Raw genomic sequence first — 144,179 nt, forward strand, 5'->3', positions numbered from 1 at the left:
CCATCCCTGGAGTCAGGAGGACCTGAGTTCAAATACAGCCTCAGACCAAACACTTGATAGTAGCTGTATGACCCTGGGCAAGTCACTTAACCCCAATTGCCTAAAAAAATAAAATAAAACAAAATGTTTTAAAATAATAAGTTCTCAATAGTCTGACATGATGGAGAGTCCAAGATAATATGGGCATTAATGAGCCAATGATGGCAAAGGGGAAGCAGAAATGGTCAAAAGGGAGATGACTAGGAAAATGACTACTTAATTATGATAAAATTGACCAAAAAGTAATAACAATAATAATAGTTGACTTTACATAGCACTTTGAGAGTTGCAAGATACTTTATATCCATTGTCTTATTTTATCTGCATGATATCTGTGTGAGGTAGGTATCAAAAGTAATATCCCTGTTTTATTGTTGAGATAGAGCAAGGTTGTGACTTGCCCACATTCATACAGCAAGTAAGAGCGGCAAGTATGTGTCTATTTATAATTTTCTAAGGCAGCAAAGTAATTTTTGCTATATTCCAGGCTGAGATTGTATGCCTTTGTACAAAAACCACCTGAATTTTTTCAGTTCTCTACCCTCTCTAGTGAGTAAAGAGAAGTATGTCATCTGGAGATCAAACAAAATGATAAAAAAAAAAAGTGGAGGATAATGCTGCACAAGGAAACATTAAGTAACTAGAAATGCTTAGCACAGAGAAGAGATTTAAAGGGAATATGAATCTGAAAGTGTGTCTTAGGGAAGACAGATTAGATAGATGTCTTACTTGTCCCCAGAGGGTGTTTCTAAGAGTGGTGGGTGGAAATTGCAGAGATAGAGTCTGTCTTTATATAGGGGAAAACAACCTACACGCTGTGCCAAAATGAAAAAGATGAGGTGGAGCCAAGATGGCAAAGGCAAGGACTCTCCTGAATTCTTCCACAAACCCCTCCAAATACCTTTTAAAAAATTACTCTAAACAAATTTTAGAGCAGTAGAACCCACAAAAAGACAGAGTGGAACAATTTTCCAGTCTAAGACAACCTGGAAGTTTGATAAGAAAGGTCTGTTGCACCAGAGTGAGAGAAGAGTACAGTCTAGCACAGGCCATGCCAGTACTGATCAGGCCCCAGCAAACCCAGAGCAGGCCTTGGGATGACTAAATCAGTAGCAGCAGTGGTAGTTTCCAGACCTCTCAGCCCACAGATCCAAAGACAACTTAAAAAGTCAGCGGAAAAGGTCTGTCACACCAGGGTAAAAGTGGAGCACAGACTTCTGCAGGCCATGCTAGCACAGACATGCCCCAGAAAACCAGAACAAGACTTAGGAGTGACTGAATCAGCAGCAACTGCTTCTGGAGCTCTCAGTCCACTTATGGTAAGGGGAGACCAAACAACTGGTCAGAAGGAGATTACAGGAGTCTCTTTGTAGCCCTGAGGCAGGACTCTGTTGCTTTGCCCATAGTCAGATCTGGGTTGCAATCCTGGATGGCAGTCCCAGGTGAGGAGGCGCACTAGCACACAAGAGCTTGTGGCCACAGTGAAGCAGCAACCCTCATCACAGTTCCAGGATAGAAAAGAGTGCCTGTGGTTACTCATAGACCAGAGCACAAGCCACGAGAGTGGTAAATACCTCTCCTTAGATCATAACACCTTGAAAGAACTGAAAACGTACAGAAGCATCTCTGAATATAGAGGCAGAAAACCACTGAACCTTGGCATACTGCTCCCTCCACCCTAGAAGCAGAGTCCTAGTTTAACAGAAAGTTAAAAGTCAAGTAATAGGCTGGGAATACGGGCAAACAACAGAAAAAAATCTGATCACAGAAAGTTACTACAGTGATAAGGAAGATCATAACACACACTCAGAAGAAGATAACAAAGTCAAAGCTCCTACATCCAAAGCCTCCAAGAAAAATAGGAATTTGTCGCAGGCCGTGGAAGATCTCAAAAAGGATTTCAAAAATCAAGACAATTGTAGGAAAAATTGGGGAAGAGAAATGAGAGTAATGCAAAAAAAAAAACCATGAAAAATGAATCAACAGCTTGGTAAAGGAGACACATAAAAGACAATACTGAAAAAAATAACACCTTAAAAATAGAATAGATCAAGGGGGCGGAGCCAAGATGGCAGAGTGAAAGCAGTGACTTGCTTGAGCTCTCCCCCAAACCCCTCCAAATACTCATTAAAAATGGCTCTAAACAAATTCTGAAGCAGCAGAACCCACAAAAAGACAGAGTGAAACAAATTTCCAGCCCAAGACAACCTGGATGATTGATCAAAAAGGTGTATCACGCCAGGTTAGAAGCGCAGCACAGCGTGGGCGCGCAGGCCACAGCAAACCTGGAGCAGGCCTCAGAGGACTGAATCACAGGCAGCTGTGGAGGTTTCCAGACTCCTCAATCCACCAATGCCAAAGACAACTTAGAAGGTCAGTGGGAAAAGTCTGTTTCTGTCAGGGGTCGGAGAGGAAGGCGGGGTCTCAGCTCCATTCCCCAAGAATGTGGCCCTGGGAGGGGGCAGCTGCTTCCCGAGCTTCCAGCCCATAGACTGAGGGGGAATCCAGTGGCTGATCAGAGATGGATTGCAGGGATCTCTTTGCCAGTGCTGAGACAGGAATCTCTTGGTTTGCCTGCGTTTGGATCTGGGTCACAGCTCTGGGCAGCAGTGCTGGGGTGAGGAGGAGCGCTGGCATGGTGGAGCTTGGAGTGGCTGTGGAGAGGAACCCTTTCCTCACAGTTACAGGACAGAAAGGAATACTTGTGGTCACAGGCCAGGAAAGGAGTAAACACCTAGCCCCTTATCATACCACCTTGGAAGAACTGAAAATTTACAGGTCCCTACAAATATCTCTGAAAACAGCTACACAAAACCCTGAAGCTTGCGACAGTACACTCTCCAGATTGCAAGCAGACTCTTATCTTAACAAAGAGTTTAAAACTCAATTAATTGGCTGGGATCGTGAGCAAGCAGCGCAAAAAAAGTCAGACTATATTATCTTACTTTGGTGAAAAGAAGATCAAAATATACAACCAGAAGAAGACAACAAAGTCAAAGCTCCTACATCCAAAGCCTCCAAGAAAAATATGAATCAGTCCCAGGCCTTGGAAGAGCTCAAAAGGGATTTTGAGAAGCAAGTAAGGGAAGTAGAGGAAAAACTGGGAAGAGAAATAGAGTGATGCAAGAAAATCATGAAAAACAAGTCAACAGCTTGCTAAAGGAGACCCAAAAAAATACTGAAGAAAATAACACCTTAAAAAATAGCCTAACCCAAATGGCAAAAGAGGTCCAAAAAGCCAATGAGGAGAAAAATGCCCTAAAAAGAAAAATTGGCCAAATGGAAAAGGAAGTCCAAAAGATTACTGAAGAAAATACTTCCTTAAAAATTAGAACAGAGCAATTGGAAGATAGTGACTTTATGAGAAATCAAACACAGTAGAAACAAATCCAAAAGAATGAAAAATTAGAAACAATGTGAAATATCTCATTGGAAAAACAACTGACCTGGAAAATAGATCCAGGAGAGAGAATTTAAAAATTATTGGACTATCTGAAAGCCATGATCAAAAAAAGAGCCTAGACATCATCTTTCAAGAAATTATCAAGGAAAACTGCCCTGATATAGTAGAACCAGAGGGCAAAATAGAAATTGAAAGAATCCACAGATCTCCTCCTGAAAGAGATCCCCAAAGGAAAACTCCTAGGAATATAATAGCCAAATTCCAGAGTTCCCAGGTCAAGGAGAAAATATTACAAGCTGCCAGAAGGAAACAATTCAAGTACTGTGGAAACACAATCAGGATAACACAAGATTTAGCAGCTTCTACATTAAAGGACCACAGGGCATGGAATATAATATTCCAGAGGGCAAAGGAGATAGGATTACAACCAAGAATCACCTACCCAGCAAAACTGAGTATAATCCTTCAGGGGAAAAAATGGTCATTCAGTGAAATAGAGGACTTTCAAGCATTCCTGATGAAAAGACCAGAGCTAAACAGAAAATTTGACTTTCAAATACAGGACTCCAGTGGAACATGAAGAGGTAAACAGGAAAGAGAAATCATAAGAGACTTATTAAGATTGAACTGTTTACATTCCTGCATGGAAAGATGATATTTGTAACTCATGAGAACTTTGTCAGTATTAGGGTAGTTGGAGGAAAAAAATTGTATGTATGTATATATAGATAGATAGAGGGCACAGGGTGAGTTGAAGATTAAGGGGTCATATCTGGAGAATAAAATTAAGGGATGAGAGAGGATGATACTTGGAGAAGAAGAAAGGGAGAGGTAGAATGGGGTAAATTATCTCACAAAAAAAAAAAACCAGAAAAGTCTCTCACAGTGGAGGGGAAATAGGGGAAGGTGAGAGGGAATGAGTGAATCTTATTCTCATAGGATTTGGCTTAAGGAGAGAACAACATACACATTCAATTGGGTATGGAAATCTGTCTTACCCTACAGGAAAATAGGGGGAGAAGGGGACAAGAGAGCAGGGGGAAGATAGAGAGGACAGCAGAATGGGAAAGAGGGTAATCAGAAGCAAATACTTCTGAGGAGGGACAGGGTCAAAAGAAAGAATAGAATAAATGGGAGGGCAGGATAGGATTAAGGGAAATAGAGTTAGTTTTTCACAACATGTCTACTAAGGAAGTGTTTTGCATAACTGCACATGTACAACCTATATTGAGTCGCTTGCCTTTTCAATGAGGGTGGGTGGGGAGGGAGGAAGGGAGAAGATTTGAAACCTAGAGTTTTTAAAACATGTTTAAAAAAATGTTTTCACATGCTACTGGGAAATGGGAAATATAGGAAATGGGGTACAGAAGTCTGTCCTGCCCTACAGGAAAATAGAGGCAGAGGGGGATAAGAGAAGGGAGGGGGGAGAGATAGAAGAGAAGGCAGACCAGGGGAAGGGGTATTCAGAATGCATGCCATCTTGGGGTGGGGGGAGGGGTGAGAAATTTGGAACTCAAAAACTTGTGGAAGTGAATATTGAAAACTAAAAATAAATAAATTTATATTTAAAAAAATTTTAAAAATTAAAAAATTAAAATAAAAAATAATAGATCAAATGGTGAAAGAAGTCCAAAAAGCCAATGAAGAGAAGAATACCTTAAGAAGAAGAATTCGTAAAATTTGAAAGGAGATTCAAAAGCTCACTGAAGAAAATACTTCCCTAAAAATTAGAAGGGAGCAAGTGGAAGCTAAGGACTTTATAAGAAATAAAGAAATAATAAAACAAAACCCAAAGAATGAAAAAATAGAAGAGAATGTGAAATATCTCATTGGAAAAACAGCTGACCTGGAAAATAGATCCAGTAGAAAGAATTTTTAATTGTTGGACTACCTGAAAGCCATGATCAAAAAAAGAGCCTAGACATCATCTTTCAAGAAATTATCAAGGAAAACTGCCCTGATATTCTAGAACCAGGGGGAAGAATAGAAATTAAAAGAATCCACCTTTCACTTCCTGAAGGAGATACCAAAATGAAAACTTCTAGGAATATTATAACCAAATTCCAGAGTTCCCAGGTCAAGGAGAAAATATTGCAAGCAGCCAGAAAGAAACAATTTAATTATCATAGAGCCACAGTCAAGATGACATGAGATTCAGCAACTTCTACATTAAAGGGTCAGAAGGCTTGGAATATGATATTATGGAGGGGAAAGGAGCTAGGCTTACAACCAAGAACCACCTACCCAGCAAAATTGAACATAATCCTTCAGAGGGAAAAAAAAAATCAGTGAAATAGAAGACTTTCATGTATCCTTGATAAAAAGATCAGAGCTTTCAAAGAGAAGCATAAAAAGGTAAACAAGAAAAGGAAACCATAAGGAACTTACTATTTACATTCCTACATAGGAAGATGATATTTGTAACTCATAAGAACTTTCTCATTATTAGAGCAGATAGAAGGAATACATAAAAATAGAGAGCACTGGTGTGAGTTAAATATGAAGGGATGATATATTTAAAAAAATTAAATTAAGGGATGAGAGAGGAATGTAGTGGGAGAAAGGGAAAAGGAGGGGTAGAATGGGGTAAATTGTCTCCCATAAAAGAGACAAGAAAAAGCTTTTATAGGGGAGGGAAAAAGTGGGGAGGTGAGGGGAAGTGAGTGAACCTTACAGTCATCAGAATTGGTTTAAATAAGGAATAATATACACATTCAACTGAGTATAGAAATCTGTCTTACCCTACAGGAAAGAAGGGAGGCAAGGGGATAAGAGAAGGGAGAGGGATAGAATTGAGAGCAGATTGGGTGAGGGGATAGTTAGAAGCAGGAGGAACAGGGTGAAAGGAGAGAAAGAATAGTTTAAATGGGGGAGGGTGGGAAAGGGATGGAGGAAAATACCATTAGCAATAGTAACTATGAAAAATTTTGAAGCAAATTTCTCTGATAAAAGCCTCATTTCTCAAAAATATGGAGAACTGAGTCAAATTTATAAAAAGAAGAGTCGGGCAGCTAGGTGGCTCAGTGAATAGAGCACTGGCCCTGGATTCAGGTGGACCTGAGTTCAAATCTTACTAGCTGTGTGACCCAGGGCAAGTCACTTAACCCTAACCAAAAACAAAAACAAAACAAAACAAAAAAACAAATAAGAAGAAGAGTCATTTCCCAGCTGATAAATGATCAAAAGATACGAACAGTTTTCAGATGAAGTAATTAAAGCTATCTACAGCCATATGAAAAATGCTTTAACTCACTATTGGTTGGAGAAATGCAAATTAAAACAATTCTGAGGTACTATCTCAAACCTATTAGACTGACTAATAGGACAAAAAAGGAAAATGATAAATGTTGGAGGAGATGTGGAGAAAATGTACATTATTGGTGGAGTTGTGAACAGATTCAACCATTCTGTAGAACAATTTGGAACTATACCCAAAGGACTCTAAAACCATGCATACCCTTTGACCTAGTACTACTAGGTCTGTATCCCTAAAGAGACTTAAAAAAAAAAAAGGAAAAGGACCTATATGTGCAAAAATATTTATAACAGCTCTTTTCTAGAGGCAAAGAATGTAAAATTGAGGATATGCCTATCAATTGGAGAATGCCTGAACAAGTTGTGGTATATGATTGTGATGGAATAATATTGTGCAATGGGAAATGATGAGTGAGATGTTCTCAGAAAAGCCAAGAGAGATTTGCATGAGCTGATGCCTAGTTAAACTATGTACAAAGTAACAGCAATATTGTAAGATGATCAGCTGTGAATGACTCAGCTATTCTCAGCAATACAATGATCCAATACAACTCTGAAGGGCTTGTGATGAAAAATGCTGTTCATCCCCAGAGAAAGAACTGATGTTGTCTGAATACAAATTAAAGCATCCTTTTTTTTTTTGGCTTTATTTTTCTGGAGGGTTTTATTTATCTATGTTTTCTTTCACAACATGACTATTGTGGAAAAAAATAAATAAAATTATTTTTGGAAAAGTTAAAAAACACACAGTTAAAGAGACTAATTTGGGAGGTCATCCAGAATTGAAAGTATATCCATATATAGATAGGGGCTCTATGCTAGAGACATCACATGAAGAAAAAAAAATTATCTTGTATAGAAAGTCTCGCTTTACGTATAGCAGCTAAATACAAATATATTTATAACTACAAACAACGTACCTATACATCCAATGACTGGGAAACAGCTGACTTAAGTATGGTAGATTAATGCAATGGAATATTTTAGCACCTTACAAATATAAATATCAAAGCAAGGAAACATGGAAAATATTTAGGGAGTTATACAAAGCAAAATCAACAGAATCCAAACAGATATTTATTGATTACAACTATATAATGGAAACAAAGCAGCATCAAAGTTTGAAAAGAGTACCTAGTACTCAGGCAGACTTGAAAGAGGACACAGAGCAAACTTTTTTGTTTGTTTCTTTGATTTTATCTTGTTAAAATGAAAAGGCATTTATTAAGTGCCTACTATGTGACAAGCATTAGGGATGCAAGTAGCAGCTGAGTAACACAGTGGATAGAGTAACTTAATGTCAGGTAGTTGTTATTCACTCATTTAACTTATGTCTGACTCTTTATGACCCCATTTGGGATTTTCTTGCCAGAGATACTGGAATGGCTTGCCATTTCCTTCTCCAGCTCATTTTACAGATGAAGAAACTGAGGCAAACAAGGTTAAGTGACTTGCCCAGGGTCACCTAACTAGTAAATGTCTAATGCTGCATTTGAACTCAGGTCTTCCCATACTGCAAGCCTAGCACTCTATCCACTGAATGTGTCTTTGGGAAAGTCATTTAACATCTCCCACTCTCAGTTCCTAAATTTGTAAAATGTAGAAAATAATAGTGCCTACCACACAGGGTTATTGTGAGGATTAAATGAGACAATATTTTTAAAGCACTTTACAAATTTAAAACACTTTATAAATGGTAGCTATTACTATTGTAATACTTGAAAACAGAAAAAAAGAATGTGTTACAAATTTGGAGAGGAGGTAGAAGTATTCTAGAGTGAGAATAAAAGTTTAAAATAAAGGCTAGAAGGCAGAACTAAGTCAATGAGGTCTGTGAGAGTTGTCACATATAAATATATTATCAAGAAAAACTATGGAGGAATCTTATTCTTAGAAAATATTTAAGAATAGGAGAAACAATAAACTTCTAGGATTTTTTTTTTAGGCAGTTGAGGTTAAATGACTTGCCCAGGGTCACACAGCTAGTAAGTGTCAAGTATTTCATCTGAGGCCAAATTTGAACTCCTGACTTCAGGGCGCTATCTACTGTGCCATCTAGCTGCCCCTAGGAATTCTTTATATATAATTCTGACCAAGTTCACAGGGAATGATCTCTTTGGATTCTTTTCAGTCCTATGATTCTATAAAAACAATTCATTCAATTTTCATGAAGTAAACAAATCAACATTCTCAGCAACTAAGTGGTAGGCTTTCAAATATCAGCCGAATTCTATAATACTGCACAGGTTCAACAGGTTTCAAAACTGGCTTAACAACTACTCATTTTAGCACAGACAAGGTGAACAAGTTTGTCTTGTTTAATTTAATGGGACTTTCCTTTGTCAGTGGAAACATATTTCACATGTGATAAAGTAATCAGATTTTGGTAAAAGGGAAATTATTCTAATTTAAACAGATTTTCTGAGAGCATAGAATTTTATCCCATAGGGAACAGAATCTGAAAGATAGAAAGTACCTTGAAAGGATACCTCCTTTTGGGGATTGGGGTGAAGGAAGACTAGCTGGATTCATAGGTGAATTCCGTCAAATATTTAAAGAACAATTAATCTTAATATCACCTAAATTCTTTGCAAAAAAAATTAGGAAAAGAAATGATCAATTCTAGAATTTTATTCTTCCTGCAATGATAGATTTTGGGCAGAAAACCTTTTTTCCAGGCATGAAGACAAAAGTCAAGGATTCACTCATTCCAATTGGCCCATATGACTGTAATCTTTAATTGCTTGAGCCCTACAGTGCCCATACATCTCATTCATAAGGGCTAATCCTTCACTGAAGGTTGTTAATTATGTTCTCAAAATATCATTGTTGTTGTTGTTGTGATATGAGGATGCTTTTTCCTGATAATTTCTTGAAATATGATGTCCAGGCTTTTTTTTTTATCATAGTTTTCAGGTAGTCCAATAATTATTAAATTATCTGTCCTTGATCTATTTTCCAGGTCAGTTTTTTTTCCAGTGAGCTATTTTACATTTTCTTCTACTTTTCTCTTTCTCTCTCTATCTTTTTTTTACTTTGTTTGATTGTTTGTTGATGTCTCATGGAGTCATTAGCTTTCACTTGCCCAATTCTAATTTTTAAGAAATCAATTTTCTGGGCTCTGAAGTTAGGAGGACCTGAGTTCAAATCCGACCTCAGACCAAACACTTGACACTTACTAGCTGTGTGACCCTGAGTAAATCACTTAAACCCAATTGCCTAAAAAAAAAAAAATCAATTTTCTACAGTAAGGTTTTATACCTCTGTTTTCATTTTGGCCAATTCTGCTTTTTGAGAAATTATTTATTCAGCATTTTTTGTGCTGTTTTTTTAACCAAACTATTAGTTATCTTTTCATAATTGTATTCCTTTGCTCTTATTTCTTTACCTAATTTTTCCTCTACCACTCTTATTTGATTTTGAAAATAATTTTTTAGCTCTTCCAAAAGTTTTGTTGGGCTGCTGTCCAATTCACTTTTTTTTTCTTTGAGGCTTTGCTTTTAGTTGTTTTGACTTCATTGTTTTCTTCTCAGTTTGTGTCTTGATCTTCCATGTTACCATAGTAGCTTTTTAAGGTCAGGTTCTTCATTTATTGTTTGCTCACTTTTCCACCCTAATTCTTGATTTTGAACTTTATGTTAATGGTGGGCTCTGTTCCCATCACGGTGAGTTGGGGAGGAGTGCAGTTTCAAGCTTTAGGCTTTTTTGTGCTGTTGTTTTCACAGCTAGTTCTGGGGAGTTAGAACTTTTTGGTGCCTCCAAGGTGGTGTCACCTGGGAGAAGGGTAGTCATTGCTTTCCCAGCCTGCATTCTGATCCTTACCCAGGAAGGATCCTTGATCTCTTAGGATTACATTCAGTAAGGTTCCTCAGGGTCCTTACTCCCTCTTGACTGAAAGCACTCCTCTCCACCTTTGAACTGAGACCCAGAAGTGGGTATAGGAAATACAGGTGACAAACAGCATCTGGTTGTGCATTCACTGCTAGCACCAGGGTCTTCTATAATGTTTCTGACCAGTTGCCAGTTGCCAGGTACCCTTACCATCTCTGGCTTGAGAGTTCCCAAAGGTGCTGTTATACCTGGTTCCACCAGTGGTGTTTCATTGCAGTGGGCTTCAAGTGAGCATCCACCCTCATGTAATAGATGTATATTTTTGACCTCCTGATAATACTCGGGCAAGAAGAATCTCCCATACTAACCAGTGGTCAGCTCTGCTACTCCAGAATTAAATTTGAGGCATTAGTTTAAAGTTGTTTGATTGGGAATATTGAGAGAGCTAAGTGCTTTTTTCTATTCTGTCATCTTGATTTTGCCCCTGGTAACCTAACCCTGACCCTAACTCTAACCCTAACCCTAACCCTAACTCTAACTCCAACTTTAACCCTAACTCTAACTCTAACCCTAACCCTAACTCTAACCCTAACCCTTACGGTAACCCCTTGTCTTTTAATTCTTTTTTTTTTCTTTTCTTTTGAGGCAGTCAAGGTTAAGCGACTGGCCCAGAATCACATAGCTAGTGTCTGAGGCCAGATTTGAATTCAGGTATCCCTAACTCCACTGGGCCATCTAGTTGCTCCATTGTCCCTTAATTCTTAAAGAGTCTATTGCACATAACTGTTTCTTTCCATTAGATTACATGCCCCATGCGTGTAGGATTGTTGGCACTTTGATGTTTGTATTCTTTGCACCCACCACAGTGCCTAGCATATAATAAATAGCCCTTTAATTAAGGTTTGCTGATTTTCTTAATGACAGAGAATTAACATTATGATGTTCTGTGCTATGCTAGAATACAGTGACAAATGACCCTGAATTGCTGTGCTTAGATTCTTTTATCTTGTTTTATTGCTTTTCAGTCTCTCTGTTGTCTAGATGCCAGCTCTCTTTTTTTCACAGCTGTCAATAGGCCTGCTTAAAATAGTCCCTTTTCTTTCTGTTTCCCCTTTGCTACTTCTCATCTTTTTCAGGCTTCGAATACAAGTGACCAAAGTTTTGGGGTTTGGGGGTTTTGGTTTTGGGGTTTTTTTTTAATAACTGCTGGTCATAGTAACTAGGCTACATGAGACATTTTACAGTAGAAAAGGTATTTTATTTGGAGCCAAATCTCTGGGGTCAAAACCCAAATCTTGAAGTTGCTAGCTGGGTGAACTAGAATAAGACCATCTAAGCTTCAATTTCCTCATCTTTAAAATGGGGAAACTTTGAAGTCTTAGAGGAAACTAGCTGGCCTGTAAAGAGCCTTCTGGTCAGGCTTTTTGTTTTGCTCGGTTAGTGAGCGAATCTGAGTTCATGGGATTATAGATCTATAACTAGAAGGAACTTTAAAGCTTATCTAGTCCAACCCATTTTACAGATGAGAAAACTGAGGCCCTGAGTCAATCAATAAACACTTAACTACCTATTATATGCCAGGCACTGCTCCCCAGGAGTTCACAGTCTAAAGAGGGATTTAACAATGCTGTACAAACAAGCTACCTGCAGGATAAATACGAAATAATAAACAGAGGGAAGACACTAGAATTAAGAGGGATCAGAATGGACTTCCTACAGAAGGTGGGATTTTAACTGGGATATGAAGGAAGCCAGAGAAGCCAGGAGGTAGAGATGAGAAGGAAAAGTCTTCCAGGCTTGAGAGACAGCCAGTGAAAACTCCCAGAGTCAGGAGCTGGAGTGTTACTATGTGACCCTGGCAAGTGACTTAACCTCCATCTGCCTCAGTTTCCTCATCTGTAAAATAGAGATCATAATTGCACCTATCTCCCAGGGTAAATGAGGGTCAAATGAGATGAAAATTGTTAAGCGTTTAAGTGTAAACACATACTTACACATAGTAAGGCTGTATGAATGTTAGGGGTCTTTTTTTTGGAGGGAGGGTGTTTAAGAAACAGCAAAGGAGGCTAGTGGGGTCAGGGTGGGAATGCAGTGTGTAAGATGTAAGAGGACTGAAAAGGTAAGAACAGACCAGGTTATGAAGGGCTTTCTTTGACTGCCAAAGAATTTTATATTTGATCCTGAAGATGATCCTGCATCCTAGAGCCCTTGGATTTTATTGAGTAGGGGAGGGACACAGTAAGATCTCCTTAGAAAGATCACTTTGACAACTGAGTGGAGGATGGATTGGAGAGAGGAGAGACTTGTGGCAGGCAGACCAACCAGGCTGTTGCAATAGTTCTGGCACAAGGTAATGAGGGACTGCACCAGGGAGGTTTCACTGTCAGAGGAGAGGAGGGGATGCACAGAAGAGGTGTTATAGAAGACAAATCAACAAGCTTCATTCGTCCATAGTCACACAGGGAATAAGTGGTTGAGCCAAGATTCAAAGCTCCATACTTCGTCTCCAAATCCAGCCCTCTTTCCAAGGGACCAGTCCTAGACTAGTGGGATGTCACTGTATTAAAATTCACATCTTGGGGAAGCTAGGTGGCGCAGTGGATAGAGCACCGGCCCTGAATTCAGAAGGACCTGAGTTCAAATTCGGCCTCAGACACATAACACTTACTAGCTGTGTGACCCTGGGCAAGTCACTTAACCCCATTGCCTAGCCAAAAAAACAAAACAAAACAACAACAAAAAAAATTCACATCTTGACTTTATTTCATAGCAAAGACACAAAGAGGCTAGAAATGTTCCCCTTCTCCCCTCAAAAAAAAAAGAACAACCCACAGTTGTACAGCAAATAGAGCAACCTAACTTAAAAAGTCAATGTATTCATAGCCCATTGATTTGCACACATATCTTCTGACTTCCGTTTTTATCATTTGTGTGGGGTCTTCTTAGTCTGGCTAAACTTTTCATAGTTCTATTTTATAGTTCATTCCTGGGAGTGGGAACTTAAGGTAGAGAGATGGGGGAGGAAAGAAACAGATTTTTAGACAACAGGGACCATCAGATTTCTTAATAAAGCTGCAAGTTTTAGGATAATTTTATTGGAAAACAAACACATTGGATTGGAACCAATCAAAAAATTTACCGCAAATCATGAACTTGATGTTTATACATAAAAATATTTAGCATCTGTTGAAGTTACACAAACAAGTGGACAAACATACTTATATCTTGAAACATATAAACAACATTGTTTATCAAAAAGGAATGTCTGACACTGAAAAAAATATTGTGCAATGCTTTTTTCTGTAGAATGAGAGGACACATATTGTCCTAAAGCAATTCTGACATCTTTCAAGGATGTTACCTTGCTACACATGTGGAAGAACTTTTTATACTAAAGTTGTCAGCATCATAACTAAAAGTACAATAAAAAAAAACTTATTAATTTGAAATGGAATGGAGAGGACAATGTAGTCTTCTGAGGTAACCAGACAGGGGGGAAGTTAATGTGCTTATTAAAAAACAATAAGGCAGAGGGTGCTCCCCCAGAATGAAAAATTAAATTTTTTTCCTCCCTGAGAAGCCAATATAATTAAACTTTCCTATGTTATGCTCTTCTCCACTTGCACTTCTCAGTTCTTAGAAATCTTAGTGTTCATTCTTCCCCAATTATTTCTTCCCCTTCCCTTTCTTTCACAAACTATCCCATTATTTCTAAGTTACAACCAGAATGTTTTAGAATTAACTTTCCTTGTACTCCCAAGAGTCCTCCCAACCTACTTAGCAGAACATTATAAATAAAACTTATTAGAAGGCATTTAAAAGGAACAGTTTTGCTCTTTCTTTTTTATATGTGGTGCTATTAACAAGTACTGTACCTCAAGACTGACTGACTGAGGTTATCAGAGACTCCCCTCTAAAATCTCTATGTATATAAATGTATAAGAAGAAATATAGTTTTCTTTAAGGTACATTTGTATTTTTATTTCTTTTGAGGCCTGCCTCTAAAAAACTATTTTGTGCTCCAGTGAAATCTTGACCCAGATGTAAAAGACAAGTCTCTTTCTTTTTTTTTTTTAGGTTACTATCCCTAGAGAAACCTAAAGTCAAATACCATTTTAAAAGATTTGCAATCCCAGAGAATTGTTTTAACCACTAATGTAATTAAAAGCATCAGTATAAAATTCTCACTGATTCTTTAGAAACTGACAGCTAGCAGGAAATGTGATGGATACAGCGAGTGCAAAGTGGATGCAAAGATATCTCTGAAATTGTTCCTCGGTGAAATGCCATTTGTTCAAGGTTAAAAAAACAAAACAAAACAAACCCCAATTTTGGGAGGAGATTTCTAGCTGCATTGCCCTCTGAAGCAAAGCTAGGTATCAAGTCTGCCAGCCATCTTTTCTGAACAGTTACTAATTTTAAAATCTATCCTCAATTACTGCATATCCCCTTTCTGAGTCTTATCTTTCATATGCTGATGTGTTTCATAGTGCTGGCTTTAAAGGAAGGATGTAGGGATTTTCTACCCTTTCCCCCTCTCCCTCCCTTTGTTGTTCCTTCACTCCATTGTGCCCCTCATCCATCCTTGACCTAAAGTCCTTCACTGTTAATGATTTGATCATCTTTAATACTGAAACAAAACTCCAAGTGACCACACAGTGGCAAGTGATGACCACACACACACACACACACACACACACACACACACACACACACTGCTCTCATGACTGGAAAAGCCACCATAACAATCTACCCAACCTGGAAATTCTTTAAGGCAAACAGACAGCTTCTACGTAAGGAGACCTGTGCAATCTTTCAGAGAGTTTCCCTGAGTGCTCAAAGTGCCATGTGCTATTTCTTCTTAGAGTTCAGCACAGAATCTAGAACCGAGGGTTCTCTTGTGAAAGAAGACTGTTGCCGCTGTGCTGGCATGTGGTACCTGATGCACCTCCAAAACTTTGTCTTTGCAGATGGGACTTCTTCCATGAAATCTCCTTTCCACTGGATGACACCATGCTTCTGTTTGAGGTATTTAATAGATTCTGGCATATTCCCATAGTTCTTAATTTTTTCTAGTTCAATCAGGATGATTTTAATTCCATCCTGGACAAGAGCATTATACATAGCTATTTGCTGTTCCGACGTGTTTCCCAGCCAATTGTAACTTGAATGCTCTCCAGTTAAGACAATAATTAGTCTTCTGCTTTTCCTAATGTTCTCATTGATAACCATGATAGCATCTGAAAAATACAAAGTATGATATGGTATACAAAGCTTCAAGTCATCATCTTTCTTTTCCTGCTTACAGTCTCTCTCCTTTGCAATCCACTGCTCTTTGTAATCTGACCTGCCATTCTCCTAATCAAAAATCTTTAGTGCCTAAAAGACAACTAATCAATCAATAAACATTTATTAATTGCCTATTATGACATGCATATTCAGCATACTAAATTTTGGGGATACAAAAAGAGACAAAACACAGTCCCTGTCCTCAAGGAACTTACAATCTAATGAGACACCCAACTGCTTAGAGGACAAAATGCAAACTCAAAGCCCCTCCATTATCTGTCCCCACAGAATGCAAGTTCCTTGAGAACAAAGACTCTTTCATTTCTGTCTTTGTATATTTGTATACCTAGTGCCTAACAGAGTGACTGGTACATAGTCACTTTAAAACTGTTTGTTGACTGACTGATTGATCTGGCTCCATCCTACCTTTCCTATCTTATTGAACGTTACTTCTCCTTACAATCTCAGTCAAAATGGACTATTAGATAGATATTTTTTCACCTTATGCAGCCATATTCTGACTTTGCATAGTCATATCATTCACCCACGCCTAGAATATACTGCCTTATCTCTCACTTGTAAAAATCCTTCTCATCTGGCAAGGCTTCCCCCCCCACCCCATCCTCCCAACCTAAAGCAATAACCTCTCCTTCCTCAAAGCACCATGTCTGGATATCCTAAAAAATCAGAGTAGAAAGAATCTCTCTGTGAGATCATCTTGTCCAACCCTTACTGACAAGAGACCATCTAGTCTTTGTTTGAAGGCATCTGGTGAGAGGGAATCTTATACCCTCTAAGGCAGACCATTCCACTTTTGGATAGCTTCAATTATTGGTTTGTTTTTTCACTTTTTTCCTTCCAGCCTAAATCTGCCTCTCTTTAATGTCCACTCATTGCTTCTAATCCTTCCCTCCAAGGCCAAACAGAATAATTCTAATTTCTTTTTGTATCTCCAGCGTAGTGCCTAGCACACAGAGGGCACTTAAAATGCTTTTTAAATTTAGCTGAATGGCATCCCTCTGACTTTAAGCTGACAAATCTAATATCCTTTTTTCAGTCTTCACAGATTTTGACAGTCGACCGCCAACTTCTCTTGGATACTCTTCTTTAGATTTTCAGGTCACATCTCTCTCCTAATTCTCTTCCTACCTGCATGACTGGTCCTTTTTAATTTCCTTTGCTATTGTTGTGCAGTCATTTTCAGTCATGTTTGGCTCTTTATGACCCCATTTGGGGGGTTTTTGGCAAAGATACTGGAGTGGTTTGCCATTTCCTTCTCCAGCTCACTTTGCAGATGAGGAAACTGGGGTAAACAGGGTTAAGTGACTTGCCCAGGGTCACACAGCTAGTAAATGTTTGAGGCTAGATTTGAACTCAGGAAGACGAGTCTTCCTGACTCTAGGCCCAGCACTCCACCTACTGCACCACCAACTAATTCTGAAACCGGGTCATGCCAACTAAGTGAGTGTTTCCTAAGATTCTGACTTTACCCTTTCAGCTTCTCCCTGCATATTATCTCCACTGGTTATTTCATCAGCTCCCATGGGTTCCATCATCTTTTCTATGGAGATGATTCCCAAATCTCCTGAGTGGCGGTCTCACGTTTCTAACTTTGTCTTGGACATATAAAACTTGATTTCCTGTAGACATGCCAAACACCACATGTCCCAACCAGGATTCATTATCTTTTGTCCCAAACCCTCATGTTTCCTCACTTCCCTGTTACTACTGAGATAAGCATTCTCATCTCAGTCACTCAGGCTCACAATCTCAGTGTCATCCTTTACTCCTCTCTCACACTCACTCCACTAATCTCACCTGTTGCCAAGTATTTTCATTCTTTCCTTTATAACATTTCTCACCTCCTCCCCTTCTCTCCACTCACATGGCCACCACCCTAATGAAAGTTCTCATCATCTCCTGCCTGGATGATTATTGCTATAACCTTCTGGTTAGTCTCTCTCCCTTAACCTTCTACCTATTCCAATCCATTCTCTACCCTCTATATATTTTATAATCCAGCAACAACTGCCTTTCTGCTGATGCAATGCATAGATTTGGAGTCAGGAAGGCTTGAGGTCAAATCCTCTCTCAGACATTTACAAGCTCTGTGACTCTTGGCAAGTCACTTAACCTCTCTAATCCTCAATTTTCTCATCTGTAAAATAGAGATAATATTAGCATCTACCTGATAAGATGTTATAAGGATCAAATGAGATCACATATGGAAAGTATTTTGCAAATCTTAAAGCACCATATGAATTCTAGCTAGCTAGGTAGTGGTATGGTGATAGCAGTAGTAATAGTAGCAATGATAGTGGTAGTGGTAGTGGTGGTGGCAGCAGCTAGGTGGCACAGTGGATAGAGTGCTGAACCTTGAGCAAGGGTAGGGAAAGGCTGCACTTGAGGACCCAGAGGGCCACAGGTGGCCTTGAGGCTGCAGGTTCCCCACCCCTGGCCTAGAGTAAGGAAGACTCCACTTTGGGAGTTCAAATCTGGCCTCAAAATCTTACTAGCTATGTGACCTGGGGCAAGTCAGTTTCCCCATCTGTAAAATGATTTGGAAAAGAAAATGGCAAACCACTCCAGTATCTTTGCCAAGAAAATCCCAAATGGGATCACAAAGAGTCATACACAACTGAAAAATTACTCAACAAGAAGAAGAAGGGGTAGGAGAATGAGGAGGAGGAGGAGTAGATCTATGACTCTATGAAATATAAATTGTTACATAAGTCATTAGAAAGTTCTTCTTTCCCTCATTTTAAACATACCTTCTCCAACAAGATCATCCCTTCCATAGATGAACAGATTATATCCACACTGATTTTCCAAGACTTCAGGCAAGATTTTAAACACAAAGATGTCTGAGATGTAGCTGGACCCTTCTTCAAAATATTTTGGATATAATATGTATGCATCATAGACTTTTCCATCCAAAGCTAAAGGATGAAATATAATGTATTTAGCATTCAAAAAGTTGGCCTTGACAAAGGAGAGATCACAAACTTCTATTTCCAAATTAGTATTGGTAGTTTTTTGAAACCATAATGTAAATAAAATAATAGCCACCACAAAAGGTCTCTTTAATTATTCAAATGTCATTAAGTTTTCTTAATGACAATTTGGTGGCTCAGTTGTAATAGTTGAAACGGTAGTCCTTTATCTTCTTAGCATGGAAATGTACTTTGGAAATATAGATAGTATCCCAATTTCTTTAGAAATAGTCAAGCCACCAAATTGGAGGCATAGTTTTCCCACAGTGGCCAAATTGATATGAGGGGAGTATTTTAATTGATGTGATTATTTTTGTACCACTGCATTTAACATGATGCATGTAGATATTATGGCCATCCTAGCCAAAATTACTGATTCAGAGTTTAAAAAAGAAGTAAATAAGATAGCTCAGAAGATTTTCCAAAGTGTTCTGTCATCATGGAGAACACTCAGAATACATAAATTATAATATATTATTTTTATTTTTAAAATTCATTTTTTTAATAATAAAATGTCAATGGCAGAAAATATGTGTGCATCAACCCTCTTCTACTTCAGGTATAAACATTGTGATGCAATTAACCCGAGATCTAAAATAAATTCAATTTTGTGACCCCTTGGCGGTTTCTATAACACATACAAGCTTGTGACTTCCCCCTCATTCCCTCTCCCAAATGTCTCACCCATAAATTCTACCTTCCTCTCCTTTAAGTAGACTAGTGAGTGATTAGAGGTTTTTCCCCCCAGTGATGCTTAACAAATCTAATTCATCTGGGGTGCCCCAAAATCTGTTAATTTCTTCCTCAGGAAGGCACAGAGATCATGAGGGACTATTTAAAATAACCACACTCCTACCCCAACAAAGCAGGTTTAAGATGGAGAAAACTTCAATTACTGGGCTAAAATGGTTTTTAGCAGTATGATTTATTCTGATATGATGATTCTATGCACAAAATGACATCATTACATAGCTTCAAAGTAATATAACTTAATCCTTATTAAGATATTCTTATCTGTAAGTCACATGAACGTGGACCACAACTGACTTTACCAATTGAAAAAAAAAAAAACCAGCAGCAACAACAAAAACCTGACAGTCACCTCCCTGTCCAATTTACTAATATTCAAAAAATAATATTGAACAGGGAAAAAATATAATTTACCTTTTTTCAGGAAATATGGATGGCAAGAATCCCTATACAAAAGCACAATTTCAACCTTGAAAATTTTGTAGAGAAACATGGAGAACGTAACTACTAAGGCCAAAGAGATGAATCCTCCAATCAGGTACATTCTGGAATCTGAGACTACCTCAGAAAAGGAAGGAAATGCAAATATTAAACCTGAAGTAATCAAACCTTAAACATAGAATCATCAACAACATCTGAATGAAGCAGAGTCTTCAGGTTTAATTTCTCTAGTTCCTTACAATGTCAAATCTCTTGTTTCCATTATGCAATAATTACCAATGCTTCTATCTGTAATTCTCCACTAAAGATCACCTGTTAATTCATGGAAAGATTTTGCTCTGCATCAGTGAATGGAGTTTGCATGCCAAAGAAATCACAGATTTTAAAGTATTGAACTAAAACATAAATCCATCTTGCTAGTAACAGAAAATCTTCATGAATTATTGTGTCCAAAAAAACCCCAAAAACCAAACCTCATGTTGTAGTCAACCTTCTGTATACACTTGGCAAGCCTGGTGCTCAAATTCAGGGTCCATGCTTAAAGACTTTGCATCAGGATGATACTTTCCAAAGTTTGTACTCTGATGACATAGCCTTTGAGGACCCAGGATCACTTTCAGGACATGATAAAAAGGCTTTTTATATAAAAATATGTTATATAGCCATTATAAAAATATAGCCATTATACTAAAACTTTAGTTTGGAGGGAGAAAACTTGTCAGTTGAAACATAGCTTAATTCAGGTACCAGTTTTGCCAGCTGTAATTAATGCCAATTAATAACAACACTGCTTATCCCAGTACTCAAATATGGTCTTTTACATATTCTATTAACTCAATCACTCCTCTTTCACCTAGGAAGAAGGGTAGGTGTAGAGATATGGAGAAGTTGTACACAGTCTAGCATTCTGAAGGCATAAAAGCCTTCTTTCTCTTCATATTTTCCTGGTACGTGTTCTAAAAACATTTTTGGGGGGTCCTACTCAGTTTCTATCACTACTACACCTAATCTCCCAAAAAGATGAATGAAACATTCATTTTGATGAGATCAGTTGGAGTCCAACTTCAGAAACACAAATCCTTCACTAAAATCACAAACAAACCAACATCATTATAGGTACATTTAGCAGATCAGACAAAAGCTCTCTTTTTGAGTTATTTCAGAGTCCCAGACAATCTGTCACTGAGATGTATAAACTTCATTATTCTCCTTTTTAAGTGGAGAGCTTAGCACAATACAGTATAACTGTAGTTTCAATAAACAACGAATTGCTTACCTGGTGGTCTCAAGGCAATATATGTTGTAGCTATACCAGCTTCATTGGTAACCCAGCATAAAAATGGGTACAAATAATGCCTACTTTCCACTTTTAAAATGACAAGCCTAGAAACCCTTGTGACAATGTTCATATCATTTAAATTCGGAACTCTATTCAGGAAAGAGAGAAAAAATAAGGCTAGTTAAAAAACCTCAACACAAGTAATCTCAATTTATTTGGTTTCTCTTTTTTCACTAAGTTGCTGCATAGGTAGTGACAAAGTTTTCATGCTGTTATTTACATTGTGAGGTTGAGATTTCTCATCCCTAGTTCTGTTTGAGCAGAAGCTTGATAACTATTTTTCAGAGGTATGAAAAAGGGATTTCTGTACGGGGCAGGAGGATGAGACTAAGTAACTTCTAAGTTATTTAGAACTTTAAAATATTCAATTTTGGGACCTCTTAGCAGAGTTTTTGTAACAGGTACAAGATTGTGACTTCCCACTCACTCCCTCTCTCAAATGTCTCACCAATAAATTCTACCTTCCTCTCCTTTCCAATTTTAAAATATTATGACAAATGCCTTAAATGCAAGAAAGTCTGTCTGGGTCATACGAAACTATACTGCATGTTTCATGACATCCTAAGACAAAGAAGCTTCTAAGAGGATGATGAGTGATGCTGATAAGTCCTGGATGATGAGACCATCGAGAAGGAATTAGTGATAGAAGGAAATATAGAAGGCTAGTAGAGATATATTAGAAAAGAGAGAGTATAAGGAAGCTGAGGAAGCTATAGAAAAAAAAGCGTTGTGGTTAGGAAAAATTAGGAATGCCATAAAAGGTTTGAAAGCTAGGGAGCAGATGAGGAACAGGGATCAAGGAGGAGATGACATGAAAGTTTCTCTTTAATGTCTGCTTGGGTGGGATGCCAAGAAAAAGAAAAGATGAATTCAAAGGGATTTCTATAAGAAACAGACTCTGAAGAAGCTGGTAAGTTCAGATAGCTGTAGACAGAGTGGAGTTTAGTAGGCTACGAATAGATGAGGCCCCCAAACTCCTTTTGCTTTCTCGGTGATGAAGGAATGAAACTGAATAATCCTAACTTGAAGGAGAGGAAAAAAGCCCAAAGAAAAGAACAAGAGAGTTTAAATTGGAGATGAACTATTAAAGTCTAATTTATGGTGCCAAGATAAAAGTGAATATATCAAGTTTGCAATTAAGATTTTCCATGCACATATGCAGTGAGGCACTTGGATCTCCACACAATATGGTAAGCAGCATTTATACAGAAAAAAATGTGTGGGCACTAAAGAGAACTCAGTCCAACAGAGATAAGCAGGGACACAGGAATAGCTGTGGATCTAAGGGCCCAATTTTTCAAAAGTAACAATAATAGCTCTCAAGTATTGATTACTTTACAATTTAGGTGGAATTTTACCTACATCAACCCTATGTAACCCTATGTAAGATATGTGTCATTATTGCTGTTCAATTGTATCTAATTCTTCATGATCCCCTTTGAGATTTTCATGGTAAAGAAGACAGAGTGGTTTGTCATTTTTCTTCTCCAGCTCATTTCAGAGATGAGCAAAGTGAGGCAAACAGGGTTAAGTGACTAGCAAGTCACCATCACACAGCTAGTAAGTGTCTGAGGTCAGATTTGACCTCAGGAAGATGTCTTCCTGACTATCCACTGTGCTATCTAGTTGCCCAGCTCCAGCATGAGCCTGTATAAAGGTCTCTACATTTTAACTACAATGGAACTTGAATACCATCAAGGCTCCCCATATTCCTGGCTTTGGAGCTTCAGAATACCCTAAATTCTGATGAGGATGATCTTACCTGGTGAGTCCACTCTCTACCAAGGCCAATATTTAGTCTTAGGAATTCCATTCTCCACCAAGAAGTAGGGGTAAATTAAAAGGGAGTATAATATAGCAGAAAGAGTACTCAAGTTGGAATAAGGAGATGGGAGCTCTACCACCCAACTTTATGACTTTGGCTAAGTAGCTTCATTTCTCAGTTCTCAGTTTGTTTGTTTTTCCATAAAATGAGAAGATTGGACTAGATGACTAATAAAATCTTTTTTTTTAAATTTTAGTGCTCTATAATTTAAGATGCTAAAAAATAAGGAATTTTGACCATTTCTTAGCCTGGTGAAAATTATATTGATGGTTTAACAAACAGCAACAGAATTTACATAAAATTTCTCTTCCTCTATATTTGCATAATGATGAAGCACTTACGAAAGTTCAGACCATGTAATATTAGGTTCTTTGTGAGCAAATGATCCATTCCAAGTCCAATATTGAAGGTCATTCTTTTGAGCTGTGAAGTTGCAGTCCAAAAGCAACTGGGATCCTGTAAAAACAACATTCAAAAACTCTGTGATGCTGCTCCTCAAATGTTCTCTAATACATTGATGTGAGAGAAAAATGCATACACTTTATGAATGAGAGTTTTTAGCTCATTACAAAGGACAGGAAACCAAATGGTGGTAATACTCACCAAGTTCCACTTCCATTGTCCTGTTTTCTGGAGTCAGAATCACTGGCATTTTCTTCTTTTCTCTCCCTAATAAAATAAAATAAAATAAAGAATATTTTTCACAGTAATTTCAAGGCTCCAAATTACAGTAAGAGGAGTTTCAAAGGATTACCTACCTCACAAAACTGGCTAGATGACACCTGGCCAAAAGGCAATGTAAGGTAGTTGACGTGGGTTTAGGTGTAGACATGGAGGAGATAGCGAATCTGCCTGTACATGCCTAGACCAAGATTGCACAGAAACCCCTGTGCTATTACTCAGCCAAAGCCATTGGTATTCTTAGGGCTTGGCCTTCCTTATGCTACTGAATTCATGGACAAGATAACAAGATAAGCATAGTTAATGTGTCAGGTAATGACAGACTAAGACCTTGTGTTTCAAGACCTCTAGCTCTGCAGTTTCTCTTAAGGCAGTTATAAGTGCATGCAAAGACAAGGGTAAGGACAGAGAGGGAAAGAATAAAGGATTTCTTTGGATGGAGGAGATGAGAATAAAGGCTTATTAGGGGAAAGTAGGGGCTAGAGCCCCCTGGAAGGCTGTAACTTGAATCCCAAGCTGGGGAGGGGAGTGACATAAACCAACTGGAAACTGGGAAGATGGTATGTCCATATCTGGCATAAGAAATAGAGATGGCAAAATGCTTCAAAGTAGCCACTTTCTTCAAAATCTGGCCTTGCCTAGAATGCCATTTGTGGTTCTGGTTATTATACTATCCTAAGGCAGATAAAATTGAGGTTGAAGAGGATCAGAGAAGGGCAAATAAAATTACCAAGGTAATTGAGGGGTGACTAAATAAAGACAAGTGAAAATAATTAAGAATTCTCAACATAGTAAGGGGAAGACAAAGGGGGGAGATAGCAAATTTTATAAAATCTTGAAAAGCTTGGTTAGGGTAACAATTCTACCCAAATCCACAGCCATTCATTGGTATTCTTTTTGTATCCATTGTTCTCCCACATGACAAAATAGAACCACTGGATACTCAACCTGTTATCTTACGGTTGACAGTTCTCTCAGTATAAGACCTTGTCTAAGACTTTTGGAAAGTCTATAAGTCCTTGCTGCTAGAATGACATCTACATGGAAAGACTTGGTCTAAGACATGAGATTAGGCTTGATTTCCCTTGAACCTCAGGCAGCAGGAGCTGCTGTGCTCTGGGGTACATTGTCCCCTTCAAGAACACCCAGACACCAAGGAAACTCTCTTCCCTTGGAACATGGTTAATTTTATTCCACATGCTGCGAAGGTGGCAATGGACCTTTAAGTGCTAAGCATTAGACAATGAAAAATAAAGGAAGAAGAATGACAGGCTGTGTAACTATGGAAGACCATGTCACCCTCCTTAAATATATTTAATATCATCTGGACTATGGGACAGCAAAACTAGTTTAGCTCTAAGATTCTTTGACACTTACCTATAATGCGTAGATGTATTGACCGAGTAATGTTATAATGCTTCCCCATATAACCATAGGATATAAGGCAAGTATAGTGCCCCTCATCTTCTTTCTGTATATTACGCAGGTAGAGATTAGCTTTTAGTCCATTAAATTTTGTATTGTTAAGGAGAGGTTTACAATCCTAGATACAGAAAATAAGTCCATTTACATATTGAGAAAAATAAGACTGGATATACATACACACATATGTACACATACATATATATATATATATATATATATATATATATTATATATATATATCTCCATACCACAGGAGTAACTTTAATCCCTGATTTCCCTCTCCTCCTCCCCCATATTGTCACCTTCTAGTATTTACTGACTTTCCAAGAAATTAGATTTGCATACCCTTGAAACTTATAGGTAGAATGGGAAAGAATTTCTTCCCAATTTTATTTATTTAATTCCTAACCAGCTTAGAGATTACAATTTAATAGCTTCTTTCTTAAAGCTACTTCCTTCCTTTGTTGTTTTACTCAAGCTGTATTTCTTATCTTCTAGAAGACGATTCTAATCTTAACTTCTAATAACCATGTCAGTAGCTCTCAAAGGAACTCAACTTGTATCTAGGCTTTCGTTGCAACCCCGTCTGTGCTGTCAAACTAAATGTGGAGAGAAGCAAGTAAATTCAAGGACACCACTTCATGCAAAGGAAACAGTATACAATACAGCAAATACTCCCCTCATATCAATTTATAATCTTTTCCCCCATAATTTTTCCTTCTCTCAATTAAAAAAAAAAACAGATGCAAAAATAAAAAAACAAACAAACCCCAAACTATGGGCTCAATGAGCAAAAGTTAAAATACATTTGTAGAATACCCAAATTGTGTTTATGAAGTTTTATGCCTCCATTTAATTTGAGCTTTTATAGAGACTTCTTCAGAACTGTCATCACACAGCATAATAATATGATAAATATCTTGCAAAGTTGCCACTTTGTCTATTTTCAATGAATCAGTTTTCTTTCACCAAATTGTTCTACTCATTTCTGGGGGTGAAGATGGGGGGGGAGAGGAGGTAACAATACTACTTTAAGAAAGAATTTACCTTATACCACTGAACTTTAGGTAGATTATTATTTTTATCTTCAAAAATATTCAAATGGGGACACACAATAAAGCCACCAGGTCCTGAAAGCAATTTTTGTTCATATTCAGATAGCACATCATAACACCTTCCAGGATGTTTCTTCAAGATTTCTATCTTGATTTTCTGTTTGTGGCAGTGGGTAGAATTTCTACAATGAAAATAAAATTGTTGGATGACATCCAATAAATAAAATAAAATCCTTTTACAGGTGTTGTTCTCTTTTCCCCAATTTACTATGGATATGTATCACCAGGCCTACCAGTAAATTTGGGCTAACAGGGTCCCTGCCCTCGGCATGAGAGTGAGGGAGTCCTGTGCTTTGAAGAACCCTACTCAGCAGCCATGAGCACAAAAATTGTGAGGTGTCATGTTTTCCTAGAACATCGGAAAAATAGTCTTGTGAATAGCTAGTGGGGGGATGAAATCTTTAATGATCACTGGATTAGAATGCCCTCAGAACTGGGATGCTAGGAATCACATGGGTTATTGTAACCCATAGATGTTTCAGCAGGTGTCAGTGAGTAGCTGGAATTTACTGATACTGATTTTTTTGCGTATGAAGGGAGAATTTCCAGTAAAGGTATTATGAAGCTGACTCCAAATCTTTATAAACTTTCTTTACAACAATGACACAAAGAAACCTGGGTTATGAAAGTTATTCTTTAGACCACTTAAGGGACTAATACATTTCAAATCAGTCTGTATTTTATGAAATCATCCCCTTTTGAAACATTGTGTCCTACAGTTCCCCCAAAATTTTTTGTCATGACATCTAAGTCTGCTATTTAAAAGTGTATGTTTAGTGCACAAAGGCAACTAGAGATCAAATATTTTCAATCTCATATTTAATCAATGTGCAGAGGAACATGCTAAAAAAATTACTTGACAAAAATAATTTGGGATCAAAGTTATGTTCACTGCTCGCTATCATTCTATATTAGATGATTATTTAAAATGTGATTTTAGATTTTGTGCCATGTTACTTTGAGAAGGTCACCAAAAGCATGAACATCATTACCAGCAAAAGCTAAAGCCTTAGACTAATTTGAAAAAAAAAAAGAGGGGGAGAATATCTTCAAGACAACATTTTCACTAAAATTCATATGAAAATCCTGCCAAACATCCTAATCACCAGTTGCAGAGTATTGTAACCTAGACCTTATTTAACTGCTTTGTGGATTTTCTTGTCTGTCCTTCTGACACAACTTTAGATATGCTAATACATATCAATGAGATGATAAAGGTACCAAGTATTAATACATATATGATGCGCTTCAGATGTGCTTCTGATCTAGATAGAATTTGCTTGGTTTCTTGTTGGAGATAATCAACCAATTACACATGTATATTTAGGCCTTCAAAACAATCCTGGACCTCATTTAATGAGATATTTCAAAGAAGTGAGTGAGAATTTTCAATACTTTTGAAGTGTATTTTTAATCAAACATTTAATTAATTAATTTAATAATAAAATTTTAATTTTAATATTTTAATTTAATATAAAAACAATTAATTTAATAGTAATAAGATTCAATTTAAAATAATTTAATTTTATAAAAATTTAATTTAATGATATATGTAGATTAATTAATTTAATAAATTTAATTTAAAAATAATTTAACAATTATTAATTTTATATGAATTAATATGATAATTAATAATAATTTTAGTTTTAAATTTAATACTTAAAGTTTAATTTAATAATAAAAATAAGTTAATTTAATAAAATTTTAATATTATATTGATTTGATAAATTAATTTAATTTAATAATAAAATAATATAATCATTACAACATAATTATATTATGATGTAATATCATTATTACAATATAACATTATAATTATTATATATTATAATTATTATAATTTCACACAATTTAAATTTCCTTTTTTTTTTCTTTGAGAGGCAATGAGGTGAAGTGACTTGCCCAGGGTCACACAGCTAGTAAGTCTCACGTGTCTGAGGCCAGACTTGAATTCAGGTCTTCCTGAATCCAGGGCTAGTGCTCTACCCACTGTGCCATCTACCTGCCCCTAAATTTACTTTTTAAAAAGTATACTTTTAACTTTTAATTTTAAATCTAATTTGCATCAGAATATAATGATATATGGCAGGTAGGTGACACAGACTCAGCTTGGAGTCAAGAAGGCTCATTTTCCTGAGCTCAAATCCAGCCTCAGACACTCACTAGCTGTGTGACCTTGGGCAAGTCATTTGTTTGCTTCAGTTCCTCATCTGTAAAATAAGCCAGAGAAGGAAATGCAAACCACTCCAGTATCTTTGCCAAGAAAACCCCAAAAAGGGTTGGACACAAAAAGACTTGGATACAACTGAAACAACTGAACTACAACATAATAATAGATCAATATACCCATGAATTTTATAACAGTTTTTAATCAAATTGTTTATATAGACTGAGGTCCTGCAAAAAATGTTTGCCTGGGGTCCCAAACATGCTAGAGCCACCTTGTGTATCACTCATATTGTTAACTTCATTCAATTTCTGGGGAAAACAAAAACAGAAAACTGTTTCTGAAAAAAACAAAAACAAAAAACTTCTTACCTTTCAACAAGGTAATAATATCCTGAGTCTTCTATTGCAGCTGGAACAAACCAAAGCATCTCTCTGTGCTGGTGAACCCTAGAGTTCCGATCCATAGAGATGGCTGTCTTACCGTCACTTCCATACCAACTTATGTTACTGGGAGGGCCAAATTTTCTCGAACTACCATGATGAACATCGAGCTCATCTTCAAAAATAACTAGTACTATTTCATCTTCAAACTCCACACAATCATCTTTTAAAAAATCAAAAAAAGAATGTCCAATTATAGATTATGCCATTCAAAGCTTACTACATAAAAGGAAGTATAGTATAGCAGAGAGAGTATAACACTGGGAATCAGGGACAGTTGGGTCTGAATCTCACCCAGGGCACTAAACTGTTGAGTCACTTACCTTCTCTAGTACTCAGTTTCCTCATCTGTAAAATTAAGGGATTAGATTTCATGAACTCTAAGGTACCTTCCAGATCTAAATCTACACTCTTACTATAAATATTTACATTAATCTATTCACTATTTAAAAGGGGGAGAGGCAGTGGATAGCACCAGCCCTCGAGTCAGGAGCAGCTGAGTTCAAATCCAGCCTCAGACACTTACTGGTTATGTGATCCTGGGCAAGTCATTTAACCCCACTGCCTCTCAAACAAACAAAAATGAAACAAACAAAAACCATTACTGCCTGAGAACTCTTTGCAATAAGCCAAATAAGTTCCTCAGGACATGGAAGACTGCTAGGTAATCATTCAATCCAACCTCTGCATTTTATAGATGAGGAAATTGAGGTTCAGAATGCAAAAGAAGACCTACACACTCATATTATTCATCTTTCAATTAAGAATTAAGGAGTGAGTAAAATCACTGCTCAATCACTGCCTCCCTTCACCCTAAGGATGAAATGATTCTTCTCTAATAAAGACATAGCTCATCTATACAGTTAGCTCCCAGTTTATACTATGGTGAGGTTTTAAAGAAGAGTCAAAATTACTTTTGAAAACACCCTTAGGGGCAGCTAGGTAGTGCAGTGAATAGAGCACCAGCCCTGGAGTCAGGAGGACCTAAGTTCAAATCTGGCCTCAGACTAGCAAGTCTGAGCAACTCCCTTAACCCCATTGCCTCCCCACCCCCCAAAAAAAGAAAAGAAAAACTCTTAAATCACCTGCAAAGGATGGTATGGGATAGGAATTAGACCTGTGATTTTGTTGTTTATAAGAAGCTCCTAGGAAGAAAAGTCTTTCTTTCAATGTGGGTCTACACCTTCTCTGAAATTTAGTCTTGGAGTAATGGTTCCCATTTAGTGGTTCTCAACCCCCTTTGAGGTTTGCAATTATGGTACAAGTTATTCATGCTAAAAAATCTTTAATGGTGCCTTAAGCAATAAATAATTACAGAATATTATAAGGAGCATATTATTATTTGTTGTTATTAAAAGGAGTCTGAAGAACAAAAAATGTTGGGAACCACCACCTTGCCTAAAGAAGTGATGTCAAACTGAAATAGAAATGGATCCCTATATAGTGACTTAGAAAACCACAAATTAACATTACTTATGTTGTATTATATATTTATTTTGTTAAACATTTTCCAATTACATTTTAATCTAGTTTTTGCTGCCAGCTGGGGAAGTTTGTGGGTCTTGAATGTGAAACTTTTAGCCTAGAGCACTCAGGGGTCAAGTGACTTACCGTAGGTCACATGGCCAGGTCTTCCTGGCTCCAAAACTAGCTATCTACTTCATAACACTGCCACTCAAAATATAGTATTGTATCTTTAAACAGCTCTAGGTAGAAATTGGGGCTGCCACTCGAGTTGTTGTTATGTTTGTCCTTCATTCTGGAAGAGGGAGGTGATGACATGACTTGCAGTTGACTTTGATTTGCCTGAGGGAGGGCTCTGCAAGGTCACCAGCCTCACTTTCTCCTCCAGAGGCATCCAGGTCCAGCAACCATCAGGAGGAGTGGAGCCACTCCAGTATCTTTGCCAAGAAAACCTGAATGGCATCATGAAAAGTCGGACGTGTCTGAAACGAGTGAACAATAACAACAGAGGAAGAAAAGGGCTAGGGTTTCTTAAAATGAAAGTAGTCTGTGTTAGAGATCAGGCGGATCTATAATGGTTGCTATTGGGGGGGAGGGGAGAGAATGAATATAAAATTTCTTTTTCTTTTTTTTTTCCCCGAGGCAATTGGGTTAAGTGACTTGCCCAGGGTCACACAGCTAGTGTCAAGCGTTTGGTCTGAGGCCAGATTTGAACTCAGGTCCTCCTGACTTCAGGGCCAGTGGATAGAGACCCACTGTGCCACTTAGCTGCCCCTGTAAATTTTATTTTTCACTATGCCCAGCTAAGTTTTTGGCCAGGATAAATAGGAACCAGGGCTTCTACTCAAATGGGGAAAAAAAAGGGGAGGGGGCAAGACTTAGCTGGTAGAAAAAGTGATGATGGGGGGGGATTCTCTTGAAAGGGCTTCTAACATAAGTAGGATTGTATTATAGTAGGGATTCTTAACCTTGTTTGCATCATACTCTCCTTTGGCAGTCTGGTGAAGCCTATAGACCCCTTCTCTGAAGAGTATGTTAAAGACATGAAATAAAATACACAGTATTACAAAAGAAGTCAATTGTGTTGAAATTAAAAACAAAATAAAATAAACAAATTTACACACAGCACAGCTAGCTATTTCCATGATTAAAATAAGTTAGGAGTTATATAGCACTTTAACGTTTGTAAGCACTTTACCTTACTACATTTGTTCTTTAAAACAGCCTTGTGAGGGAGGTGCTATTATTTTCCTCATTTTACAGAGGAGCAAACAGGCTAAGGGATTTGCCCAGAGCCACACAGCTAGAAGGTATTTGAGGTAAGATTTGAGCTAAGGTCTTCCTGACTCTTAAATCCCACACTTTTATCTAATGCATCACCTAGTTGCCATGGAGCAAGACTGGACATAAGGAAGCCAAAGAAAACTCAACAGAGTCCTTATATTGGTAGAGAATAAAGGTTAACAAGGTGGTGCAGTGGATAGAATGCTGGGCCTGAAATCAGAAAGATTTATCTTTCTGAGTTTAAATCTGGCCTCGAATACTTACTAGCTGTGTGACCCTGAGCAAGTCACTTACCCCTGTTTGCCTTAGTTCCTCATCTGTAAAATGAGCTGGAGAAGGAAAAGGCAAGCCACTCTAGTATCTTGCCAAGAAAATCCCAAATGGGGTCACAAGGAGGCAGATACAACTCAATAACAACAGTAACACTGGTTTGGGAGGCGAATTAAGATGGTTCCTTTTTATTCTACCAGCCTAAACAAAATGAACCAACTATGGATATGATATACCTAGACTCACACTCAAGGATCACACTGTGAAAGATATGAAAGAATTGAAAGGTCTGTAACATCTCTTCCAATCCTTAGATCTATGATCCTAGGATCTAAATCGCAGTAGAATGGGGAAAGCAAATTTATGGACATCAGTTGAGAGGAATGGAGAGTTAAATCACCCACACTAAATTCTGTTCTCTCTTTTTCTTTTTTTTCCTGCTGGATGATTAAGTTGCAAGTACAACTTCCCTGCAATGGTGTTTCTTAATTTTTTTAAAAAATCTGTGTATCTTAATCATCCTTTTGTTTAAAAACAATAACCATACCTAAAGCAGTTTCATCAGCCAATAATTACAGAAACATGTCTTTTAAAAATCTGAAAAGAATTTTTGCTTCTAAAACACACTTATAGTCTTTTTTTTTTTGAGGATACACACTGAAAAAAAAATTCTTATTTAACTTACCAGCTTCAAGGGAAGAAATAAATAGAACTATGAAGCAAGCAAACCAAAATAGAGTCATCATACTTTCCTATAAAAAAAAATAAGAAAATTACTGCTTCTGCAAAATTTCTTTAAAAAAGAAGCCTCCATTCATTCACTCATTCAGTCATTAATCATTCAGTGCTGAGCAAAATCCAGGAATATCTGAGGACTTGCTTCTAAGATCTTTTGGAGCTCTCAATCTTGGGAGAAATTCAAGAGATACTTAGGACACAGCAAAGGAGAGATGGGGCTTTCCATTTATGGGGCTGCTGAAAAAAAGCTGGAGCTGGTCTCCAGTGGAGACCAGAGTTTCTTAAGCTTTTTCCACTTGCAACCCCTTTGTGCCTGAGAAATTTTTACACGATCCTGGGGCATATAGGTGTATAAAATAGGTATACAAATCAAAAATTTACTGATAATAAATTATTTTAAATTTATTTAAATTATTTAAATTTAATTAAATTAATTAAATTAATTAATTTAATAATAAAAATATTTTAAAAAACAATTCTTTGGTATACATATAATTTTACCATTTATCAAAGGCAGTAGTCTTGAATCTGAGCGTAGGTGTTTCTGGCAGCGTTTGTTGGCCTAGCATGGTGTGATGGCACGTGCAGTGCAAAGCAGGTATGTTGTGTGTTCAGAAGCAAGGCTGCAGTAAAGTGGCATGACATAACACAGGCAAGCTCTGTCAGAAACACCTCAGATTCATTACAAATTTGATTTTGAATTAATTTTTGGTCATTGCCCATTCAGAAACCTTTTTACTATTGCCAGATTTTTTGTCACCTCCACACTCAGTTACAGGAAACCCATGTGGGTTCACAACCCACAGTTTAAGAAGTGCTGGTATAGACCAAAATGCTGTAAGAAATTTGGGCTAGAGCTTGCGTATATATTTATTTATAGCTACAAGTGCCTGACAATAACTTGGTCTCAAACTGTTAATCATAGTGAAACCTTCATTATTTTAGATTTATAATCATTTGAACAGAAATTGAGTAGTTTGGGGTTTTGTTTTCCTGTTTATGGAATTTAATCCACTTTAAAAAAAGGCATTTTAATTTACATGCTAAAAACCCATATGCTAATCTGTTCATTGTAGCAGATCAGTAAACTTGTCAACACTTTTGTTAGTCTGGCTGAAGACTGATTATACTAGGAAATGATAAATTTCATTTAATACATCTGCAATTCAGATATTTTACTAATCCAGACTAGCCTTCAAACCAATGTCAATCTAATGTTTCTACTGGACTTTCCCAGTGCATGGTACTTAGGTTATTAAACAAGGCAGCCATTAGTGTAGAATTAACAATTGTTTGCAGTCTTTCAGAATATATTCTTGCTCCCTGATCTTATATTAAAGAAGAAAAACCAGTATTTTATTCATGTTCTCCTTCCGACTATCATTTCCACTCTGCTCACCCACATTACATTTTTTTCTAAGGTCTTATGAAATAAGCTAACTGGTTTATGTTCTTTCCAAGAGTTGGATCTTTCCAAGATCCACTTGTTTAATTACAATAACCCCACCCCCACCCTCCACTACCCTCCACCCCCACCCTTGCCCAAGGAGTGAAAAGGGGAAGCAAATTAAGCTGAGTTTTTATGCAGTTGGTTTATCTGAATTAGCCCAAAGTAAACTAAATTTTCACCTAGTTGACCAAGAGAGACAGAAAGGCAATGAATGAGTCCAACAACTTTGGACTCACTGCATCCATAAGGTTACTTGATTGGGGCTAAACGCCTGGAATTTAGGTTGTAGGGGGCTACACTGGACCTCCTCTGGTGCCTATGTATGGTTAAGGACAGTTCCCTTCAGCTGTGACCACAGGGAAATCAGAGAAGCTCAGATCTACACCCTGCTCCACTGATTAAGGGGTTTGCTTCTCAGACTCTAAAGGCAGGGTTTCTATTAGATAGATATCTCATGGTGATTGGGAGGCACCAAGCTGATCTAAATCCCCAAAACTATCAAACACAGCAGAGATCCTAGGCTGATCTAAACCCTCAGAATTAACAAACACAGCAGATATTATCTACATGACCTTAAGCAAGTCATTTCACCTTCTAGGGCCTTAGTTTCCACAACTGACAAATGAGGGGATTGGACTCCTTGGCCTGTAATGTCTTTTCTAGCTCTCTATGATTCTATCAAATGAAGTAGTAATAGTAAAAATGGTGAGGGGAATGCTGAATCAGTAGAGTCCTCTGGGCACAAGATCCATGTAGGATAGACTTTCCAAAAACAAGTAATCCTTTTCCTTCCTAAGACCATTGTTAATGGGAACAGACTGGGCTGCTCTAATATTGACCAACATGCCAAAGGTGCAGCGAGAACGAGACTACTTCAGAATGGAATAATTGGGGCAGCTAGGTGGCGCAGTGGAGTCAAGAGCACCCGAGGGCAAATCCAGTCTCACACCAAGCATTTGACATTTAATAGCCATGCGATCCTGGGCTAGTCACTTAACCCCAATTGCCTCACTCCCCCCCCTCCAAAAAAATGACAGAATGGCAATAATTTGAAAATCTAAGTTCAAGTGTTCTGTAGTATAGCTTGTCTCACTCCTTTACACCTTAACAATGCTCCCCTAGATGTCAACGCTCTGTTTCAGTGAGAGTTTTCCATTACCTAGCAGTTCACTTGTTCCTGTGCTACATGGTACAGTTTGTTTGGGTCATCATTCTTAAGGGTCTGTTTGTCTGAAAGAGAAACAATGTAGACGTGTGAATTTATTTCATGCAGTCAGCATACAAATCAAGACACTTTTGTTGTTCATATGACTTTGTTGTTCATTATCTCAGAATGTCTTCTACTGACTCAAGGAGTTTACTGAAATTTTTCAAATTCTTACCACAAAATTTATAATAATGATTTCAACTGGAGAGGGTGATTACAGCTCCCAATGATGAATTCTGAAATATTGGTAATCATTGGTTTAATAAACAAAGCAAGTGCATGCATACAACACTGACACAAATTTACAAAACTCCAGGTTTGGGAGCACTGTGAACAAAGGGGATAGTTACAGCAATAGGAATAAAAGACCAGAAAGGGAAATGGGGTTTTTTTGAGTGAGACTAGGAGGGCCAACGGCAGAACACTAGGCTTTGGTTACTGTTATTGACAAACCAGGAAAAGAATGACAGGCCAGTTAGAGAGGCAGAGAGAGAGCAATTAAGAGAGGCAGTATGGAGATAAGCAGGAAAGTTTGTTTTTAAAACTAAGAAAGAAGAGACTATCCAACAGGAAAGAATGGTCAACAATCACAAACCACAGAGAAGTCAAGGAGGAGGCCTGAATCACCGGTGATCTTTAAGAAAATAGTTTCAGTGGAGTAGGGGGAAGGAGGGAAATCCCTTTTCCAAAGCACAAGGTTAAGAAGGGTGGTAAGAAGTGAGGACATTTAGTCCAGACAACTTTTTCTAGAAATTTGCAATTAAGAGTTGAGAGGTAGGGCCAGAACTGGGATGTGCATATCGTAAACACATACATATACACGACTGGAACAAGGATATGGTTCTACTATAGGGAAATTGGGGCAAAGGAAGAAACAAACATCAGGTCCAGGAGGGATGGTATCAGGAAGTCAATGGGGAAAGAGAACTGGAGACTAGATCTGGTTGATTTGACAAAAGAAGGGTAAGTCCCTAGAAGGGAAAGTATGGGTATGGAATCAGGATTGAAAAGACCTCATGTCAATGTTATTAGGAACAGTAACACCTTACCTGCCCAGAGATCATTTCTCTCTCAACTTCACCCAAACCATATGGCAATCACATGTCTGAGATTTTCCAGGGCAGTCCCAATCTTAGGAAAATAATGTATATATACTTAACAAGCCTTCGCAAAAAGGGAATATCCCTTTCTCAGATCATATGTCCTGATTTTTAAGTTTAGAAAATACGGCTATCATAATTATTTGGAACAGAGCCAAAACCCAGAATTTAAATGATGTTCAGAAGACGAGGAAGTATACAATATATTTTAGAAAAACTTCCACACAAAGCAGTAGAAATAAATTAAGTGCCTTGGTCCTTAAAAATAAAAGTTACCTGAAACAAAATTCATCTCTCCAGACAATGACAAATAGATGAAGCATTACTATACTGGGGTCAGGAAACAAATGGATCATATAGGACTACCAGCAGTACTTAAGGCAAGGAAGACACTTGTCAGGGCTAGAATAAGGAATACTAAAAAGAACTGTACCATTACTAGGAAGTGAGAAGGGCTTAGGCTGAGAAGCGTAATTATTCTTTGGGCTGACCTCATAGGGTAATAGACCTGGAGCTCATAGCCCTGGCCATTTCTAGGGTCACTTCCAACCACATGTACACCCTCATTTTACATATGATGAAAGTGAGGCTTGAGGCTGTTAAGTGACTTGCCCAAAGTCAAAGAGGTAGGATCAAGGGTGGCCTTGGAACCCAGGTCCTCTAATGTCACAGCCAGCACCAGACTTCCTGTATTATTGTATGTTGACATAAGAGGTTATGGGTGAGTGAGACCAGAATTAAAAACTATGACAAAAGAAACCATGCAACTGAAAATCAGGTTGTTAATAGTAAGTGGAAGGAACCAGGTGACAGCTGTCCAGACCTAATTCATACTTCCAAAAAGTAAATGAGAAAAATCAGAGGAAAAAATTTTAAAGGCTTTGTTCAAGTTCAGCCAGTGAGAAGATGAGTAGAACTATATAAACAAACATCAAATCAATCTGTTAATATTCTTTGCTGCCCTGTTATATGTCACACAATTGACAAAAAAAAAATATTCTGAAGCACTTTGTTTCACTTTGACAAGGGCAGAAGCAGCATTTCATTTATTAATAGCACTATGACGGGTGGTTTGATGTGATTGACCATGTAGGATGTTAGATATGACTTCAACACCAGGTGGTGCTCTAAGCTCAGTGGACAAGAAAAACCCATCCTTGTGGGTCACTCTACTCAATAAATTGCTCAATAAACACTTAAGTGTCTACTGTGCACTAGGCATTGTGTTAAGCACTGAACATACAAAAAAGAAGCAAAAGACAATTTCTGCCCTCAACTAACTTACAATCTGGCCAGAAAGTATGCAAAATTTCAACTATATACCACCTTATTCCTGGCACATGCATGAAACAGCAGTTTTGTAGTTGGGTTATTTGTTTGTTTTGTTTTCCGCTAACCTTAACTTTTCCCAGTGTTCTCCCAAGTTTTCTATCTAGGCGCAAGTATTATTCAAATGATAACTCATAAATTTCTCCTAGTTTGCCATCATCCCATTGAGATTCTAGTCTCCCAAAATCATCATGATCCAAAGAATCACTTCCTCATATGTAGATCAGAGTCCACTTACTAAAGCAGAATTGAAATGAACAAAGTACAGTTAGATGTCAGCTCTTGGGCAGAGTCTGAAATCTCAACTTCCTTTTCTAATCTTTTGTGTCTGATTTTCCCAGGTGCACCCAAAGATTTTATTGGTAAGGGATTGCAACTCCTTCCCCTCACCACCGCACACACACATGTATTTTGGCCTCAAAGGTAAAAGGTATGAAGTAATCCCCACCTAAGTCTACCCCATTCCCTTCCCACCACTAGCTGTTCCTGTTAAATGCAATTCATTCCCTCATGAACCCTTTAAAGTCTTTCCAGAAATAGTTAGGCAATGCTACTCTGGTTATCTCACAGGCAGTCACTGGAGAGCAATCTAATGTAACACTATGATGAGGTGCCAGAAGGAGCCATTGGAAGCTTATGGGGAAGAGGCTGAGATGATACCTATGAGATTATCAAGAGTAACGTAGTCAGGTGCTATCTCAGCCTCTTCTGGTGACTCCCTCTTCATAAAGCATAGTGCTTCCCCTCTCCCCCACCACAGTACTACATTAAATGGACCTCAAGTATCCCAGTTCTACTACTCACCCAAAAACCATCCCTGCCTAATTACCTGTTCTTTCTGGCTCCTAAAAGATGGAGGAAACTAGAAGGGAAAAACAATAGCTATTCCTGAAGAAGAAGCTACAGGTAAAATCCAAATCCTCACTTCTAGCAACAGTTGCGAGCAATAGCACACACACAAACTTCCTGTGAGGTGAACAAATACATTACAAATAATAACTGCCTTCTAGCTTTGTCCTTCGTAATGAAAAAACTTGTAGGTTTGGAGTAAATTTACTTACTAGGCAGTGTTATTATCATCTCAACTGGGGTAATGGGAGAGTTTGAGTAAAATTCAAGGGAGATCACATTTTTTAAAGTATTATAGAAAGTAGTTAGTAGAGTTGTCCTATGCTTCAAACACTTCAGAGATCGTGATTCCATCCACATGTGCCTCCTTCACTATGACAGATCTCGTTTTGTTCCCACACCTTAGTATATGTTTTCATGAGTCACTCTAACCAAAAAAATTAATTGTCTGGTAGCTAACCATCTGGCAACAACCTCTCTTGATTTAACTAGGCTGGTCCTTGGACAAGAGATTAATAATTCATCATCATGGTCGCACTCAAAGCTCAGTGTAGGAGAAGATGACTGGTATTGCTTTCTTCAAGTGTAGTCTCTGAGAACCCAGAATCGTTACCAAAGTAACAAGCCTCATAGTAAAGTATCTTTCTTTACATATTTTTTTACAGATAAAATACTTTTAAGAAAGGTATTGTTTCACTTGATAAATTATGTGACTATAATATATTAATATTTTTCTTATTTTGTCATATTTTTAATCTCATAAGACCTGAGTTCAAATCCAGCCTTACATACTTAACCAAGTAGGGTTACTGTGGCTGAGTAAGCCACAGTCTACCTTAGTTTCCTCATCTGTAAAGTGAGGATTATAATAGCATCAATTTGTCAGGGTTGTTAAATGACACAATATTTGTAAAGCTGAAAGCAAACATGCAATATTTGCTAACCTAAAAGCACTAAACAAATGCTAAGTATTATGATTATTGTTATGATGATGATAATGATGATGATGATGATGATGTAGAAAGTGCCAGGCTATCCTGAACCATGCCTGCCTAGTTTAACGTAATATAGCAAAGAAGGTACTAGACTTGGAGTCCAAAGATATGTTCAAATCCTGATTCTGCCACTGTGACCACTGCCAAGACTGTTAAGTCTGTTTTCTCATCAGTGAAATGGGGATCACGGGATCATAGATATAAAATTGAAAGACAACATAGAGGCCATCTAGTCTACTTCTTACTTCCTTATTTTACAGATTAGGAAACTGAGAACCAGAGAGGTAAAATGATTTGCCCACAGGCTTACAGTCAGCAAATAGCAGAAAGAAATTTAAGCTCAATTTTCAGACTTCAAATCCTTTTCCACTACCCCGTGCCTATCTCAAAGAGTAATGAAAAGGAAAATGCTTTGTAAACTTTAAAATGCTCTACACATAGTAACTATTGTGATTTCTAGTCAGAAGTCTAATGTATATATCATGGATGCAATTTTCTAGTCTTATTGTTCTTTGGTACTATTTTATTATTATTGTTATTATTACTCAATCAAAAAAAAAAAGCCCAAAGCCCAGAAACTGTGGCCTAAATTTTTTAAAAGAACACTTTTAATAATAAAACCTCTAATATAGCAATTTTATAAAAATTTCAGGATCTCATTAAATAATGACCTGACATCCAATAGTACATGAGGATGATATACAAAACTATAGTGACAAAACTTTTAGATATTCAAATACAATTACTTTAAAAATTTTTGTTTTTTCTCAATTACATGTAGATAAAAATTTTTTGAATTTTTTTTAAACATTGAGTTCCAAATTCACTTCCTCTCCTCCTCCATCCTTGAGAAGTTAAGCAGTTTTATATAGATTATACAAATGTCATTACTGAGTTGTTTCAGTAACATCCAACTTTTCATAATCCCATTTGAGGTTGTCATGACAAATATACTGAGTGATTTTCCATTTCCTTCTCCAGCTCATTTTACAGATGAGGAATTGAGGCAAACAGGTTAAGTGATTTGTCCAGAATCATACACAGCTAGTAAGTGTCTGAGGCCAGATTTGAACTCAGGTCCTCCTGACTCTAGGGCTAGCACTCTGTCTACTGCACCACCTACCTGCCCCAATTATGCATGTGTAGTCATGCATAATATGTCCATGTTAGCCATGTTGCAAAAGAAAAAAAAGTGGGGAATTGTCTTGGATCGTTGTATTGCTAAGAATAGCTAAGTCATTCACAGTTGATCAATATAATTACTTTTAATGAGATTTTTTAAAGGTCAATGTAGAGTATAAGCATGAAATAAATTTCTGGCTAGCCTGCTAATGATTTTCGTCAACATGAATTCAGTTCAATGAACAGAAATTCTGAGTAACTGGAAATAACATATCATATTCTCACCTACTATTAAAAAATAAAAGTGCTTTTGAAGTATATGACATTTCATTCACCAGAGTCCAATGCCCTTTCTTTGCATCATTAACTCAGAAAAAAACATTTCCCAAAATCTCCATAACGAAAGTACTGAACTGGCAAAGGCACAGAACAGCATGACTTTGGAGTCAGGAAGGTCTGGGTTTGAATCCCACTTTTGACACTTACTAGCTGTGTGTCCCCAGGCAAGTCACTTAACCTCTCTGAGACTCAGAATAATTTCTACTTCACAGATTTGTAGTAAAGTTGAAATGAGATAATATATATATATAGCTTAGAGCAAACCTTAAAGCATTATGGAACTGTCACTTATTATTTTGATTCACACTCTGTACATTAGTTAACACCCAAGCAACTGGTTTCCATGTGATCTACCCAGCAGGGAGAATCAATCAACTCAGTAAAGCTGGAGGTAGCTGCCCAATCCTTTTCCCCTGGCTTCTCAAAACTACATCAGCAGAGTTTATCAAATCTGAAACTTAAAAAGCAGCCATACCTTGGGGCAGCTAGGTGATGCAGTGGATAGAGCACTGGCCCTGGAATCAGGAGGACCTGAATTCAAATCCTGCCTCAGACACTTGACACTTACTAGCTCTGTGACCCTGGGAAAGTCACTTAACTCCATTCCTAGCCAAAAAAAAAAAAGCAGCCATACTTTTCAATCACTGGCAAATCACCTCCCCTACCCCTCATCTCCCAAAATCCGGCCTTGGTTTGCTTTCAAAAATATATCTATACCTTCAGTTTAAAGCAGCCCTTCATTTTAAGCATCATAGAAACACTGAATGAAGAAAAGGAGAAATGTTACATCTAGATTTTAATTAATTATACTACTTACTGCTACATAATTCTGTGTGAGTCATTCAGTAGGGAGAGTGGGAGTGAGAATCTCAAAGATTATAACATCATGGATCAAAGATGGTTTGGGGCACCAGGGACGGCGTCAAAAGCTCTTGAAAATTTTATACCTCCCCATCTTATTGACATTGCGACAATTCAGTGGGAAGAAAGGGGAACTGTACCATTAAATATGACAATAGGACAATCCTACATGATGTATTTGTTCTTCATAAAAGTCCTATTATAATACCTCTTCATGAAACAGAGGTTATGCTGAGTAGCAGAGGGGAAGGCGGAGAGCAGAGGGGAGGACACTGGCAAATTAAAAGGCTTTAAAGCACAGTCTCACTGTACTTTATTACTCTGTCTACCATCTAAGGACCAGCAAAGAGTAATGAAGAGAGATTATAATTCAATCAGTCCATCAACAAACATTTATTGAGTGGGTGCCAAGGTGTTAACCACTATGGGTTAGATCTTCTGGCCATGGTAATCCATGAAACATATCAAAAAGACAAAATAGCCATTAATCATATCCAGTCCTTTTCCAAATTATTAGTGAAATGGTACAAATGAATCAGAGGGTGCCAAGGATTACACAGTCCATGAGACAATAGACAAGCATCGGTTTAACAAACACTTCTGAGAGTGATCTCAAATATTTTTTTTGTCAAGAAAAGATAAAATTTTAAAGACAAAGTGAAAAGTTAGGCAACCAAATATTTCCTAAAGTGGACCCTTGAGGGTTCCCTCCACGTCTAAAATTTGATGACACTGTGTACACTTGGGAATACTGTTGCTGATCTGAATTCAATACTTCTAACTGACCCATATTTTCACTGTCATTCTCTTTTATGTTAAAGAACAACAGATGATAAGAGATGTCTTAGGAAATTGTGAACTTTCCAAGTTTTCATGAATGCATAGTCATAGTCAAGACAAACAGAAATCTTGTCAAAAGAATGAAGATCCAACTTAATAACTACCTGGGAACTCCTTTGGTAGATTCCATACTGCACTCAAGACCTGTAAAATGAACTTGATAGTGACTGAAAATGTTGGCACTCCACTTTCTAAATTATGAATGCGTTGTTTCAATACTACAACACACAGTGATCATATAAACATGCACCAAAAACCCCAAAGAGTAGCTTTCTTTGCTTAACAAACAAAAACTACGATTGAGATACTATATTTTTCTCCAAGGGAACATGCTTTCAGTAGATATGAGCAAATGCTATCTCTTCATTCAAGAAACCCAAAGGCAAAGATATAGCAAAATAAAACCAAGAATTGAGGGCAAAACAGGTTCATCCACAACACTCATCTAAACAAATTAGGCAAGGGCAAACTGTTGCATCAAATGAGATAAGGGAAATAGCTTTGAAAATTAAGAAGCATGATACAAATATAAGATATTACAGCTGTCATGAAGATATAAATTGTTCAGCTAAAGTTAGATCAAGTGACAGGCAGCTTGGTATAGTGTAAGCCAGTCTAGGAGCTGGAAAAACCTGGGATTGAGTCCTGTCCCTGACGTATCCTGGGCCTAGGACCCTGGGCAGGTTCTATAACCTGTCAATGCTATATATGATAAATTGCATATAGCAAGTGCTGATCTGCATTGGTAGAAAGGGATTCCTCACTGGCTGTTCTCTATATCAGTGAAATCACAGCCTCTCCTGTAGGATACTAGAATCGGAACCTGGAAGAGATCTCAGAGATCAACTAATATAATATTATATATAACAATATATTATTAATAATTAATGATATATAATATAATATAATAATATTCTCACATTGCCCACAAGGAAACTAAGGCTCAGGAAGGTTTGTTTCATAATTTAGGCAGCTATATGGCTCAATGGATAGAGGGTGGGGCCTGGAGTCAGGAAGACCTGAGTTCAAATTTAGCCTTAGATACTTACTTGCTATGTGACCATGAGCAAGTCACTAAACCCTGGTTGCCTCAGTTTCCTCATCTGTAAAATGAGCTGGAGAAGGAAATGGCAAACCACTCTAGTATCTTTGCCAAGAAAACCCCAAATGGGGTCATAAAGAGTTGGATATGACTGAAAAAAGACTGAACGACAACAAATAATCTATGTAACAAGTGATAAAGGCTTCAGTTGAGGTGCTGGCCTTGTGAGTGGAGAGAAAGAGAAGAAATTGAGATGGTCTCAGATGTGTGAATACAACCCCTTTTAGAAAAACTACCACTGAGACTTCTTTATCTCACTCATACAGAATGTTGCACTAAAAGCCAACATATCTTCAAGTGATAGACTCCAAACTTTGCCAGTCTGATGCATTTTCTTCCTGGAGCCCTGCAACTATGCCATGCTGCTGGAAATTATACATGCACATGCCCTTATCCTAATATGTATCTTCCAATAAAGTCTTACCATAATTATAACATGTTGGTGACCCAGGGGCCCCAGGCTATGCCAAAGCATGCAAACCCTGTCATATTCCAGCAACCAGGGGAGATGTAGAGGATTGAACTGATGATGACTCTTCTGTCTTTCATCTGAGGACCAGCTCAGCTGGGCAGCAGCAGGGTGAGAAACTCTTTGGTTGCAGCAACTCATGAAAACTGTCTACTAAGTTGCAGCTGGGTTGCAATTGGAGTTAGTGTAAGAAGGAGGACGGAGGATATACTATGTGCCAGGCACTGTACTAAGCAGGAGACTGTTCTTCAATTTAGTATGTGATCACTGTGCTTGAAGTTCTGGAGATGTGTCCTTTTCCTACCTCCTCATTCAATCTGGCTGTAGTTGTCCAGGTTGAGCCACCAAGTAGGAATTAATTGAACATCCTGATTTGCCCAGGTGTTGCTCAGTTGTTATGATGAGCATTTCTCCCATCCTGGTACCCTGACAATATCTCAATGGTAGTCATCATATCTTACTATATAATGTTAACTGCAGCTTATAACTAGCAACAATAATGAAAACTGCTTAAGATATCAGAGAAGCAGCAAGGTCTGCAAGGCCATGAGAAAGTTGTCTGTTATAATTACCCTATATACCTATATAAAGAAAATCATAACAAAGCAAATTTCAAATCCTATTTCCCTTGATTCACTCTAAGAGTATTAGCTTCCCCCACCTAACTACCACCACCACCACCACCACTATCATTTTTGCCTGAACCTGTGATTTCTTCAGTGTAGGAAGCACCCGAAAGTCGCCTGCATTTAGAAAGTTCCTCTATCAATATAGATGAGAAGTTGTTGTTTAGTTTTATCTGACTTTTTGTAACCCCACTTGGGTTTTGTTCAGGGTTTTTGGCAAAGATGCTAGAGTGGTTTGCCATTTCCTTCTCCAGCTCATTTTACAGATGAGGAAATGAGGCAAATAAGGTGGGTTAAGTGACTTGGCCAGGGTCACACTGCTACAAAGTCTCAGAGGCCAGATTTGAACTCAGAAAGCTGATTCTTCTTGACTTCAGGACTAGCACTTTATCCCCTGAGCCATCAAACTGCCCCTGCAGAAAGAAAAACTTTGGGAATTGCCTCAAGCACTGAAAGAAAGAGTGACTTGCCCTAGGTCAGACTGGGCTATATGTGTCAGAGAACCAAGCCTGGGTTGCTCTCACAAGAGTGTGGCCTTCTTTGCACTATACCCTGCTCCCTCTCCCTAGCATAAAGAACATAAAGAACCAGAGATACTAATCGGCACCAGACCTGTGATATTGAATAGCCTAAGACAGTTTCCTAGACACTGGGAGGTTATGACTTATCCAGGGTCACACAAGCAGTATTTGCCCGAGAGGATATTTAAGCCCAGGTTGTCCAGACTCCCAGGCTAGCCTACTATTTAGCTGGCCATTTCACCTATGTTCCATGGTTAATTTATTTTATAAGGTAACTTTCCATTTGATGTTGTGCTGCTGCAAAATTAGAATCAACCAAATCTATCAATCACTTGTGTGACATCTGGTACAAACAGTCGTGGATACTAACTAAGGCCACCGGTGTGAGTTTCTTTGTGTCAGAACAAAGGCTGCTGGGTTTGCATCTGCTTCAGACCAACACCTTTGAGTAAAGCATTCTCAAGGCAACTCTCACAAGTAATTCTGATTTCTTGCTATTAACCCCATTCAGAGGGAAAGACCAGACTAAGGGCACATTAGACCATTCTTCCAAATGGTGGCCTGAGCTGATTTCCAGTCAATCCTTTATTTTGAGAAAATTACCTCTGCTTTTTTCAGGCAGCAGAGCGTTCAGTCCCTTCATCCATTTAACTAGTTGAGAAAACATAATGGAATGGGGAAAATGCCACCATCATCAGAAGGGAACTTTTTCAAATCCTACTTCTGAACTATAGTGACCATGTGAATCACCTTAATTCCCCAGATCTTAGTTTCTTTATCTGTAAAACGGGGATAAGAACACATAAGTTATGAGGAGGAAATGTGATAACATATATAAAATGCCATATTAACGTCCCATTGTTGGTAAACTGCCCTGTTAGAGTTTGACTCTTCCTCCAGGTTGAACATAACTTGAGTTAACACAAATAGGCTCATAAAAAGAACTTAAAGCATTTGAAGTGTCCTACCACTTCACTCTTCTTCAGAATTACCAGGAAATGCCTCATAAGGGAACTTTCCCCTGCCGTTTACAAAGATAAGGAGTTTAAACGACAAGAGCCAACTAAGAACAAACTTTTGGAGGTCCAAACCAGTCAGTCGATAGTATTTACTGAGCATCCTGTCCCAAACACTGTGCAACAGTACAGAAAAAGGAGAGCTTGCCCAGAAACACAGGTCACAGGACCTTTAGAGTTCATTATCTAAGGATTACAAAGCAAACCAGTTTTATTGATTTGCAGTTGTAAAAACATTTTGAAATAAGACAAATTCATGGACCTCAGGTTAAGAACCCCTATAAATCATATGGTGAATTGGCTTAGCTGTTTCTCTCTCTCATTTCGCTCTCTGTCTCTGTGTCTCTGTCTCTGCCTCTCTCTGTCTCTCTCTCTGTCCCTCTCTCTACTTCTGTTTGTCTCTCTCATAAACAAAGATACACACACACACACACACACACACACACACACACACACACCTGATTATCTACCTCAGTGACCTCATGTCACCCCAAAATCTGGAATAACTACTTGAGGTACTAATAAACAGCCCATCCACAAGCCTTCTGCTGCGGCGGGATAGACAGGAGCGAATGAGTCCCCTGTACTTGAAAGAAGTTAGTGGAGGGGGGGCAGCTAGGTGGTGCAGTGGATAGAGCTCTGGCCTTGGAGTCAGAAGAACCTGAGTTCAAATCTAGTCTCACACATGACACTTACTAGCTGTGTGACCCTGGGCAAGTCACTTAACCCCGATTGCCTCACCAAAAAGCAAAAAAAAAAAGTTAATGGAGGCAAGTATCAAGCCCAAGTCCTCCGACAGCACAATTTTGGACCAAGTCTGCACTTAACAATCCTTCCTTCTGAGGGGCAGCTAGGTGGCATAGGCCCTGGAGTCAGGAGGACCTGAGTTCAAATCCGGCCTCAGACACATAATACTCACTAGCTGTGAGACTCTGGGCAAGTCACTTAACCCCAATTGCCTTACCAAAAAACAAAAAACAAAAAAAAACCAACCCTTCCTTCAACTCCCAGCGAGTCCCAAAAAGTCACACCCACTCCCTCGTACAGCTACTCCGGAGGGCGGCCAAAAGGGGTGGCGGAGCGGCTGGGGTGGATCACGGCCAAGGGGACTGACACCGTCCACCTCTTCACTTTCCTGTGCTGCGCTGCCGAGACACCCCCCCTTTCCAGGCCCCCCAGCTTCACTGGGCGCGGCGCAGCCCTTGGTAGGCGTCTGGGCGTCTAGAGACGTGTCTCGGAACGCCGAACTGCTAACTGCACTTACTCGGCTTGCCTCCGGAGAAACCGGGAAACCTCCAGGCTCCGGGGACCTCGGGCTGCGCTCCCCGGGTGAGCCCAGGGCTCCCCACCTGCCTGCCGTGGGCGCGATGAGCAATTTCTCTTGGTCCCTCTAAGGCTTCCGAAGCCCGTCCTGGGCAGCAGAGCTCCGCCGCTCGGGCTCTCCCATCTCGCTTGCTGCTCCTTCTTGAGGAGGCATGGATCGACGGTACAAGCCCGGAGCTGGAGGGTCTGGAAGGACCACAGCCTGGCTTCTCCTCTCCAGGGTTCGCCTGGTCTCCCCGCTCCCCGCATGGAGCTCCCTCCCACGCGGGCTGGCCAGCAGCCCGTACTCCTCCCCTCGCTGGGCTGGAGGGGAGGAGGCAGCAGCACTTCCCGGACGTTGGGACGCCTCTTCTCCTCAGTCTGGACAGCTGGGAAGGTTGTCCAACCCGAGAGTACTCTCAGGGGCCGGGTAAGTGCCGCTGCTGCCTGCCTGAAAAGTTCCCTCTTGGGAGCCGCCTCTGCCCCGAGGTCTCTGGAGTACAATTGCCTGAAGTCGTGCCCAGGGCACTCTGGGGTAGTGAGTCAAGTCCAGAGGAGGATTCGGAGACAAGCTATTCCCAAGTTCCCTAAAAACGGGGGAGTTTGAATAGAGGATTCCTGTTAGACAAGTAAGGAAGGCTTGTAGTAGTTAGTATCTTTGCCGTCTTTCAGGGCCTTTCAAACAACATCTTAGAGTAATGGATTTAAAGAAGGACGTTAAGAAGTCATCGATTCCACCCCCCTTTACAAATTAAAATGAGGCACAGAAAGACACATTCAACAAATGAGCTCCCCATAGTCACACTGCTAGTAAGTGTCCAGGGCAGGGTTTGAATTTTAAGTTTTCCTGCCTCAGTTTCCAGTATCCTATCCGCTGCACTAAACTGGCTGTCTCCTCCAATTGGCTATTTCCATATTCGCAAGGCTCTTATCTTTCAAGGTTCGCACCCAGAGCAAATCAGACTGCCAGGGATGCTATAGCCTCCGGAGGTTTTAACCTCACCCGGGCTGCCAACGGCTTCCCAACCCCAGTATCACAGCGTTCTGCTGCTCTGGGACTGCCCAACATCTCTACGTGGATTGTGGCTGTTTATACTCAAACCCTTCAAAAAGTAGACTTCCAAACTTAGTTTTTATCCCAGAGATCATTTTGGTCGTTTTGGAGGCAAGGAAAAGGAATTATTAAGTTCACTGACCCAGAGCTGGAAAGGATTTTAGAGGTCACCCTTTCATTTACAGACGAAGAAACTCCGGAACAGAAAGATCGAGCTGAGTGACTCACCTGAGGTTTGAATCCAAGGTCTCCAAACCCAGCATGAGGTTCACGGTGCCACAATGCTGCCTTTCTCAAGGAGTTTTAAGAGAAATAGCTTGTGACTTCGCGGGTAAGAAGTTGCTGAGCTTCAAAAAGATAGTCCCCCTGCGGGTGGAATACATTTAAAATAAAACAAACAAAACCCTTGCTATTTTACAGATGAGGAAGCTGAGGTAAACAAGGGTTGAATAATCTGAACAGAATCCTACACCTAGGACTGTTCTGAGACTGCGTTTGAGCTTGATTGCAGCTTACACACTCTATCCACTAGCTGCCCATAACCTAAGATACTCAGGGATTCGTTACAGGACAATTATTTACCCTTTAGCTAGGTAGGCATGCACTCCTTTCCAAGAGAGAGAGAAGCCTATGTGGCTTCCTCTTCGAGCTTTTTATGTCCTTTGCAACATCTACATCTGGAAGTACCAGCCTCTTTTCAGTCAGTCCCAGGCCTGCCTTTGTAACATAACATCTGCACCAGAGACAAGGCACAGTGAAGAGGCTGATATGTCACCTTACGCTCACGAGCTTTGTTAAACAAGATTTTTTCACAGAATTAATTCATTGAAATGTCATCCTAGTAAAGCATCCTAGTGTATGACAAACTCATGGAATAATTTTGTCATTGCTTACTTTGTTAAATAAATAATTTTAAATGAATAATAAATAAATTTGATAAATAAAATTGTCATTCCATAATTAAAAAAAACTTTTGGCAAAAGGTTTTGGTTTTTTTTTGGGGGGGGTTTGTTTGGCTGGAGTTTTTTGGTCATAAGCTACGTGGCCCAGTACAACATGACTTGGTGACCTGAAAAGTTTAAAAAAAAAGCATTACTATTTTTGTTTTGTTTTTTTTTATGGAACTTACTGCTGATCTTCTCTAGAACCACAAGGTTCCTTGAAACAAATTTTAAAACCACTGCCCTAGATGGACTTCCTCCAACAGCCTAACTCTTCTTATATATTTTCCATTCTCTTTACCTGCACTGAACCATTTTTTATTTCTGTCATCAAACCTTCTTTATCTTCAAAACAATTTATTCATGACCTCCTATCCCCACAAAGCTGTCTGACTCTCTTCAATTCATTCTGCTTAATATATGCCATCTAGGAAGACCTAAGCTAGTATTCTTGACCAGTCAGAAAATCCATAGCTATACTGAACATAAGAGCTAGGGGTAACAAGTCAATGCATACCGTGAATGATTTATGTTTTCACAGGTAAAGGATGGGCACTAGGATGGGCCTTTCAAAATCTGTGCCAAGTTTGTGAACAATCAGTCAAAGCTTTTATTAAGCACCTATTTTGTAAAGGGCATTATACTGGGCACTGGTAACACAAAGACAAAAAACAAACCAGTCCACAACCTCAATGAGCTTACATTCTATGGGAAGAAGTGTGTACATATAGAAGTGAATATGACCTATATGCAAAACTGTTGTTCAGTCATGTCCTATTCTTTGTGACCCCACTTGGGATTTTCTTGGCAAAAATAAGGGAGTGGTTTGCCATTCATCAGCTCATTTGCAGATGAGGAAACTGAGGCAAACAGGGTTAAGTGACTTGCCCAGGGTCACACAGCTAGTAAATCTCAGAGGCCAGATTTGAAGTCTGGAAGATGAGTCTCTCTGACTCCTGGCAAGGTGCTCTATTCACTGCACCACTTAGCTGCCCTCTGCAAAATTAAATACAAAGTAATTTTAGTGAGGGACAATAGCAGTTGAGGTGATCAGGAAAGGTAATATGGAAGAAGTAAAAGTTATGCATAAACCTATTCAATGACTCTGAATAATTGCATAAACTACACCTCAGTTTTTCCATCATTAAAGTGAAATGCATTATTAACATGAAAGCAATATGACAATTGCTAGATACTGCTAGATATCTGTAGAAATGAAGTGTCTCACTTACCTTTATAATGTGCCCTCTCCGGCTGGTGTCATTTGCCTCAAGATAAATTATTCTTCAACTCTTGAAACTTTGTGGGAAGATGAATAGTTTAAATGGTTCCACTTTGGAGGGGAGGGGGCCGGGAATTACACTGTGTCTACAAATATTGGAAAGATTTTCATCTGAAAGAAAAATTAGATTTTTTAATAGCTCCAAAGGGAAGAATTAGGAATGGTGGGGGAAAGTCAAAGGGAGATGAATTTACATTTCACAGAAGGAATTTCCTGTCCAATAGTAAAAATGGACTACCTCATGAAGTAATGAGTACATTGTCATCATAGAAGTTCAGAGACTGGATGGACATTTGTCAAAAATATAAATGTTAAATGCTAATGACAATGAAAAAGACTTTAGAAAAATATGCTGGGGTCTCCTCCCCACAAATACTCAGTGACTCCCTATTGTCTGAGTAAATTTCAACCTCTTTCCTTGATATTCAAAGTTGGCCACAATTTGATGGCATCCCACCTTTCCAGGCTTTCCTCATACTACTTCCTGCCACATGTGATTGTTACTGCTTCTAGGGTTAATCTTGTTTGTGACTATCTTCCTAAATGGTAATGCAAGAGTCCCCCACTGATGCTCTTCCTCTTAACAATTAGCCAGTGGATGCAGTTCTTTATCAAGAGCATTTACTTAACTGGCTCAGCAATTAAACACTTCCCCCAACACCAGGAGCAAATTCTCCACACATAGATTCAAAGTCCACAAGCAGGAAAAAGTGGGTATGAATTTAAAGAAAAGTAATAGTGAGGCACACATATAGACAACACACATGGCCAAGGCAACTCATGAGCCAGATCAACAGCATATGGGTGTAGTGTGTGGGCTGATTAAGCCAATCTGCTACTGAACTGGGTCTAGCAGTTCCCTCATAGTGGTTGTTGTGACTCCTCACCAGGCTCCACTGCTGCTAGACTGAACCGGGCACATACTAGGTGGGGTATCTCTAAAGGATGGGTCAATTTTTGGTCTCTTGGCCTTGTTATTCAATGAACAGCTATAGTCTTTCTCCCCACTAAATCTGAAGAGTATGTTCCAGGGAATAAGGTGTATGAAGACGGGAAAGGGAGGAGGAGTCAGGTTATGAAAGGCTTTGAATTCAAACAGAGGATTTTGTATTTGATCGTAGAGGTGATAGGGAGCCACTGGAGTTTACTAAGCGGGAGGAGGGGAAAGTGATTTGATCAGACCTTCGCTTTAGGAAAATCACTTTGGTGGCTGAATACAGGATTGGAGTGGAGAGAAACTTGAGACAGGCAGACCACCCAGCAGGCTATTCCAATAGTCCAGGCTTGAAGTGATAAAAGCCTGTACTAGAACAAAGAGAAAGGGACATATAGGAGAAATGCTGCAAAGGTGAAATCAATAGGCCTTGGCAACAGATTGAATATGAGAGGTGAGAGATAGTAGAGGAGTAGAACAATTCCTAGGTTGTGAGTCTGAGAGACTGGGAGAATGGTATTGCCATCTATAGTAACAGAGAAGGTAGGAGAAGGAGAAGAATTTTGGAGGAGAAATAATGAGTTCCATTTTGGACATGTGTAATTTAAGATATCCACTGGAATCCAGTTTGAGATGTCTAAAAGGAAATTGAATATGCAAGATTGGAGGTTAGCAGAGGGGTTGGAGCAGGCTATGGAGATTTGAGAATCAGCAGCATAGAGATGGTAATAAATCAATGGTGGCTGATGAGATCACTGAGTGAAGTAGAACTTAAAAACAATTTGCCTGTAGTAGAGACTTGTGATTTCACATAGAAATCATTTTATATTTGTCTTTGCTTATGAACATGAAATAAACATGTCTGTTGGTATTTTTCAAGCTCGTAACAATAAAACATTTTTTGAAAAAAAGAATAGGGGAGTTGCTACTATATGAGAGAATGGCAAAAGTTCTGATTATCCAAAAAAGGAAAGAGGAAGGATGGAGTTTGCAGACTGTAAGTTGGTGATCTTGAGTTGATCTCTGGAAGAATTCTAGAATGCATTATTATGTTTTTAGAGGCAATCAGGTTTAAGTGACTTGCCTAGTGTCACACAGCAGATAAGCGTCTGAGGCTGGATTTGAACTCAGGTCCTCCTGATTCCAGGGCCTATACTCTACCCACTGTGCAACCCAGCTGCTCTAGAATTCATTAATAGTGAGATAACTAGTGAACTTTGGAAAATGGAAGTTCTAATCACTAAAAGGCAGCATGGATGGCTTCAACAAAAATAGATCATGCCAAACCAATCTCATTTCCTTTTTTTGACAGGGCTAGCAGCCATAGTGCAGTAAATAGAACATAACTAGGTTTCAGCAAAACATTTAACAGTTTTCTGTGTTATCTTTTTGGATAAAATAAAAAGAAATGATTAGATGATGGCATTGTTAGGTGAATTCAAAGCTTGTTGAATGACTGCATAAAAGAACAGACATAAATGAATCAATGTCAGCTTGGAGGGAAGTCTAGTGGAAGACCACAGGTATCTGTCCCTGGTCCTGGTTGTTTTTTTTTTTTAATATGTTTAATCAATGACAGATAAAGGCAAAGATGGCATCTTTACAATTGTACAGATGACATAAAGCTGAGAGGGACAGCTGAAACACTTCATAGCCAAAGTAGGATCCAAAAACATCCCAAAGTAGGATACTTGTCTAGAATGATAAGTTAGATGATTATGACAAATATAAAGTTCCAAATTTGGGTTTTAAAAAACCCAAATTCATGAATATAAGATGTAAGAGGTATGGCTAGTTTGTCTGAAAAAGATCTAAGGGTTTTAGTTCAATCTAAGTTAAAACTGTACTATGACAGCAAGAAAAACTAACGTAATCTTAGATGCACTAAGGGAAGCATGGTGTCCTAAATGATAGTATTACCATACTACACTCTGGTGAGACCATCTCAGGAGTGCTGTGTTTAGTTGTGAGTGCCAAATTTTAGGAAGGACATTGATTAATTGCAGAGAATCCAGAACAGGGCAGTGAAGATGGAAAAAGGCCTTGAGATTGTACCATGTGAGGAATAGTTGAAGTAACTGAGGAGGCTTAGCCTAGAGAAAAGAAGATTTGGGGGGCACTTAGGGGACATTTAGGGGGCACTATCTTCAATTATTTGAAGGGCTATGATATGGGAGAGGGATCAGACCAGGAGCTGCTTATCTCAAGAAGACCAAACTAGGGACAATGGGTAAACCCTGCAAAAAAGCACATTTAAGCTTGACATCCAAAAAACATCCTACTGTCCATTAGAACTGTCCAAAAGTCAAATCCCCCAGAAACAGTGGGCTCCCCTTCATTGGAGAGGCCTGATGACTATTTGCTGGGTGTGTTGTGGAGGAAATTTGTAATATAATCATTAATAATGTAATGCTTTAAGGTTTGCAAAGTACTTTTTATATTCAATATATTTAATTTGATTCACACAAAAAGAGGCGTGCTAATATCCTTGTTTTACAAATGAGGGAACTGAACTGAGAGAAGTTAGGTGACTTAACAAGGTAACTCAGCTAGTATAGTTAATCGAGATATGAACTCAAGTCTTCCTGACTCCAAATCCTGCCCTCCATTCACTTTGCAACCTATCAGCCTCATCTTGCTTGCTTAGGCATGTTCTGGAATAGATAGCCTTTAAGATCCCTCTCTTCCAATAGGAGAGGCTATGCCTAGATCTCTAAGAGCTATTCTGTCATTCCCACCTTATACCCTAACTTACTCTCCTCCAAATATTTTTGAATCTACTAACACTGGCATCCTTGCTTTTCCTCAAACAAACAAAACACTCCATCTTCTGACTCCTGGCATTTTTTCTGTTCTGTACACCAGCCTAGAATGTTCTCTTTCCTTATCTTTGCTTCCTGGCATCCCTGGCATCCTAAAATCCCATCTTCTACAGGAAGACTTTCTTTTTGTTGTTTTGTCATTTCAGTAATGTCCTACTCTTCATGAGCCCATTTGGGTTTTCTTTGCAAAAATACTGGAGTGGTTTGTCATTTCCTTCTCCAGCTCATTTTACAGATGAGGAAACTGAGGCAAGCAAGGTTGAATGACTTGCCCAAGGTCACACAGCTAGTGTCTTCAGCCATATTTGAACTCAGGTCTTCCTAATTCTAGGCCCAGCACTCTATCCACCTTGCCATCTAGCTGCCCCAAGCCTAACTTTGTTCCCTATTAATTTTAGTGCCTTTCCTCTAGTGATTTATTCTAATTTATCTTCCTCTCTATAGTTTGTTTGTACACAGTTATTTGCATGTTGTTTTCCCCGTTAGACTATTAGTTACCTGAGAGCAGAGACTGCATTTCTTTGCATCCCTAGTGCTTAGCACAGTGCCTGGCACATAACAGGTGTTTAATAAGTCTTTGTTGCCTGACTAACTCTTTGGAAGGATGAAAAGTAGCCCACGTTCTTGTTACTGTTCTCTAACATTCACATTCATACTTCTATTTGTATCATTTTTTATGGTTGTATGTGGTTTGTCTTTCATTCTTCAAGAGGACCATGACATCAGGAAGATGACATGACTTGCAATTGACTTTGATTTGAGTGAGGGAGGGCTGTGCGAAGTCACCAGCCTCACTTTCTCCTCTGGAGCCATCTGGGTCCAGTGGCCAGATATCAGTCAGGACAACTGGAGATGGCCCAGGAAGCAGTATGAGACCTTGGCTCTTTAAAACAAATGTTCCTAATTTCATTAAAAGAAAAACCAACCCACACATTTTGCCCTTGGTATTACAACACTGGCTCATTTTCAAGCCAGAGTTATGGCCAAATATGTGGGAGAAGAAAGAGCTTTGGAAAAATCACAGTCATACTCTTTTTTTATATATGTATAAACTCAAAAAGGTCAACAGTTCAAGAAACATTTCATCCAAGTTATTTGTATATGCATTTGCCTTCTTTTGAGTAATTGAGATTGTTTCTTTTTATTTGTCTCCTCTCAACCTACCATAGCCCCTGACACATAGTAGGTACTTAATAAATCTCTACCACTATGTGTGCATGCTAACTTAACCTCTCAAAGCTTCAGTGTTGTCTTTTGTAGAAAGAGTGCAATAATTACAGAATTACAGAATTCCTGTTGACTCATTGTTCTATGTATCCATAGGGCAGGGACTGTTGTCAAGTTTTTGTTTGGTTGTTCTTGTTATTTAGTCTTTTTATCTCCAAAACCTAGATATGTACATGTTAATAAATGTGTTTTTAATATAATAGGAGACTATTTCAACACAGACACACACACACACACACACACACACACACACACACACACACACACACACACACACACACCCCTACATACTCCAGGCTTTACTGACAGACAAACCTTCTTACCTTTAGACATATACAGACTCCACAGCTCTTGACATAAGACATAGACACTCCAAAAGACTGACCAGGCATACATAGCTACTTGAGAGCAGAGACTACTATTTTACTTTTCTTTGTATCCCCAGCGCTTATCACAGTGCCTGCCTGGCACATAATAGGTGCCTGACTAACTCTTTGGAAGAATAATTTCACGTACAACTATAGAGCAAGAAAGATAGTGGTGAGAGATATTACAAAAAGATTGACTTGGATGTGATGAGGTAAAAAGGAGAGTCAAAATAATTCTATAATTTTGAAACCAGAAGACTGGCAGGCATCAAAGTCAGATGTTGCCAAATCTAAGAGTAAAGTCTGATACAAACTTTATGAAAACCTAAATAGACCTCCCCAAAATATAATCCAGTAGTTGCCTGATAGCCTGGGGAGAAATAGGTACTTTTTTTTTTCACTCCTGGTCAGAATAATAGTGAGAACAGCCTGGGCAGGCCAATCATGCCCTTCTCATATCATAGAAGACAACCAGTCATTTGAAGCTTCACCCGCAAGCAGCTGAAACCAGTAGGCTGTGGTCATGAGAATTCATGAGAATTCTTTTAAGTAGAGACAGCAGTCTGACACAATTACTCAATGGGTATGCAAATGATTGAAATGTGCTACAAACAAGATTCCTGGAGTAAACTCTTTCTGTCCCTAAGGACATGTACTAGCTGTTCCTGTGGGCCATACCAAGTGCATTGGAATTCTATGTAATTAATGACTATAGATAAATGTTGAAATGATTTTTTTAGCCTTTCTCCTCTATTCATCATTGTTGAGTAGACAATGGTGCCCTAAACTACAAGACTGAGGATCTGAGATTTGGTCCTTTTCTCTGCCACTATCTGTATGTGTATTCTCACTTAACTTCTCAAAGGGCAAAGTTCTCCTTTGTAGAATGAATACAATAATTTCTTTCTTTCTTTTTCTTTCTTCCTTTCTTTCTTTTCTTTCTTTCTTTCTTTCTTCCTTTCTTTCTTCCTTTCTCTTTTTTTTTTTTTTTGAGGCAATTGGGGTTAAGTGACATGCCCAGAGACACACGGCCAGTAAGTGTCCAAGGCCACATTTGAACTCTGGACTACCTATCACATCACCTAGCTGCCTCAGTGAATACAATAATTACTTAATTCCCATTTGCCTCTCAAGGCTGTTGTCAGAATCAAATGGAATACTGATGTGACAAGCACTTAGATGTGCATAGCACAACAAAAATGAAGGTATAATTATCTTCATCAGGAGAATATTACTAAGTGAACACTCCATGCATAACATCACAGTGACCCAGAGCTTTCTGGTGGACAAGAACACATCAGACCCTGGTTTGTTTGTTTGTTTTTTTGCTGGATTGATTGCATACACCATAGCACCTGCTGCCTCCTCTGAGCTTGTCCCTAAAACACCAACCAAAACCACACTTGGAAACTGTGATTGTGTGATACAGTGGAAGCATTCCAGTTGAAAGTGACCCCCGTTGCTTGTAAATGTATCTGTAAGGAATTGGTTTTCTGTGTTCTGGGTCTAAGAACTATCAGCAATCCAAACAGTATTTAAGATAACCAAGGGGGCAGCTAGGTGGTGCAGCATCAGCCCTGGAGTCAGGAGGACCTGAGTTCAAATCTGGCTTCAGACAGATGATTCTCACTAGCTGTGTGACTCTGGGCGAGTCACTTAACCCCAACTGCCTCACACACAAAAAAAAAACCAAGGAAGAAAGGAGAGAAGGAAGGAAATTAAATGCCTACTATGAGCCAGGCACTGTGCTAAATATTTGATCCTCACAACAACATTGTGAAGTAGGTGATATTATTATTATTCCCATTTTGCAGTTGAAGAAATTGAGGCAAACAGAGGTTAAATGGCTTGTCCAAGGTCACACAGCTAATAAGTATCTGAGGCTGAATTTGAACTTGGATCTTGCTGACTCCAAGCCCAGCGTGCTATTTACTGTACCACCTAGTTGTCCTCAAGGATTGAAAGGAAACAAAAGGTCAGAACGCAATAAAAATAGTTTCACAACATTACTTACGTCAAGCCAGAAATTTAATTGTCTTTATGCCAAAATGTCTATTATTTCTCATTTCCACAGTTCAAATTTTTAGCCTAACCTGAATCATTTCCTGTCTTGCCTATGATAACCAGTCCTTCCTAGTTGCCTCGATACTGCATCAGTTCAGAAAAGTTTAACCAAAGCAAATGTTGCCTCCTCTTGCTAGAAATAGTAATGTTTGCCCTTCCTCCCTTTTCTTATTGCCCTTCCACTGTATTAGATTCTGTATCCTATTTAAATTATCCTTCCTTGTCTTCAAAATTACTTACTATGTTTTTTTTTTCCTTTCAACAAACAATTAGTCCTGGAAGGGACCTTAGAGATCATGGATTACAGCCCTCACATTTTTTTCTTTTTCATCTATTTAATGTTTTATGTTTTCCCAATTACATGTAAAAACAATTTTGAATACTCATTTTTTAAAATTTTAAGTTCCAAATTCACACTCTCCATCCATTTTCTCTCCCCTCATTGAAAAGGCAAGCAGTATAATGTGGGTCATACAAGTACAGTCATGCAAAATATATCCATATTAGTCATGTTGTGGAAGAAAACACAGACCAAAAAAAAAAGCTGTTGTTTTTTTAAGTATGCTTCAATCTATATCCAGACTCCATCAGTTCTTTCACTGTAGATGGACAGCATTTTTTATCATAAGTCCTTCAGAATTATCTCGGATCATTGTATTGCTAAGAATCGCTCAGTCTTTCACAATTGTTCACCACACAATATTGCTGCTACTATGTACAATATTCTCTGGTTCTGATCATTTCACTTTGCGTTAGTCTTTCCAAGTTTTTCTGAGAGCATTCTGCTCATCTTTTCTTATAGCACAATAGTATTCCATCACAATCATATACCACAATTTGTTTAGCCATTCCCCAATTTGAAGGGCATCCCCTCAATTTCCAATTCTTTGCCACCACTAAAAGAACTGCTATAAATATTTTTGTGTATATATCTCCTTTCCCTTTTTGGTTTTTTATTTCTTTGAGATATAGATCTAGTAGTGGTATGGCTGGGCCAAAGGGCATGCATATGGACATAGTTCCAAATTGCTCTCCAGAATGGTTGAGTCAGTTCACAATTCCACCAACAGTGCATTAGTGTCTCAATTTTCCCACACACGATTTTCCAACATTTGTCACTTTCCTTTTCTGTTATATTAGCCAATCTGATAGTTATGAGGTGGTACCTCAGAGTTGTTTTAATTTGCATTTCTTTAACCAGTAGTGATTGAGAAGATTTTTTCATATGACTATAGATAGCTTTGATTACTTTGTCTGAAAACTGCCTTCTCATATCCTTTGACTGTATATCAAATGGGAGTGGCTCTTATTTTTACAAATTTGACTCATTTCTCTATCTATTTGAGAAATGAGGCCTTTATCAGAAAAACTTGCTGTAATTTTTTTTCAAGACTATTATTTCTGTTCATTTCCTTCCATCCTATTCCCCTCCATTTATCCCACCCCCTGTCTCCTTTCACCCTGTCCATCCTCAAAAGTATTTTGCTTCTGAGTACGGCCTTCTCCAATCCCCTCTCCCTTCTCTCTCTCTCTCTCTCTCTCTCTCTCACACGCACACACACACACACACACACACACACACACACACACACACCCCTCTCCATTGCCTTCTCTTATCCCCTTCCTCTCCTACTTTCCTGTAGATAAAATAGATTTCTATATCCAACTGAGTATGTATGTTATTCTCTCTCTGAGCCAATGAGAGTAAGGTTCAAGCACTCCCCACCGCCTCATCTATATTCCCCTCCACTGGAAAAGCTCTTTCACACCTCTTTTATGTGAGATAATTTACCCCATTCTGCTTCTCCTTTTCCCCTTCTCCAAGTGCATCCTCTTTCTCACCTCTTAATTTTATCATTCAACTCACACCCATCACCTCTGTCTGTATACTCATTCAAACTGGGACAAGGAGAAAGGGACAGGTAAAAGAGGGTAAAATATCTCACATAAAAGGAATGTAAAAGAGCTTTTCCAGTAGAGGGGAAGATGGAGGAGGAGGTGGGGGAGCACTTGAACTTTATTTTAATTGGAATTGTCTCAAAGAGGGGATAACACACATTCTCAGGTGTAGACATCTATCCCTACAGGAAAGTAGGAGGGGAAGGGGATAAGAGAAGGGGGGAGCTGATAGAAGGGAAAGCAGAATGGGGGAGGTGGTAGTCAGAAGCAAAACACTTATAAGGATGGACAGGGTAAAAGGAGAAAGAGAAGGGAATAAATGGGGGGAAATGGGATGGAGGGAAATACACAGTCATCATAACTGTGAAAAACATTCACAGCAAATTTCTCTGATAAAGACCTCATTCCTTAAATATATGCAGAACTGAGTCAACTTTATAAAAATAAGAGCCATTCTTCAATTGATAAATAGTTAAAGGATATGAACAGGCAGTTTTCAGACAAAGTAATCAAAGCTGTTTAAAGCCATAAGGAAAAAATGTTCTCAACCACTACTGATTAGAAAAATGCAAATTAAAACAATTCTGAGGTACCACCCCACACCTATCAGATTGGCTAATGTGATGGAAAAGGGAAATTACAAACGTTAGAAAGGATGTGGAAAAATTGAAACACTGATGCACCGTTGGCGGAGTTGTGAACTGATCTAACTATTCCAGATAACAATTTGGAACTATGCTTAAAAGGTTATAAAACTTTGCATACTCTTTGACCCAGCAATAACCTGCCCGTGGTCACAGAGGTAATAAGTAGCAAAGTCAGGACTTGAAGGCTTCTGACCCCATCTTCCATGTTCTTTCCTTATATACCAAATCATATGGAATAAAGGTAGACAGTGATATGTGTTCACAAATAATAAGGCCCATGATCCTTTATATCAAACACAATTCCAAACATGCTCAAAAATGTTCTCTCTCTCTCTGTCTCCCTCTCTCTCTCTCTTCCTGTCTCTTTCTCCCTGTCTCTCTCTAAGTCTCTCTCCTCTCTCTCTCTCTCTCTCTCTCTCTCTCTCTCTCTCTTCTCTCTCTCTCTCTCTCTCTCTCTCTCCTCTCTCTCTCTCCCTGTCACTCTCTGTCTCTGTCTTTATCTCTCTATCCCTGTCTCTCAGCTTTACCAACAGACAAATCCTCTCACCTTCAGATATATGCAAACTCCAAAGCCTTGACACAGAACACAGACACTCCCAAAAGACTGACCAGACATACCTAAGGCACCTTTGGCCATGACTTTGACACTGAGTGATAAACCGAAAATATTCACTCAGGTATATCTAATATCCAGATTAGACCAAGCCTAAGACTCCTCCAAAAGCTGGGACATTTGTGCTTCGTCTTTTCCCATCAGACCACAGGCTTCTTAACCATGGTGTTACATGAAGATGACCTCTCCAAGATATTTTGTAGTCCTGAGTCTTAGCCAGCCTAATTAGGGCTAAAGTCAGTCAGTCAATACATATTTATTTAGACCCTACTCAGTGCCATGCACTGTGCTATTCACTGGAGATACAAAGAAAGGCAAAAAACAAACAGACAGACAGACAAACAAGGACCCTCCTCCCTCCTCTCTTCGAACCTCCATTCTGTCACAGTATCAGAGGCTATGGGGATGAGAACTGGCTCTAGCATCAGAAGTGGTGGGTTCAGGTAAGTTAGGTGGTGCAGTAGATAGAGCACTGGCCCTAAAGTCAAGAGGACCTGAGTTCAAATCTGACCTCAGACCAAACACTTGTCACTTACTAGCTGTGTGACTCTGGGCAAGTCACTTAACCCCAGTGCCTAAAAAGAAAAAAAAATTCTGCAAAAAATAAAAGTGCTGGGTTCAAATTATGACTCTAACATTGTTTGTATGACCTTGGGCAAGTCATTTAACTTCCCTAGACATCAGTTTCCTCATCTGTAAAATGAAGGGGTTGGACTAGATGCCCTCACATCTTTTCTACATCTAAATCCATGATCCAAAGTTTCTGTTCCCATAAAGTCTTGTCCCCTTGAGCACCTACCCAGCAGTCAGAAGGCCCCCCACGGACAAGACACAATCTGATGTATGGGGAGAACTGAGATCCTGGTAAGTGGGACCAGGAAGAAGAAAGCAGGACAGATGGTCCCTGATAACACAACTGGGCAAGTCCCTGTTTGCCTCCTATAAGTTTCCTCTGTACTTTAAATCAGGCTGATGTTTAGTGGCAGTTTCCAGGTAGAGGAAAGTACACACATAAATCATGCACAAAAATGCACATACCAAGAAAGGTCATATACATGCCACAGGCATTCAGACGTGAGACATCTCCATGATCTTGAGTTCTGAAATTCTCCCCTCCAATTAGAATTGCTTATACTTCTCTCACTTTGCTTCACCCCTAAAACCGAATATTTGTCTGCTAAGAAAGTTAAATAACTTGCCCAGAGTCACACAGCTAGTAAGTGTCAGAAGAAGGATTTGAATTCAGGTCTTCTTGACTCTAAATTCAGCACTTTTACTCATTTTGCCACCTAGCTATTTGTAAATGAAGTGAAATTACTCCTAAGAGAGTTACATATTCTGTAGGGGCAAACTACACATACACCAAAAACTCTGATACAAGGAAGAGCAAGAATTGCAAATGAGAGATGTAGGCAAAGCTCCATAATAAATAACAAATAAAGGAATAAAAATAAATTTCACTTGGAGAATGGGTGTGAAGGGCCCTAGAAAATGTTTCATGGAAGAAGTGGGACCAGAGTTAATACTGGAAGCAAGGCGGTGCAACAGATGTAGATGGGGTAAGAAGGTTAGTCTGTTCCAAATATGGTGGAAGATTTAAGCAAAGACATGAGAAAAAGAAAGAGCAGGACAATAATGGGGAATGGGGGAATAGTCCAGTATGTGGATGAAAAAAAATGGAGGTGAAATTAGATTAAATATTTTATCTAACTGGGTCACAGATTTGGTACACATAGGTGGCATAATGAGTAAGAAAGTTAGACTTAAGAGTCAGGAACATTTGAATTCAGATCCTGTTTCAGATACTTACTAGCTGTGTGACACTAGGTAAGTCATTTAATTTCTCTCGGGAGGCTTTATTTGAAAATGAGTATAACAATCTACCTAACAGGATTTTTGTGAGATAACGTATGTTCAGTGTTTTGCAAAACTTAAAGCACTATATAAATGCTAGCTATTATAGATTTAGAATTTTAAAGCACTTTAAAAATCATTTAGTATGTTTTACGTAACTGCATATATATAAAACCTGTATCAAATTGCTTACCATCTAAGGGAGGGGAGAGGGGAAGGAGGGGGGAGGAAATTTGGAATTCAAAGGTTTTTTTTTAATGAATGTTAAAAATTGTCTTTAAATGTAAATGGGAAAAAATGAATATTATTTTAAAAAATAAAAGTCATTTAGTCCAATCCTATCCAAACCATATATACCACCTGCAACAATCCCAACAAGGAATCATCCATTCACTATATAAGAAGCACCAATATTAGGGAACTCACTGTTCTATGAGACAGTCTACCATTTGGGGGGAGCTCTAACTGTTAGGAAGTTTTGTTTATCTAAATTTACATTAGGCAGTGTGCCATAATGGGTGGAGGGCCAGGCATGGGGTCAGAAAGACCAAGGTTCAAGTCCTCCCATCCAAATATGTCACCTGTGCAACAACAGAAGAAGGGGAAGGGATAAGCGTTTACCAAGTACTAGGCACTGTGCTGAATGCTTTACAAATGTTATCTCATTTGATCTTCATAACAACCTTGGAAAGCAGGTACTATGGTAAACCTCATTTTATAGTTGAAGAAACTTGAGGTTTAATTAACAGAAGTTAATTGACCTATCCAGGGAGGGTCACATAGCTTGTAAGTGTCTGAAGAAGATTTGAACTCAGGTCTTCTTGACTCCAGGTCTAGCACTCAATCCATTGTATAACCTGGCTGACTCAGTGGGCAAGTCACTATCTCTCAGCCAGCTAACTCTTTAAAGCCATATATTGTAGGTGAATTGTTCATTTGCATTAGTGGAGGGAGTGTCTATATCAGGAATTCTCTACTGCTGTGGTTCCCATTTAGTAGTTCACAAACCCCTTCAGGACTTAACAACTACGGTCCAAGGGTTCATGCTAAACAAAAAAAAATTTAAGCACCTTAAGCAGTTATAATTGTAGAATGTATAGAATGTTATGAGTAATATGTTAAATTTCCTTAGAGATTCATAACATATTTGTATTGTTAGGAAGACTTTTCACATATTAAGGCCAAATTGTCTTAGCACATCTTCAGCCTATTGGTCTTGTTCTGCGTTCCGGGACAATACAGAATAAGTCTTCGAAATGACATTTTTTCCAACTATTTCAAGAATGTTTCATGTGCCCCTAAATGACAGCTTGAGAAAATTTTGGACCCTTGGTTTCCAAGTCCCTGTACTCCCTTAATAGTGATCTGAAGTGCAAATATTTCAATATGAAAACACTGATATTATACATACATACATATATATATATGTACATATATATATACACACACACATACATATGTACATATATATACACACACATATATATGTACATATACACACACACATACATATATATATACATTATATATATATGTATGTATATATATATATATATACACACATAGAGAAAATTTTGGACCCTTGGTTTCCAAGTCCCTGTACTCCCTTAATAGTGATCTGAAGTGCAAATATTTCAGTACGAAAACACTGATATTATACATACATACACACACACACACACACACACACACACACACACACACATATATATATATTCCAATCTCTCCATGCCTTCTTATCCTCTAGGGTTCTTACCTACATCATTGCATAAATGCTGATATACTGAAGTCATTCCTCTGGTTCTTTAATTCTCTATTACCTTTGGGATCAAATATAGAATCTTATGTCGTTTAAAGCTCTTCAACCATAGGCTTTCCCTACCTTTCCAGCTTTTTCTTTTACCTGACTCCCCTTTGTGCTTTCTGTGATCCAGTCACATGGACTGACTCTCAATTCCTTAAATGCTACCCTCCATCTTCCATCCCAGTGGCTTTGCAGTGGCTGTCTCTGACACCTGGAATACTCTGCTCTCTCTCCCCTACCTTTCTGTTTCATTGGATTCCTTCAAGACAGTTCAAACCCTACCTTCTGCAGGAGGTTTTTACTGGTCACTCAGCTGCTAATGACTTCCCCTCTGAGATTACTGTCCTATACTCTCAATATATCTTATATGTACCTAGATAGCTATATGTAATTTCCACCCATTAGAATGTATACTCCTCAAGAGCAAGGACTATGAGAGGGTTTTTCTCCCTTTGTTTGTATCCCCAGTGATTAACACATGGCACATGGTAAGTTCTTAATATGTGATTATTGAACAGCTAACTGCATATTTCCTCGATACCAATGTAAGACATAGGTCGTCCATCTGTTATCCATGGGAGCCAAAAGTCTCCATGCCACCTTGTTGGTTATCTCCTCAATATGCTGTCTTCTCCCTGGATATTATACTCATCTACCAAAACTTGTACTCTGTCCTTGTGTCCTCTGGCTCTGATAGATAAGTTTTTTTGCCTTATCTTGCCTGGGCCCAAACCTTCCATGTCACTTCTCATCCATCCCCACTCATGTTTCCAGGCACATAATACTCCCTCCATGTTTTTAAGAGTGAATAGCCTTATATAAACAGACTGTAACCTTCCCAGGATACGGATTGTCTTACTTTTTTAGCATGCCAGTGGCACGTAGTAAGTACTTAAATTTCACATATATGTTGTTTATTGTTGAGATGTTTCATTTGTGTCTGACTCTTTGTGACCTTATTTGGAGTTTTCTGGGCAAAGATACTGGAGTGATTTGCCATTTCCTTCTCCAGCTCATTTTACAGATAAGGAAATTGAAGCAAACAGCATGAAGTGACTTGCCTTGGTCACACAACTAGTAAGTATACGATATACAGTATATTATGAGTATATATGTATATATGTGTATGTACTCTAGTATAAGCATGTATATAATATACATACTTCACAAAATATGCTATCATATTATTTTATACTAAGAAAATATATTTTGTGTATAGGAGAGATGTCATAAAGAATAAAAATACATATGTATGCATATATGCACATTTATATTATATATAAGTTTGTGTTATAATGCATACATTTATATAGTTTGTAGGGTTTTCAAAATACTTTCCTTCCAACAAAGATACATGTGTATCATTATTATTCCTATTTTACAAATGAGTAGACTGAAGCACAGAGAGATTAAGTGACATGCCCGCAACGCAAGGTTAGGAAGTTGTAGAGCCAAAAGTGGATGCCAGACTTACAGATTCTATGTCTAAGGCTTTTTATCCTTGCATTATGCTACTGAATGAATGAAATAAGAAAGTAGAAAAATAAAGTAGAGAGGGAAAGGAGAGAAGATGAGAAAAAGAAAAAGAAACAAGTACAAACAACAGGATAGGGTGGTGCCATCAGCAGAACTATTCATTTTCCTGTATCATGGCCGAACTCACAATGACTTTTATTACAATCATAAAATTAACATTTTAGAACAGAAACATGCACATACAGCTGGTATCATGGATGCTGCTGGGGCCTTTACTCATGCTATCAAATGTGAAGGAGGCTAAAAGGTACCTAAAAATCACTCCTGCCAATCTGTCACCATCTGTGAAAATCTTAGGGCACCGATTAAACTCATCTTAACTAAGCTAGATAACATATTAACACCCATTAACGGTGTAAATTTATCTAAAAGAATAATCAATTAGAGAGTATAAATGATACTTTTTCCGCTAAGCAATGCCCTTTATACAAGATTTTGGGGGGGAGGGGCAATCAGGGTTAAGTGACTTGCCCAGGGTCATACAGCTAGCAAGTGTCTTAAGACCAAATTTGAACTCCTGACTCCAGAGGCGGTGCTGTATCCACTGTGCCACCTAGCTGCCCCTATGCAAGATTTTCAATTAAAATTTATTCACTTTTAAATTATCTCCAATAATAATAGAATCTACCTCTCAGGGTTTTTGTGAGGATCACATGATATCATATTTGTAAAGTGCTTAGCATATTGCCCAGTACATAGTAAGTGCTTAATAAATACCTATATCTTCCTGATGATATCCACAATCAGTGCTCTGGTCTGCTGCCGACTCCTAAGGTTAGTGGGCTTTCAGATAACTGGTTTATGTCTTTTCCTTTTGGGATATTTCCACTTTTCTTACCATAAGTCCTTCCCTAATCAGACTCCAGTTATTTATGAACTGTGAGAGGGATCTTGGCAGAGTGTTATAATACAAAGAACACAAGTTAGGCATTTGGAGAACCTAAGTTCTAGTCCCAAGCTCTACAACTGACTGTCTATATGGTCTTGGGCAGTTCAGTGAACCTCTTATGAACCTCAGTATCTTCATCTATAAAATATGGATAATCATATCTGCCTCAGTGAGTTCCTTTGAGAGTCAAATGGAATAATACTTTGGAAAAGTAAACTATAAGATATGTTTCAATTGTGACAAAGGTAGCATTACCTTCTCTCTTTCCTAATACTAATTTCAATATTTCATTTCCATCATTTCTCATTTACTTTAAAGATACATATGCAAATGTGGCCTTTGTTTTTTAAATGTTTTTAAATGCTAAGGCATTTCCTCCCTATTTAGTCATTTAAATTTATTAATGAGTTAACCATGTTTTCCTAAAGAGATTATGAATTTAAAAGTAAACAATAAAAGTCAGAAGTAAACAAATGTAGAAACATGTATCATATTTGTGCACTGTTATCCTATTCATGAAGAAAATAAAGACAAAATTTTTCTATTTATTCATACACTTTTGCTGCTTTCTTCCAAATATTCTGCTAATACTAAGGGAAAAAAGATTGGAAGCTTCTTAGGACAGAAACCATGTTTCTTTTGTATCACCCTTAGTGCCTAGCACTGTGCTAAACAAATAAGATCACAGATTTGGAATTGGAAGGCACATTAGATAGGGCTCATCAAGTCCAATTCTCTTTATAAAGAGGAAATTGAGGCCTAGAGATCTTAAATGACTTCACTGGGGTCACTCACCTCACAAGTTCTCCAAGCAAGATTAGATTAGAGCCCACATCTTCCTGTTTCCCAGCCCAGAGGTCTAAACCTAGCTGACTCTCATAGAAGACACTCAACAAATAATTGTTGATTGGTTCACTTTGTGGCAATGCTGCTGATAATCCTAAAGCATTAAAACAGTGTAAAGAAGAGCTAGGAGGGGGCAGCTAGGTGTCACAGTGGATAGAGCACCGGCCCTGGATTCAGGAGGACCTGAGTTCAAATCTGGCCTCAGACACATAACACTTACTAGTTGTGTGACCTTGGGCAAGTCACTTAACTCCATTGCCCAACCAAAAAAAAAAAAAGGAGAGCTAGGAGGCAGCATATGGCAGGAAAGTCAAACCATTTTACCACCTTGAATACCATGTTCTATTGGCCCTTGATGGAGAAAGCCTTGGGAATAACCATGCCCACCAGATTACTGGCCTTGTTTCTAATGAGAGGCCTAAAACAATCATTGAGAAGGAGAAACACTGTGGGAGTGGCCCATCTTCCTAACCATCATCAAGACCAGCTACTAACCAGGGGCAGGTAAGGTCAAGAGTCCTGGGAGTAGTAACACCCCCCAGACTACTAGTCCTGTTTCCAGCCCTGCCCCATCAACAAGTGTGGGAAAGTGACTCCCATGGAAATGTGGCCTGACATCTGCTTCTGTGATTGCTGTAGCCACAGCCACCAAAGATTCAGATAAAAAAGATTTTTACCACCAAAACCCTTGACACTGTCAAATGATTCAGCCTCAGTAATTGTTAAGATTTTATCAGTGGATATGTAAAGATGTTACATTAAGATCTACTTTGTCATTGTACCCTAAGACTTGCGGTTGAATCTCCTATATGTGATTTCTTCCTGCTCCCTTCTTCCCCGTAAGAATGTGAGTTTCTTCAAAGCAGAGAATAGATTAACTGTTTCTCTTTGATTTCCAGCAACTGACACAATGCTATGCACACAGTAAGCCCTTAATAAATGCATTTTTATTCATTTATTCTAAAGCAATGCATGCATTTCTACTTTCCACCCCTACCCACTTCCCCAAGATTTCTGAATGGCTAACCAGGTCACACAGTGGATAGAGCACTAGGCTTGGAATCAGGAAAACTCATGTTCCTAATTTTAAATTTAGCCTTAGAAACTTACTGGCTGTATGACTCTGGGCAAGTCATTGAACCCTGCTTACCTCAGTTTCCTCATCTGTAAAATAAGCTGGAGAAGGAAATGGCAAACTATTCTAGTATCTTTGCCAAGAAAACCCCAAATGAAGTCATGATGAGTCAGACACAACCAAGACGATTGAACAGCAGAAGCAAATCCATTAGCCACCCCACAAAAAAAAGAAATTTAAAGGACATTGATTAAGATCCAAAAGCAACAGGATATTATCAGAAACTTCTATGGATCATATTTAGGCTATTTCTGTGGAGATTAGACCTGCCCTTAGCTTACATTTCTTCATAAGTCCCTTTGTTTGAACCAGGTGCAAGTAAAGCATACTCACAATACAAGGAGGACAAAAGAGCTACCCAAGTCAATATAAGGATCTGCCAGAAATGCAAAGCTAGAACTCGGGGGGTATTATGTCATGAAGGCTGAGGAAGGAAGGAATTTCAAGAGGAGATATCAGAGCCCACAAGGATGATTAGCTTTTGTTTTCAACAACACAGAAAACACCCCATCTATCCCTTTGCCCCAATATGGCACTACCCTTTAAAAATCAAATAAATAAAATTTCAGAAGAGCATATAATTACCCTTTCAAACACACCATTGGATCAATTCCAATAACATAAGGAGTGCTAGCAGGAAAAGCTCCCCATGCAACTATTGGGAAAGTAATTACCATAAGTATTTATGTAAGCCCCACAAGGAGACTTCAAACTTGGTCTTTGCAAAAGTACCAGGAACCTTTTTGATAATAAACATGGACTAATGTATTATAATACGAAGTTCTAAACATGCTACTTCGGGATTGCAAACACTAGACTTTCTACTTTAGGCCTGGTATTGCTGCTGCTGCTACTGCTGATATGAATAATATGAGAAGAAAAAAATTTTCTTCTTTCATACAAAGTTTGAGGTGAAAGACTGAAGAAAGAATATTTGAAGAGAAGAAATATGTAATTATAACATAGTAGGATTATGTTACTATTCTACTATTACTAAATTAGTAATAATAGAACTATTAGTAATAAGATATGTTTACCAAGATAAGGAAAAGCTTAAGAATGTGCAATTATACAATAGATTCACTCAACCATAGTGCCTGGTTTATCATTGATCTTCTGTTTTTTGCTCTTTTCCTATGTAAGTGCAGCATTTACTTGCTTGCTAGCCAACACATAATGTAGCAAGTAGTATCACACTTACTACCCTGACTCTCAGTCAAACTCGCTCTTTGTTATCCCTCCTCCCTATTCCCCTCCCCTGGAAAAGCTCTTTAATATCTCTTTAATGTGAGATAATTTACCCCATTCCACTTCTTCTTCTTCCAGTGCATCCTCTTTCTCACATCTTAATTTTATCATTCAACTCACACCCATCACCTCTGTCTATGTATACTCATGGGACAAGGAGAAAGGGACAGGTAAAAGAGGGCATTAATAAACTTACAAATGTAGAAAAACAAAAATATTGAATGACTTTAATGCAATAAAAATTATATTCAATAAGGACCTTTACAGTATAAATTAAAATTAATTGGAAACTAACTAATCTAATTCTAAAGATTGAGTGAGCCAAAGAACAAATCACAGAAACAATCAATAACTTCACTAAAGATAATGACAACAGTAAGACAACATACCAATATTTGTAGGATGCAATCAAAGCAACACTTAGGGGAAATTTTATATCTCTAGATACTTGCATTAATAAAAGAGAAGACAGAACAAATCAATTAATTGGGCACACAACTAAAATAATGAGATTAAGAGGCAGAGGTGATAACATGCAAAAGTATGAATATGGGAGATGTAAGAAACAGAAAGTAGGCCAGTGCAACTAGATTATAGAGTACATGGAAAGGAGTAAAAGTAAAGTGATTAGAACTGCAAGAAAGGACCAGATTCTGAAGAACTTTAAATGCCAAACAGGGCTTTATAGTTGATACTGGAAGTCAGACATGTGTTTTTCAAAAATTACCTTGACAACTGAGTGGAGAATAGATGGGAATGGAGAGAGATTTGAAGCAGGGAAGGATAACTTAATAGTTTTAGTGAGAGGTAATGAGGACCTAAACTAGTGTGAATGGAGAAAGGAAATGCTATGAGAGATGTTGTGAAGACAGTAGCAAAAAGATTTGGCAATAAATTGACTATATGGGGTGAGTATGAGTGAAAGGAGTTAAGAGTGACAGAAAGATTACAAGCCTAGATGATTTCAAGGATGCTTGTACACTTGACAATAGGGAAGTTCAGAAAGAGAAGAGTTTAGGGAGAAAGATACTAAGTTCTGTTTTGGAATGCTGATTTTTGAGTTGCCTAAAGTACATCTAGTTACCCCGACATGTCAGTTTCTCAGTGCATTCAGTTAACATGACTTACTCTTCCACTCTACCTCAGCTGCACAAAAATGACCATACCCGAGGGGGGCAGAGGCAAGATGGCAGAGTGAAAGCAGTGACTTGCTTAAGCTCTCCTCCAAACCCCTCCAAATACTCATAAAAAATGGCTCTAAACAAATTCTAAAGCAGCAGAACCCACAAAAAGACAGAGTGAAACAAATTTCCAGCCCAAGATAACCTGGATGATTGATCAGAAAGGTGTATCGCGCCGGGCTGGGAGCGCAGCGCAGCGCAGTACGGGTGCGCAGGCTGCAGCAAACCTGGAGCAGGCCTCAGAGGACTGAATCACAGGCAGCTGTGGAGGTTTCCAGACTCCTCAATCCACCAATGCCAAAGACAACTTAGAAGGTCAGTGGGAAAAGTCTGTTTCTGTCAGGGGTCAGAGAGGAAGGCGGGGTCTCAGCTCCATTCCCCAAGAACGTGGCCCTGGGAGGGGGCAGCTGCTTCCCGAGCTTCCGGCCCACAGACTGAGGGGGAATCCAGTGGCTGATCAGAGATGGATTGCAGGGATCTCTTTGCCAGTGCTGAGACAGGAATCTCTTGGTTTGCCTGCGTTTGGATCTGGGTCACAGCTCTGGGCAGCAGTGCTGGGGTGAGGAGGAGCGCTGGCATGGTGGAGCTTGGAGTGGCTGTGGAGAGGAACCCTTCCTCACAGTTACAGGACAGAAAGGAATACTTGTGGTCACAGGCCAGGAAAGGAGTAAACACCTTGCCCCTTATCATACCACCTTGGAAGAACTGAAAATTTACAGGTCCCTACAAGTATCTCTGAAAAGCTACACACAAACCCCTGAAGCTTGGGACAGTACATTCTCCAGATTGCAAGCAGACTTTTACCTTAAAAAAACAGTTTAAAACTCAAGTAATTGGCTGGAATCATGAGCAAGCAGCACAAAAAGAGTCAGACCATAGAATCTTACTTTGGTGAAAAAGAAGATCAAAATATACAACCAGAAGAAGACAACAAAGTCAAAGCTCCAAAGAAGAAAATATGAATCAGTCCCAGGCCTTGGAAGAGCTCAAAAGGGATTTTGAGAAGCAAGTAAGGGAAGTAGAGGAAAAACTGGAAGAGAAATGAGAGTGATGCAAGAAAATCATGAAAAAAAGTCAACAGCTTGCTAAAGGAGACCCAAAAAAATACTGAAGAAAATAACACCTTAAAAAATAGCCTAACCCAAATGGCAAAAGAGGTCCAAAAAGCCAATGAGGAGAAAATGCCCTAAAAAGAAAAATTGGCCAAATGGAAAAGTCCAAAAGATTACTGAAGAAAATACTTCCTTAAAAATTAGAATAGAGCAATTGGAAGACAGTGACTTTATGAGAAATCAAGACACTGTAAAACAAATCCAAAAGAATGAAAAATTAGAAAACAATGTGAAATATCTCATTGGAAAAACAACTGACCTGGAAAATAGATCCAGGAGAGAGAATTTAAAAATTATTGGACTATCTGAAAGCCATGATCAAAAAAAGAGCCTAGACATCATCTTTCAAGAAATTATCAAGGAAAACTGCCCTGATATAGTAGAACCAGAGGGCAAAATAGAAATGGAAAGAATCCACAGATCTCCTCCTGAAAGAGATCCCCAAAGGAAAACTCCTAGGAATATAGCCAAATTCCAGAGTTCCCAGGTCAAGGAGAAAATATTACAAGCTGCCAGAAGGAAACAATTCAAGTACTGTGGAAACACAATCAGGATAACACAAGATTTAGCAGCTTCTACATTAAAGGACCACAGGGCATGGAATATAATATTCCAGAGGGCAAAAGAGATAGGATTACAACCAAGAATCACCTACCCAGCAAAACTGAGTATAATCCTTCAGGGGAAAAAATGGTCATTCAGTGAAATAGAGGACTTTCAAGCATTCCTGATGAAACGACCAGAGCTGAATAGAAAATTTGACTTTCAAATACAGGACTCAAGTGGAACATGAAGAGGTAAACAGGAAAGAGAAATCATAAGAGACTTATTAAGATTGAACTGTTTACATTCCTGCATGGAAAGATGATATTTATAACTCATGAGACCTTTGTCAGTATTAGGGTAGTTGGAGGAAAAAATTATATGTATGTTATATGTAGAGATAGATAGAGGGCACAGGGTGAGTTGAAGATTAAGGGGTCATATCTGGAGAATAAAATTAAGGGATGAGAGAGGATGATACTTGAGAAGAAAAAGGGAGAGGTAGAATGGGGTAAATTATCTCACAAAAAAAAAACAGAAAAGAGAAGTCTCTTGCCAGTGGAGGGGAAACAGGGGAAGGTGAGAGGGAATGAGTGAATCTTATTCTCATAGGATTTGGCTTAAGGAGGGAATAACATACACATTCAATTGGGTATGGAAATCTGTCTTACCCTACAGGAAAATAGGGGAGAAGGGGACAAGAGAGCAGGGGGATGATAGAGAGGAGGGCAGATTGGGAAAGGGGTAATCAGAAGTAAATACTTCTGAGGAGGGACAGGGTCAAAAGAAAGAATAGAATAAATGGGAGGGCAGGATAGGATTAAGGGAAATAGAGTTAGTTTTTCACAACATGTCTACTATGGATGTGTTTTGCACAACTGCATGTATGCAACCTATATTGAGTTGCTTGCCTTTTCAGTGAGGGTGGGTGGGGAGGGAGGAAGAGAGAAAATCTGAAACCTAAAGTTTTAAAAACATATGTTTAAAAAAATGTTTTCACATGCTACTGGGAAATAAGAAATACAGGAAATGGGTACAGAATACTATCCTGCCCTACAGGAAAATAGAAGGGGAAAGGGATAAGAGAAGGGGAGAGAGATAGAAGAGAGGACAGACTAGGGGAAGGGATATTCAGAATGCATGCCATCTTACAGTGGGGGGAGGGGGGAGATGGGGTGAAAATTTGGAATTCAAAAACTTGTGGGAGTGAATGTTGAAAACTACCCATGTTTTGAAATCCAAATTTCTTCTTCTGCCATTTCACCTTTTCCTATGCTTAATGGCCCCTAAGTTTATTTTTCATCCTCACTGTGATTTCCATTTTCTTCACTTTTCTACAGGTCATTACTCCAATACTAGCTATAGTTCCCCTCCCTTCCCTATCACGACACCTTGGTAAATCAATTCAACTTTACATTCTCCTCAGTTCTCAAATCCCCACTCTCCTAGTCCTATCACTGTACTTACCAAACCCTCACCCTAGGTTACTCATACCATTCATTCACCTTCTTTTGCTTCTGTTGAAGCATATTGTAAAACTAAGCTAAAAAATCATAAAAATCATGCTGCTTGGATCTATTTTACATTTACCTTACCCAATTTTGACTTGGCCCTCACTGCAAAAACAGAAGTCATTCTATTCCTCCATAAAGAATTTACTATTCCATACTCCATAGCAGATTTTCCAAAACTTTTCATTTCTCTTCAATCCTCCTGCACCATCACCTCTCCTCACCTTCTTAGTTAAGGATGTTGCCTTGTACTTCACTGGGGAAAAAATTAGCCCATTCATTAATTGAATCCATTCCTTCATCTCTCTTTCTAATCTCACATCATTGAGGCATCTCTCTCCACCTTTTAGTCTCAGATAAAGAGGTACTATTCTTCAACAGGCCCATAGGGTGCATACGATCTCATCCCCCTCATGTCTTCTCCAGCTTATTGTCCCCACTATCATTTCCACTCTCTTTCTCATCTTCAATCTCTTCCTGTCTCCTGGTTCCTGCACTGCCTACAAACACATTCATGTGTCTCCCATCTTAAAAAAAAAAAATCTTCATTTGATTCCCATCTATTGTCCTCATCCCTTTCTTGCCTAAACTCCTAGAGAAAGCTGTCTACACTTGCTACCTCTCCTTCCTATTTTGTCACTGAATTCTAAACCCTTTAGTAATCTTGCTTCTAATTTCATCATTTGACTAAAACTACACTCACAGGTTACCAAAGATCTAATTGCCAGATTTAATGACATTTTGTCATCCTTACCCCTCTTGACCTCTCTGCAGCATCTGACATTCTTCACCATCCTTTGTTCTGGATACTTTCTCTCTCAAAGCTTGTTTTACACTGCTCTCTCCTGGTTCTCCTCCTATCTATTGGACCATCTCAGTCTCCTTTGCTGGCTTGTAAACCTGACTCATACCATCTCACCATTGCACAATTGTTCATAGGTAAAGTGTACACATACTTAAAGTCCCAGGGTAGTAAGGCACATGTGTAGGGAATACACTGTAATTGTATTATAAGAATTGCATCATAAGAAACATCAACTATAATTAATTCAGATAAGTTGAGAAGACTTTTGTCCAATAGAAAATATACACCATGATCCCAATCGTGTGAAGGAAAACAGCACAAAAGACATCAGAACTTGTCTTAGATCAGTGTGATGATCAGAGACATGTAGAGAGCATGGGCCATTATGTCAGTATATCCTAGGAAAGTATTTCCATTGGAAGGGCTGGGGGAATGCTCCCTTAGGGTGTGCACACTATGCCTTGTCCATGTTCTATGTTTGCCTATGACCATGACCAGTCTTGACTCCTGGAAACTTACTGTGAAGCATACACAGGAAAAGACTGGTAAACTACAGATGGTGGAGAAGTGATATATCATCAGGCAAAGCCAGTGTGTCAACTTGTTTCATCTAATTGTAACTCTTTTGTTACAAGGGATTGTTCAGTTGGAGGAGAGTTTATAGGGAGGTGACATCAATGTGAAAAAAAAAGCATCACTGCAACATTTGAAAAACAAAACAGTAGCTCCCAACCTGTAGCTGCCCCCACTCCCCACTTCAACCCCTCCATTCTCCTGAAGGTGGGTGAAAGGCCAATGCAGTCACTGAAATGTGTCCCAGAATTCGTATATATACTATCATATTTTGATGTGTTCTGTTTAATTTATAATAAACCCAAGACTTCTAGAAGTACAAGACTTATCCCACAGAGGATAATTTCACTTATTCACTTATAACTTCACTAATGATTTCACCTGCTTTCCCAGCAACTTTCCCTGCTTTGACCTGGGTACCACTGGCATAACCAGAATTTTTCCAAATTTATCTAACAAATTAGTGTCAAGGCAGTAAAGCACTAAGCTAAAAGGGGCTTCTTCAGCTAAAGTGGGCTTTTCTAAGGCTGCAATTTCCACTGCCAGTAGCTTCTATTAATAGGTGAGTTTGGTTTCTCCCTGGAACTAGGTTAATTACTCAGAAAATCTGGAAAATACTCCAGCATGTGGAGGCAACCGATGCTTCTCTCTCACTTGATTTGGAATTTCAAAAACACTTTCCTATTAGTACAGTTTCTGTAAATTAAACTATACTGCTTATACATTTACATTTGCCTGTGACTACTATTTTTCTATCTTATTTTCTGGGCCATGGATTTGGGGGAGGAGTATAGCCATCTATTCTTTGCCGTTCCAAAACTGACTAATTCAAGGTTGATGATAAGTAACAAATCATAAAATCTAGTGTAGGTTGTAATTTCCCACATTATTGCTATGGGGAAAAAATTAGTCTGCTTATGCTCTCTAATGAGTCATCTCACTAATCCACTTTATGTGGTAATCTAGCAAAATGAATGAGCTCAAATTTTGAATCAAATTCATTTAAAAGGCTCACTAATTGGGAGTTCTCATAATAATAAAAAGTCAAAAACTAAATCACTCTTGGCTTTTATCATGACTAAACATGTAACTATAATAATTTCTATGTAATATGTACACATGTCTATGTAGGCAGTGCTTTGGAGCAGATGAGTGATACTGATCTTCTATATCAGGTTTTTGCTGACAATACATAGCAATAGTTTTCTTTGAAGTTCACCAGCGAAAATCTAGCAATTTTCTGTACCGTAATTGAGTTCATAAGAGATTGCTACTTCTAGGCAATATCAATTCTATTGCACTTTTTATTTTACTGGCAATTTCAGATGTTAAAAGAACGGAAATTATACTTTGAGGGTTGACTTGTGGTTTCACCTACATAGGTATTCCTCTTCACCAATAGACAGAATCAAGGAACTTTAGATTGAAAAGCATCTCAGTGACCATCTAAGCCAATCCATACCTAAATTAAATTCCCACTACAAGACACCTGATAAATTGTCATCCAGCCTCTACTTGAAGACGTGCAATGAAGGGAAACCCTCCTGAAGCAATCCAGTCCATTTTGGATAGTATTATTAGGAAGTTGTCCCTTACGTGAAAGTCAAGCATTAGTCTCTGGAACTTTGGCACAGTGGATAAAGAGCCAGGCTTGGCGTCAGAAACACTCATCTTCCTGAGTTCAAATCTGGCCTCAGATACATACTAGCTAGGTGATGCTGGGCAAGTCACTTACTATTTGCCTAAATCCACTGGAGCAGGAAGTGGTAAACCATTGCATTATCTTTGCCAAGAAAACCCCCAAGGGGGTCACAAAGAGCCAGACGTGACTGAAATGACTGAACAATAAAAGAGGCTTTTTAAGCTTGTGAGGTATTGGTGTGCTATGGCCTAGGGGATCATGAAGATGCAGCCATAACTGAACAACAATAACAACATGAAATGTGTAGATAGGGCTCTTGCCCACAACCTTGACGATCCAGCTGAGATGTATGTGTCCTTATCAAATTTTTTAATGGCCCTATATTTCTGGACTGCCAAGAAAATACATTCTTTCACCTATAGTCTGCTTTACTGTATTCCTAGGCATAGGTTTCTGCTACTAATGATGCAATTAAGGATGAAGTTCTCTAGGATTATGGCTAATGCCATAGCCATCCTGAGTGTAACTCAGTAGCTAGTCTTTGTACTTGTGTGCATGGCCTCCAAATCCCTGCCTGTGATTCTGCACAGAATTTCTGGAAAATAATGAATGCTATCCGAATTTGACTATAGAGGGTTCTCATGAAATAATTAATCACAGAAATCCACAGTACTCTAAGTCCCTAGAGAAACAGTAAGAAAAATGTTAAGAGCACTTTCGCTTTTCTTCTACTTCTTTTCTCTCTTCCTTCTCATCTCCTCTTTTATTTCCTGTCCGCAGTTCCATTATTACTGGGCTCCTTTGCTTTTGCTCTGTGTTGTTAAGCATTGCTTAAAGGATCCCTCAGAACATGTACTGTGTGGACCGTGGCCATAGCTTAGATCCCCTAATGGCCTATGGGTTCAGTGTAGAGGCTTTCTATAGAGAAGGAAATGGCAAACCACTCTAGTATCTTTGCCAAGAAAACCCAAATGGGGTCACAAAGAGCCGGACATGACTGAAATGACTGAACAACGAAAGAGGCTTTTTAAGCTTGTGAGGTATTCGAAGCAGTGAAAAAGCCAGAATTTAAATAATCAAATAATGTTCCTAGTATAGTGTCAAGACTATTTGATAGTGGCTTACATGCTAATTACTGGTGATTAACACTAGGTGTATTTGGGGTTGCTGAAGCTGACCCTTAAGTCCTCTTATAAGTGTTAAACTGCTAAAGGCATGTCTACATTCTTGACCTGTTCATTTAGTTCATTACCACTGTCTTTTCTTCTGCTCAAGTTCCCCTCTTTTCAGGTCCCTTGTGAGAAGGAGTGCAGATTTCTACCTCTCCTCCTTTCTTGCTATTATCAAAGAAGCAGGTAGCTTTTTTTTCCCTAGTTCACTAAGATTTTTCTTGGTAATTGCTGCAGTAGAATAGACAAGAGTTTGAAGTAGTCAACAAAAACAATCTTAAGATCCAGAGCTAGAGGAGACCTTACAGATCAACCAATAAAACCCCCTTATTTTATAGATGAGGAGACTGAATCCTGGACAGGTAAAGTAAGCTACAAATTACACACAAGTAAATGACACAGCTGGACTTGAAGTCCAGATCTCTCTGCTAATACCACACAGTGGAAGGATTACATAGTACTAGTAAGAATTTATAACACAAATTGCATGTGGAGTCTGCCGTATGGGCAGAAATGGATTATTTTCAGTCCTGTCCAACTCTTCACTTAAACTCAGGTCTTCCTGACTACAGGCCACTGAACCACCCGTCTGCCTACAGCTATTGAACTGCTAGCTCCTCTATGAGTTTCACTGAAGATGAATTGATACCCTTTTCCAATTGAATGTAAGTGCTTTGAGGACAAGAGCTATATTTGTGTTTGTCTTTGAATGCCCAGTACCTGGTATGATGCCTTGCACTTGGCATGAACTAAATAAATGATTTTTGAAATGAATTTTTAACATTTGCAGTTGCTTTTTTATTATTTTTGATTAGGCAATGGGGTTAAGTAAGTGTTAAGTAAGCTAGTAAGTGTTACGTGTCTGACACCAGATTTGAACTCAGGTCCTCCTGAATCCAGGGCCAGTGCTCTATCCACTGTACCACCTAGGTGCCCCTGGATTTAAAATTTAAGATCAACGCAATGATTCTGCCGTTCTGCACCAAAGTCCTACTTTAGCACCATATTAATCTTCCAATCACCAACTTCCTCCTCTTTTTTAAAGACTAACCTTAGCCAGGCTGGAACTTGACTGACAGAGAAGCTTCAATCTGCCCCATTTCCAATCTGCTTAGGCAACTAGTGTGTGCCCACACCCCACACCCACCTCTAGGAGGCTCATCATATTGATGTACAACTTCATGTAGACACTTGAGGGGCATGGCCCAATATAGCTCAGAATTACAAATTCAAATACCTTTCTAGCCTCAACCTTCCCAGTAATTGGGATTACAGGCCTTTGCCACAGCTCCCAGGTTACCAAGCATCTATTAAACACCTAGTAAGTATTAGGCAGGGCAACTAGGTGGTATCATGAATAGAGCATCAAGCTTGAAATCAGGAAGACCTGAGTTCAAATCCAACCTTAGGTACTTAATAAGTGTGTGACCCTGGACAAGTCACTTACCCTCTATTTGCTTCAGTTCTTCAACTGTAAAATGGGGACACACTTGAAAAGGAAATATGAAACCACTCCAGTATCTTTGTCAAGAAAACCTCATGGACAAGTCCACGAGGTCACAAAGAGTTGGACACAACTGAAGGACTGAATAGCAAGTGTCAAGAACTTTGCTATGTGTTGGGGATACAAAGACAAAAATGAAATATTCCTTGCCCTCAAAAAGTTTATATTCTGTTGGGAAATACATGTAAAAATAAAAAATAAAGTTAATACAGTGTAATTTGAGGGGGTTACTAGTAGTGGGAAGATCACAAAAAATAGTTTTTGGTAAGGATTAGGTAAAGGAAAGGCTTTATTCAACCTGTGAATGTTTTTAGGTAGCAGAAAATGAACCAATAGACAGAGTGAGCGAAAATGAGAGAGAGAGAGAGAAAGAGAGAGAGAGAGAGACAGAGAGAGAGAGAGAAGAGATGAAGAGAGGAAAAAGTCCAAATCAAAGACAAAGAAACAACAAAACAGAGACAGAGTCAGATGAGAAAGAGAGAAAAGAAGGAGAGAGAAGAGATTGAGAGAAGAAGGAGAAGAAGGAGAAAGTCAGAGACAGAAAGACAGAGAGACAGTAAAATACACAGAGTCAGATAGATGAGGAAGAGAGAGATGGAGAGAGAGAAAAATACAGGATTCATCTTCTGTAGGAGATATAGAGGATGAACATGGTAAGTAGAAAAGCCACCTCTTCATCAGAGAATGGAGTAGGTTGATGTTAAGGGTTTATGAGATGTATAATAGGGAGAAGAGAGACCTTATGGAGAGTGATTTCTATTTTCTAAGTATGAAGCAAGTTTTTTGCTAAAATGACTGGATGAGACAGAATAGAGGCTTGAGGAGAAGGGTGGGGGAGGCTTGTAATAGCCACCACAGAGAATAAATTATAGAGACAATTAAGAAAGCGTAAAATGAATGAGTGGTCCACAGTGCCAAACACTACAGAGAGGTTGAGGATGAGAAATGGGGGGGGGGGGGAGCCACTGGTTTTGATGATTAGGGAGCCATTCATAACATTGGATAAAACTGTTTCAGTATAGTGGTGGGAGACAGCCCTTACCGCTCATCCACCCTTTTCAGTTTATAAATAATGTAACTTTTAATATTCTGTTTACTAAGGTAGTGGAATAACGCATTTTAGAAAATTTTTCACCAAAAATGTTAAATTGTTTTAAGTTTTGATACTTGAAAGGGTAAATTTCAGTTACCTGAAAAATCCACTTATGTGTAATACTTCATTATCTCTGTGATAACAGAAAAGTAATATATTACTATGCTGCTATTAGCATACAGGAGTGGATCCAGCCAAATTGAACTACTTGTTATCTATGCTTTAGATACATTCTAGGCTTTTCTTCTTCTGCACACTTTGCTTCCACAGTTCCTTATTCCTGGAATGCTCCCCCCATTTCTGCCCTATCTCCACCTGTTGACATTCAAGGAAGGAAAGGACTATTTCATTTCTGCTATTGTATCTCCAGCAGATGCAATATCTTGCACATATATTAGTTTCTTCATAAATGTTAGTTGAAATGAATTTATATCCCAACCCTCCTTCAAGACTCAGCTTAAATGCCAGCTCCTCTATGGAGTCACTTTACCAGTTGGAAGTAATCTCTCCCTTATATACTTTTTAAAGTACTTATTATCCTAACTTTGTATGTATAGATATTCTGTTTTCCCTATTATATTGTAAATTGTTTCAGGGGAGGGACCATTTAAAAATCTCTCTTTGTATCTTTCCCATTACCTAGCATGAATATCACAGGTACAAGGGACCAAGAAGTGTTGAATGAATGAAAGAATGAACGAATGAATGAATGAATGAATGAATGAAAAGAAATTCCAGATATAAATTAACAGGACTGCCTAGTTTACATATTATTAATAATTGTCCTTCCCTCCAAATTTTATCAGAGTAAAGCTAAGCCAAAAGAAAGTCAGTGCCAGGCACAGTGAAAATAAATGAGTGGTATATATGAGCTTGTGTTATGTAACTATTCTTCATTCCTATGGTAAGTAGGGGTCAGATTAGATAGATTTAGTTACGTAATTGAATTCATGTCTCCAACAAACTTAGAAAGCCAAATACAAATTCTTTTTGGATTATCCATTATTTGACTATTATTTGCACCATTTCTTTCCCAAATTTCCTTGTCTACTTTCACTGACAATGTTGACTGAGAATAATTGCTTTTAGCAGCTTACTTATAATTGTAGAATCTTAGAATTATAAAGGGTTACAATGGTCTTATGGTACAGCCTGATGGTACAGGGATCCACATGTCCAACACATCTGATGGAGTCCACTCGAATTCAACCGTTTTATGGTGGTTGGGTTTTTTCCCCAAAATTACTTTATTTATGCTCTGTCTTGGTTCTTCTGTGTGTCAGACTTCTTTTTTTTTTGTCTTTTGCTGAATCACCACCCACGTCATGCCATCTAACTGTGGGTATCCCCCAAGGTTTCACCCTGGCCCTTCTTCTTTCTTTATACTCTCTCACTTGGTGACCTCATCAGCTTCCATTGTCTTAATTATCTTCTCTATGCAGATAACTCTCAGATCTGTATAACCAGCTCTATTCTCTCTCCTGAGCTCCAGTCCTATATCACGAACTGCCTACCAGACATTTTGTTACATAGATATCTCAAACTCAACATGTGCAAAATAGCAAATATTTATATAGCACCTTAAGATTTGCAAAGCACTTTACATGTTATCTCATTTCATCCTCAAAACAATGCTGTGAGGTAGGTGCTTTATTCTCTCCATTTTACAGGAGAGGAAACTGAGTCTGACAAGTTCAAGGGATTTGTGCAGGGTCACAAAGCTAGTAAGAATCTGAGGCAGGATTTGAACTAAGGCCTTCCTGACTTTGATTCCAGCATTAGATTTAGTTCATAGCTAGCTACCTCACAACAAAACTCATTATTCCTCTCTACCTAGCCCCCAAAATGCTTGATCAAGGACACCACCATCTTTCCAGTCTCCTGGGTTCACAAGCTCATTATCATCCTTGATTTATCACTTTTTCATACCCCACAAATCCAATCTATTGCCAAATCTTGTCATGACATCTTTCATACCCTACCTTTTCTCTCTCTTCACATAGCTACCACCCTAATTCAGAGATTTTTTTTTACCTAGACTTTGCAATAGTACCTTGATTTGGGCCTTCCTGCCTCAAGTCCCTTCTGTCATCCTCCATATAGCTGCCATAGTGATTTTCTACAGTGCAGGTCTGACCATGTCACTCACCTACTTGAGAAATTCCAATGGCCTCTACTGCCTATAGCATTAAGTATAAACTCTTCCTTTTGGCATTTAAAGCCCTTCACAATCTGACTCCAATCTATCTGTCCAGCTACATTTTACTGTTCTTTCCTCTCACTCCACAGTTCAGCTAAACTGGCCCCCTTTACTGTGCCTCATCCACAACACTTCTACCTCCATGCCTAGAATACCCACCTTTCTTACCTCTACCTCTTCCTCTTCAAATCTCTGTTTCATTGAAAGGAATGGAAGAGCTTTTATTAAACTTTACTATGTGCAAAGTACTATACTAAGCATGAGGATTGAGACAGAAAAGTAAGACAATCCATAATCTCAAAGAGCTAATATTTTGATTGAGAGAGACAACACATAAAGGACAGCTCAGTTCATGGCAGATGGAAAGGCCAGGTGATAGTTGAGTTCTAGCAGGGAAATCGGTAAGACTTCAAGGACTTTGGGAAGTAATGGAAAGCATGAGGACAAACCCATGGAGTCTAAGAAGTCACCATGAAATTCCTGTGAAAGTAAGACTATAGTTTACTCACAAGTTGTCAATCTCTATCATAGGGGGAGTTTATATACTGGTAATTTCCTAGAAGTTACAGTCATAAATATACATATATATATATATACACACAGACATATACATACACATACATACATATATATGTGTATATATATATATATATACACACATATATATACACATACATATATATGTGTGTATATATATACACACACACATACATACACCACATATATATACACATATATATATACATAGATATATAAATTTAGTGTCCATATCTACATAATTCTATATCAATATAGATATACAACTTAGAAAAGTCTTAGTGTAATTTTAAGCTTTACTAGCTTAAAATTTCACTTAGCTTAAAAGTGCACTCATTAACTACACTAAGACTTTTTGTTGTTCAGTCATTTTTCAGTTGTGTCTGACATTTTGTGACCCCATTTGGGGGTTTTCTTGGCAAAGTTACTGGAATGGTTTGCCATTTCTTTCTCCAGCTCATTTTACAGATGAGGAAACTGAGACAAACAGGGTTAAGTGACTTGCTCAGGGTTATATAGTAGTGTTGAGGCCAGATTTGAGCTCATAAAGATAAGTCTGCCTGATTCCAGGTAGACAAAAAGATAGACGAAGAAAGAGAGAGGGCTAGTGATGGCATCACTACCACAACTGAGACAATCTGTTTCTTGCATAATTTATAATACTATTTTGCATATTACCTGATGCATGAATAGATATCAACAGGTATAGTGGAAAGAACACTGGTTCTATAGCTAGAGGACTTGAATTCAAATTCTGCCTGTGACTCAGTCCCTTTTTGACCTTGGGCAAATCATTTAGCTTCCCTGGACCTCAGTTTCCTCAACTGTATAAAGGAAGAGGGGCAGAGAGATTTCTGAGGTCTCTTCCACACCTAAATCTATGGTCCTTTTATCCTCATACATCTTTCTCTGAATATGACACAAACATATACATATAGATTTGAATTTTCCCTTTAGTTCCTCATTCATAAAGACGAACAACCTCAAACTAACTAACCCTAGAAGCCAGTTTCCATGGAATGACTTTCAGGGCTCTCTTTTTGATAGGCATCTTGCAAACATCTGTCTAAGTAGAACTTATTGAAAAAATAGGTAAAATAAAGTCATGAGAAAGAGAAAAAAATTTCACCCAAAATCTTGCATGTACAAAGAGTTATCTTACCCTACTTTCCTTGATCACTGTAGAATTAGGAGCTCTTCAGACTTATCCCAGCTTTTCAATCTGGAAGACAGCCCTCTTGGATTTCCTCAGAATGAAAACTGTTGACTTGAAGCTGATGTCGAAAGACAAGGCATATAGCAAAGATCAAAAGAGGAGAACTGGTACAACTTTGGTTACTGTTGCAAGTGATTTTTTTCTAAAAATCTTTCTATTTGGTTCTAAAGCCTAAAAGGATATTATTAACTTATTAAACAACCTCTTTCTTGTCAAATGGTCCAGAGGCTGCTTCAAGGCTGAAATTAAGGAGAAAGTGGTCTTTTGCTAGTACCCTTATAGTTACTCAGAGCCTGTTCAGACTTGAATCCCTCAGGAATGACATATTTTGGGAAATACGAACAGGAAACTCAGAACCAGGCATAAAGCCAGAACCATGAAGAAATGTGCCAAAGACTTGTGAAACTTAAGCGTATCTTAGCACACATTAAACTCTGGAATTAAATAAAGATGTACTTCTTTCTAAATTCAAAAATGGCCTTCATGCTCATCTTGGCAAACACTTGTTAATTTACACATAATTAGTCCTGCTTCTTAAGACATCAGAAGAAACATTAGTTTATAACTTCCTAAGGGCAGTACCAAAGATGACTTCTTTTTCCTATGTATCATTTCCAATCACTCTTGTATAATGCTCTGCACACACAAGGTTCTCTGAGCTAAGTTGCCTGAGTCAGTGGTGTCAAATTCAAATAGAAACTGGGGCCTCTAAACCACACATAAGGATCTCTGTGGGCCACATATTAACTTAGAAAACCACATATTAACATTATCTATGTTCTATTATGTTATTTTGTTAAATATTTTCTAATTACATTTTAATCTAGTGTAGATTGCACTCTGGAGTGTTGTGGGCTTCGTGTCCTATATTTGACACCTCTGGCCTAAATGATAGCAGAGGAGTCAAACAGGGGCCTACTCCCAAGTTTGGTCTGAACCAGATTAAAATGTAATTGGAAAATATTTTAAAAATATTAAAAATATAATACAAATAGATAATGTTAACACATGGTTTTTCTAAGTCAATATGCAATCCACTGTGATCCTTGTGCTTATTTCAATGGCCTCATTTCTTACGAGTTTGACACCATCAATGTACAGAGCTTTTTCATATTGCCTCTTATTCCTTTAAAAAATGTTTCACTAAAAGACTAACAATTAATGTATTGACATATTGCAACCAACTAAACTTGCTTCATAATGAGCTATATTTAAATTAATTTTAATGTATAAAATGCCCTAACAATTTTAAATTACTCCCTCTAATTCTTCATCAAAACTCTTTTGTCCATTATTCTATATTCACTTTTCCTCTTTGGTGGTCATAGTTAATTCTTCTTGGTTCTTTTTTTCCCCTACATTACATGCAGATGATAAATTCACATTATTACATGCACATCTTCTGAGATTATGTTGTATAACTTCTATCTATTAGTCTTAATTGCTTCATAGTATTGTATCAATAGACTACCATTTATTTTCCTATTGTTAGTACATTTAGGTGATTTCCAATTTTTTGGTGATTTTTTTATGATGCTCCTGTGAAAATCTTTGTATAGATAGCTTTAATATGCTTATATGTGTGTTATGTATGTATGTGTGTATGTATGTACGTATGTATGTATTTCTAGCTATACTAGCGTACTATTGGCAGAGCTACATATTAGTCCAGTCATTCTGGAAAGCAACTTGGAACTATGCCACCAAAACTTACTAAATTGTATGTATCGTTTACCACAGATATATCACTACTAAACCTATACCCCCAAAGGAGCAAAGAAAAATATATGCAAAAATATTTGGAGCAGCTGTAATCATACTTGCTAAACAAATTGTGGTACATGAATGCAATGAAAGAGTATTTTGCTAAATTATGAAATGAATAATTTCAAAGGGAACTGGGAAGATTTCTTTAAAACACAATACAGAATGAAATAAGCAGAATTAGGAGAACAATTTATATAATGACAACAACATTATAGAGGAAAACAACTAGGAAAGTAATAAACCCTGAGTGCAGAAGACTGAAGAAGAAATACCTCAGCCTACCTTCTGCCAGACAGGCGATGGACTAACAGGATGAGACATACATTTTTGGACATGAGCAAAAGAAGAAAGTATTTTTTTCTGTACTAAGCATATTTATTATTGAAGGCTTTTTCTTTTTTTTTTAATTATTCATTTGGTTAAACAAAATTTTCAAATAATAATGCTTTTACGGCATATCCCCAATAATGAAATTCTGAGACCAAAGGGCATAATTATTTTGTAACTCTATTTGTTACTTTCCAAATCACTTTCCAAAAAGATCTAAATTTGCAATTCCACCAGCAAAGCATGAGTGTAACTCTTCTTCAACAATTAAAATAGCTTTGTTTCATCTTATTTTTACCCATTTGATCCTAGTCCTTTTTAAAGACTGTAAAAATTTATCTTAAATCAGTAAGGATGTTGCAAAATCTCAGATATTAACCATTTCATTTTGATGCTTTAGGATCCTCTGGGGCCATCTATATACAACCAATGAGAGAAATTGTTTTGCTTAACTATGCATATGTGGTACAAGCAATGTCTTATTCTTTTCTCTTTTTTTTTTTTTACCAATGGAGTGGGAAACTGGAGGGAGAGAAATACATTTCTGTTCATTAAAAAAAACTTTTAAAATACAAAGGTTGGGGGTGAAGTAGTGCTATAGGTATATAACCATTGCATACACTTTCAGATGAGGTCACTATATTGTTAGTTTTGCTTAATTGTTTTACTTTGTTGCAGGAGAGCTCTCACAGAATCAGAACCATCTGGAAACATTTCTAATGGAAAAATAAAACAAATCAATAAAACTTTTTTAAAAATATGAAATAAAAACATAGGGATACTGTGATAGAGCATTAAACTCAATCTAGTTTTGTCTCTACCATAGATTAACTATGTGGCTGGGTCTCTTAACATTCTCTGGATTTTGTTTTCCTCACCTAATAATAAGAGCTGAACTCCACAGATCACTTTACAATTTATAAAATGCCTAATGTATATTATCTTATTTGATCTTCTCAACCACATTGTGAGATAGGAATGGAGTATTACTATGCTCATTTTAATTCCCTAGCTCTCATTTGGCAGTAAACAATCACTGCTTGTTCGTTGGGGTTTGAGATCCATTTTTGCCTGACATTCTGATGCCTTGGCAATATCTAAACATAGCTTCATCTGATCTTTTGTTTATAGGATCCTCAGTGTCTGGAGGATATAGGATCTGAATGGCTAGACACTTAGCAGATAGGTACTCAAAAAGAACACTGGAAGAAGACAAGAGAGAGGAGAGAAAGTGAGGGGAGAAGAAAATATAGCTGACACATGGAATCTCTAGTAGGGGTGAGGGGGAGTTGGGGGACTCTGAGATCTCTCCTCCTCTCCTGTCAAGGTCAGGTGCTGAGTACTGATGCAACAATATTGAGGAGATTTACTCAAACTTGATCATGACTAGCTTGCAGACTCAATGCAATCCATGCTCTTCTTAGATTTGCATATTATAGAAGAGTGCCAGTTAAATTCCTGTAACATACAGCAGCAGTCTCCCAATCCTGCAAAGTAGTCCTGAAGTAGTTTATCCCCATCTAGGCATTTATGTAATTTGGGTTCAATTATGTTTATTAGTATAATCTGGCCTTGTGTTGGCATGCCCAGTTTGGGTAACATAGAGGTACCGTAGAGGAGCCATTGGAGCAAATCCATGATTGCCCACCATGGAGGCCTCTGAATCCCCTACCAAGAACTGGTGAGGCCAAGACAGTCACTTCTCATTTTCTGTGACTCTCTTTTCTGTTATGCCCATTTCAGCCACTCATTTGCTTTTTCCAGAGGGTGAAAGTCACAATTCATCCACAGTATGGGTACAACGAACTCAACCAGTAAAAGAGAAAAGACTTCTCATCCTTTGCTTCCTTTTATCCCAGCTCCAAGAAGTAGGCTTAGTGGGTATTTGTTTCTTTTCTTTATTGTTTGTCCTCACTTTCAGGTGATGGAGATGATCCCCATGGGACCTGGGAGTTTGAGTCAGGATTGCAAGAAGTACAGCCAGCCAGCCTGATGCAGAAGTCCCGAGAAGCCATGGGTTTAAGGCTTGGACCTGGGACTGTGCTCTACGTGATCTGAGCTAAACTATGAATCTAGTCCCCTTCCCCCACCTAGAGACTGAAGAGGCACAAGGGGGTGGGGACAGGAAGATTATACCTTCCATGACAAAGCGTATTTGTATATTTATGATTTTACCTTCAGAAGTTAATATTTCTGCGTAAAAGATAATTTGGCTGTCAGTGGCTAAATGGAATTGGGATACAGGGAACTATCCTACCATAACTGAGGGAACACCACCAATAGGAGCTAGAGCGATTTGCAGAGAGCCTAGATACCCCCTGGTCCTCTTAATGGCACTGTAGAATCTAGAGAGGAAAATGAAAATTTAACTTACTGGGCTTTCAGGAGGTAGAGGTCATTAAGTGAATATATCAATATATTTGTCAGATTCATCATTCCTTCAATGTGGACAAAACTTCCAGGCCAAATAAAAGTAAAAATTTAAAAACCACAAAAATTTTGGATATGAGTATGCATGTATGCATGCACACACATACATATATATAAAATGTTTCAAATTTTGATGAAGATGCCCGGATCTCACAGGCTCACATAGACTTCTAACAATAGGTTTGCTATAACTTTGAATGAAAAAGTGAATTTCATCAGTAAAATTACCTTTTTTCCAGTCTTTGCATCTTGTTGCCCATAGCAAACATTTTGGTTTTTCTTCATACCAACAATTAGCAGTTGTTTTTGTTTGGTATGTTTTACTGCTTTTACTCTTTTTCAATTTAAAGAAGCCTAACCCCCAAGATGCTAAAGGAAACATTTGTATATTTGTTTTTGCAGATTTACACATCTTTAGAGCAAATTTCCTTTTGTAAAAGCTAATGGACTGAACAACAATAGATATTAAGTGATTAAACAGAACTGGGAAACTAATAACTGACCTAGACAAATAAAGACATAGCTACTGGGGGTTTAAGAACCTAGTAGTAGGGAGAATAGGTACCCCCACCTCCCCAGAATCACCTCCAAATTCCTGAAGGGCACATGTAGCAGTCTGGTTCCTGAAGACGGAACCAGAGGACTCTGGTGACACTGGGCCAGATCCCGCAGTGAATCTTACATGGGAATGTGCAAAACCTTTGGATTTTCACGCTGAGACACTCTGAGTGTCTACTGGAGTGTTGGAGGTGTCCTTGAGATCAAGCAGGACCAAGAATTGCTAATCAAATTTTGTTAGCACTTTGTTGAGCATCCCAAATTACAATTATTAATTACAAGATACTGTGTAGAAACTGTTCTGATATATAATTTTTGTTACTCAATTTATATAAATTTATATTGCTTATAAAAAATAAAGTAGCTTACGCCACACTGTAGGCAAATCTATATTAATTCTAGTTGCCAGGACTTTTCTTATTTTTTTGCTTTGATGCAACCGATCCTATTTTACTACGGGGTTTAATAAGCCTTGAAATACTTGTATCCCCCCACACCAATAGCTGCCATCTCTAATAGTCATTGAAGAGTGCTCTTTAACAACTATAACTTTTGCACATTTCTTGGGGGTGGGGGAGGGTGAGGGAAAGAGGTAATATTCATTCATTAAAACACAGAATTAAAAAACATAAGAGAACAATGAAGTACAGAAATTAACTGATGGAGAACTAACTAAAAATGGAGAAAACAGACCAGTCAGGTTTCATCTGATCAAGATCAGCCACTCCAAGACAACCCAGAACACTAGTTGTAGAAGCATAGATAGACATGTGCCAATTGCTATCGCAAAATGAAACCATGTAAAAATTATTGCTGTCCCAAGTAATTTGTACAACAGTAAACCCTCCCCTTCCCCTAATGTTGTTGTGAGAATCAAATGGGATAATGCATAAAGAATGTTTTGCAAACTTTAGAGTATCATATAAATGCCAGCTCTTAAGAGGAGCAAAGGAGGGGCAGAAACAAAATTGTTGAGAAAAAGCAAGGAGTCACCTGAGCTCTCCTAAATTCCCCTCCAAACAACTTTAAATAATGTTTCAAAACAAATTCTGGATCAGCAGAACCAACAAAAGGATATAAGGAAACAATTTTTCCAACCCAGGACAACTTAGAAGTTTTGCAGGAAAGGTATGTTACACCAGGGTCAGAGTAGAGCACAGTCCAGTAAATGCTGCACCAGTGTAAGCCAAGCCCCAGCAAATCAGCAGTGGGCTTTGGGGGTGACTGAATCAACAGTGTCTGTGGCTTCTGGAAATCTCAGCTCACAGATGGTAAAGGGGTTGGATAACAGGTCAGAAAAAGAGTATGGGGAAAAAAGATTACAGGAGTTTCTTTACAGGCACTGGGTGTAGAACTCTATTGTATTGCCCATACCCAGATTCAGGTCATAGGCCTGAGTCACTGTTCCAGGGTGAGGAGGAGCACTAGAACACCAGAGTTTGCAGCAACAAGAGAGTGGCAGCCCTGATCACAGTTCCAGGGTCAAAAACAGTGCTTGTGGTCACTCACAGACCAGAACCCAGGCCAGGAAAGTAGTAAACACATGTACTTACAGACCTCTAGAACTAGCTCTGAAAGCAGCAGCACAAAAAACTTAAAGCTTGGGACAGTGCCTCCTCCAACTCAGGAGCAAAGCCCAACTTTAATGTAAAGCAAAAGTGAAGAAATAGGCTGGAAAAATAAGCAAACAACCAAAAAAGAACCAAACCATAGAAATTTACTGTGGCAACAGGGAAGATCAAAACACAAACTCAGAAGACAAACAAGTCAAAACTACTATATCCAAAGCCTCAAAGGAAAATATGAATTGGTCTTAGGACCAAAAAGAATTCCTGAAAGAGCTCAAAAAGGATTTTAAAAATCCAATAAAAGAAGTACAGGAAAAATTGGCAAAAGAAATGAAAGTGACACAAGAAACTCATGGGAAAAAAGAGTCAATAGCTTGGAAAAGAAGGCACCAAAAAAAAAAAATACTGAAGAAAATAACATCAGAAAAAATAGAATAGCCCAAGTAGTAAAAGAGGCATAAAATCCATAGAAGAGAAGTTCCTTAAAAAGCAGAATTGCCCAAATGAAAAAGGATATACAAAAATTCACTGAGGAAAAGAAAAGAACTTCTTAAAAAGTAAAATCAGCTAAATTAAGCAGGAGGGGAGGGGAAGTACAAAAGTTCACTGGAGAAAAAATTCCTTCAAAATTAGAATTGAGCAAGTGGAAGCTAGTGACTCCATAAGACACTAAGAAACAATTAAACAAGATCAAAACAATGAAAAAATAGAAGAAAATGCAAAATGTCTCATTGGAAAAACAATTAACCTGGAAAATAGATCAAAGAAAATAGAGATAAAAAGAAAAGAGCCTAAACATCAAATTTCAAGAAATTATCAAGGATAACTGTCCTAATATTCTAAAACCAGAGGGTAACAGAAATTAAATGAATGTATCTATCATCTGCTGAAACAGATCCCAAAATGAAAACTCTCAGGAATATTATGGTCAAATTCCAGAGCTCCTAGGACAAAGAGAAAATACCACATGCATCCAGAAAGAAACCATTCAAATATCATGGAACCACAGTCAGGATAACACAAGATTTACCAGTTTCTACATTAAAGGATTAGAGGACTTGGAATATGATATTCTGGAGGGCAAAGGAGCTAGGATTACAACCAAGAATAACCTACCCAGCAAAACTAAGTATAATCCTTCAGAGGGAAAAATAGATATTCAATGAAATAGAGGACCTTCAAACATCCCTTATGAAAAGATCAGAGCTGAATAGAAAATTTGATGTTCAAATCAAGACTCAAGATAAGCGAAAAAGATAAATAGGAAAGAGAAAACATAAGGGATTCAATAAGGTTAAACTGTTTACATTCCTACTTGGGAGATGATACTTGTAGCTCCTAAAAACTTTTTTTTGGCAGATTTTAGCTTATATTCTTTTTTTCTTTAGCATTTAATAGAATTTTTTCCAATTACACATAAACATAGTTTTCAACATTCAGTTTTGTAAGATTTTGAGTTCCAAATTTGTCTCCTTCCTTCCCTTCCCTCCCTCATCCCCAAGACAGAAAGCAATCTGATATAGGTTGTACAAGTAGAATCATGTTAAACATATTTCCACATTAGTCATGTTGCGAAAGAAGAATCAGAACAAAAAGGAAAAACTGTGAGAAAGAAAAAAGCAAAAAACAAAAAGAAAAGTTAAAATAGTATTCTTCAATCTACATTCAGACTCCATAGTTCTTTCTCTGAATGTAGTTAACATTTTCCATGACGAGTCTTTTGGAATTGTCTTGGATATTGCTGAGAAGAGCTAAGGCTATCATAGCTGATCATCATACATTGTTGTGCAACTGTGTATAATGTTCTCCTAGTTCTACTCACTTCATTAAGCATCAGTTCATGCAAGTCTTTCCAGGTGTTTCTGAAAACCACTTCCTTATCATTTCTTATAGAACAATAGTATTCTGTCATGCTTATATACCAGAACTTGTTCAGCCATTCCCCAGTTGATGGGCATTCCCTCAATTTCTAATTCTTGGCCACCACAAAAAGAGGCTGCTACAAATATTTTTGTACATGTGGGTTGTTTTCCCTTTTTCATGATGTTTTTGGGATAAAGACCTAGTAGTGGTATTGCCGGATTAAAGGTCATGCACAAGGGGAAGCTAGGAGGACCTGAATTCAAATCCCACCTCAGACACTTGACACTTACTAGCTGTGTGACTCTGGGCAAGTCGCTTAACCCCATTGCCTAACAAAAACAAACAAAAATTAAATAAATAATAAAGGGTATGCACAGTTTGCTTGTCCTTTTGGCATAGTTCCAAACTGCTCTCCAGGATGATTGGATCAGTTCACAACTCCACCAACAATGCATTAGTGTTCAAATTTTCCCATGTCCTTTCCAACATTTGTAATTTTCCTTTTCTGTCATATTAGCCAATCTGATAGGTGTGAAGCGGTACCTCAGAGTCGTTTTAATTTGTATTTCTCTAATCAATAGTGATTTAGGGCATTTTTCATATGAATATAGATAGCTTTAATTTCTTCATCTGAAAACTGTCTGTTCATATTCCATGACCATTTATCAGTTGGAAAATGACCTGTATTCTTACAAATTTGATTTAGTTCTCTATATGTTTTAGAAATGAAGCCTTTATCAAAAACACTGGCTGTAAAAACTGCTTCTCATCTTTCTGCTTTCCTTCTAATCTTGGTTGCATTGGTTTTGTTTCTTCTAAATCTTTTTAATTTAAGGTAATAAAGAATATCTATTTTGCATTTCATAATGTTCTCTACCTCTTGTTTAGTCATAAACTCTTCCTTTCTCCATAGATCTCACAGGTAAACTATTCCTTGCTCTTCTAATTTGCTTATGGTATCTATCATCTTTTATGTCTAAATCATGTACCCATTTTAACTTTATCTTGGTATAGGATGTGAAATGTTGGTCTATGCCTAGTTTTTGCCATAATATTTTCTAGTTCTCCCTGCAGTTTTTGTCAAACAGTGAGTTCTTATTTCAGAAACTGGTGTCTTTGGGTTTATCAAACACTAGGTTACTATGGTCATTGACTACTGTGTCTTGTGTACCAAATCTATTCCACTGATCCACCACTCTATTTCTTAGCCAGTACCAGGTAGTTTTGATGATCACCACTATATAATATAGTTTAAGATCTGGTATTGGTAGGTAACCTTCCTTTGTATTTTTTTCATTAATTCTTTTGATATTCTTGACTTTTTGTTCTTCCAGATGAATTTTGTTGTTATTTTTTCTAGCTCTATGTAATAATTTTTGGCAGCTTGATTGGTATGGCACTGAATAAGTAAATTAATTTAGGCAGAATTGTCATTTTTATTATGTTAGCTTGGTCTACCCATGAGCAATTGATATTTTTCCGATTGTTTAGATCTGAGTTATTTGTGTGAAAAGTGTTTTGTAATTGTATTCATATAGTTCTTGAGTTTGTCTTGGCAGGTAGACTCCCAAATATTTTATATTGTCTACAATCATTTTAAATGGAATTTCTCTTGCTATTGGACTTTGTTGATAACATATAAAAATGCTGATGCTTTATGTGGGTTTATTTTATATCTTGCAATGATGTTAAAGTTGTTAATTGTTTCAAGTAGTTTTTTAGTTGATTCTCTAGGATTCTTTAAGTATACCATCATATCATCTGCAGAGAGTGATAGTTTTGTTTCTTCATTGCCTATTCTGATTCCTTCAATTTCTTTTTCTTCCTTATTGCTAAAGTAACATTTCTAGTACAATATTGAATAAGTTGTGATAATGGGCATCCTTGTTTCACTCCTGATCTTATTGGAAAAGCTTCTAGCTTAACCCCATTACATACAATGCTTGCTGATGGTTTTAGCTAGATATTGCTTATCATTTTTAGAAAAACTTCATTTATTCCTATGCTCTCTAGTGTTTTTAATAGGAATGGGTGTTGTATTTTGTCAAAAGCTTTTTCTGCATCTATTGAGATAATCATATGATTTCTATTAGTTTTATTAACATAGTCAATTATGTTGATAGCTTTCCTAATACTGAACCAGCCCTGCACTCCTGGTATAAATCCCACCTGGTCATAGTGTATTATCCTCATGATAAATTGCTATAAATACTTTATCTTAAAAATTTGCAACAATATTCATTAGGGAAATTGGTCTCTAATCTTCTTTCTCTTTTTTGGTTCTTTCTGGTTTAGATATCAGTACCACATTTGTGTCACAAAAGATATTTGGTAGGACTCCTTCTTTGCCTACTTTTACAAATAGTTTATATAATATTGGAATTAACTGCTTTTTAAGTGTTTGATAGAGTTAACTTGTAAATCCATCTGGCCCTGGAGATTTTTTCTTATTGAGTTCATTGATGGTTTGTTTAATTTCTTTTTTCTAAAACGGGATGATTTAAGTATTTTATTTCCTCTTATGTGAATCTGGGCAATTTATGTTTTTTAAACATTTGTCCATTTCACTTAGACTGTCAGATTTATTGGCATACAGTTCTTATTGGCATACAGTTGGCAAAATAGTTCTTGATTATTGTTTTAATTTCCTTTTCATTGGTGGTTAATTCATCCTTTTCACTTTTGATGCTGGTGATTTGGGTTTTCTCCTTTTTTAATCAAATTAAACAAAGATTTATCTATTTTATTGGTTTTTTCATAAAATAGCTTTTAGTTTTATTTATTAATTCAACAGTGTTCTTAACTTTCAATTTCATTAATCTCTCCTTTGATTTTCAGAATTTCTAAGTTGGCATTTAATGGGGGATTTTTAATACATTCTTTTTATAGGTTTTTTGCATGTCCAAATCTTTGATCTCCTCTTTCTCCATTTTATTCATGTAAGCATTTAGACATATAAAATATCCCCTAAGAACTGCATTGGCTGCATGCCATAAGTTTTGGTATGTTATCTTATTATTGTCATTCTCTTTGATGAAATGATTGACTAGTTTCTATGATTTGTTGTTTGATCCACTCATTCTTTAGGATTCAGTTATTTAATTTCCAAGTAGTTTTTAGCCTATCTTTCCATGGCCCTTTAATTCATGTAATTTTTATTGCATCATGATCTGAAAAGGCTGCATTTAATATTTCTGCCTTTCTGCATTTGATTGTGAGGTTTATTCACCCCCCCAACTTCTTTCTTGTTTATTTTGTGGTTAGATTTATGTAGTTCTGAGAGAGAGAGAGAGAGAGAGAGAGAGAGAGAGAGAGAGAGAGAGAGAGAGAGGTTGAGGTCCTTCATTAGTATAGTTTTGCTGTCTATTTCTTCCTTTAACTCACTTAACTTCTCCTCTAAGAATTTGGATGCTATACCACTTGGTGCATATATTTCATTGTCTATGGTACCTTTTCCTATTTTTTTCACTTCAGCTGAAGCATAATATATTCTGCTCCATCCTTTTACCTTTACTCTGTGTGTATCTCTCTGATTCAAATGTGTTTCTTGTAAGTAATATATTGTAGGATTCTGGTGTTTAATCCACGCTCCTATCCACTTCCATTTTATGGGAGAGTTCATCCCATTCACATTCACAGTTATGATTACTAACTGCATATTTTCCTCCATCCTATTTTCCCCCCATTTATACTTTTCTCTCTCCTTTCACCCCATCCCTCCTCACCAGTGTTTTGCTTCTGACCACCACCTCCTTCAATCTGCTCTCCCTTCTATCAGCCACCCTCTTCCCTTTTCTTTCCCTTTTCCCCTCTTACTTCCCTATGGGATAAGACAAATTTCTATACCTGAGTGTGTTATTCCCTCTTTGAGCCAAATTGGATGACAGTAAGGTTCAAACAATGTTCACCCCCTGCCTTCTTTCCCTCTTCTGTAATAGGTCTTTTGCATGTCTTCATGTGATGTAATTTATCCTATTCTACTCCTCCTTTCCTCTTCTCCCAGTACAATCCTTTTTTCACCCTTTAATTTTTTATATCATCACATCAAAGTCAACTTATATCTACACCCTTTGTCTATGTATGCTCCTTCCAACTGCCCTAATGGAGATAGAGTTCTCAAGAGTTAAAAGTATCATCTTCCCATGTAGGGATGTAAACAGTTTAATCTTACTGAATAACATGTTGGTTTTTACTTTCCTGTTTACCTTCTTATGCTTCTCTTGAGCCTTGTATATGAAGATCAAATTTTCTATTTAGTTGTGGCTATTCATCAGGAAAGCATTGAATATCCATCTTTTCCCCTGAAAGATTATGCTCAGTTGTGCTGGGCAGTTGATTCTTGGTTGTAATTCAAGTTTGTTTGCCTTCCAGAATGTGATTTTCTAAGTCCTCTGATCCTTTAATATAGTAGTTGCTAAGTCCTATGTAATCCTGACTGTGGCTCCTTGAAATTTGAATTGGTTCTTTCTGGTTGTGGGTAATATTCTCTCCTTGACCTGATAATTCTGGAATTTGTCTATAATATTCCTTGGAGTTTTCATTTTGGGATCTCATTCAGGAGGTGATCGGTGGATTCTTTTAACTTCTATTTTACTTTCTGGTTTTAGGATATTGGGGCAGTTTTCCTTGGTAATTCCTTGAAAGATGCTGTTCAGGCTCTTTTTTTGATCATGGCTTTCAAGTAGTCTAATAATTCTTAAATTATCTCCCCTGTATTTATTTACCATGTCAGTTGTTTTTCCAATGAGGTATTTTACATTTTCTTCTATTTTTTCATTCCTTTGATTTTGTTTGACTAATTCTTGATGTCTCATAGAGTCATTAGCTTCCACTTGCTCAACTCTAATTTTTAAGGAATTATTTTCTTCAGTTAGTTTTTGTACTTCCCTTTCCATTTGGCCAATTCTACTTTTAAAGGAGTTGCTTTCTTCAGTGGATTTTTTTTTCATTTGACCAATTCTGTTTTTTAAGGAGTTATGTTCTTCAGTCAATTTTGCACTTCCTCTTCCAGGCTGTTGACTCCTTTTTCATAATTTCTCTTGTATAACTCATTTCTTTTCCCAATTTTTCTTCTACCTCTCTAACTTGATTTTTAAGATCCTTTTTGAGCTCTTCTAGAAGGACTTTTTGGGCTTGAGGCCAATTCATATTCTGCTTGAGGATTCACATATAGGCATTTTGACATTGTTGTTCTCTTCTGAGTTATTATTTTGATCTTCCCTCTCACCATAGTAGCTTTCTATGGTCAAGGATCTTTTCTGTTTCTTACTCATTTTTCAAGCTATTTTGTGACTTTTAAAGTTGAGCTCTGTCTGGGCACAAGGGGCACTGTCCCAAATTTCTTCTGCTAGAGGCCAACAGCCTGGTCACTGACTTTCTGCTCTGGGGCCTCAGATGCTAACAGCTTGCCCACTGCACTGGGGGTGGCCTGGCCTAGTTGCCTGTTGTGCCAGGGTTCAAGAGCTTGCAATTTGCATTCTGCAAAGGGGCTAGAGGCTTCATAGCTGGCCTATTGAACAAGGACCAAATCGCCACGGTTGCTGATCTGTGCTGTGGCTAAGAGCCTCCCAGTGGCTTGCCTGGGCAGCATCTGTGCTGGGTTGTGCTCCAATTTGACACAAGTGAGACAGACCTTTTCTGAAGTCCTTCTAAGTCATCTTAAGGTGGAAAATTATTTCACTCCATCTTTTTGTGGGTTCTGTCACTCCAAAATCTGTTTAGAGGCTTGATTTAATGTTGTTTCTGAGGGAAACTGGGGAGAGCTCAGGCAACTTCCTGGCTTCTCTTGGCTCTGCCCCTGAACTTTCTCATTATCAGGGAAGTTAGAAGGTATACACATAGACAGAGAGCATAAATGTGAGTTGAACACAGTGGGATGATACCTTAAAAAATAAAATTAAAGAGATGAGAAAGAGGAATACATGGAAAGAAGGGGGAAAGGAGAGGCAGAATGGGATAAATTATATCACATAAAAGACATGCAAAAGAGATTTTACAATGGAGGGGAATATAGGAGAGGTGAAGGGAGCACTTGAACCTTACTGTCATTGGAATTGACTTAAAGAGGGAATACCATGCACAATCAGTTGGGTAGAGAAATCTATCTTACCCTCCAGGCAAGTAAGATGGGAAGGAGATAAAAGAGGGGGTGGAGATTGATAGAAGGGAGGTGGGATTGCAGGAGGTGGTGGTCAGAGGGAAAACACTTTTGAGGATTGGTAGGAGAGAGAGATAAAAGAAGGAGGAGGAGAATAAACAGGGAGAGGAATATGAAGGGTAATACACAGTTAGTAAACATAACAGTGAAAAAATTTTACAGTAAGTTTCTCTGACAAAGGCCTCATTTCTCAAAGATATAGAGAACTGAGTCAAATTTATAAAAATAAGAGCCATTCCCCAGTTGGTAAAAGGTCAAAGAATATGAATAAGCAGTTTTCAAATAAAGTAATCAAAGCTATCTATAGTCATTTGAAAAAAACACTCTAAATCACTATTGATTAGAGAAATGCAAATTAAAACAACTCTGAGGTACCACCCCACTCCTATTAGATTAGCTAATGTGGCAGAAAAGGAAAATTACAAATGTTGGAAGGAATGTGGGAAAATTGAGGCACTAACACATTGTTGGTGGATTTATGAACTGATTTACCCATTCTGGAAAGCAATTTGGAACTATGCCCAAAGGGCTATAAAAGTGTACATACCCTTTGACCCATTAATATCACTATTAGGTCTGTATCCCTAAAAGATAAAAAAAAAAGGACCTATATGTACAAAAGTATTTATAGCATCTCTTTTTGTGGTGGCAGAGAATTGGAAATTGAGGGGATGCCCATCAATTGGGGAATGCCTAAACAAGCTGTGGTATATGATTGTGTATAAGAAATGATGAGCTCTTAGAAAAACCTGTAAAGATTTACATGAACTGATACAAAATGAAATGAGCAGAATCAGGAGAACATTGTACACAATAACAGCAATATTGTGCAATGATCAACTGTGAATGGCTTAGCTATTCTCAGCAATACAATGATCTAAGACAATTCTGAAGGATTTGTGTTGAGGAATGCTATCCATCACCAGAGAAAGAGCTGATGGCGTCTGAATGCAGATTGAAGCATACTTTTTTGTAACTTTATTTTTCTTGTCTTGTTTTTGGTCTATTTTCTTTCATGACATGACTAATATGGGAATATGTTTTATATGACAGCATGTGTATAAATTACATCAAATTGCGGAGGAGAGGAGAGGAGAGAGGAGAGGAGAGAGGAAGAGAGAGAATTTGGAACTCAAAATTTTGGGGAATGAGTGTTGAAGATTGTTTTTGCATGCCATTTGGGAGAAATAAAACATTAAATAAATACATTTTTAAAAAAGAAACCAGCAAGTTCTGCAAATCAGAGTTTGATTTGTTGTTTTGTTGATTGTCTGAACTTAAAACAGTGGTGGAGAAAATGTTAATAATGCAGATTAAATGAAAAAGTGTATCAACATTCCTCCCCCTTTGTTAAACATTTACCAACACAACCTGAATATAAGGATAATAACATGGTGGGGAAGGAAGAAGGGGAAGGTTGTTCTCTAAATTATTATTTTGTTATATGAGACACAGGAAAAACAAATGTAATAAATTTTCACTTGTTAAAAAAAAAGTGGAGAATAGATATCTGTTCTATTTATTGCCCAGCCACTAGGAGGTCATTACATCTCTCCTTCCTCCTCCTCATGAGAGGCAGCTTGGCAAAGGAGATAGGACCCTTGACTTGGATCTAGAAAACATCTCAAATCCCATCTCAATCACTTATTGTCCATATGACCCTAGGCAAGTCAGTTAACTTCTGTGTGCCTCAGTGTTTTTATCTGTAAAATAAGGTAGTTGGACTAAACAGCCTTTATGTTCCCTTCTGGCTTTAAAGCTATGATCCTATGATGATCTTTCTCTTTCTCCCTGAAGTTCTGTACAGAAGATAATGAAATAAACTAGAAAGGCTGTATTACAGAAAATTAGAATAGCCAGTGCTAAGGACAGTAGGAAGAGATTTCAGCTTTTTCAACATGTCCTGACATCCCATTCATGCATTGATAATGTTGAGTTCTAATGTAGACAACAGAGCCCCAAGCAAACCTTCAAAGTAGATAAGCTTCTTTCCTAGCTCCCCAGCAGCCTCCTCCCTCCCCTGTTATATACATCTACTCTTCTCCCATAGGTCCCACACAATTTTTGTTGTTGTTCAGTCATTTTTCAGTCTTATCCAACTCTTCATGATGCCGTTTGGGGTTTTCTTGGCACATATATTGGAGCGGTTTGCCATTTCCTTTTCTAGCTCATTTTACAGATGAGGAACTGAGGCCAACAGGGTTAAGTAACTTGACATGGGTCACATAGCTAGTGAGTGTCTGAGGCTGGATTTGAACTCAGGAAGATGAATCTTCCTAACTTTGGTCCCAGCTCTCTATCTACTGCACTACCTAACTAAGGTGACTACTGATCAGATTCTAGTAATTAACACTGAGGTATGAATGAGGGGCAGCTAGGTGGTACAGTGAATAGACCACTGAGCTTAGAATCAGGGAGACTCATCTTCTTGAGTTCAAATCTGGCCTTAGCTGTGTGACCATGGGTAAGTCACTTAACCCTGTCTACTTCAGTTCCCTCATCTGTAATATGTGCTGGAGAAGGAAATGGCAAACCATTGCAGTATCTTTGCCAAGAAAACTCCACATGGAGTCACAAACAGCTGAACACAACTGAAATGACTCAACACATAAAGTATAAGGTATTTACTTTCCTAAAGCAGACATATTACACCTCAAATTATTTCCAATTAGTAGAATTTATGGGAACCAGTTTTTGGCTACTGCTTGCCTAGTCTTATAGTGTCAACAGGAAGTACAATAATAAGACAAAGATTCAGCATTTTTTAGTAACATTCAGAACTTAGCAAATCACTCTGCACCTAAAATAACTAGTTAAAAGCAAAAAGCCATCTCCTGGGGGAGGGGAGGAAGTTAGGATTCATTGGGAGAGAAGAAAGGGGTTGTGAAGGAAGGTGGTGATATACAAGAGGGGGTACACCACCTAGCTGATCTGTTCTGTGAGGAACTTCTTCTAACAAAGCAGAAGAGCATTTTTCTCTGAAATTTAACATCTTAGAGAGTTGCTTAAAGCATCAGGAATTTAAAGTACTTGTCCAAGGTCACACATAAAGTTTGTGTCAAAGATAGAAGTTAAAACAAGATCTTTCTGATTCTAAAGCTTGCTCTTCATAAAATATACCCACTGCCTGTCAAGGTAAAGGTTACTGGACTATTTATTGCCTTTTGTTTTGGCCTTGGTTAAAATCTAGGTGCCTGATTGTCTTTAGCTCATGATTCATTTTATGAACAGACTACTGTTACAGTGTATATAAAAGGAAGGGATTGGACTAAATGAACTCTAAGGACCCTTCCAGTTCTAAATTTATGATTCCTTCATCCTATGAACCTAACAGAGAAGGAAATAATTTAGAAGAAAAAAATACTAGGTTTCACCCAATGTATTGCTGATTGTAATTTGGGCTACTGAAGTCAGGGTTGTTGAAGCTCTATAAACTGGCTCAGTGGTTAAACAACAACGAAAAAAGCTTGTGAAATAGAGAGCTTATCACTACCTTAGTCATTTCCCAAATGAGGAGTGAGTTGCATCACATTTCAAAATAACTTTATCTTATAAAACTTCTACATTAAAAACTGATCATTTGCATTCCCTCCAAATGTCTTTTCCAATTGTTTTTTGCATCTTTGCTACCAAATACTTATTTCCAATCATCTCCACTTCCTCTTTTCCCAAGGTTCATCTTGGTCCAAATATAAGAAACTGTTTCAAAATTAAGAAATATATTAGGACCACTGGGCTAATGGCTATACATTTCTGTGTTCTCCATTTAAATAAGAATAATGCTCAGAGCAAACACTTGACACTTACTAGCTGTGTGACCCTGGGCAAGTCACTTAACCCCAATTGCCAATAAATAAACAAATAAACAAACAAACAAATAAATAAATAAATAAATAAATAAATGAATGAATGAATGAATGAATAAATGAATGAATGAATAAATAAATAAATAAATAAATAAGTGGATGAATGAATGAATAAAATTTATAAGAATGATGAGCCAAGTAAACACTGTCAAAAATTTTTCTCTTAGAACAGAGGTTGCCAAACTTATTTGACCTATGGCCCCCCTTTTTTTAAAAAAAATTACTCAGTGCCCCCCTGGAAATCTACTTTCTTCAACACTTTAGCCGTTGTTTTTTTTAATTTGCATCATTTCAAAAAAATATAAAATTTTTATGACACATGTTAAATTTAATAATTTATTGTAAATTTGTGGGGGTTTTCCTGCACTGAAGTTTTGATGACACAATATTGCGTCATATAACCATATAGTATCATATTGTAAACAAGTCATTACATGCACATATCCCTGCTGATGCATGATGGACTTTCTGACAATGCACGACATGCTAGCCTATCAACATTTGCTTGTTAAGAGCTGTCGGTGGACTTGACCAGTGATTGGTTATAACTTGCATTCCGTGTGTTTATTTGGAAAATAATGAAACCACTATGACTTTAACTCTGTTAGACAACAAATGAAATATGTACAAATGGTTTTTCAAAATTTTCTTCTCTTCTTTCCTTATGCTTCTACCACCCCCTTATTTTTATTTAACTCTCCCCCAATTGCACCCAAAGCTACAACTGCCCCCTCATCATTCCAGCACCCTCCAGGGAGTTCCCCCACTTTGGGAACCTCTGTCTTTGAGGATTTAACACAATAGGCTGATCTCCTCCTCTGAAACTCCTTTCTCTCTTGGCCTCTATAACATTGCATCATTCTTCTCCTACCTCTTTGGTAGTTTGCTTCCTATGTGTTTTTCTCCACCCATCTGTTTTGCCTCTAGACTTATAGAAAGGTCCCTGCTAAGGCCTCTTCTTTTTCTTCAGATAAGTCCAATGCTCCTTCCAGGGCACCATGCAGCTTAGAACCTGCAAGACAGAGCGTAGGTTAAAGTACTGAAGAAGTTATCTTGGTTGTGTTGTTATTGAGTTCTTTCATTCATGTCCAACTCTTCGCGACCCCATTTGGGGTTTTCTTGGCAAAGATACTGGAGTGGTTTGCCATTTCCTTCTCCAGTCCATTTTACCAGGGAGTGACTTGCCCAGGGTCACACAGCTAGTAAAAGTCTGAGGCCAGATTTGGACTCAGAGAGATGAGTTTTCCTGATTCCAAGCTCAGTGTTCTATCCACTACACCAGCTAGCTGCCCTCAGTTATCTTGGTAACCTGAATTAAATGCTTGCTCCATCAGAGAAAATGCAGAGAAAAAAAAATTGTTGCATCCACTCAATCAACCAGAATTTATCTAGCACTATATATCAGGCACTGTGCTAGGTACCAGAGATATATCCCTGCCTTCAAGGAACTTATGTTCTACTAGAGGGATATGAAATGTTCACATATAAGTAAATAAGATTACATTTTAAAAAGAAATACTGATCTGAGGGAGAGAGGAATAAGTAACTGGGGAAAATAAGAACGGCTTCTTGAAGGAAGCGGACACTTGAGTGGCTCTTTAAAAAAAGCTAGGAGTTCCAAGAGGTAGAAGTAAGGAAAAGTATTCCACATGTAGCATGGATGAAGATCCCCCTGCCAGTCCAAATAACCATGTCGATATCTGGAAGGAGCTGCTTTCTGGTCATGATGAATCACAAAAAGTCTTTTAATTAGTTGTAGCATCAGAAGTATTGTTAACTCAGGAGGTGATGAATTGGAACTTTGTGTACATACAAAAAGCATGACCTGCTCATCTTTCACTCTCATTCTATTTTTTCTTTTCATTTATTTTTAACAGCATTTTTTAAATTTTCAATCTACCCTGAATTTGTCAGTTCTCTCAACAGAGGTGGATAGCATTTTTCATCATGAGCACTTTGAAACTGTCATGGATCACTGTATTGATCAGAGTAGCTAAGTCTTTCAGAGTTGATTATCATTATAACATTGCTATTACCGTGTTCAGTGTTCTCCTAGTTCTGCTTATTTCATTTTGCATCAGTTCATTTAAATGTTCATAGGTTTTTTCTGAAACTACTCCCTCCATCATTTCTTACAACACAATAGTATTCCATCACAATCATATGTCATAACTTGTTCAGTCATTCCTCAGATGACAGTTGTCATTGTTCAGTCACTTCAATACTGTCTGACTCTCCATGATCATTTGGGGTTTTCTTGGCAAAGATACTAGAGTGGTTTGCCATTTCCTTCTCCAGCTCATTTTATAGATGAGGAAACTGAGGCAAATAGGGTTAAATGACTTGCCCCGGGTCACACAACTAGTAAGCATATGAGGTTGGATTTGAACTTAAAAAATATTTTTGTACATATGAGTCTTTTCTTTTCTTTGATCTCTTTGGGATACAAACCTAATAGTGGTATTGCTGGGTATGCATAGTTTTATAGTCTTTGGACACAGTTCAAAATTGTTCTCCAGAATGACTGGACTAGTTCACAACTTTACCAACAGTGCATTAATGTATCTATTTTCCACATCCTCTACAACACTTGTCATTTTCCCTTTTTGTCATGTAAGCCAATTTGTTAAGTGTGAGTTGTTTTAATTTGCATTTCATTAATTATTAGTGATTTGGAGTATTTTTATATGACTATTAATAGTTTTTATTTCTTCTTCTGAAAACTGCCTATTCATATCTTTTAACCATTTATCAACAGGGAAATTACTCTTATTTTTATAAATTTGGCTCATTTCCTTGTATGGTTGAGAAATGAGACCTTTATCAAAGAAATTAGCTGTAAGTCGCTCACATTTTCTTTGAGGCTGTAAGGAGTCAGTACTATTTAGAATTAACCTAGATCAGGGGTGGGAAACCACTTGTAGCCTCAAGGCAGCAGATTCCCCACCTCTGAGATAATTAAGTGGGAGAGGCACTGAAGTCCCTTTTCCCACCCAGCCACCTTTGTCATTTTTGTTGATCCTCTCTTGATTTTAAGTAAATTAATATTCTGAGATGGAAGTTTCCAGGTGATTCTCTGAGCTTCAAAGATTTAGAGATCCCATCAGAAATACCACTGGCAGCTGAAATTGAATGATATCAGTAACAACAGCCACTGGAATAATAGTGTAGTTGCAAATGGATACAGAAAGACAATCACCTGACAGTGGTGGCAGCTTCAGTGAGTATGATCTTTTAAAGAAGAGGAAAGTATTAATTATAGACTCTAAAAAAGTATTAATCCCCATAATTGAACAGAGAACTATACCTAAGTGGAACTTCCTGAGGACTCAATTGAAAAGAGGAAAAGATTTCCAGGGTGAGGGATAGGTGTAATCTTTTTATCATGTGTTCTCTACACATTTGCCTCACCACCACCATGATTTAAATTTGTTGAAAAGCATACCAATGGGGGCTCATGTACAACAGAACTAGAGATTCAATCTGTCCAGGCTACCCCCTAGAAACTTAAGCAATTGTACTAGTTACCCATCTAGGGACCCAAACTCTAAGTTCAAAATTAAGTTGGGGAATTGTCCCAGAATTGCTGATACATAGGCATATAGGATAAGTTATGCAAAGAGACAGATGCAGAACATGAAGTTTCATATACTGGAATCAATAAGTAGGCCAATTTGGCAATAGTATAGTGTGAGAGGCAATTATATATAATCATTCTGGGGAGATAACTACCAGCTTGATTATGAAGAGCTTAAATGCCAAGAAGATATGGAAAATGGGGGCAGGTAGGTGGTGCAGCGGATAGAGCACAGGCCCTGAAGTCAGGAGGACCTGAGGACCTGAGTTCAAATCCGACCTCAGACCAAACACTTGACACTTACTAGCTGTGTGACCTTGGGCAAGTCACTTAACCCCAACTGCCTAAGCAAAGAAAGAAAGAAAGAAAGAAAGAAAGAAAGAAAGAAAGAAAGAAAGAAAGAAAGAAAGAAAGAAAGAAAGAAAGAAAGAAAGAAAGAAATGGAAAATGCAAGGTCCCTGACACTTCTTGAGCAGAAGAGTAACAAAGTAAAACCTTCACTTTAGGAATATCAACATGGTAGCTGTAGAAACAGGTTGAAAGGGGGTAAACCTGGTGAGACTGGATGGAAGGAGCCAAAATAAGTGGCTATTACAGTAGTCCAAGCAAGAAGTGATAAGGGCTTGAACTAGGGTGTTTGTGGTGTGAGTAAAGAGAAGGAAATAGATACAAGAGACGTTGAGAAAACAGAATCAATAAGATATAAGATCTGTGGTGACCTGGAGACCAGTTTAGATGATGTCAGGGTATGGTTAACTGGAGACAATGAAGCACGTTGTCCTCTACCTCCACCATGGAAGATCTTACCCAGGAAACAGGGGTTGTTGAAGAGGAGAAAGAACAACATTCAGCAAAGTTTAAATTATCCAGCATTTGAGAGAATTTGGACTGTCTTCTTGACTTTGTTGATGCCACTGCACAGTTTTCAAAGATTCTATTTCACACCAAAAGAGATGTAACAAGAACTAATCAAAAAACAATCCCAGAGGAGAGCTCACTCTAAAACTGGTAACTTGTTAAAACCAAGGGTTCGTAATATTAAAGATTCCTTTAATTCTCCTTCAACTTCTGGGTCCAGTAATTGTCTTCTATGTCAAAAGACTTGTGTTTGATATCTGTTTGAAAGAGAAGGGTTGGTGTGAATTGTCATTTTTTTCATTAACTTACATTACTTATGAATGCTCATTTGTATCTCTAGTTTATATTGTGTATAGTGCTTGAAAGTAATAAATTTGCATTTATTTTTTAAAAAGATGTAACAGCCACCAACTCATTGCTTTATATATATCTATCTCCTATATGAAAATAACTCCCAAATTTAAATATATTTGTAACCTTGATTTCTTTGCCCAGTTTTTTATGCATTCATGAAACAATCATCATTCAGTGTGCACTATATACAAGCCTTACTCATGGCCCTGACTCCCTGAAAGATTTGTCATCGTAATATAAGCGTTGGCAAGTGGCTGGTTTGGATTGCATTTCTATTGTATATCAAAGTCCGAAGAGGATCATCACTAGAAAATTTAGTAGGTAATGAATGATTCTGGCTATAGCAACATGTGAAGATTATCTACTAATGAGCAGAAATGGTTGTAATATGTATAAAAATCATGGCTCCTCAAAATATTTCAATAAATATATGCAAGGCACTACATTTTCACATGGATGCCACATTGAATTTTGAAAATTAATATGGCTAGAGCTTCTTTTCCCATACCTCCCTCTTGATTTTCATTTTTCTTTTAGTCATGTCCTGTTTTCCTTTAAAATTTGTATCTAGTTTCCAAAAAACAAACACAAACATTTCAATATACAAAGACAACAACAAAAGAATTATAAATGAACCCAATAACTTTTACACATGCTATTTGTTTTTAGGTGTATATTGATTTTAACAAGGTAGTAACAAAAATTGTCCTATTTGTGACCATTTCTGAACCACTTTTTTGTGTATTTTAAAATATTTTGTTGATGATATTTTCTTTATATTTTCCTGCATCTCTATCACTGCCCACTAACTCACTCTTACCAAATAGAAGCCCTCCCTTATAAGAAATAGCCAAGCAAAATACATCAACACATTTGCTATGATCAACATAATGGCCAACCACAATTCCAGAAAATTCATGATGATACACGCTATCCACATCCAGAGAGAAAGCTGATGGACTCAGAATGCAGATTGAGACTTTTTTCTAGTCATGGACAATTGTTTTTGCTTTACTATACATGTTTGTAATAGGTTTTGCTTTTCTTCCTTGCTTGGGGGAGGTGGGAGAGAAAGAACGTGAATCTGAAAATGAAATGAATTAGAATTTTTAAAAAGACATAAAAAGTAAAAAATAAACTGTTTGCTATATCTGAAACTGTACCTTTAGTCCATCACCTCTCTGCCCAAACGGAAGAGAACTGCTTCATCATCAACCTTCTAAAATCATTATTGATTACTACATTTGTCAGAATTCTAAAGTTTCTCAAAATTTCTTTTCTTTACATTATTGTGGCTGTAGTATAAATTGTTCTCTTGGTTTTGCTCATTTTGCTCTGCATCTCCTCATAAAAATCTTCCCAACTTTCTCTGACTCCTTCCTATGTCTTTTCTTATAATGCAATTCATTCAGATGTATCATCATTCATATAATTTTTATCACCACATTCATATACCACAATTTTTTCAGCTATTCCCCTGAATGACTGGCACCCATTTTGTCTCTAGTTCTTTGTGCTAATGTCAAGCTTCCAGTCATCTGTACTCAAAACCTCAGGGTCATCTTTGACTCCTCCCTTTCTTTTGTTTTTCGTGCTAAGCCGGTCATCATCTTGTTCATTTTTTAAAAATGTTTAATGTGGGGCAGCTAGGTGGCACTGTGGGTAGAGCACCGGCCCTGGATTCAGGAGGAGCTGAGTTCAAATATGACTTCAGACACATAACACTTACTAGCTGTGTGACCCTGGGCAAGTCACTTAACCCCATTGCCTAGCCAAAATTAAAAAAAAAAGTTTAACGTCTCTTGTATCCATCCATTCCCTTCTATTCCTACTTAATTCACTGGCCATTTCATGACTAGCCACCATGCTGAATATCCAGAAACAAAATCTTTTTTTTATGCCTGGAGCCCACTTTGATGACTGGTAGTTTCCTGCTACATCTTGTCCTGATCTGAGCCACACTTCACTTCACTCTCTATCCATTTCTTCACTAGTTGTCATACCTTGCAGTTCTGAAGCCTTAATCAATTAAATTCTGCCCCTAAGTCTCTAGACACTATCCCTGAAATTAGGTTTAGATCAATATCTTATACCATTTATACCAATAAGTATCAAATGAAAGGACCAGAAATGATGGCAGAATAGGAGGCAGTGGTACAATTCAGTTCTCCTCACAACTGTTCCAACAAAAATCTAAGAAAAGTGCCAAGCTGAATAGTATTCAGAAAATCTACTGGTGAAAAAAAAAAGTGGGCCATTTTTTCAGCAAAAGAGCATAAATTTGGCCCACAGGCAAGTGACCAAGATAGGAACCAGGGAACAGTGGTAGATTGACAGTATGATACCCCTGGCCATAGACTTAGCCAATCAGGCTTATGCTAAGGATAGTCCATAAACTCTAGCACTCTAAATTTGTATCATCTTCTAGCTAACAGAGGAACTGAGGCCAATAACTATCAGAGCTCCACCTAGTGACAAGTCCACAATTGTGCTGTCTACATCCCCACTAGGATCTGTAAATGCCTGGAAAGTCCAGGAGGATATTGATGCAGCTGTGCTCTAGATCAGCCTCCTTAGAGCCCTTCAAAAGTTTGCATCTCCCTAACCTGAACTCCTCCTGTGATCCTCAGAACTCAATACCTGGAAAAGAATAGTAACAGGACCACAAAGCACACAAATCAGGATCAAAGAAGGTCTTGACATTTCCCGTAGGTCATAGACAGAGGAAAGGTCTAATATGTACCAAAATAGTGATTTTAGTGCTTTTTTAGTAAAAATAAATAAATAAATAAATGGAAGCAAAAAAAGCCCATTGATTAGATGATAGCTGAAAAAAATCACTGCACAGTGATGTAATGGAATACTAATGTACCATAAGAAATGATGGATGGGAGGGATTTGGAGATCTTAGGAAGGCTTGAATGAACTAATGTAGAGTGAAATAAGCAGAATCAAAGGACCAATATACATAATGACCACAATATCATAAAGGAAAGGAACCTAGAAATACCTTTTGGTAATCTGAACCTTCCTAAGCCTCTATTAAGTTACCCCTAAATGTCATTGTTGTTGGTCAGTCCTTTCAGTCACTTGTGACTCTTTGTGACCCCATCTGGAGTTTTTTTGGGAGGGCAGAGTCAAGATGGTGGAGTAAAATCAGTGACTTGCTTGAGCTCTCCCCCAAACCCCTCCAAATACCCTCCAAAAATGGCTCTAAACAAATTCTAGAGCAGCAGAACCCACAAAAAGACAGAGTGAAACAAATTCCCAGCCCAGGACAACCTGGATGGTTGATTGGAAAGGTCTATTGCAGAGGCTGGGAGAGAAGCACAGTTCAGCATGGGTGCGCAGGCAAAGACCAGGCCTCAGCAAACCTGGAGCAGGCCTCAGGGGACTGAATCATGGACAGCTATGGAAGTTTCCAGACTTCTCAACCCACAAACACCAAAGACAACTTAAAAGGTCAGTAGGAAAGGTCTGTGACTATGGTGAGAGAGAAGCTCAGTCCCAGCCCCAGTCTTGTTGCAGCCCTGGGGTAGCGCCTGCTTCCAGAGTTCTTGGCCCACATATGGAGGGGGAATAAAGTGGCTCAGAGGGAGATTGCCGGGATCTCTTTGCTGGTGCTAAGACAGGATTCTCTTGCTTTGCCCCTGCTTGGATCTGGGTCAAAGTTCTGGGTGGTGATCCTGGGGTGAGGAGGAGTGCTGGCATGGTAGGGCTTGTAGAGGCAGTATAGAGAGAATCCTCCTCAAGATTCCAAAGCAGAAAAGAGTGCTTGTGGTCACTCACAGACCAGAGCACAGGCCAGGAAAGGAGTAAATACCTCTCCCTGTCATACCACCTTGGAAGAATGGAAAATTTACAGGTCCCTGGAAGTACCTCTGAAAACAGCTGCACAAAACCCCCCGAAGCCTGGGACAGTACATTCTCCACACTGGAAGCAGACCCCTACCTTAACAAACTTGAGTTTAAAACTCAAGTAATTGGCTGGGATCATGAGCAAACTGCACAAAAAAGTCAGACCATAGAAGCTTTCTTTGGTGACAAAGAAGATCAAAACATACAACCAAAAGAAGACAAGAGTCAAAGCTCCTATATTCAAAGTCTCCAAGAAAATTATGAATTGGTGCCAGGCCATGGAAGAGCTCAAAAAGGATTTTGAGAAGCAAGTAAGAGAAGTAGAAGAAAAACTGGGAAGAGAAAGGAGAGTGATGCAAGAAAATCATGAAAAGCTAGTAAACAGCTTGCTAAAGGAGACCCAAAAAAATACTGAAGAAAATAACAACTGGAAAAATAGACTAACCTAAATGGCAAAAGAGGTCTAAAAAGCCAATGAGGAGAAGAATGCTTTAAAAAGCAGAATTGACCAAATGGAGTTTTCTTGGTAAAGATACTGGAGTGGTTTGCCATTTCCTTCTCCAGCAATCTTCAAGTACCTCGTCTTTGTTTTGTATATGTATGTTTTCTTCCCTGAGAGAAGGAACAAACTAGGAAGTTTCATTTTTGCCTTTATATCCCCAGTGCCTGGCACAGAATTTGCCAAATAGAATATTCTCAATAACTGGTGCCATTTATTTGAAGGGGGTCACTAAGAAGTAACAAGAGTTCATAAATATAAGAGTAACAATTTTTAAGCACCAAAAAATGTATTTTTAAAATGTGCTTTGTAAATGGTAAAGAATTGTGTTGAAGTTATTATTCAAGGTCTACTGCAAAGTAGCTGTGTACCCTTGACCTCTCTATACTTCAATTTTGTCACCTATAAAACGAAGGGGTTGGACTACATGATGTCTAAGGTCCCTTGGTGCTCTAAAATTCTACGTCTTTCACATGGGCTATTTTAACCATGGGATGACAGATTTTAGAGCTAGAAGAGATCTTACAAGCCATCAAGTCCAATCCCCTCATTTCATAGGTAAGAAAATTGAGGGTGACTTGCCAAGGGTCACTCAACTAGGAGAGAATTTGAACTCAGGTCTGACATGACTCCAAGGCCAGAACTCTATCCACTATACCTCCCAGCTACCTCTAAAAACTTCAGCGTGTCAAACCATTTGGCCAAATATTCAGAGCTGCTTCCTGGCTAGCATGTTTTATGATCACTGGCAACTCTCTTTGTAGCAGATTTTTTCCAACATTGACACCAAAATGACATATTCGACTGGGTACTTGTCTGCCAGATGAGACCATCAGAAAAAAGTTTCTTCATATTGAGGCACTCAGTGTACTTTATGTTGTTGTCATCCTTTGTTCTTGAAGAGGCCCAGTGACATCATGAGAGTGATGTTTTGACTTGTGAGTGAATTGGATTTAAGTGAGGCAGAGCTTTACTTGGGCAACTTTACTAAGGCAGAGAGTAAGTGCAAAGTCATCAGCCTCACCCTCTCCTCCAGAGTCATCAGAGTCCAGTAGCAAGACATAAATGAGTCAAGAAGACATGGCCCAGGATGCAGTGGGAGACCTTGGCCTTTTTTGAGTTATTGGATTATGGTCTGTGGAGGAGTTGGCCACTGTGATTAAGAGGTGATGCTGACTTTGACTTTTCTCACCACTGATATATTGTGGAAATATTTGAATATGTTTTTGTTTTGCTCATCACAACATTAATAAAATATACAAGTAGTAACATTGATGTGCAATATGATACCAGAGGGTTTAAGAGTGAGAGAGGGAAAAGTTTAAAAGAAAAGAGGTTTCTCCAGTGTACTATAAAGTTCAAAGGTTAAGTTGTCGGGAAATGATCTCTATTCATCCCTTGTTTTGGAACTTTGGGTCACCAAGGATAGCTACTACCCTATTGGCAAGTAGAATATTCTTCTGCCTTGAGATGACTTTTCTACTCCTTGCCACTTTCAAATTTTTCTTCGAAAATCAGGCCAAGAAGAAGAACATGATTCAGCCTTAATTTTTTTTTAATTAAGGCTTCAGTTAATGGGCAGTGTATACTCACTTGAGTTTGCTTTCAGTTGGAGAGATTCATGAATTCTCAATTTGGGGTGTAGCAGCAACACACACTCACTTCCTGAATTCCCTGCTGTGTAACAGGATACTTTCCTGTTGGTTAGCCAAGGCAATGAAGTGCAGCATGTTTTCCCATGGATCAGAGACAGACAAACCACTTCTACTGAGTGGCTAGAAGCAAGAACTGGGACAATTAGTGAGTGACAGTTGTACTAGCCAAGAAATATTTCTCACTTTACACAACTCCTGCCCATCAAAGGACAACTACCAATTTTTCCAGTTAAATCTTTGTGGTTTTTCTTTATAAGCCACTACGGTTTCTTTTTTTTTCTTTTTTTTTTTCACTCCTGATTCTTTCCTTCTCTACCTCTCATTGTTACTAAATCCCAGCATCAAATATGTAGTAATTATTCTTTTTTTTCTCCAAAAGCGTCTATTACAGTCTCCTAAAAAGGCAAGTTCAATCATATAAAGCTTTTTGTTTCTGGGAACTGTTTTTGAGAATAAAATAATGGACAGAGCACTGCAGCTGAGACCTTGGGTTCTAGTCCTTTATTGGCCACCATCTTGAGCCATATAGGACACATTCTCTTTGCTGTAACATTGGGCCCAGTTCTCTAATTCTCATCCAGAACCATATCTTCTTCATCCTTCCTTCCTGAAATTCTATCTCACTTTAAGCTTTCTCCAGAAGAAGATATTTTGATATTTAAAACAGCTGCATAGAAACACAAAAGGATCCTTCTGAGCCCTGATTTTTAAATACACATCTCATAGTTTGTTCTTCAAAACTCTCAGGGACTAAAGAGTATACATGTGAACCAAACAAACCAGCCCACGAGGGAGATTGTTTCTATTAATAAGTTGCATGCCCAGGAATACAAATCAGTTAGCAAAAATAATTTATTCTAACTTCCTCTACAAGTCCTGTTCTGATGTCTCATCCTGCCATCAAGGTAGCCTTGGGTTCTCAGATGTCTCACCAGTGGAGTACAGATGCTGCTGTACCAGGATCACGGAGCATGTGAAGATCTGCCCTTTTTGATGAATTGCACGGAACATGTGCATATGTCCTCTGCCTCCTTCCGGTCAGTGGTGGGCGGGTGAAAGTTTAACAGCCTAGAGGGACATACTTAAAGTTATCCTGCACTATTAATATTTTCTCCATCACTCTAGGTCTCGAGACAATCAGCAAACAATAAATCAAGCCCCAATTTGCTCATTTCTGAAGTGTGAATGCGCACACTGAACTTAGCAATCAGCTTTCCCTAGCAGGTTCTGGCTCTAGCCCAGCTCTGACTCTAGTCCACTGTGGGGAAGCTTGGGAAGAGCCCACTTTCAGCCACATGCAGGAGCTTCTATTGTTTGATAATTGAGTTTCCTAACAAGCTGATAAACTGGAACTAATCAAGTTTGACTCAACCCTATGCTTTTCTCTCTTCATACTGGCTTGAGGTGAGGACTGCTCTGAGCTAATTGCCAAGACTCATTTAGGAACCAAGTGCTACATAAATCATCTCTTGGCCAGAGTATTGGGAGGGGATTCAAAGCAGTCCTCATGATTTAAAGTCATAAGGAAGAGGAGGAGATAGGGAAGGGCTAGCTGAACCCTTTTGTCCATCCACTGAGTTGGCTCAATAGCCAATGAGGGGAGTCTTTCTTGTTTCACAGTGTAAGCCCTCGCACATGGCTGCAAGCAGGCTCCTAAAACTTTCCGGTGGTAGCTTAGAGGCAGGCAGAGAATATCTTTACATGGTCTGGATAATCCACCAGGAAGAGCAAATCTGAGCATGCTCCATGATCCTGTTACAGTGAAAAGGTTTCAGGTTGGGAGAGAGGAGGTGTGACATTGGTTTATATGTCAGTCATATAATGGCCAGCCTAGCTAAATTCAGAAAGGTTCATTCCCAGAAAGCTAGTCACCAGGTGATGAATGATTTAGGCCACAGACTCCTTGGGCAGTTTGGTGAAGCATTTCTCAAAATAATGTTTTTATATGCATAAAATAAAATATATAAGATTGCAGAGGAAACCAATTATATTAAATATAGTTTGCACACCCCAAATTAAGAACTCTCATATTAGAGTATGAAAAGGTTATGGTCTACATCAGTGGAAACAGTGTCCATACTAATGAAATTATGATTCTTCCAAAGAGTATAATCCATAATTGCTGAATATGCCCTGTAATTAGTGAAAAAAAATCTATCAAAAGTTTTCAGTCTTGCTCTGTGACAGACCCACGAGCCCAGCAGTCACAAATAAAGAAACTAGAAGCTAAAAAAAAATCTGCCTCTGCACGTGCCAAGGTACCAAGGAATAGTGATAAGTCTCATTCAGAGCACCTGGGCTAAAGGGGGCAAATCTGATGACACACTCTGCCAAGGTAAGCAAGGTGTTCAGTGTCTGCCATCTTTAAAATCTATTCAGCAGCAAGCTACTGTGCAATGAGATGTGCCCAAGGTTAGTAATAATAATAATAGCCAGCATTTATATATTCCTTTAAGGTTTGCAAAGTTCTTTACATGTTAGCTCATTTGATCCTCACAACAAATTGTAAGGTGAGTGCTATCATTATCTCCATTTTACAGTTGAGGAAATGGAGGTTGAGAAGAGACAAATGGGTGGCAAACAATTGGAAACTGAGAGGCTGCCCATCCACTGGGGAATGGCTGAGCAAGTTGTGGTATATGAATGTCATGGAATACTGTCGTGCTATGAGAAATGAGGAACCGGCTGACTTCAGAAAAACCTGGAAAGACTTGTAGGGTCTAACGCTGAGTGAAGTGAGTAGAACCAAGAGAATGTTGTACACAATAACAGCCACGTTGTGCGATGACTAATATTGATAAACTGAACCCTTCCCAGCAATACAAGGATCTGAGAAGGGACAAATGACTTGCCCAGGATCATACAGACAGTAAAAGTCTGAGGCAGGATTTAAATTCTGGTCTTCTTGACTCCAAGCCCAGTGTTCTAGCCACAAAACTACCCAGTTACCTCATGGTTCCACTTTTATGTAGTGATACTCCATAGCTAGTAAGAGTAAGACATGTCTGTGTTCTTCCCACTACCACCCCTCCCTAATTGCCTGAGGCAGCTAAATGGTAAAATGGATAGTGTGCTGGACTTGGAGTCAGAAAGACCTAAATTCAAATCCAGCCTCAGACACTTACAAGTTGTGTAACCCTGGGCAACTCAGCTAACCTCTTAGCCTCAGTTTCTTTAACTATAAAATGGGGATATTAATAGTTCCCACCTCCCAGGGTTGTTATGAGGATCAAATAAGATAATAAGCATTCAGCCCTGAGCCTGGTACATAGTAGGCATTGGGTAAGTAAGTGTTACCTTTCTTCCCCACCCCCTAACTGTGCTAGTTTTGTTCCCTGATGATGAGCATGTTTCCCAGATTCTATAGTTGCACAATAATATGGAATAATAATATGAACCATGTACAGAAACAGAAACCATGTGAATCTCATCAAACAGCTGTTATTTCATACTCCCTGATTAGCAGCTATCCATAAATCCCACTGTTTCATTTTGCTTTGGACTTTCTGACATTTCAATTTGTGAGATGTATTGTTGTCTGCTTCTGGATTTTGCTATGAGATATTTTTGTCTTTTGATTGGGATCTCTTGGCATAGAGCCTAAGCCTGTGTAACCTTGGCAAAACATCTTATAGTATTAGACCCTTTCAGTAGTGTCAGGAATGCTACCAAGCAAGAGAAAACTTTACACATATAATCTCCTGCATATATTTCATTTATGGTGGAGGGAGAGAGAGAGAGAGTTCCCAAAGATGATATTGCCTTTGTGGATGCATTGTATGGAGCGAAGGATAGAGACTGGGCCTGGATTTGATTTCATTGGCATAGGGAACTCCTAAGTGAGAAAATTCTGCTAATGCAAGTCAGCAACTCATAAACTTAGAGAGTTGCCTAGGACCCTGAGAGGTAAGGTGACTAATCCAGAGTCACACAGCTAGTACATATCAGAGGTGAGACTTTAACACAGATCTTCTGGGTCAGAAATCAGCTGTTAATCTACCACAACATGCACAGCCAAGCTTACTCAAATTGCTGTATAAAGGACTGTGTTTATAAAAAACAGTTGTTCATAGCAATGCAAAAGGTGTTTTCTCAAGCAGGGATACTCTCTCATATTTACAGATTAGTTATTCATACCTTCTATGACTCAAGGTTATTCTAACAGTCACTTTGAGGTCCTTAATTTGCCATTCCAACACACAAAATCATGTCACACAAGCTAACTCAGGCCAAGTCCATCACCTAGATTTACCCTCTATCATTTGATAGGAAACAGAAAAAAAATATATTTTTTTCAGATGGATATATCAAGATGATCATATGGTCCAATGACTCCTCAGAAACAAGACAACCAATGGGGGAAAATGGGGTAGAGAAAGAAGTTAGACATGCAAATGTGGGTTTTGGAAAGAAGGCTAAAAAAACCCCTGATATGACTCTATTTTTTTCTATCCCAGGCATATTATCATCTGATATAAATTGAAGACTAATTAATAAGTTTATCTTGCATTGTAATCAACAATGGAGAGCTTCTTTCTAGCTTTTTGGAATGGAGGCAAAAGTATGAAGAACAATTCATCTCTTATTTGGTGAGAGTCAGTATGGTAAGTTTTGGGAAATTTCTCGATGAGTCATGTGGACCAGATTGAGGGGGCAGCTTTTTTTTATGGAGACAGAACCACTTTGACTCAAAACTAACTTGTTCTTTGGAAAAGGAAGGGCCATCTCCACTGATCTTCAGATCTGACAGAGTCTGGAATGTAAAAGATAAGATACGCCTTCAAGAGAGTAGAACTGAGAAGGTATAGCATGTAGGAACATAACTGGGAATATGTTACTTGATGAAAGCAGCAGTAGTAAATATGGTTTTAAAACATAGAACTTCTGGAGCCTTTCTCCTGACTTTATTCTCTTCCCCTTCAATAGACCTGGAAGATGCAGCTCTCTGTCTCTGTTCTGCTCTACCTCTTTTCCCTTGGTAGACCAAGGAGAGCTCCCTTACATGCCCCATTAAACCTAGTACAGATAAAAATTTTATAGCTACTAGTTTCTGGGGGAAAAAAAGAATCAGGAATAATTGTCCTCAGATTTTTAGTTTTATTGTTAATGATTCTATACAAGAATTATATGTGTGTGCATATAGTATATATGTGTATATATGCTATATACATATGTGTGTATATAAGTTTGTGTTGAACTAGGAATTTCTTCACTAGTCCATGTGATTGCCATTTTCAATAGCATTCAAGCTCCCTTGAGGGAAGGAATCATTTCACATTTTTTTCTTGGTATCCCTAGTACCTAGTACAGTGCCCAGTACATAGTAGGTGGTTAATAAACACTTGTTGAGTATAATTGGATTGAACTGAACTGAATACTCTACCCTTTTCATTTTGCAAAATTGCAGGTTTATTAATCAGGCTTAACTTGCCAGGTGCTCTGTTGGCCAAAGATGCTGAAGGTCCTGGTCCTTAACAGATTTGGTGACAGGCTTATTAACATCTGCTATACCTGGATTCTATTTTCTTTCTAAGGATATGTTTGGTGAGGTTGTCCTCTGAGCTATGGAAATGAGTAAGTGGATAACTTTGTTACTTTGTTTAGCGGAATACTTGCTTGGAGGCAGGTCATGAGCTAAATGTCCTCAGGAAATTAGTCAATAATATCTAATGAGGGGCCACTGGATGCTGAACAGTGTAAAGCATTACTAAGGAAGTGTATATGTTGTTCTCCTCTCTTAGTGTAATAATATAATGGGAAGGAGTTCTACGATGCTAGGAGTCCTTGATACTTCTGCCATCATTACCATTTCCTTAAAACAGTTTATGTACCAACACCAGCCTTCAGTACAGTTACTGGACTGACAGGAAGTATTTTCTTCTTGCAAAAAGCTTGGGTTTTGTAACCTCAATTGCTGGGAAACTGTACAACTCTCTTTTCTAGGTATTCAAGCTAAGGCATTTCTCAGACACCATACACATGTGGCATAAATACCTCACATTGAATATTTCCCAGAAAAATTATTTCTGTAAATGATAATGCTGAGAGACTTGAAATAACCATTTAAATTTTCATTAAGGGGATGTTAAGACCCTCTCTGTCTCCTTTCCTTATCCCTCTCCCTCTTCTCTTCTCAACTCTTTCCCTCTCCTTTCCCCTCCCCCTTCTTCTTCCTTTCTCCCCTCCCCTCCCTTACCCCTCTTCTTGCTTCCCTCCTTTCCCTTCCCTTTCTTTCTTTTTCTTTCCCTTTCTTCCCCTCTTCTCCTCTCCTCTTCTCTCTTTGTCTCTCTGCCTCTGTCTCTCTCTCTCTCTCTCTCTCTCTCTCTCTTTCTAAGTTGTAATGAAAAAGAGAAAAATAGTATGGTCATCAACTAATCCATATTTCGTGAATGAGAGAATAGTACAGATGAATGATATTCAAGGGATGTACCAAGACACATTCATGTACATCACACCCTGGCACATCATGGCAAAACTTTCACATAAGTTGGTGAAACTCCTCAATAATTTCATATAATAGCAAATAATATAATTGGGGTGATCAGGAGGACTAGCATCTCTGGTACAAGGGCTTGCACAGTCCTTTTATGGCCTGCTCATCCACCTTTGCTCTCCACCAGGCAATTAATTCTCACTTACGGCTCCAAAAAAGATATAGCACGTGCAACAGCCCAGTAAAACCATCTCAGCAGATGGGCAAAACCAGGTTGAGGGTAACCAACAGGCCTCAAACCCAGTGGTGAGTTAGAGGGATGTATACCCAAAGCATGTAAAGACTTCCCCCAGTGGGACTGGAAGATGAGAACATTTTGTTCTAAGAACCACGAAGGGAGCTGAAGTAGGCATTATAGAATGCTTAGAGCTTGGTCATCCACTGCATCCTGGGCCATCTCCAGTCATCCTGACTTTTGTCTTGCCACTGGACTTCAATAATTCAGGAAGAGAGAGTGAGGCTGACAACTTTGCACAACTCTGCCTCACTTAAGTCCAATTCATGAGCAAATCAAGACATCACCTGTGATGTCATTGGTCCTCTTCAAAAACAAAGGAAAACAATACCTCAAAGGATGTGCCAAGACACATTCATGTACCCCAAGTTCTTGCTAGGTGTGCCATGAATTGTATGTAGCAGTTACCTTTTAATTGTACTGAGTCTGTGCTTGCAATTATATGTGTGTTCATGAGTCTCCCTACTGTTCCATAACTTCCCAACATGTGCTATGATGCTTCATGGCAACAAATAATACTGCATCATAAGCAAAACCCCAGTAGTGTAGAAAGTTTTAAATCTATGATTCTATGACCCTAACAAACACAAAAGAGTCCCAGAGAACATACTTTTGCATCATTCCTATCAGTAAACGTCAAAATCAAACAAGCCAACATTTGTGAATACTATAGGAATCATGATTTCTATTATATTCTCATGTTAGTCTATTTGTACCTTTGATTAAACTGGTGCAGATAAGGAAAACCACCTCTTCTAATTCAGGCTGGTACCATCTCTGAAACTTACAGATTTAATAAGTTGCCCAGGGCACTGAGAAATTAAATGACTTGCCCGGGTCACACTGCCAGCGTGTATCAATAGGGCTTTGCTAGATCTGCCTAGCTCCAAGTCTGATGCTCCCTCTATTATGTCACTCACCCTCATCTCTTGAGAATAAGAATAGAACTTAATTCCTTCCTTGAAACTCAGTCATTCCAAAGTGTATCACACATCTCTATGAATCAAGCTAAAATCACTTCTTAACATAGGGCAGATAAGATAATTACTTTTGAAATAACCTAATTCATTACTTTTCCCTATCCAGCAAAGTAAGTCTTTCAAACAAGATACTCGGAGAAATAAATTTTAAACTTAAGCCTGGTTTAAAATGCTGTAAAGGCTTTAAACTAATATCCTTGCATAGGAAGGAATAGAAAAGTCAGATAGAGATAACCACAAAACTAGAAAAGGGTAAGATCCAAGCAAAGAACTGATAAACAGAACTTTGTATAGAATGATTTTATAAATATATACATATTTGCATCTAATAGTAGCCATCTCTAGGATGGGGGAGAGAAAAAAAGGGAAAATATTTACATGTTAACTTTATTACATATTTAAAGGAATGGCAAGTTGTACATAGCAGATTTACAATTTCAGGTGCAATAATTTTTTTTATTAAACTGTTATAGAAATTCTTGTTTTATTCTACAAATTAAAAATAAAATAAATTTAAATTTTTTAAAGGGTAAGGGGAAATAATCCAGATTCTAATCACTCTGAAGACTGAGGCTATCTTTTCTTTACCAATTTGCCCCCAAGTCTACAAATATAACAAGTAGGCTCTTTAAAAGCAGTGTTCTTCCAGTTCACACTAAAACTGCTGGGATCATAAAAAGAAGAGGTATCCTCTCTTCCCACTCTCTGGGCCTGAATATGTCAGACTTGGAATTTTCACTTTCAATTCAATATTTATAAAATGTATAGTCTATGTACATTATGATGCCACTGGCTACTGGACTAGGGAAAGATAAGTAAAAGATGTAAAAGTTAAGTAAGTTTAAAGGAGACAGTCTCATAGCATTTAGCAGAGGGATACAGCAGACTGAATTTAATTTGAGTTTTAGCCATGATGAATAAGTACATCTCAATGTGGTGTCATGGACAGAGTGCTCTACTTGTACACAGGAAGGTCTGAGTTCAAATTTCACCACAGAAATTTACAAGCTCTGTGACTATTTCGTTTTGGTCCTCACAACAACACTGGGAGGTATGTGCTATTGTTATCCTCATTTTAGAAAAGAGGAAAATAAGGCTGAGAGAAGTAAAGTTACTTGCCCAAGGTCATACAGCTAGTAAATGTCTACTGTGGGATTTGATCTCGAATTTTCCTGACTCAAATTCTCAGACTCAAGCATTATACCAGGGGTGAGGGACCTGTGGCCTCGAAGTTATATGTGGCCCTCCAGGCCCTCAAGTGCGGCCCTTTGATTGAATCCAAACTTCACAGAACAAATCCCCTAAGTAAAAGGATTTGTTCTGTGAAGTTTGGCTTCAGTCAAAGGGTAAAAGGATTTGTCCTTATTTATAAATTATATACATGTACTGTTATACTAATAACAGTATTAGTATTAATTAAGCCATTACACTTAGACAAAAATAAAAATTTTATAAAAAGGTGAAATAAAAATGAAATAATATTTGATTCTAGAATCAACATGGGCAGACCTGAGGTTTAGGAAAATCTCTTTAGTGGCTGTGGGAATAATGGATTGAAAGAGAGAGATTTGAGGCAGGGAGAAATGAGGACATTTCAATAACCCAGGGGAGAGATGATGCAGGCCTAAACAAGGCAGTGGCTGGGTGACTAGTAGCAGATGGTGTGAAGGTAGAAATGAGAGATTTGTCAACTGGTGAGCTACATGGAGTGAGGGAAGAGAAGCCACAGATTATCATCTGTGTACCTGGGTGATTGGAAAGATGATGGTGCTTTCAACAGTAGTAGAGAAGTTCTAAAGTCAAGTGGGATTTTGGGGAAAGGTAATGTAATGAGATTTGTGATCTGTCACTACCCATCCATACTTGGTCATCCTGTGCTATGTGCTCTATCTTACCAGTCAAAAAGCATGGCAAAGCCTCCCCCTTCGAGTACCTACTACAACCTCACCGTGATCTGGGGAGCACAGAGTGGATATGCTGGTGGTGGGATAAGAGTGTAGGTTTTTCCAATGGTGCCTACGTAGCTGCTGCTGTGGACGTGCAGGTATTGATTAAGTCATAAATACACTGAGATGCTAACTCCTGGCTCAGAAAGAGAAAGGTTAGTAGCTTGTATAGCAAAGGGGTGGATAAAAGTGGAGGAATGTTGAGGGTGAGGGTAGGTTTTTTGTGTTGGAAACAAGCCCCACAAAAGGCAATAGTGGGGAGCATGGAATGTGACCCATCTCCCCATCTTCAAATTAGTTAATGACATAGTCCTTAGGGTCAGGCCTCAACTCCCTACCTACCATTGCCCTGTGCCTTCCTATTCTTTATTAAATGTTGCCTATTATAAGCCTTCCTAAATTCTTCTAAACCAGTTATTTGTTCCTCTTTCCTCAAGAACCTGCTGCATAAAAGAATAGACTCACGATACCTAGCTCCATCTCAATTTCCTCTTTCACAAAATATAAAGGTTGGAGTAGATAATTTTCTAAGATCTCTTTCAGCTTTAAATCTGATAATGGTAGAATACTCCAGACTTCCCTAGCTCTACTAGTAGCCCCACCATTCTCCCAAGCATACACCCAAACTGAAATCTCTGGTCATTTTCAATTGATTCCTATTCCTTGCCCCCAAAATGCAGGTAGATTCCAAGGCCTATGAATTCTTTCGTTGCAGTATCTTTTGAATCTGTACTTTCCTATTCAAGTTCACTGCAACCACCCAGTTTCAGGACCTTTGTGACCTTCTCCCTGGATCTCATAATGGGTCTTCTTGTTATTAGTCTTTTCCATCTCTTAAAAGACTCTCCAAACCTAGAGTAATCTTCCTAAAATACTACTCCAACTACGGCATTTTCCTGTTCAAAAGTCTTTACTTGCTTCCCTTTATCTGCTGAATAAAGTCTGAATGCTTTAACTTGTCACTGGAGGCTTTGCACAATCTGATTCTAACATACTTTTATGTCCTTATTTCGTGCCATTTGTATGCCATATGTTCCAGCAAAACTGAATTGCTCACCATTTCTGCAAAATGAATGCCTTGCATTCTCCCCACTCTGTGCTTTTGTTAATGTTGTTCCCTCTGCCTGGAATGCCCTCTCTATCATTTCTACCATAAATATCCTACATATCCTTCAAGATTCAATTCAAATATCAACTACTTTACATAAAATAGGGACTTAATATATAAAACTTTTTCCTGACCAAACTACCTCTATCCAAGGGAGAAGTGATCTTCTCTACTTCTCAATTTTTATAGGATTCGGTTATATGTCTCTTGTGTCATTTATTTCATATAGCTGCCCTATTTCTCCTGCTAGGTTGCAAAACTTGATACTAGAGACCATATGTAGGAGATACCAAAAAATATTTATTGAATGAATAATCTTAAATTTGTAGTCAGTTAAATCTTTGTGAGTAATAATGATGAATAACTTGCAGGGTAAAGACTCACTTTCCTGGAATTTTCTCCCTTTTCCATTTAAATAGCTTTCAAGGGGACAGACCAGATTAGCTAATGTGGTCTTCTCTTGCCTATGCCCTTTAAGGAATACAGTCTATCTGAAGTCTAAAAGCAGTTTTGAGCTTTAAAAAGTGTTGGTTTTTCTTAGACATGACCAAAATATAAGATGAGAACAATATTTCAAAGAATACAATTATTCACTAGCAAAGAATACCTCAGACTTAAAGGGAAATTGAGATTAAATGAACAGAAGACAACTGAATACCTTCTTAAGCAAGAATATTTGAAATTTCCAAACTGCTTTGAAATTTTAAAAAATCAAACAAATCTCAATTCTGCCAATTCCCTTAAACACTTAAGTTTTTAAGCATGATGAATTCAGTGGCAAGGAGTTGGAGAATTTGGGGGCTAGCAGGTAGAGAGGGACATTTTTTACCAGTCACTTTCTCTCCCTTATTCCTTGTCATCTGAGAGCTGCTTATGAAAAGAGCAGTCGATCACATGAGGAACTTAGGGGTGCTAGGAAGTAGGAAAGTTGTTGATGGAAAGGTACTTGCTAGATGGAAAGCCAGTCTTTCTGGTGAAAAATATGTAGTGGTGACAGACCATTTGATGAGAGTCAGTAGATGCTACAGTAAGAAAGAATGGAATGATTATGAGGGAAAGATCTATACAGACTGAAAGGCACAGCATAATGGTGAGCAATGAGTTTAAATCCTGGCTGTGGCATTTACTATCTGCTGGAGCAATTAGTAGGATGGGATTACCAGGAAACAGATATTTTAAAGGGTGCAAAATTTTTAAATAATGATTTTAAGAGAGTGTGCATTTTTAAAATTTGTTATATATTTGTCATATTGACACCAACAGTATTTGCACTTGCTCAGCATCATTGACAGCTGAACTTGCAACTACTTGGTCAAAATAATCAGTGAAAATAGAAGGATGCCAGAGGGTTCTACCTCAATAAACTGCTTCCCAGCCTGGCCCTTCCCTGCTCCTCTAACTGTAAACCCTTGGTTTATTTATGTTTCAACAGCCTAATGGCACCAGCTTCAACATTTTGCCTTGTGCTCCAGGATTGTCCCTCCCACTCAACTGAATTGGTCATCTTGTTTGATTTCTACATCAAAAATTACAAAACTAATAACAGAGGGGCAGGTAGGTGGCGCAGTAGATAAAGCATCTGCACTGGAGTCAGGAGGACCTGGGTTCAAATCCAGCCTCAGACCAGACACTTGACACTAGCTGTGTGACCTTGGACAAGTCACTTAACTCCAATTGCCTCCCTTCCAAAAACAAAAAACTATTAAAAAAAAAAAAAGGTGAGGCAACTAGGTGGCGCAGTGCATAGAGCTCTGGCCTTGGAGTCAGGAGGACCTGAGTTCAAATCCGGCCTCAGACACTTGCTACTTACTAGCTGTGTGACCCTGGGCAAGTCACTTAACCCCAATTGCTCCACCAAAAAGCAAAAACAAACAAACAAACAAACAAAAAACTGGTAACAGATTACATTCTGTGTTTCCTGTTGTGGGCCTCAAGCACATTTTGTGCTACTTAACCCTGCTGCCAAAATTGCAAGTCACAGTTCTGTTAGCTAGGTGACCTAGGCCCATCACTTCACACCTTTCCAAATCTGTAAAACAATGATAATAATATTTCATAAGCTACTTTACGTAAGTTGTTGTAAGGAAAGTGTATTCTCAGCTTTTAGGTGACATAAAAATTTAATCAACTTACTTGTCTGTGATATCTGTGTGTCAGAGAGGAGGCCTCATGTACCTGTGCTGTGGCTGAGTATCTGACATCTGGGTCAGAGCTCAGTCTTATGATTCTCTCTACGATACTTGATTACACCATGAGCTGCTCAATGCACTGGGTCAGAAGCTCCAGATCATGAGATCTCATCTCCTTCATCCTTGGTCTATTCAGTACCTCACACAAGATCTTACACACCCAATAAATGAAAAATTGAAGGGTTTTTTTTTTGAATGAGTAGAGAAAAAGGCATCGTGTAAGAAAACTCATTGCCACTCAGATTCTTAGAACCTAGCCAGTGCTCACTCATGTTTAGACTCCTCAAGAGTCTGCCCAATATGACGATATTCTAATAACCCTTGTCTTTGGCTGAAAGAAGGCTTGGGTTGAATTCTTTTGGACAGGATCCACATGTTGTGATACTGGTGTCCTAGCACCCCTAAACCTCATCATTTTGGTGGCCCATATGGGGAAACTGCCTAACCCCAAGTTCTTCAGCCAAGATTGTAAAGTATGTAAGCTTTCCCCCCTCCACCCCCTCCACTTCCCCCCCTACCCCGACTTTGCAAGCAACAAGGCTTAGAGGTACTTTTCAGGCAGACATTTATCAGGCCGTCTCACACTCGGCCTGACGCTCTCAGGCTCTTGGTCCACTGGTTCAGCTTGACACCTTCCACAGCATAGAGGACAAGGATGGACACCCTATCTGGAAGTGTATGCCCAATTCTGTCAGTTCTCTTGGCCCCAGGGAATTGGGGAAAACTGCAGTTGCTTTTTTGGTTCCCTGAGGCTTACTTACTCCCTTCCCTCTACATCCCTGAATCCTCCTTCATAGACGTTACAGGGAAAAGTCAGAACAGCTAAAAATATCTTGGCAGATTTTGGAGGTTTTATGATTGCTCATTAAGGAGTTTTGAAACTCCTCCTTACAACACGAGTCACTCCCTTTTTCCATTCCCTTCCCTTGAGTCAAGAGGGGATCTGTTAACCCCTCTCACAGAAAAGAATCTCACATGCTTTACCCCTCACCTTTGATTTCACCCTCCCCTATCTGGGAAAGGAAGGCACAGGGAGGGACAGCAGCTACAGCATGGACTTCACTGGCAATGGCCTTGGGCTCTGGGGCAACCTTTGCCTGGAAACATCATCCAGGTTCAGAACACCCTGCTCAGGGTAAAGAAGCTAGCCTCCGAACTTGGATTTGTGTCTTCCAGACTACAGGCCATTCCCTGGATGCAGCCTGTGCTTGGTTCCAGTCAACCTCCTCTTTGGAACCCCCTTGAGGCAGGGACAGCTCTACACCCCTTGCCAGCAGGAAGCAGTTTAAGAAGTCAAGACATCTACCCCTTACCCAAGATAATTTGGGTCACATTTGTTTGAGGGGGGAATGATGAGGATGGGATCTAGACTCCAAAAAGGAAAAACCCTGGACTTTGCTACATGGCCAAATCTCTGGTGTTCCCCTGAGCCTATAATCCCATCAACTAGCCTTTCATTGTGGCTAAACCCAATCTCCCAATTCTCTGTTACTCTTAACCTAGCCTAGCCCTCCATTGTCTTACCTCCCTCTGGCCACTTCCCACCCTTAATCCTATCTAGTCTCCATACTCCCTTGGCCACATGGTCCAGGCCCCTGGAGTTCTATTATCTCATAGGCTACTTGGCCACTCCTACATCCTTCCCACAGTCTTTCTGTATATAAGGTCCGTCTTGTCTCCATTGAGATGCTTAGATTCTTAGAATCTAGCCAGTGCTCACTCATGTTTAGACTTCCTAAGAGTCTGCCCAATATGACTATGTTCTAATAAACCTTGTCTTTGGCTAAAAAAAAAAAAGAAAAGAAAAGAAAATTCACTGTCAAAAATCAGGAGACCTCTGGGTTTCTTGCTTGGTACAAGGCCTTATACACCCAATGGATGAAGACAAATGATTTTTTTTTAATAAGTGGAGTAGAAACATGAGGTAAGAAAACTCACTGGCCTGAGAATTGAGAGACTCCTGGGTTTCTTGTACTGGCTGTACCTCAATTTCCTCCTCTGTAAAAAATAAATAAGAACTAGCTGGCTGTTACGTTAATAGTTAGCATTTATCTAGAGTTTTAAGGTTTTACAAAGTACTTTACAAATATCATCTCATTTGAGATGATATTTGTAAATGAGTGAGAGCTGTACTTGTTTGCACTGTATATCTTATACGTAAATAGTTGCTTATACTTTGTTGTCTCCATCAGAATGTAAGTTCTTTGAGGACAGTGATCATATTTTTTGCTTTTCTCTGTATCCCCAGCACTTAGCCCAGTGATTGACACTGACTGACTAACTGATGAGATGATGGCTTCTAGGATCTTTTCCCTCTCAAACAGTCTAATCTATTCTCCCCCTCATAATCAGACTATTAAAGGCATTTTACAAGATTGAGAATAATGCTGCCAGGAGAGAGGAGAAATAACATTGCGCAGTGGAAAATAAACTGAGTCACAAAGACTCAGACTTAGACTTTGGTGCACATCCCATATAAATTGATAGCAGTTCCACTGAGGAGTCTTACTTCTTTAAAAGGTGCTTTACCAGACCAGGCTATTTTTCTTCCTGGGCGTGCTTGGTAGAGTTCAGAGAAAAGCTCCTACTAGGTGACTTAATGATGACTTGAGTGTGGTCACTACAGGCAAAAATCTCTGTGGCTTGTCTTAGAAGTCAATAGGATTTTCTACTGATTCTTTCTCTAACTTGATGACTTCACACTTCTCAGACTCCTCAAGGAAGAAAACATATCATCATTTTTTTTAAAGATTCGTCTTTACCCTCCAACCACACATTCAGCATCAGCCTTCAAAGAGTCATGAAACAGGAAGTGTTATCATACATAGACTGCAAGAAATGAAAAAAAAAATTTATGTAGCACAAAAATAGCCTGATATCTTCCTTGCACAATCTCTCTTACATAACCTTCTTCTGTTGAGGTGGTTATGGGTTTTTTTCAGAGTGAGCTTACCATGTCCACCCACTTCCAAATAAACAAAGGAAATATGATCCTTGGCAGTTCATGGATTTGGACCTGAAAGAGACCTCAGAGGTCATCTGGTGCAACCCATTCTCTTTACAGATGAGTAAACTGAGGCAAGGCAAATGATCTGCCAAAAGTCGGGCAGATTGCAAGTAGCAGACAAAATCTGAGCTCAGATCCCTCACTCCAAATGCAGCATTCTTTCAATGGTGTCATGTGGCTAGTTCCTATTTCGTGTAACATGGGGCCCTCAAACGATCTCATATAGCTGTGGAAACGTCTTGCTATTTCACAGAGTTTGCCACGTAACTAGGGGACTTTTCACTATTATTTCCCAGATTCAAATGTTCTTTTACTTAATATGCAAATCCATAACAGTGAGACCCTCCCCAATGACTCATTCATCAGATCAAGCCAGATAACCCAGAAAATAAGAGTAAAAGACATTTAATACCTAGAATGTGCTGCCTTCTCACCTCTTCCTCTTGGAATTCCTAATTTTCTTTCAAAAGTTCAGCTCAAATGCCACTTACTACTTGACATGCCTTTTCTTATTCCCCCAGGCATAATGACTCCCTCCAAAATTACCTTAAATGTATTGTTTTTATATTTTGCATATGTATATGCTTACATATTCCCATACATACATACATACATACATACATACATACATACATACATACGTACACACACACACAAGGCAGTATAACAGTTGATAAATACCCAGCCTCACAACCAGGAAGATGTGGGTTCAAGTCCTGCCAATGACACAAACTGGCCATGAGATCTTGGGCAAGTAAACCCTCTCAGTGTTCTTTATAATCATCTAGGACCATAATGTTCAGAGAACATAAGGTATCTTCAAGTCTGTTCATTCAAGACTTCCTAATATCAATGAAATCAAAAGTCTAATCCCATACATGTATATATGTATATGGCATGCATTTGTAATTATCATATATACATGCATTTATATGGTGGTGATTATTGTTTGTGTCATATGTGTTGTCTTCCTCCATAGAATATAATCTTTTTTTTTTTTGGTGAGACAGTGGGGTGAAGTGACTTGCCCAGGGTCACACAGCTAGTAAGTGTCATGTTTCTGAGACTAGATTTGAACTCAGGTCTTCCTGAATCCAGGGCCAGTGCTCTATCCCCTATGCCATCTAGCTGCCCTAAATGTAATCTTCTTGAAGACAGGGACTGGGTTTGGGTTTTTTTTTTACTGTTGTCTTTGCATTCTCAGCACCTAGCATAATACCTGGCACAAAATAATCAGTGCTTAATAAATGCATTCTTGGTTGTTTGATTAAAATAAAACGCAAAGTAGTTGTCAAGGAATTGAATCAGCTATTAAAATATAGGCTAGGGGCAGCTAGGTGGTGCAGTGGATAGAGCACTGGCCCTAGAATCCGGAGGACCTGAGTTCAAATCTGACCTCAGGCATTTACTAGCTGTGTGACCCTGGGCAAGTCACTTAAACCTGATTGCCTCAAAAAACAGAAAAGAAAAAAATGCAGGCGGCACATTATGTGATATCACCACACAATGGAGCTCTGAAGTTGTTAAGGAGTTAGTTCTAGTCTAGAAAATTTCCCCCAATGAATGAGGCTTATTCTTAGCCCCAGCAGTATGGAAACATAGATTCCATCCCACTTCCCTCAGAAGAAGAAAGACAAATTATGAGGAAGTCTGGCTTTAGGATTAAATACCAGAAAAGTACAGAATCTCTTCTCTTCAAGATACTATGTTCTTTAAGTGATTCTAAGCTGTTGGAAAAAACAAGAAGTGATATTCAGCAGGACTCAGAACCATTAATGGATTTTTAAATACTTCAAACTAGATTTTTAAGTATAGTCCTGGCCATCTGCTGTTTGAAGCTGGCCACCCAGATATTTACAAGCAAGGAATAAAATGGCCAAGGCTGTGCTTCTAGAATTAGGACTGCCAATCTATGAGTACCCCAGTTCCAAGATTAGAGGCAAATAATGGAGTTCTGAAGCCTGCTGGGAACCAAGTTTCTACTTTCTGAGATCAACATAGATTCTTAATATTCAATCATCCTGAAGGGTTACCTACTCATAAAATCCTAATTTTATAGATGAGGAAATTGAATCTCTCAGAAGCTACTGTAGGTGACATGGTATCTACCTAACACTCAACTCTTCCCTGTGGCTCCAAGAAGCTATAGCACATGCAGCAGCCACACCCCAGTAAACCATCTCAGCTAAAGGGTTAACCTAGGTTGAGGGTAACTGACAGGCCTCAAATCTGTTGGTGCATTAGGGGAATGCCTACCCCAAGCTTATAAAGACTTGCCCAGGTGGAATGGGTGGAGGAAAACAAATTGTTCCAACAGCCATGAAGATGGCTGAAGCAGGCACTGTTTAACACTTAAAGCTAGGTCAGGCATCAAAGACACAAAAGTCATCCACTGCCTCCTGGGACGTTGCCAGTCATCCTGACTTTTATCTTGCCACTAGACTTGGATGATTGAGGAAGACAGACTGAAGCTGAGGATTTTGTACAACTCTACCTCATTTAAATCTAATTCACACACAAGTCAAGACGTCACCCATGATGGTCCTTTTTGAAAAATAAAGGACAACAACAGCTGGCCTTGTGACTTGGTGCATTCAGGTTATCCCAAGCCCTTATATTCTTCCTTATACAATATGTGATTGTTTTGGTTCCTTCTTCCCACAAGGGTAGCATGACATACTAGGAAAGTCTAGTCAGTAGTCAACACATAGCAGAGAAGCTTGGGAGAGCTCACACACTGAATTACACAGCCAGGATTCAAAAAAAGTTTGACAGGATAGAAAGATGGGCCAAAATGAATGACAAAATTTAATACAGATAAATGCCAAGTCTTACATTTGAGTTCAAAAAATCCACTAAGTATAGGGTGAGTGAGGTATGACTAGACAACAATTCTTGTGAAAAATTATCTAGTAGTATTAATGAACTGAAAGTCCAACATGAGTCAACAATGTGACACAGGAGCCCCTAAAAATCAGACAACAGAGAGACGTAGTGTACAGACAAGAGAGATGATCATCCTTAATATTTTACCCTGGGGAGAACCACATCTAGACTGTTATGTTCAGTTCTGCAAATCACATTTTAGGATGGACATTGCCAAGCTAAAAGGAACATCGAAGACAGCAACCAGCATGGTGAAAGGACCGGAGACCATGCCACATGAGGATTACCTGAAATATTGGAGAGTGGTAACTTATAAAGACCTTAGCTCTTAAATCTGAGGACCTGAGTTCAAATCCTGATTCTGAAGCTTAATACTTGTGTGGCCTTGGGCAAGTTACTTAGTTTTCATGGACTTCAGTTTCCTTATCTATAAAATAAGGAGCTGGACTAGTTGGCTTCTAAGTTTCCTTCCAACTTTAAATCTATGATCCAAGAAAAAAAAAATTAAGAATGGAATTGGGGAGGATATAAGTGTCTTCAAATATCTGCAAGGCTCTCATGTAAAAGAAGGGATAAACTTTCTCTGGTCACAGAGGACAGACTGAGAAGAAATGAGTGAGAAGTTACAGAGAGCCAGGTTTCAGCACAACATGACAAGTAGAATTGTCCAAAATTTGAATGAGCTGCTTCCTCAAGTAGTGACTTTCCTGTCACGAAGCTGGATGACTACTTGTTTAGGATGTAATAAGCAGGATGTTTGTTCAGGTGCAGGTTGGATGGTGGCATCTGAGATTGGCATCTTCCAATGTGACTGGTATGATTTTGCATCTAGTGCGTTCATTTCCCTTAAGAGGTTCGGCACATATTGAGCATCTCAAAGCCATCAGTTTTCATTGTGCTTGCCCCTTGATTAGTTTGCATTCAATTTCTGAGATTGCTTGACTTATTCTGACAATGAAGTCATTCCAGCTTGCTCTCCTAAATTTCTTCTCCCTCTTCTGTAGTGACTGTCTTTGCTCTTGGTCCTCCAAACACTCATCACTTGACTCTGGCCCTGCCCTGCCTTGCCCCTTCCCAACAACTGACAGAGTCATTAGTTTCCTTTCCTACACGTCAGGAAGTCCTTTGGAACCCCAGGAATTAATCCTCCTTGCTAAACTACAATGGCCGGTTGTGGAGACACGCCAGAGCTAACTCTTTTACTCTGTTACCCTGAGAAAGATTATATCTCAGTAATGGAAAATATAAAAATAAAGGAGACAAGTGCCTTTGTCTAAATGGCTCCCAATATACTAATCCCTTGGCTTAGAATGTGTAAAACAAGCATTAGCAATTTCACCACTGGTTCATTAAAAAAACTGGCACCTAGATACCAAGATTCACACGTGCGTGTGTGTGTGTGTGTGTGTGTGTGTGTGTGTGTGTCTCCTAGCAACCTAGATGCATGTGCATGTACTAATCTGTTCAGTCCCTTTTTAAAAAATTAGTTTCATTTTCAATTCAGGGAACAAAACAAGCATTTCCATAACACAGTACAAAAGATGACTGCACATGAAACTAGCCCACCTCATCTTCTCCCAGGTGACTCAGTTTAGTAATTTCTACCTAGGACTGTAGCAAAGCCAAATGACCTATTTTCTCACTTATCAATCCATCAGTCAATAAATATTATGAATTAAGTGCTGCTATGTTCCAGGCATTGTGCTACGATTCAGAATGAAAAAAAAAGATACTAATGAAGCAATCCCTGCCCCTTAAGCCTTCTAGAGCTAGATGCTATACTAGAGCATTCTCATCTGTGGACTTGCTACTGATCCTTAGAGACCAATGAATATGGCTTTAATGTTACCTTTTTAACCTATGGTATTTTAAGTATTCTAAGTAGTTTAAGTATAGATTACATTTACATAGAAGTTTATTGATTTTTAAAAAGTTTAATAGAACATCATATAAGTGCATATTTACATTTTTACATGTTTTCTCATTTAATCCTCAAAAGAACTCTTTAAGGTAGATATTATTATTATTATTATTTTTACAGATGGCAAAAAGCTGAGGGTTAAAGAGGTTAAGTGAGTTTCTCATGGTGGCATACTTAATAAGTGTCTAAGGCAGGTCTTTTGAAATCCTAATCCAAAGCTCTATCCACTATGCCACCTAGCTACCAAGATTCTTGTGTGTGCATGTGTACGTCTCCTAGAAATCTAGATGAATATGTATGTACTAAGTTGTTTAGTCCCTTTTTTAAAAATCCATTTTATTTTCAGCTCAGAGAATAAAACAAGCATTTCCATTACAGTACAAAAGATGATTGCACATGAAACTGCAAATCTACTATGTATAACTTGCTATTCTCTCCAAATATTCAACAAAGTTAACATGTAAATTTCTTTTTTTCCCTTTTTTTCCTTCTCTCCTCCCTTGCCCTAGAGACACACAATAAGTGTGTGTATGTGTGTATATAATTATTATATACATGCTTCTATTTATCAGTTCTTTCTCTGGATGCAGATAGCATCTCTCTTCATATGTCCTTTATTTTTAACTTGTGTATTTATAATAGTCAAAATGACTGAGTTGCTTAAAGTTGTTCTTACTACATACAACATTCTCTTGGTTCTGCTTATTTCGCTCTTCATCATTTCATGCAAGTCTTTCCATACCTTTCTAAGGTTATTGAGCATTTGTTATAGCACAGTAGTGTTCCATCACAACCATAAACCACTTGTTCAGCCATTCCTCAATCAATGGGGATCCATGCACTTTCCAGTTCTTTGACACCACAAAGAGAGCTACTATAAACATCCTATTCATATTCAAAGTTATAATTACTATTTGTGAATTTCCTTCCATTTTATTTTTACTATTTTCTTTCTCAGCCTCTCTTTTTACCCTATCCCTGTTACCTTATCTTCTCCCCCCACTTCACCCACCCCTCCAAGAGTCTTGCCCATACCCCCACCCAATCTCAATCCACACAAGCTTTCATTAGGGTGGGGAACTCTTGGTGATGAAATTCCCCTTACCAATGCAGATCTGTACCCATTCTAAAATGTATTGTCTTAGAGAGTGACCTGGGCTTTGAGGGGTTAAGTGACTTGTCCAGCATCAGAGAGCCAGTATATATATATATATATATATAAAATAGGCAAGACTTGAACCCAGTTTTTTCTGCTTCTGAGAGCTTTTATCCATTATGTCATTTTCTCTTGTATCTGTAGATCTACCAATGAACCTTTATTAAACATTTATTATTAGGTACTATACTATTCATAGGAGATACAAAGAAAGGCAGAAAACAGTCCCTCTCATTGAAATTTGCCAATTCTTTCACATAGCCTTTATAAAATTTATAACATGCTACTTCTGTAAAGTTTTTGCATTTCATTTTCCTAAACAAAATTCTTCACTTTAAAAGCTTTAAATAATCTATCAGATTTTCCCAAGGCAAAACGTATTTACTAGAAGCCATTTTGGGTGTTTTTTTTTAAAGATAATATTGTTCTTAATAAGATCTGAGATCTAGAACTGTATGAAACCTCAAAAGTCACCTACTTCAGTGTGCTCTATTTATAGATGAGGCACAAAGAAGTTAAGTAGCTTGTTCAAGGTTCAGGTAATTCTTACAGATGGTAAGTGACAGAGTCTAGACGGTCTCCCTCTCAAGGTCTCTCTAAAGAACTTTGGACTTGATTGTGTGACATGGGAGAAGCTGAAAAAGGATGGTTCACCATGGCATGCCTGCATCAAAGAAGGCGCTATGCTTGATGAGCAAAGAAGAATTGCAGTAGCTCAAAAGAAACGTGAGAAGCATAATCCACCCCCAAAATTCACATGGCTTATTTGTGCCTGACTTGTGGTAGAGCATTCCAAGCCTGTATTGGTCTGATCAGCCCCAGTCGGACACACTGTAACTTGACTCTAACATAATTATGTCCTTTTGGTCCTCTGGAGAGTAAAAGTAAACTCAACCCTAAAATCAAGGTGCAGTACATGATGTCAAGAGAGCTTCTGTTTGCGTGTCAAAGGATGACTCAGGCCTTCACTTGATTACTCAGGACAGAGCAATACAGTAATTTATTTCTTTGACTCAACCAACATTCCTGTTTTCTACACAGACAGCCCCGCCAAAGTCTGTGATTTCACTAGAGAGGTTATCATAGCTTCCTTCATTTCCATCACTGTTCATCTACCTCTTTGGGGACTTCACATTAAGACGGAGCTGGCCCTGATTAGCCAAAAGGTCACCTGAGGACTCTCACTCACACTCAGCTCGGGATTGTGAAACATACTCAGCCAGCTCAGAAATCTTAGGACAGAGACTCTTCAAAATGCCTCAGAATTCAAAATACTGTCCTCTCAATGCTTCTGTCCTCTGACAGAAGAACTGAAATGAAGAACTTAACATTTCTCTCTGTGTCTAAGTCAAGGGTGGGGAACCTGCAGCCTCGAGGCCACATGTGGCCCTCTAGGTCCTCAAGGGTGGCTCTGACTGAAGCCAGACTTCACAGAACAAATCCCCTTCATAAAAGGATTTGTTCTGTGAAGTCTGGCTTCAGTCAAAAGGCTGCACTCAAGGATCTATGTCATTCTAGGGGCCAGCTCTCATGTGTCTATCCCATCTTACTTAAGGATAAAAATGTACCTCATAGGGCCTTTATTCGGTCATTTTTTTCAGTCATGTCTAACTCTTTGTGACCATCTTGGCAGATATTGAAGTAGTTTGCCATTTATTTATCCAGCTCATTTTATGGAAGATGCTAGAGTGGTTTGCCATTTCCTTCTCCAGCTCATTTTACAGATAAGGAAAATGAGGTAAACAAGGTTAAGTGACTTGCCCAGGGTCACACTGTTAATAAGTGTTTGAGGCCATATTTGAACTTGGGGAGATCAGTCTTTTTGACTTCAGGCCCTGTACTCTATCCACTGTGTCACATCAAAAGAAATGATGTGATTTACCCAGGGTCATACAACAAGTGGAAAAAGCAGATTTGAACTCAGCTTTCCTATCTGTCCAATGCACTATCCACTGATTCTTTAGCAATGGAAATTCCCTGGCACTACTCATATAACTTAGAGCCTTTTTTTCTTAGCCACCCCCACCAAAAAAAAAGCCACTTTGTAGGGTGGCTTGTTGCCAGACATATGTGTAGGCAGGGGTGGGGGTGGGTGAGTACACTCAGCACTGCACACACATTAAATGCAAGAATCTGGAATAAAGGATCAAGTTGTAGGAATCTTTGTTTCTTGCTTCCCCCACATCCCCCACCTTTCATTTCCTGAGAGACCTCAGGACAAAGGATATTTGGCATGGGGGAAAAAAATTGAAGAGCCTGATAACACACATAATTCTTGTGTTGGCAAATACTCCCTTCTCCTTCACCACTACCACCACCCAAAATTGCATCCATATACTTTAAGTAGGAAGCAAGGACTTTTTCATCCTAAGAGAGAGACTTGGGACAGGGATGTGGACCGTCCTTATCTGGAAGAAGTTAGGTTTAAAAAAGGTTTAAAAAAAAAAAAAGACAGTCTTGGCCTAGCACGGGCCCTTAGCTGGGTGCAGTAGTATCAAAGAGAATAAGGGAGCCTGAAGGTGCCCTGAGAAGTTAAAAGTCCAGCAGCTGATAGCACAGATCATGAGACCAGCAGAGCACCATCTTATAGTGACCACAAAATCAGGAGGGGGCAATGGCCACATATTTGAATGCCTGGCAGGCACAGCAGAGGTTAGTGTGATGTCATCAGTAACTGTAATATCGGAGGCAAAATTTGCCCTTCCACACGTGACCTGATCACATATCTTCTCTATGTGTGTCCCTTTCCACATGTGTTTCTGACATCCAGAACACACACGTAAGTCTCCATGCATATTCCCTATGTATGTTTATTTGTGAGAGAGAACACACTCTAGGTTTGTAAAGTTATTGCTACTTTTCTTACTATTTCATTATTTTTTACTTTTCTTACTATTTACTATAGCCATATGCTATATTTAGTTCAAAGCAAATTGAACAACTTTGCTTTGAACTAAATATAGGACATGGTTAAGTAGTTAAGGTAAATACGTCAATGGGCTCTTGCATTTTTTTTGAGTGGATGGGGACCCTTGAAGTGCCTTGAATCAGAGATAGCTTTTCTAAGGATGCCATGAGTGAGAAGTTGGTGCTTCTTACTCTTATCCAGAAGTTGTCAGAAGGGAAGCTACCTTTCAACATTGCCTGTGTGCAAAGCTGATAATTAAGCTCATGTGAGGGTGTGTTTGTGCGTACATATATATATATATATATATATATATATATATATATATATATGTCAGGGGAGTAGTTACCACAAAATACGTCCATGGAAACCTCTTTCCCCATTTTTAAAAATGAAAAGGACACTCTGGGAGATACTTCCTCTTTTCTAGTTTCACCACAAGTGAGCGTGCAAGAGAATTGGGGATTTAAGACGGGAAGGGATGCTTTACTCTTTCTGGACTGACAGTATTATTCATTATAATGCAATAGTCAAGATTTTACTCTGCCACGGGGGCAGCTTGTGATTTTCCTAATGTATCTTGGAAAAAGAGCCACGCTGACTTGCTGCCCCTAGAGGGTCCAGTTCATGAGAATTGTCCAGTCTGCTCCAATGATGTGCTCTAATGAGAAGCAGTACTTTACAGTACGGTGGTTCTCAAAGTGACCTGGGGATCCCCAAAATTCTTTTAGTGGGGGTCCCTGAGGTCTAAACTATTTTCATAATATACCAAGGTATTATAATTTCTAACTTGATAAATATCAGTTGATAAAATCCATATTGAGCGTTCTCAGTAATTTTTAAGAATATAAATGAGACCAAAATGTTTGACGGCTGCTGGTATAGAGACAGAACATTAGACATAGTCAGGAAAACCTGGGTTCAAATCTTGACTCAGATAAACAGTAACTTTGTGACCAAGGTAGAATCACTAAATCTCTCTGGGTCTCAGTTTTCTCAACTATAAAATGGGGGAGGGGGGTGTTGGGCTTGATCTCCAAGGTTTCTTCAAGCTGTAAGTCTCTGATCCTATGTTGTAATCTAGGTGTAACAGACCAAAGCTACCCAAATCTCATCTGAGCTACCAACAATCCTGTGAGGTAGGTGCTAAGGTATTATATTTCTCTATTTTACAGATGAGAAAATTGAGGCTCAGAGTCACTTGCCAATATTGTTAATAAGTGTTAGATACAGACTTGAACCCAGGATCTTCTGACTCTCCTCTGACCAGCAGTCTATTCAGTACTCCAGAAGGAGTAAAGATGCTTCAGTGAGCATATTCAATAAGCATCTCATGCTGAAGAAGCCCCTTTGTGTTCTGAGTCTGCATGAAAGGAAGGCAGCTCTCTCTTTCCTCTAAGGACTTAACAGAAGAGCTTGAAGGGACGCCCCAAACCCTGACCCCACCCCAAATAGTTGCTTCTTTGCTGATTCTCTCTACCCTTGATGTCATGGAGAGGCAAAAGCAGCTGGGCCACAAGTGGTTTTATAGCTAAGATCATTCTTGGAAATGCCTAAGTACAATCTCAGAAATTAACTAGGACAAAAACTAGAAAACATAAATACTAAAAGAAAAAAAAACACAGAAATCAGGTCCCCACTATTTCCCTACAGTCGATCCAGGTTCCATCAGGAACCAAGCAAAGTTCTATAGTATAGAACTATAGAATCTACACCACAATACAGGGTATGTTCTGCTCTGTGCTCCTGGTAATATCTGGAGTATTATATTCGGTTCTGGGCACCACAGTTTAGGAAAGATATTGACAATCTAGAGAGTGAGCCCAGGTCCTTTGAGGATCATTTGGAGGGACTGGAGTTGTTTAGCCAAGAGAAGACACACTAGCTCTCTTCCAGACTTGTCCTCTTGAGCCATGCTGGGAACAACCAGGAGCAATGGTGAAAGTTACAAAGTGGCAAATTTGGGCTTGATGTCAGGAGAAACTACTTGACCATCAGAAACATCCAAAAGAGAAATGGGCTATTTGGGGAGGTGGGGGAACAAACTAGAGGGTCACTGAAGTCTCTTCCAACTCTCAAATTCTATGATTATTTGACTGCAAAAAATGACTGAAATAAGACAGTGTGGGCACTTCAAGGGACACATTTTAGTTATCCCAAAAGTATGGAATTTGATAATGCCTTTTAAGTAATGTGTACTGAATGAAGAATGGCAGAAAACAGCCAGATAGCTTTTCCATGAGAGGATCTGGAAAGTAAAGCTCTAAGAAGAACTTGCTTAAAGTGTGGCTTTGAAGACATTCCCCTTCCTGTCTTGGGTTCTTTCTTCCCAAGATCTAAAATTCCTGGCTATAAACATAAAGATAGATAGATAGATAGATAGATAGATACATACATACATACATACATACATACATACATACATACATACATACATACATAGATGATAGATTAATAGATAGATAAATGAATAAATGAGTGAATGAATAAGTGAATGAATGAATGTATACATACACAAACATATACACACATGTATGGGTGCCTGTGAGTGTGTATGTGTGTGTGTGTATATATATGTATATATATATATATATATATATATATACACACACATATACACACAAAAACACATACTTACATTTGTGTTTGGCATACCCCTATCCTAGAATTATACGTGGCACAGTAGAAAGAATATTGGCTCTTGGTTTCAAATTCTACCTCTCACATTTACTATGAGACCTTCAGCAAGTCATTCAATCTTTGTGTCTATATCCTAAACTATAAAAATGAGGGGGTTGGATTAATGGCCTATGAGATCTTTTCCAGCTCTAAATCTACAAACCCAGAGCTTCCTATGATTTGCACAATGTAATATCCTTCAATATTTTGGCTATGGTTCATGAGATTTTTTTAAAATAGTTTGATAACTATTTCAATATAATCAGTTTCTTTCATAATTATATGCATTTTATTTTATGAATTAAAAAAACACTATTCTGAAGAGTCTGTAGATTTCACTAGACTGCTAAAGGGGCCCATTACATGTACACACACACACACACACACACACACACACACACACAAACTTATCCCTTCATAGGACTGAACGTTGTGCAAATTATATTGTGCATATTTTCAGAGTACTGATTGGCTGTGCTGATTTTTCCTGTCTTCTTTTTCTTTTCTTTCTTTTTTTGTTGTTGTTGGGGGGTGGGATTTAGGGTTTGGTTTGGTTTGGTTTGATTTTGGTCTTTAAGGAAACTATTTGTTATATGGGATGGCTCTCTGGGAGAAGGAAAGGAAGGATACTGAGAAAAACTATGATGATACAAGTAAGTCAAAAAGCATCAATAAAAACATTTTTTTAAAAAAGTTGATCTCTTTTCTACTGTTGGAATTACAGGAACTACTGTAGATGTTTTCTTTATTTGAAATAAAACAAGAATGGGAAAAAGAACTGTGAGTTCAGTGGCCCTCGAGAGTCATACCGCAAAATTACTCCCAAACCAGTGTCATTTTATGTAAATTAGATTGTCTCAATTAAAAGCAAAATTAAAAAAAAAGCTACTGAAACTAGCTTGATGCTATCATCTTGTTGATATGGGTATTCCCTCTGGATGTAGAGAAACCATCAGAATTTTCAGAAATGGTTGAGAACTATGTACAATTTAATCATCATTATTCACATGGCTCATTCATCAACATGAAAATACAAAAGTCTTGCATAGAATTATCTCCCTTCCTTGTATCTAAAATCATTCAACAGGATCTCAGTCCTCCCCTCCCCACCCTCCCCCAGTCATGCTTCTCCCCTATAGCTGAGGTTCTTGGGCAGCAGACCTGGATGCTCTCTGCTCCTCATCTAGAAGCCCCGGTCCTAGGTGACT

General features: G+C 38.4%; 1 protein-coding gene across 6 annotated transcripts; it reads right to left on the minus strand.

Moving 5' to 3' along the window:
* Nucleotides 1–13,269: 13,269 nt before the first annotated feature.
* IL1R1 (interleukin 1 receptor type 1) lies at nt 13,270–86,410 on the minus strand. 6 transcript variants are annotated; one of them, XM_020987877.2, is made up of 14 exons: nt 86,076–86,410; nt 51,108–51,268; nt 49,163–49,300; nt 35,362–35,432; nt 32,700–32,766; nt 28,925–29,159; nt 26,319–26,508; nt 25,224–25,389; nt 23,769–23,834; nt 23,507–23,621; nt 21,278–21,429; nt 19,975–20,118; nt 18,589–18,756; nt 13,270–15,768 (listed from the first exon to the last, which is right to left on the minus strand). In XM_020987877.2, the coding sequence occupies exons 5-14, from the start codon at nt 32,758–32,760 to the stop codon at nt 15,380–15,382; spliced, it is 1,686 nt and encodes a 561-aa protein (XP_020843536.1). In that variant the 5' UTR covers nt 32,761–32,766; nt 35,362–35,432; nt 49,163–49,300; nt 51,108–51,268; nt 86,076–86,410; the 3' UTR covers nt 13,270–15,379. The 6 variants fall into 6 exon arrangements, with proteins under 6 accessions (XP_020843536.1, XP_078003505.1, XP_078003504.1 ...); XM_078147379.1 differs by lacking the exons at nt 49,163–49,300; nt 51,108–51,268; XM_078147378.1 differs by lacking the exons at nt 51,108–51,268; nt 86,076–86,410 and having other exon boundaries at nt 49,163–49,675.
* Between the last annotated feature and the right edge of the window lie 57,769 nt (nt 86,411–144,179).

Source organism: Phascolarctos cinereus, unplaced genomic scaffold (assembly GCF_003287225.1).
Source record: "Phascolarctos cinereus isolate Bilbo 61053 unplaced genomic scaffold, phaCin_HiC Scaffold_7;HRSCAF=346, whole genome shotgun sequence".
Classification (NCBI taxonomy): domain Eukaryota; kingdom Metazoa; phylum Chordata; class Mammalia; order Diprotodontia; family Phascolarctidae; genus Phascolarctos; species Phascolarctos cinereus.

What these genes read in the sequence shown, in the direction of transcription:
- IL1R1 (XM_078147379.1), bottom strand. Translation starts at nt 32,760, where the DNA reads ATGATGACTCTATTTTGGTTTGCTTGCTTCATAGTTCTATTTATTTCT. An exon ending in ATTACATGGTCTGAACTTTC is followed by an intron (nt 21,430 to 23,506) that starts GTAAGTGCTTCA and finishes TTTCCTGAATAG; the next exon opens with AGTTCCGAATTTAAATGATA. An exon ending in TATTGCCTTGAGACCACCAG is followed by an intron (nt 20,119 to 21,277) that starts GTAAGCAATTCG and finishes TTTCTGAGGTAG; the next exon opens with TCTCAGATTCCAGAATGTAC.